The sequence below is a fragment of the Camelus dromedarius genome, chromosome 11 (assembly GCF_036321535.1).
Source record: "Camelus dromedarius isolate mCamDro1 chromosome 11, mCamDro1.pat, whole genome shotgun sequence".
Lineage (NCBI taxonomy): Eukaryota > Metazoa > Chordata > Mammalia > Artiodactyla > Camelidae > Camelus > Camelus dromedarius.
Genome location: NC_087446.1, coordinates 69,110,297 through 69,240,900, shown reverse-complemented (window position 1 = coordinate 69,240,900; position 130,604 = coordinate 69,110,297). Strand labels below are relative to the sequence as shown.

Here is a 130,604-nt window from a genome sequence, read left to right as displayed (position 1 = left end):
CCAGCTGAGTGCCTCCGGCTGTAAACCCCAGCTTCTCCTGGTGGAGTCGGTAAAAGGGAGCGTCAGTGCTGAGCGAGCTTCCGTCTCCTCCCTCAGTGTTTCTGCCCCAGGTAAGTACCTTGAACACTTTCACGTGTTATGATGGCGGTGCTTGATGATGTCACTGTTTTTATAGTGAGAGGGATTACAGTGTTGAAAGCAAGGCTTGGTTCAGTTAAAAATCAGCTGAAGGCATGAGGCTGTGACATCATCCTTCCCTCTCCCAGGGTGAAACGTGTGACCGTCGATGTTAAAAAAATAGTTACAGTCCCTAACTAGCCCAATCCAGCTAGGGTGTGTTAACAGGAACAGCACCACCAGAGGCTTTGTAGACTCAGGGACATTGCAGTCCTAAAGAGCTCCTGGCAAAATTTGGTTTGTTTTGGTTTTCTTGTTCTTCTTAAATTGTGGGGCAGACTAGTTGTATAGAGGGAAAAATAATTGTCAAGAAATATTTTTTCATTTAACATCTTTATTGTGATATTGTTCACACACCATGAAGTCCACCCACTTAAATGCTACAATTCAGCAGCTTTAGCATATTCACAGTGGTGCAACCATTAATATTCCAGAACGTTTTCATCACTTCAGAAATACCAGTGGAAATGAATGACCTATCCACACCTTCCCAGTGCTGGTTCTAAAGAAGTTTCTTGGCTGTTCCTGACCATAAATTCTCTTGTTACCCATAAAAAATCTGGTATGAAATCTAAAGAGAATTGTATTGAATCTGTCTATCAAAGTAAGAAGAATTAATGTCTTTATGGCATAAATTTCTTCTACCCATGAATATATCTCGGACCCTATATTTTCATATTTCCAGAGCCTGGCCCATGGGAAGTCCTCATTAATTGTTGGGTTTGTGAATGTTGAGATACATCGTTAGTTGCAACTGAAGCCTTTCACAGAAGAGAAAATAAACTCACTGAAGCCAAGTGACTCTCTGATGGTCAGAAAGACTGACAGCCAGTGCTGGAGTGATCCAGTGGACTTGGTGTTTGTAACCAGAATTCTCCAGCACCTACAGCTAAGGGGATCAGAGTATTCTTTTATTTTTTCTAAATGGCGTTGCTTTTATTTTTACTTATTTTTTAAAATTATTTTTTATTGAAGTGTAGACAATTTAGAATGTCAGTTTCAGATGTACAGCAGAGATTCAGTTATAAACATATGCATATGTATCTACATATGTTTTAGATTGTTTTTAGTACAACTCATTACAAGAAATTGAATATAGTTCCCTGTGCTATATAGTAGGTCCTTGTCATTTATTTTATATTTATTAATGTGTATCTGTTAACCCCCCTTTTCCTGCCTGCTAACCACAGTTTGCTTTCTATGTCCATGAGTTTATTTCTAGCAGCATCGATTTTCCTAGTAATATATGCTGGTTGGCTGCTTTCAGTTTCAGTAATTCCACCTTATCTGTGGGCATTTTCCTTCTGGTGCGCCTGTTTGTGTTTTGCACACGTGATATAAGAGTTGTGTATTTGGGAGAACTCCAGGCCTCGTGTAGTGCCTGGTACAGAGCACCCACTGAGCTGATGCTTGAACTGGGAAAAAAAACATAGTAAATGTTGGAATTTCCACTATGGTTGAGACTTCCAGGTTTCTATAACCGGTTTAGCCCACCTTAATGTTGGCTGCACCCATACTGGGTAATTTGGTGGAACTTCATGGTATGGTGGTGTAGAGACGGGGCCTTGTATGCTTCTTCTCTTTCCGTTTTCTAAGACTCATTCTCCTGGGCCTTCCAGATCCTCCCCCAGCAGTGCCCAAGGCTGGCTTGGTGCTGCGCTGAGGCAATATTTGTTAATAAGGCCCTTTCCTCATCTCTTCTGAGCCTCCGTTTCCTTCTCTGCACAATGAAGACTTAGACTAGAAAAGTGCTTTTCAGTTTCTTTTAAGCCATGTTTCCTTTGAGAAACAGAAAATACAAATCTCTCCTCCCATTCAACATATACATTTTGACACATCCTCCAAGGAGTGACATAGCTCTTTGTGGAAAATTGAAGTGATTGTGATTCCAGGTGGCACAGAAAAGACTCTTCAGACATTTACTGCAGGGAGAGGGCAGGAAAGGGGCAGTATATCCCACTTTCTAGTGTGAGCACTGGAACAGGGGCTTGGGCTTATATACAGTGTCCGAAGTGGCCTCTCTCTAATCTTTTTTTTTTTTTTTGCCTCTCTCTTATCTTGCACAATGTGATAAACTTCTCTCCCTCAGTTTCTTAATGCGTCAAGTTGGGGTGATAACAATTTAAGTCTTTTGTGAAACATTATACACATAAGATATTTGTTTCTCGGTAGAAACAAAACCTGCGAGAGAATCAGGGATTTCTTTAAAAAAAAATAAAATCTTGTCCACAGCTCTCTGTCTGTGTCTATTTTGAAGTTCCTTGAGGGTGAGTGTTGGGTCTAAAGTCCATCGTGGGACAGGTGGCCCATGGGTCTGTGTGCCGCAGATGGCCCCCTCCTCCCCAGGCCTCTTCCTCTCAGTCCAGGATGAGGTTCCCTAGTAGATTTACACAGAGATCTTGTGGAAATGGCTTTTCATTTTATTGTTTCATGAAGAAGGGCTGCCATCATGATCTCTGTGGTCAGGTTTTGGTGACCTGAAGGCTATGCTATTACGTTTTTCTATTTAATAAAAAGAAAAAAATTACAAGTACAAAATTAGGCCTACGGTGGTGGCAGGGGCTCTTGAAAGTGGGGACCATTAGCTTTGTTAGCTTCAGGTGCAGGGGTCTCTTGCCATGAGGACACATCATCGTGCTCTGAAGTTGGAGGGACCAGTGGGCTCAGTGGGAATGTTTACTGAGTGTATCTCATGGGCTGGGCATTGACCGATTTGTACTGTGTGTTCCTTATTTGAGACAATGAGCTCATTTAACCTCAATAGCCTCTTTAATAAATTAGACTTTTTAATTTTGAGATATAATGTAGATTCCCATGTAGTTGTAAGAGATAATATGGAGAGGGCCTACGGACTTTTTGCCCAAATTTCTTTAAAGGTTCCATCTTGCAAAGTTGGTATACAATTCAGTAATGACTCACTAACCCTTTGAGGTTTGTGTTATTGCCCTCATTCCTATTCATGATTAAACTGGGGTTAAGAGGAGCACACAGGCCTGCCCAGGTCACCCATGGTTAGTGTAGAGTCTGGTGAAACTTGGGCTTGTGATTTCCTGGCAGTATCATCATGATTCTCTGTGGCAGGGAGCAGCATTCACATTGCTTGATTATTCATTCATTCAACAAGCATTTATTGAGTAAACTCTGTGGGTCAGATGCTATCATAGATTTATCTGATTCTTCAGCAGTATGGAGAATCCGGTAATGTTTCCTTCTTTTTTTTAATCTGAGAAAATTAGCTCTGAGATGTTATAAACCGCCAAAAGGAAATATAGCTCATAAATGAGGGATAGTAAATTTGTACAGTTCCTTCTTCTTATGCATGTGGTACCCTAGGCATTTTACATTTGTAAAGTTCCATAATCCAGATATATTCTTGTAAGGCAAGGATTTGTTTTTAATTGAAATATACTCATGTTTACAATGTTGTGTCAACTGCAAGGTTTTTTTTTTTCCTTGAATTTGGAATTCAAAAAATATTTTTTGAGGGGGGTAAATAGGTTTATTTATTTGTTTCATTTTTTTAAAATGAGGTACTGAGGATTCAACCGAGGACCTCATACATGCTAAGCATGTGCTCTACCACTGAACTGAACCCTCCTCCCCAAAGCAAGTTTTCTTATCAAGTATTCTGCAGCTTAGGAGTTCAAATAAATTGGAGTTGAAATCCAGGTCTTTTGATCCTACTGTGTTTCTTTGCATTATATCGTGCTGAGGGGTGTGGAAGCAGTTCCTTTATTCATTCCTTTATTCAGCAGTTTTGAGCACTGACTTTGCATCAGGGCCTGGCTAGGTGCTTGGAAACAGAAAACAAGAAATGACCCTTTCTGCAGAGGTCGGAAGCCTAGACCAAAAGCTGCGTAATGTGATCCGACCTGCGGTAGCCATGTGCAGATGCTGAGGACAAACTGTACCCCCGGCTTTGCTTGGGCTCCCCCTGCCTTCTGACTGGTACACACCAGGTCACCGCAACCCAGTGAGGCCCGCAGCCCGCAGCACAGTATGTACCTCGGTCTCCTCTTCCCTCTCGTCAGGGCCTGCAACTTGAACATCCCTGACTACGTGCAGTGTGCTTAGGACCACCAGACTCTCCCCGTGGTGGTCCAACCCGTGGGGATCATCTCAGAGGAGAATTTCTTTTGCATCTATAAGCGAATCTCCTTGGTGAGGCAGATCATCCCTTGCGGCTCGCAGTGGGCACTCTGTATCCACTACAGTCACCACTATGCGCCCGAGAATGGGTGGAGCGACTTCGAGACCCACCGCAAGGTCGTGGGCCTTGTCACCATTACCGACTGCCTCTTGGCCAAGACCTTCGAGAAGCTCCACGTGCAGAGGAGCTGTATGGCACCACGCTCTATGACTCTCGGCTCTTTGTCTTTGTGCTGCATGGGGAGGTGGCCGAGCAGCCGCGCACCAACGTGGCCTTCAATTTACGAGGACTGCAGGGTGGTGGAGAAGAGGATCGAGGACTTCACTGAGTCTCTCTTCATCATGCTCAAGTCCAAGTGGCTGGACTGTGCATCCGACAAGACTGGGGACAAGATCCTCCTGCTCTACATCCTGTTTGAGAAGGAGGACTTTGTGGGATTGGACACAGAGAGCAGGAAAGTCTACCTGGATGCCCGGGCACCCTGGCTGTGTGAAGGGTTGCTTCCCTACATCCAGAAAGGGATCAGCAAGGAGGAGGGCTGTCTTGTAGCCAAGGCGTGAGGGAGGTGAAACCCGCCGGTTTTCAGACGTTTAAAAGTGAATCCGCCTTTGTTTCAGAGAGATACTTTTAGGGTTATTATGGACACTTACTCCCGCTTTTCAGCCAATTCCCCTGGTGTGACCCCTGGAGTTGCTGTCCAATAGAGTAGCCAAAGCCACTGATGCTAGGAGAGCTGGGGAGGAGGCTGCTCTGAGCTGAGATGTGCTCTAGGTCAAATGCACATCAGACGCTGAGACTTGTCTAGTAAAAAGAATGTAAACTATCTTGTTTCTTTCTTTATTGATAACATGTCAAAATGATAGTATTTTACATACTGTACAATAAGTAAGATATGTTCTTAAAATCAGTTTCTAGGGTTTTTTTTGGGGGGGTTACGTTTTTAAATGTGGCAACTGGGAAACTTTCTTTACATGGCTGTCATTTCATTCCTGTTGGACAGCATGTCCTGGGACAGTCTCATCCCTTTGCTTATAGATGTCATGCTGAATCCTGAGACGCAGAATGAGGTGCTGGTTGAGCTGGGGGTGGAGCCAGTGTCTCCTGCCTCCCAGGTCCAGCACCTGCACGGCTCAGGACCTCTCTCCCTGCCTGACAATCACCATGCCAATTTAGGACAACAGAAACACTGCCAGGGGCTTCCAAATGAGCTCCTTACGCAGGGAAAGGCGTGTCACGGAGCATGGGGCACAGCAGGGAAAGATTCGTCCTCACTTTGTCCCTGTGATTAGGTCAACGGACCCACTTTGCCTTGGAAGTGCAGACGAGCTCTTCTGGGCTGCCTACCCCCCCACATTCTGCTCTGTTTCCCTGTGTATCTATCGAGATATCCCTCGGGAAGAAGAAGGTGAGATGCCTTTGCCGAGAGGTGGTCCCCCTTTGGTGGGGAGAGTGTGGGAATCTGTGCCACCCCGACCTACGGCCTCGGGCCTTGAGTCTGGAGAGGGCTCATGGCGGTCCCACAGGTGACGGTCGGAGGGCCTGGCACGAGCTGCCGGGCCTGATGTGGAGGAGGGTTTCTGCGATTATCTGTGAGTCTAAAATCAGATTCTACTTTCTGGTTGTTGGTAAGTTGGAGGAGAAGATGCCAGAGAATTGATAAAAAGAAAGTCCAGACCAGTCCTGTGAGTGACAGGCACAGGGGACCCGAGTCCCACCTGCTTGTGGTGCCTGGCGGTCTCTGGATGAATTTTCACTTCCTCCCAGGACATACCTCTATATCTTAAGGAAGGGGCGAGTCTTGTCGTCTCCATGACCTGTACTTGTCCTCACAGGGCCCCGTGATCTACACGGCTTTCTCCCCTTCTGCTTCTTGTAGATAAGCTGGCAGATGTAGTGGCCTAGGCAAAGCTGAGGACACAGATGCCAGCACCGTGCCACTCCCAGGCTGGCTCCATTCCCGTCACCTGTCACCTCCTGCTGAGTCCCCAGGCGTCAGTCAATGTCGGTACATCGGTGCAACGTAAGTAGGGACCAACATCTCCCCCTGGACATAATGGTGGGTGAGCAGTGGAAGCCTGGAGCCCTGCCCCAGCCCCCGGACCAGTGCCTCCTCTTTTGTCACAGGAGGCACTGGTGACATGTTTGCTCAGCAACTGCTTGGCTCTGAGTCTGCAGACCCACCAGAGAATACCAGCTTGTTTTTGCCTTTTGAAGTCTGTCCTTGGGATTTGGCGGAGTAGCTGGTTGTGTGCTTAGCCCATAGTGGTTGACACTGTCACCATTGTTTACCCAGATTCTTGTGTACCAGGCATGGCTCCCGGCATCAAAATACAGCAGCGCATTAAACCTTCCTCCTGGTGGGTCTGTCTGTTTTGGTACCGTAAGGGCTCAGCCAGCATCTGAACGTCAGTGGGATAACGCGGCCAGTGAGCTCCGGTCAAGTAAGTTCTCCTCCAGTCACTTTTACTCCATTGTTTCTTTTACTATTACACAGTCATTAATTTTTTTATACAATGCTTTGGTGCAGGAACAGAGCCTAATTCTCTCCTGTTACTCTTGGTGGGAGTGAGTAAAATTGTCCAGCTTGAAATGCGACCACATTTTGTAGCTCAAAAGCTGTCTACACGCATCTAGGTGAAGTTTAGGTTTGGGGCGCTGACCACGTTGGGGTCCCCCGGCAGCGCCGCTCGCCTCAGGCCCCTGCCTTCCCTGGAACAATAGGTGAGGGTGGGTCTCACCGTCCCCTCGTCCCTGTCCTCACCAAACTCAAGTAAATTCTTGTAATTGCTCTCAGTTATTTTTGTTCTCATGTGTTTCTAATTTTCGCTGTTCCTCTTTTCCTTTTTCTATTTCCCTTTCTATCTTGTACCGCCCTGTGAGCATGTTGTTGCGTCTGAAAAGTGGACTGTGCACACCCTGCATTGGAAATAGCGAGATTGTCCTCCGTGCTGTCCCCATCGCTTTAAAAAGCAAAAACCTTAACAGTTGCCTTGATCCATATATTATCCTAGTCATCTTTTTATTTTCTAGATTTTTGGAATTTTTGCTTTGTTAGCACATCACCCACTGGTGTTTGATACCTGTTAAAATCCTTGCTTTGAGGAACCAGTTTGGTCCTCCTTATGTTTGGGGACAAATGCGCCCTTATTAAATTTGTTTGATTGTTTTGAAGAAGTGAGATGTGAATTGATTTAGGCGGCTGCTGAGGGATTTTTTTCAAGGAGTATTTAAACTTGGAATGTCAAAATATGCAGCATCTTCCTTGATTCTGGCTTTTCGACAAACGTGCTTGGCACGCGGTTCAGGGCTGTCGCTGTGTGACGTGCGTGACGGAGCTTCCTGGCCGGCGGTCACTGGTGAGAAAGTGGCAGTCTCGGGGGTGAGCAGCTGCAGGGGATGCTGTTGGAAGAAGCAGTCACCGGTTTTTTGTTTTTTGTTTTTTCATTCACCTTCCCGGTGCCATTTAATTTACTTTGCCTTCATAGAGAGGCAGGAGCGGGTCTAAACTCCATGCCATTCTTATTTTCCCTTTACGAGGCTGGTTTTTCTCAGTATCAGAACAACATGGCCTTCTCCTAAGTAGCTGGCTCACTTGGATCTGGTGGACACAGGGACCGCTAAAGGGGACTGTAGCTTCCTCTCTGCTCCAGCCGGTGGGCATTCAGAGCCGGGTCTGTGGTTTGCCTCAGCAGCCATGCAGTCCTCCCTGCACCAGCCTTTACTATTAACCCATGATGGCAGTAAATAGCTGACACCGTGTCTGTTGCAGCTGACGTCCACCACTGACGGCCGTGTCGTTAGTTTGCGGTAGTGAGTCTCCAACACCCTAGTCAGCTGTGAAGTGACCTTGCATTCTCACCCACACCCTGGTTCATCTCACCCGGGGGAAGGGTTTGGCCACCACCGTCATGCTGGCCATGAGACCTTGTTTCAACTTTCATGCCCTGGTCCAATTGTGGACACTTCATCCTTCACTGACTTGGTCTCGCTTGAGACAGGCCAGACATTCTGAAAGAGCCCATCACATTCTGGGGGGGAACAGAACACAAGAATCGCAAGTAGGAGTCTAGGCTCTCTGGGTTGGCAAATGCAGGCTGGGATCTGTGAAGGCTGGGCTGTGCCCTTCACAGGCCTTTCCCGTGGCTCCTGAGAGCCCAGGGGTCGGAGTGAGAACAGCCTTGCCTGGGTTCCCCCTTCCTCATCTGCTCACTGGCAGGTGTGTCTGCTAACTAAGAACTGCCCCAAACCTCGGGCCCTTCAAAGTTCAGACCACAGGAGAAACTTGAGTCCCTTCTCCTGGGCCTCCTTTGTGAGAATCCAGTGCCTTCTGAGGTGACCAGAGGCAGGAGATGCCTCCCCCTCCAGGGAGCTCTCTTCGGAGGACTGTGACGCACTGCACCTTGCTGTCAGCTTGTGGGGTTCCAATCGTGGTCCTTGCAGAACCAGACTTGAGATTGGCTTAGCAATAGAAATGACAAGACTGATTCCAGGGCAGGGCCGGGGGGAGGAACAGGGGAAATTGAATGTGACCTCAAACAACTAGGTGGGTTCTGGGTCTGTTACTAAAATCGGGAGCCTGGGAGGTACCTGCCAGGAATCGAACTCTAGAGTAAATGGTGGACATGAGGCATTTTTAAGATTCCATTTGTCATCCAAGTTAGGACTTCAAAGAGGCACTCGGGTCTATGGCCCCGGGGCTCAGGTGAAGGAGCAGGACCACAGATACACGTTGGGAGTCGTCATTCTTAGCTGGTGTTCACAGCCGTGCAGGTGGATGAGCTCATCTCGAGAGGTGCAGACTGAGGCTGAGGCGGGTCAGGGCTGTGCCTGGGTTGGAGGAAAGCCCAGACCATGCAGCTATTGCGTGTCACTCAGTGGCGTTTGGGATTTTCAGAGCAATGGCATTTATCCTTAAGGGTCTTGGGGGTGGGCAGGGCCACCCAGGAAGAAATCTGAATGGAGGGTTGTGGCCACGCGTGCGCGTCTGGGGATGAAGCAGAGGCTGCATGTTCCAGGAGGGGAACCTCCTCGGAAGATGGAGTCGGAGTGGGGAGTGTTGAGAATGTAGTCACACTCACCTGTGAGGGAGGGACAGAGGCCTAGGGAGTCTCCACCCTAGCGGACTCTCTTTCCCACGAACAAAAGGCCAGCAGACAGAAGATTTGAGGTGAGAAGGAGCCAAAGTGGAGAATGGTGGTTGGACAGTTCTGGAATTGTCTCCCTGCAAAATAGAGTTAAAAAAACCCAGACTCTTAAGAACATTGATAGTGACGTTGGAGGAGATAGTTCTTTTCTGGCCTCCTAAGGGTAAGACATGTATCCGGGGATACACAGAAGAATCGGGCAGTCTGGTCCAGGGCTTGACCCTTACCAGGGGGAACAGGGCAAGTTTAAAGGGGGAGAAGGGCAGCGGAGGGAAACTAGCCAGGTCTCGTGTCAGGTAGCAGTCGGCCTCACTACTTGCGTGTTGCATTCACATCCGTGCCTCCCAGGTGGGCGGTGGCAGCCCCCTTTTGCAGATTGGGAAGCCTTCTCAGAGGGGTTAAGGAATTGGTCCATTTCGCGGCTAGTAAATGCTGTAGCAGGATTCAAGCAGGGCCTTGTCAGACTTCAAGGGCATGTTCTCTCTATTAATTCCGGTACCTCCATGTTGTACCTGGATTGGTGAATTGGGTCAGTATTGGAGCCTTTCACAAAAAGTACGATTTAAGTGCCTCAGGACTCTTTCCCAAATCTCAGTGTTCTTTAATTGTTCAGAAGCACCGCAGTGCTTTTCGCCCCACAGAGGTAAGGTCTTACTCTTTTGACGATGACGTGGTTGCAAATGACGTACAGGTGCAAAACCAGACTTAGCAGCTTCTGAAGGGAAACTCTCCAGTTCTCCCTTGATAGGCTTTCTTCCACGGGATGTAACCTGCTGCACCGTAGGTCTGAGCTTTCTGTATGGAGTGAGGGTTTGATATCCAAAGTTAGCAAACAAGGGTCAGATGGAGGAAATCGACGTTAACAATTTATTTTGGGGTTTCATTAGACAAGATGCACTATCGCTTAATGGCCCATATAACGTAAGTAATTGAGTACAGAACATTGCATTCCTTACTTTCTAATGAGAGCTGTCTTGCATCGTAATGTTGTCTGCTTTGGAACTTCAGCTCAGCCAGTAGGGCACCTGTCAGTGTGTTGGTGTGATTGCATTTACACAGTGCATGTAATCTGGGCTTCCTCTGCCCCAAACACTCCAGTGCAGAATCATAGGCTGTAGCCATCACTTAGTTATACAAATACTTCTACAACTATATGATACAAAAAAAAAAAAAAAACAAAGAGAGAGAGAGCGAGAGAGATTGCCTTTATCAAATTTCCTTTGATTTTAACTGCAAACTGTTGTTGAGCAGCTCTGGTTTCCTTTGGATATGAATATGTACATTTCTTTGCATGTAACTTGGATTTTAGACTAGAACACCAACCTCTTGCTTTCCATGAGCCACAAAAATCATAGCCAAATGACATACGTATTAAACATTTTATTCTTTTCTTCTGAGACAGAATCCTTGAATCTGGGACTTGGGCTGTGATTTTGCTTTTTGCTCTTCCCACCCCTCTTATCGTCCCACTCCTTTTTCCCACGTGGCCTCCAAGAGTTCATGGTCTCAGAGGAGCAGGTGGACAAACAACAGTTGGTCGCCAAGCAGTCCTGCTGTAGAGGGAGCCCAGCCAAGAGCTAAAGGACTTCATCAGAGAGGGCTTCCTTGAAGAAATGGGCTCTACATTCAGTTATGAGGACAGAGTAAGAGTCAGCCAGGAGAAGGAATCAAGAGGGTGACTCAGGTTGCAGGAGCAGCCCGAGTAGAGGCCTGGAGGCTTGTGGGGTGGGGACTCGGGGAGAGTGCACTGTGTGGTCCAGGGTGGAGGGTGCCCCTGCTTGGGAGGACACTGGAGTGGGCCTAGGGATGGAGGGCTTAGGAGGAGCTTGGTTTTTTACTAGAATTGACACAGAAGAGGCAGTGAAGGGTGTCAGCAGAAAGTGACCCTCAGGAGAGGTACTCCTGGTTTTGCTTCTGATGTTCTACAGAAAGAAGGGGTCGGGGTGGGCGAGAGCAGCTCTGCCCGTCCCTTTGAGACCCACCCCTTCATTCATTTATTCATAACACATGCAATTCTGAGTGTCCAGGGGAGAGAGGGTGGACTCACAGTAGTAAGCAAAATGAATTGCTTCTTGAGAGTTTAGCATTGTCAGAAGTTGTCTTAGCGTAGAATGTTCTAGGAACACAGCAGGGGCACCTAACCCAAAGTGTAGAGGTTCGAGGGAAGGAAGGCTCCCTTGACAAACAGTCAAAATGTGCTTGGAGGCAAGTGGGAAGTAGCAGCAGTTCAGGGGGCACCTGAGGTCATTGGGGACCTGTGTACTGAGGTGAGGCTGGGCGAGCAGCGTCGGGGGTGGGGCTAGAACTCTACCAGGGAGCCTCTGAAGGGTTTGAAGTGGGGGTGATGTAATCAAATTTGTGCTTTGGGAAGGCTGTCCTGGCTCCGTGTGTGTGTGTGTGTGTGTGTGTGTGTGTGTGTGTGTGTGTGTGTGTGTGTGTGTGTGTGTTTGTGTGTGTGTGTGTGAAGCAGGGAAGAGGGGGAGATTGCCACCAACTGGGAGGGTCATTAGAAGACCATTGACAGGCTGGGCGGCCACCAGTGGGAGAGGGGCGTCGGGGCTGCTTGGGGACGGCAGGGGCAGTGTGAATGCCGGATTTCCTCATGGGGAGAGCTTATTAACGGGGACCCCCTAGCGGCACCTTGTGGCTGGAAGAAAACGGATGCAACCAGGTGGACTTTTCTCTTCTTCCATGCATTGTGTGATGATCTTAGCTCAGCCAACATTTGGAAGAGAATAGCTAAGTTTCAGGGTAGCACAGGACATTGTTGAGCTCGTTCGAGAGAGATCTGATAGGATTTAGTCTTGTGTTGAGATCTGCATGTTCACTTAGCTAGAAACGTCCCGTCTTTTGGATTTCCATAGGGGTATTTATTCTTGATAAAGATTGCTTTTTTGGTGAGAGGAAATTTAATACAGCTGCTGTCTTTCTCAAAAAAAATCTTATCTTTTAAGAAATTTAATATTCAAAAGAATAGCAAAATTTAAAAATGATAAAGTAAGGCTTTGGTGTAGTTTCTTTGGTTTCTGAGTTAATGTAGAGTTAGAGCCTTTGCATTACTTAAGTAGCACATCCTTGTCAGTATTTAAAGAGCTGTTAGTGAGCGCCCCAGGCCCCACTTCTCAAAGCATCATTAAATCTTGCTCTGAAATAGTGAAGTCATAAAGGTCTTGTTGGCAGAAGCCAAATAGTTGGTTTATAATTTGCAGCATAGCAACCTTTATAAAATAATAATAGGTTCAAAATTAAGAAAGTGGAAAATAATTGATTTTTTTAAAGCTGAAACATAATCTTTCTTGTGTTAATGTTGCAACTGGAAATTTCGAAAAGAAAAATCCTACTGTAATATCATCTACGTGGAATACATATATGTCTATCATGTTTGCAATGTAACTGCGCAGTGGTTTTTGAAGTCAGGACAATTCCAGCTGAGTTACTGGCAGTGATGGTTGCTGGTTTTCAATGGAAGACCCTAAATTTGCCTTCTTAGCTTTATTCGTTTCTTTTCTGTTCTCTCTCTCTCTCTTTTTTTTTTTTTTTTTTTTTTTTTTTGTAGTGAGAGGGCTCAGTAGTGCTTTGCCAGCATGATTTTGGGGCAATTTGGGGGCAGATATCGTGCACAAGCAGTGAGAAATTTCCATGCATTTTACTTTCCGGACATCACCATGGAACATGTGGGGGTTTGTGCCTGCAGGCCGGGATGCTGCAGGACTCCCTGGTCCATCACCTTTATGTCTTGGAGCTGCTCCAGTCAGTGAATGACTTTCTGTGTCTTGGAGGTAAGGTGATCTGATGCAGATGATCAGATGTGTAACTAAGTACTGTTACTTGAAATAGAAAACCTATCAAAAATGGCTCTAAAATACAGGATGAGGGTGGAGAATTGGCTGAGCTGCTTGCATGGGGAATATTCTCAGGTGACTCCCTCATTGTGTCTCCTGTCACTCCCCCCCCAGCCCTGCACGGCAGTCATCGTGAAGCAAGCATGCACTTTCTCAGAAACGCGCTGAATTTCCTTGTGCCTCTGTTTGTTGGCTTTTTTTTTTTTGAAAGCACATCTTGCCCTTTGCTTAAATGCCATCCCTGCCTAGTCACCTCTTACACTCATTCGTCTGGAGCTCGTCCATACATAGCTGCTGAATGGATGAACAGAATGTAGTATCTCCATGTAGTGGAACATTATTCAGACGTAAAAGTGAATAAAAAAGAAAAAACAAATAAAGGGGAATATGAAAAAGGCCACCTGCTCTGGGAAGTCCACACTGACTGCTCAACCCGCCCTTTTCCCTTTGAAACCCAATCACTTATGCTCCTCTCTACTCTTTTTGATAGTACTTACCACCTTCTAATAAATTTTAACACTTTCAAAAAAAAAAAGAGAGATGCTGATACCACTTCAACCTGGACGAGCCTTGATAACAGCACGTTAAGTGAAAGGAACCAGACACAAACGGCCACATATTGTTGAATTCAGTGATCTGAAATGCCCAGAATAGGCACATGCAGAGGCAGAGTGCAGGTGATGGTTGCAAGGGGTTGGGTGGAGGGGGGTAGGGGAGTGATTGCTAGTGGCAGGGGTGTTCTTATGGGATGATGAAGTGTTCTGGAAATAGATGGTGGTGAGGGCTGCACAACCGTGAGTGTGCAGAAGACTGCTGAGCGCTGTCTCTGGGAGTGCCTGTGGTTGGGGGCGGGTTTATTTTGTTCTCATCCGTGAAGAGTCATCTTGTGCTGAGGCCATTCTTCTCCTGTGAGTGGTGAGGGTCAGAGACTTTGCAGAGTCATGTGTTATTTTCCCACTTGCTGAGTGTAGGCAAAAAAGGTTTAAGCCTGAGAAAGTGCTCCATCTGCAGAAACGTCTTTTAGTTTTGCATGGTGTAAAATTCTTGAGAGCTTTTTAATAGTTGAGGACAGCCTGTGGGGGGGAACAGCCCGTGAATCCTGGGTGAGTCCCGGAAGAACTGCGCTTCCCTCCCTGACACGGGTGGGGATTTCACCCCCGTTCAGGCAGTGAAGGGCCCAGACCCGAGAGCGGAGTTGACAGTCGTGAATATTTACATGTATCCGCTGCTTCATCTTGGATATTAATTTCAAGCTGAGTCAGTATGTGGCGGCAGCCTCATCCTACGTCAGGAATCTATAGTATCTGCTCTTTGAGGTGAAGACCTGACAGACTTGATTATTTAACAGTCTCCCTTGAATTGATATGTCAGATTCCTTTCTCAATAATAGAACAGCAGAATTATAGACGTCCTTTATTGCCGATGTGACCTGGAGCAGGTTTAGTCTCTGTGCCTCAGTGGCCTTATCTTCGGTTGGGGAAGATGATAACAGTGCTTCCCTCAGAGGGTCTGGTGAGGGGGGAGTGAGAAGCAGAAAGGGAGGACTTACACGTGATGCTCATGAATGACCGAATTTAGTGCTCCCAGCCTGGTGAGGCCTCAGGGGCAGAGATGGCAAACAGACCATTCGTAGCAGGAGCTCGATCCGTGTTGGCAGCTGTTATGATCAGGATCACCCCTGTGGGTTATCAGGCATTTTTAAGACTTGGTAATATGAATTCATGAATAATGTTAAAAGATTAGACAACTCAGACCCGGTTTACATAGTTCTCAAGATTTCCTGTGAGAAATGGATATTTTTTTCCCCATCTTAAATCTGAGTTGATTCTCTAAAAAATTCTGCATTCCTCCACCTTTTTGAGTTAATTCTCCATTTCTTAAAAAAAAAGTTTTTAAATGGAGTTACCGGTGTCTGAACTGAGGGCCGGTTGCATGCTGAGCACATACTCTCTCCAGTGAGGTATAATCTCCCCCCTGATTTTTTTTAAACTTTACTTTCTTTGTATGCAGATGTTAGTGACCTCTAATTCTTTTTCTGAAGACTTGTCCATGAACCTGTAAATCTATAATTAGTGGACAAAATTTGATTTATTAAAAAAATCAATGGAACATTCTGCAATCCATTCAAAAGGAAATGCTCATTGACATAAAATGTTTCTCCTTTATGGTGATTTTTAATTTTTGGTCTGCCTTAACTTATTAAAAGTAATCCTCATCATCATAATGACCAAGCTTGCTCTGAGTGGACACTTAACTAAGGCTAAAATGCTTTCCTCATGTTTTAATTCATAGCAGGTGTTTAAGGGTAGGTATCAGTGTCCCCTTTTCTGCAGCTGAGGGGTTGAGAGATGGGGCAGCTTGTCCCAAATCTCACGCAGCTGGCGCTGGCAGGCTCAGGGCTGGAACCCAGGCTGCACAGGATGCATTCTCAATGGCTCCTCTGATCAGCCCCAAGTTGAGTGGTTTCCCGAACTCCTGTGAGTCCATAAATGAACGATTTTAGCGATCTCAGCTTCATGAAGCCTTCAAAGGAGAGACACCAGTGAGAATGTTAGACAGAGTGGCATAAATTAAAATTGTACTTTTTCACAAATGTTGCTTTCTCAGGCAATGAGTTAAAAACTTTATATTTTTTTATTTTAGTGCTCTGTAAACACTAAAATCAAAACATTAAAAATGATTATAGTGCAAAATTGGAGTGGGCTTTGAAAGTCCAACCATTGCTAATGATGTTGCTTGTTTTTCTCTAGTGGTGCTTATTGACAGAAAAATTTACAAAGACTGAATTGGTTCTATGTAGACTTAGTATGGAGGAAAGTTTTGTCAGTGAATATTGTAAGTAAAATCTTTACTCTTTTCTTTCCTGATGATGAATATGTAAGTTGTTTTCATGGCTTAAGTACATTTCCTCATTTGTGAAATTTGAGTGATGCCCTTTACCTTGTTTGACTGTGAGAGGTGGACGCCTTGTATATGAAGCACCCAAGTGCTGCTTATAAAAATATGCTGTCACAAGGACAGATAGTTTAGAAGGATCAACTCTGAATACTAAAGAGGGTGGCTTGTTTCTGATGCATATTCAATATGCATATTTATGAATATATGAATATGGCTTAAAGTAACAAGGATTCAGGGTTTTGTGTGTGTGTGTGCAGTATGAAGTTTTAATGAAATCTTTATCATTCTAGTGAGACAGGGACTAGTTAAATCACCTTAAGCAGACGGCCTTGAATATTATTTACACAGAATGTGTGTTGTTACAACTCAGAATTCATGTTGCCGTGTAACCATCCACTCAGACATTTAAATTCGTAGGAATCAGACCAGAACCATTAAGTTTAGAAAAATCTACATTGATCATTTTCAGGGAATAAGCTTCTCTCTTTTGTGATTAAAGAAAATTTTGATTTATTTTTCTGCTCTCTTAATAGGTTTTAAAATATCAAAACATTGATTTGACATGTCACTTTTATTAATAGAATAAATCTCATGCTGTTTTAATGTGCAAATAAATGTTTTTGAATTTCAATACACTTGTATGCTTTCCTGGCTCTTTGAGAAGTATTTTGCAAGATACCTAGATTAATTACTGTTGGAAAAATACAGACGTGACTTTTATGAATATAGGCCTAGTACAGATCTGTTGGTTTTTGCTACAGTGCAAGACATGAGGCCTAGGAGAGATTTGCTGCTGATTGCCAGGAGGACAGATCCCAGATCTCAGTCTCCCCTCCTGTAAAATGAAGTGGCTGGACTGGATTCTTTCCTCTACTAAGAAGTTTCCATGAGCCTGTGTCTTTTTTTTATATTCAGGAGTATTAGCAATGTCAGATTAAATACTGAATACACCGCCCTTCCCCGAAGCAAAGTGCACTATGTGCTACATAAGATTTAATTATCTGATTCTTCTTTCTGATCCAACAGGCAATTTTTGTGTTGCATCTTTCCCAGCAACCTGGAAGGTGTTTTTAGCCATAGGTGGTGCTGTTGCACCTTCTAACAGTCTTAATATTCCTTTTGCAAAAGAAGGTTTAACAAATGTTATTTTGTTTTGATTCCGTTGCTTAGTGCTTCAGAATAGCACAATGACATTATGTCTGTCTACCTGGAAAAATTATTCTGCTTATGTCTTAGACTTTTTCTGTCATCTCGCTGTGAACATTTCAGACTTGCTGTGCAAACAATGGCAAAATCGGTCTTTTCTTCCAGTGTTAGCAACCAGTGAGCCGGAATTTTATAAAGCAGATAAGAGCGGACTCTGGAGCACCTTAAAGCTGAAAAGTGTACTGAGTTCCCTGAGTATTGACCCAGCAGCTGTGTATCATTTGTTGGGAGGTGATTTTGTACATATAAGAAGGGGTGTAGTTTTTTGTCTTGGGTTTGCGTGCACGTGCTGCCACTGAGCCACGTGAGCCTGAGTCAGTTTGCTCTGAGTTATTCCCTCGTCTGTGAGATGGGGACGCTCGTATCTGCTTTGCAGAAATGTGAGAATTAGAAATTATGTAAAGTGTTTAGCACAGTGGGAATGTCAAAGGGCTCATAAAGTTTAGCTCCTGTTTTGTATGAAGCCATCATTTTACAGTCTTTGGCAGTTACTAAGAAACAGGAAAATAAGAAAAGCTGGTTTTATGCTGAAAGATATTTGAGGAGGTTCCATAGTTCCTATACCCATAATTTAGCATCAGCAGGGTCAGGACAGTTACACAGTCGCCTTGAACCAATGTTAAGCCACAGAATTTTTTGTTACTTCATATATATTGGGGCTTAAGGGGACCCAATACCTATACACATGTTTTCTCCAGCAGCCAACTGAGAGATGACACAGAAGAACAGGCAGGCGATAAATGTCTCCTGTATTACTGATGAAGCCACGTTCTCCATGAACTTCAGGGCTGTGGGAAAATGCGTGTCATGATACTGTGCCCCAGAACTAGAGACTCATGCAGTCCCAGTTAGCTCTGGGCCACAGTGAGCCTTCCCTTAAGAGGATCTGCCCCATCATGCACAGGGCTGCCCTGCCAAGGAGCTGAGCATCCCGGGTGCTTCCCAATGGTGGCCAACACTGGAGGGAAAGGAAAGGTTTCATATGCCCTGCTTGTCGACCCGGACTCACACCTCAATCTGTTTGTGTGAGGAGGGCTAGCCGTTGTCCAGGGGTCAGGGGTTTGAAGGGAAAAACACTCTCCGTGGACCAGATTGTGGAGGATGCATCCCTTCCCTCAGTTTAAACAGGTGGTGGGATGCAACAGAAGGGTGCTCCCCAAGAGTTTATAAGAGGGGAAATAAGGATTTCCTTTGGGACTCAGACTAGCCATGAAACACAGAAAATGATTAGAAGGGAGATTTGTAAATCACTTTCTTATTAAATTCACATTTGTTGAGCACCAAAAATGTGCTACATTCTTTTCTGAGCGTTTTACAGAAATGAATCCTTCAATCTTCACAACAAGTGAGTAAGGAAGGTTTGATAGTTATCCCAGGTTTACAATGTGGAAATTGAGGCACGGAGAGAGTAAGTAAGTTGGCCAAAGTCACAGAGCTAGTAAGTGACAGAGCTGGTATTTAAACCCTGGCTGTCTGGTTTCCAGGCTCCCAGGGATGGGCTTTGGGTGTTTAGAGGTATCTGCATCCCTGGATCTCTGTACCTCTGTGCATCACTTAGCCCAGAAAGGACAGGGAAAGGAGAGATACACAGGTGCTCACAGTCGTGTCTCAGCCACAGTCCACGGACAGTGCACTGTGATTGGCGTTAAATGTCTTCTGGGCAGCAGATCTTTTCGTATAACAGAAATTTAGTCCATTGAGTTAATCTAGAAACCCTTCCTGCTCTGCTTCTGTCCACTTTTGTCATGTGACTGCCTGCCTGTGATTGGGCTGTTGAGGAGAATCTGTACTCATGGTTGAACTCTGATATTTCAGTCTGGTTTGTAGTTTCACATCTCCTGTTACATTAATAAATTAAATTTCTGGTTTTCTTGCATCAGTCTCTCATGAGTTTGGTTAATTTGAAACCAGTCCATGGGAGCCCAGGGGTGATTACGGTATAATTTCTGAGCACGTTGTGGCACTTCTACCTGTGCGGATCTGCGTGGAAGATTTCTGCACAGCAATGACCCAGGCACTCAGCTATAAACGCTGGGCGTGCTTGCTGTTAGATAGTACATTATTCCCAAAACAGGGACCTGGCTGATCTGGTGGTCTGCTTTGTAATGAAGATATCTAAAAATTTATCTTGTTCCCCTCTCCCCATGTCTCCCCTAAAGGTAAACTAAGCCTTTTTACTCATTGCGGATTCTACAATCTCTGCCTCATCCCATCTTTCACGAAGTTCCTCCTTACTATCACACAACTGTTAAAGACTATTTCCTTTGATTATACACAATAAATATGGGAGCATTTGAGAGGTTCTTGGAGTTGGCTCCCTAATCCCTCTCGCTTTCTTTCCTTTTTCCACAGTCTTGAGTAATTCATTCCATGTTGGTAAGACTTTTGCCAGCCAGAACCCACAGTTCCAGGTGAGAAGGATGCAGACTTTATCTCTCCTACCCGAGGGAGAGAGAGAAAAGAATTGAGGTCTGCTCCCCCGTGGTCCCTTTCTGCCCCAGGGCCACTCATGTTCACCTGCAGCCTTCTGGCCTCTGCTCAGAAGGCCTCTGTCCCAGGACTGACTGCAGCCTTTTCTTCCCTTGTCTATATTTCCTGTGCCTTTCAGAAGTTGGTCTCTTCTCTGCAATTCAACCCTGGCAGATGTGATGGTGGTCAGCGAGCTGGTGGGCAGTCATTTGGTGACTCCCAGGAGCCATGATGATTCTCCTGAGTCTCTCATTCGGGGTTACAAATCTGTCGAGCACCGGAGGAAGCCCATTCACGTGAGGTCAACACAACATCACATCACTTTCATTTTGTTTTTGAATTTTCAGTGGAGAAAGTATTTGTAGGAAACTGTTCCAGATTTTCGGCCGCCTGCTTTCCTCACCATTATTTCCTTTTTGGCTCTGGCGCTTGTTTAAAGAACCAGGTTACTTCTCTGGTCATTTGTAGCAGCTGGGCTTGCCGAATCCTTGATCTGCTTTTGAAGCAGAATGCTTCTTCGTGATGTCAAACTGATTTTCCTTGTCATGTCTTAATAATTTGTGTACACTCATCAACTGTTTCAAGTGAAATGCTCTTTTCCAATTTCGGTTAACTCACATTTGCTGAACTCCTGCTTTCATGCGGAGGGCAGTTTCTTCTTCCTGTAATAAAATTTAGCAATTTGCATTTACTATGGGAAGGTAACTGGCTGGAGGTGCTTTTGTTCTTACCAGTTTTAATAACAATTCACCCATTAAAATGTACGGCGGTTTTTACTCTATGCCCAGAATTGTTCATCCCAGTCAATCTTAGAAAATTTTCATACCCCCAACAGGAAGCCCCTTACGCATATGCAGACATTCCCATCTTCCCCATCCTCCCACAGCCCCAGAAAGCCACTTTTCTCTCTCTGTGGATTTGCCTGTGCTGGAAATTTCATGTAAATCTAGTTACTTCATGTAAGTGGAACCATCTATTGTGACTGACTTCTTTCACACTGAGTAACGTTTTCAATATTTGTCCAAGTTGTGGCCTGGGTCAGTACTCTATGCCTTGCTATTGCTGAATAATATTCCACTGTATGGCTGGGCCCCTCTGTTTACCCATTCATCACGTGATAGACATTTGTGTTGTTTCTGCTTTTTGGCTGTGATGAGTAATGGCGCCGTGAATATTCCTGTAGGAGTTTTTATATGAACATTTGTTTTCAGTTCTCTTACGTGTGTGCTCAGGTAGCAAAATTGCCTGGTCATTCAGAAACCAAATGTTCAACTCTCTAAGGACCTGCCAGGCGTTTTTCCAAAGTGGCCAGGCTGTGTTACATCCTCACCAGCAACGGCTGCGACCTCTGCATCTTCTGTGTCCTCATTAGTGCTTGTTACTCTTTTTTTGATTATAACCTATTGTAGTGAGTGTGAAGCTGTTTCTCCTAGTGGTTTTGACTTGATTTCCCTTACAGCTAATGATATTGAACATCGTTTCTTCGTGCTTATTGGCCATTTGTATATTTTCCTTGAAAAATATTTTTCAGATCCTCTATTCATTTTTTAATTGAGTTGCCTTTTTATTGTTGAGTTGTAGGAGGTCCTTTTTTTTTTTTATAGATACAAATTCCTTATCAGATAAATGATTTGAAAAAATTTTCTCCTGTGTGTTGTTTTTTCACTTTCTGTATGGTGTCATTTGAAGCAAAGTTTTTAATTTTGATGAACTCCAATTTATCTCTGTTTTCTTTTTTCCTTGTGCTTTTGTGGTAATATTTAATATCTGAGGTATTTTATTTAACCTTTTATATATAAAATAACTTAATTATTAGGACCGTTCTAGGAGACGGGTGCTGTTGTTGTCCCCAGTCTATGGATAGGAGACTGAGATTCAGAAAATTTCACTGACTTATCACTGTCAAAGCTACACAGTGCTGTTGGAATTCAGACCCTCATGTTTGTCCCAAGTATCTGTGATCCTCACCACCATGCTCCACTCCTTCCTGGAACCGTTAATGAAAAAGCCTTTACTTTTTTGATTTCTTGTTAGTTTTTGTTTTTCTCATTGGGGCCTCATCTCCTCATTTCCTTAAAGAGATCAGTGTAGGTTTATTTTAGGTCTCTTGTAGGCAGAAGCATTGCTATCAGTTAACTTCTATATTACTCACTCCACAGTGATGGCTGTTGCTAGTTGACCTAATGAAGTCTTGCTTTAGTCTTTCCTTCTCATGACACTAACAACAGAGTCATGACTTACAGAATGCTTAAAGAAGAAAGTACTTGATTGATTTTATTTTGCTAACCAATCAAACCAATCAAATAAATACCTGGTGTTGAAACATACGGTAAGCCCTCCAGAATAGGGTCACTGTCTTCCTTGTGTTTCATTTGTTTGGTCACAGTGTCTGGATAGTGCCTTGCTGTCCAGCAGTTTTGTTAGGATACGGTGCTTGTGAATCATTCTAAGGACAGAATTTTGACAACACACTGTGTTGTTCATTTCACGGGGGAAAAGTTAATATAGAAATACTGCTCAGATCTATTTTAAAATTAAGTTTGGAAATTTGAGAAGAGTTCAAGAAACCATACAAAGATCTTTTTCACTAATTTTAGATCTATCTTAGACAAATTATGGTTACATAGCAGAGTAACTTATCAAGTAGATTTGACAAGAGGAGTGTATTATTGATTATTTGTTTTAGTTGAAATATTCTACCTGGGATAAAATATTCAGTGCCCATAAATGAACAAATATGTTTGTGTTTCTATGCAACATGGGAGTAGACTTCATATGTTTCTATATAATATATATGACTGTGTGTTTTAATCTGTCTGTCAGTGTTTTTATAGTTTTTCAGCAATGTTGTAACTTTGCAATTCTTCTAAGAAAATCACCTCAGATTCTAGTGCAGTTTGTACTGTGTATGCTGTCTTATGCATGGGATTCCACTGTCCCCTTAGTGAGGAATTTCCTCTTCTATTGTGTTAGTATCAGAGTTAAAGGAACTGTGATTTCTAGGCCTTTGCTTTCCATGTGTTTGCACTTGGGTGTCAATCACAATTTTCCCTTTCTTGAGTTTTCATTGTTCAATTAGAATTTTTGAAAATAACTTAATTTGTTGCATCGGTCTCCCTAGAAACTTGATGTGTTTGTGCTTTTCAGTTTTCAATTAATGAAAAATGTAAATACACTCTTGTTTTTAAGTAGTCCTTTTTCACTAGATATTTGTTTACCTCTTTATAGTTAAAATATTTTTTTCCCAATGAGTGAATCGGTGTGTATATTTTAAAAGAAACCTTACTTTTTATTCTTTTTATTGTAACAGTTATATTCATTGTAGAGAATTTAGAAAATAAGGATAAACACAGTAATAACTTCACAATGGCCTCTAATCTCACCTGGAGATACAGTTGTAAGGATTGAAATTGAGAATTACAAGTCCTCTTAAATTGTTCTTCTTTTTAAAGTACGATTTGGTTACTGAGACCCTTGAATTCCCATATGAATTGTAGCAGCAGCTCGTCAGTTTCTGCAGAGGCGCCCGCTGGGATTGTGATCGAGACCATGTTGAATATACGGATCGCTTTGAGGAGCACTGCCATTCCAAGAGCTCTGACTTCTGATCCAGGAATATGCGTGGTGTGTCTGTCCAGTTATTTAGGTCTTCTTTAATTTTTTTTTCAACAATGCTTTGAGTTTACAGAGTTTTATTTTACTTTTTGTTTTTTGCCTTTATACTGAGGACAAGTGTGCAAGGTACCAGAATCAGAAGTGTATTTGAGCCCCGCCACTTGCTGCCACAATGGTCACTGCGCTCTTGCTTCACCCGCTCTACAATCTTGCACAGATTAGGACCTCAGTAACTCTCTCTCTCTCTTGAATGATTGTATGATTGTTGGATGATGCTTGAGAGTCCTTGTGATGATTTTATTTCCCCAGCCTTTCCCCACTTCTTTACTATGCCCTTTCTCTTCCTTTCCTCCAGCCTGGGTTTCAGTCTACCTGTGGCATTGATTTTTCTTGTCTGTAGACACTACCTTTAACTGGTTCACGATCATTTTACATGTGGGCTGTGGAAAATTGCTAGATGTCAAGAAAGAGCCAATCGATTGCATGCTAGTATTTTTAGAGTGTGTTACTGTTTTATCGATTGAAATTAAATCAGGCTGACCCCCTGAGCCCTCCCGTGAGCTGTTTTCGCCTTCCTACAGGTGATACTGCTCTGGTTGCTGAATGTGCCCTTTCCCCAGACTTGGTTTTGGAGTAAAGTCACCATCAGTGGAGCCCTCTCTTTAAAAGATGAAGAGAACATTTGCTCCTTCTCCCTGGTTGGGGACTTGGATGAGATGAGGTACCAGATAAAGAATGGAGCCCCACCTCATTCTAACACCCGCTCGTTCCATTCCTTTCTCCAGGGAAAAAGAGTACAATTCAACACTATAAACATTGATTGTGAGCTAATGAGATAGACAGGACAACCGATCATTTATTAAATATCCTTTCATGCCAGAAACAAATGTATTATACACACAAAAAGCACGCAAATCACGGTAGTAACGTGATTACACACGTGGGTCCGAGTTCGAGTCCTGCTCTGGAGTGACCAGTCCTGAGAGATGGAGAAATGTTAGGTCAGCTTAGCTTCTCCCGGACTTGTTTGCTGTCCTGCAAAGACGGGCTTGCTAGGCGTCCCTCCCCCTTAGAGGTGCTGTGGGGTGTAAATGGCGCGTGGGCAGCCCGAGCACAGCTGCTCATTCCTCGTAAGGGCAGGATAGCATCGCTTTTGTGATTACGGCTTTAAGACCGTCCCGTGTAGACTCTTAGTGCTCCGAAGGGATGCCTTGTGGTTTGGAGATGGGATTCTCACTTCTGTAAATACCCAAGGATTGTGTTATTGGGCCGTGCTGATTTGAATCTATTCTTTAGAAAGTACATATTGTAGATATATTTTTCAAGCATGCATGCTTTTTTCTTTTATTATTTATAGTTCTACCCTCTCTCTTGGTGTGACTTTTCATGGAATCCAGGAAACAGTCCTAAGCCACCTGCCTCTTCACACTTCTCCGTGGTGGTTTTCTTCCCTGACTAGAAGAGGGTTCTGCATAGGAAATTTTCTTTGTTCCCCTTTTCTTGGAGTCTCTCTGTCTGTCTGCCCATCTCTCACCTGTCCATCTGTCCATTTATCTACCCACTGAATCTTCTGACATGTTCCAAAAAGCATTTCAGGCAGCTTACAGAAGAACAGATACCAAATAAACAGGTGAGAAAATGGGGCCAAGTTCAGACAGTGAGGCTAGGAGGCAAGCCTGTGTGAGGGTTGCAGGCATGAGAGACACGCGTCTGCCCTGTGACTTATAAGATTGACAGCAACAGTGTGCCTGAGGCTCCCAGCAGACACAGGGAAACAGGGTTTGTGGGAGATGCTCACTGGCTGAGAAATAAATAAGTGGCTTAGGAGATGCCCAGCCTTTCCAGCTACTAAGGCTTAGGAGAATATTTTGAGTTTCTTCCAAAATCAGAATATTGCATCTTTTCTTTTTTCAGAGATCTATGTATAGTTTGTTACATTCTATACCTGGAAATTTCTCCAAAACTGCTTCCCACGTGAGTCCCATGGCTCGGGAATGGGGTGGTTCTGCTCATTGACGGGGGTTGGCCAGAAACAGAAAATGACAGCCTCAAAGGAGCCTGGGATTTGTCAGTTATGTTTTGTCAGTATTGTAGAGTTCAAACTCTTTCACAGTATCTCTCCATCTGAGGCGGCAGCGTGCTCTCTTACCAGCATCAGGAGCTCAGGACCACAGGATGGTGCGGGCTGAATGCACTGCCGTCAAGACAGCTGTGCTAGTCACTGCAGGTGTGGTTCTTTTACATACGGCATTTCATGTTCTTTACTAGAATGTTTCAACAGGGAGTTAATTAACTGAGTCAATTCACATTTAATAAATATGATGCTTTTTTGAAAAGACAGTTATAGGCAGAATATAAGCTGTGAAGACTTTAAAAACGGTTTCATTACTGAAATTTCTGTAGGGAAGATACACAGTTTATCTTATTTATTCCTCTCTTTTAAAGTAACAAAGAAACAAGACAGAAAAGGCAGAGGATGGTTTCTGTTCTTCCTCTCTGCTTGCAGGTGCCCTCACCTCCAGTAGCATCCATCCAGACACCAGCACTGACACTGGCCGTGCTCAGAACTGCCTCAGACCTGAAGACACAACTGACAAATAGAAGGGGGCCACGCCCTGTTACAGCAGGTGCTCTCACTTTGTGGGTCCTTATGTAACTGCACCATGTTAATCAGGATCGCCCGTTCTACATTGTGTAGCGCTGCTGCGGTGTCTCCTAGTTACTTGTTTCTGTAAGTATTCATGTATTATTCCACAATGCGTGGTACTACACGCCTAAAAATGCTTTTTTCAGATGAAAAATAATTTGCATTTAATATAATAAGTCTGAAAAAAGGGGCAAAATATTCTATCCTGGTCCCGCTACTCAGAGATAATAATTAACAATTTAACATTTATTTTCTGTTCTTTTCATCAGTGTGTATCAGCTCTGTCATAAAAACCAGTGAGCACTCTGTCCCTGTTTACTATGCGGAGATCTCCATTTTCCATTCGGCTTATTACATGTTTTTCTACAATATTCTATCTCCCCTGGCATGATTTTTAATGACCAGTGTAGCATTCTGTCTTAAGGAATGCATCGTCCATTTTACTTCGGACTTAAATAAACTTTTAAATTCCAAGTATACTTAACTGAAATACTGAAAAGAGAACTGTGGTGGTACAGGAAGGCCCCTAACTCCCTTCCCATTATTTCCTGAGAGTAAAAGCTGTGGAAAATTTGGTATATATATTTCATGACCTTTATGCATATGAGATACATATATATACACATATGAGAAATCAATGTATAGGTGTGTGTATATATGATTTATTTAAAAATGAGACCATACTATATGTATTTCTGCAGCTCGCTTTATTCACTCAGGGGTATATCATAGACGTCCTCCCACTCCAGACTCACCCGGTCCTTTCAGATAGATTGGAGGGGTCTCCTGATGTGCGGGTGTCGTCTCTTGTCCACGGACACATTTGGTGGGAGAGTGCTGTGGACAAGGCCCTGGACCACGGCGAAACGCCGGCTCCCTCAGCGCCCGCAGCTCGCCTTGATTTACCGTAACATTGTCTTAATGGTGGACAGTTAAGTTTTCTCCACTTTCCACTGTCAGAAAGAATGTTTGACTTGCATCCTTCTTGTACAGACATTCCTGTGATCTTGTATGTATATTCCTTTAGTTAAGGCTTCTGGAAATTTAGTCCCTGGATGTGACACTTACATTCATCACAGACTCCTTTCAAGTGACTCTAGAAATTCCTTCTCCATTGGGGAATGAAAAAATGCACAATTACTTATGTAACCAATTCTCTATCGCTGGATATGATTTCACTTCAGTTTTTCTTCCCACCTTTGTAAACAGTGCTGTGTAAATGCCCTGATGGATACATCTGTTTGGACTGATTGTTTTTTTTCTAAAGGAAACGATTCCTGGAAGTGGAGTTGAGTCAGTGTGTATGTACGTTTTTCAGAGTTTACATATCCATTGATATGTCATCCTCTGAAAAAGTCGCTTATGATTTGTTCTCCCACAGATGGACACTAACTAGAATATCTTAAAAATATTCGCCAATATGATAAGCAAAAGTGCTTTTTCATTGTTTTTGTTTGCATTTGATGACCAGTGAAGTTTTGAGCTTTTTCACTCATTAGCCTTTTGAATTTTTTAAAATGAATGATTCATTTTGTCCTTTGCAAACATTTAAGTGAGGGAGCTTCTTGTTGCTTTGTGACAGCTCTTTGTATGTTATGAAAATTTACTTCGTGACTTCATCAACATGTATCACAGAGCTTTTTCTTGTCATTTCTTTCCTTTCATTTTGTTCAGAAAGTTTTTTATTCTTGTTGTGGCTCAAACTACTCTTAAGATAGTAAATGTCTTCCTTATGGGTTTTGTCTTTGACATTCTTAGAAATACTTCCTTATAATGGAATAAATCTCTTCTGTAGGTTTTTTTAATCTCTAAGGTGGTGATTGTAATAGTACTTGTTATAGTGAGGAGAAGTTGAGTTAATAAGAGCAAAGGGTTGTATTTGCTGTTATTAGTACTTTTTAATATTTACATCACTATGTGCAATTTATCTTGTGGTCATTATGACAGGAATAGAATTTATTCTTTCTAGGTGATTCTGATTGTCCCAGGACAATTATTGAATTCATACTTTTCTCTTTGATTTGAAATCCCACCTGTACAAAATAATTACATACACTAGAGTCTATTTTTGAACTCATGGTTCCTTTCTGTCAATCTCCCTTCCTTACTCCAGCACCATATTTTACATATTGTAAAAATTTATTTAATCACTGGCAGTCTGATTTTTTTTTGATTCTTTTCTTCCATCCCAAATTTTCTTGTCTAGTATTATGACTTTATTATTCCTGAAGAGTTCCAAAATATTTTGTTCAAGTTAAAAAAAATCAGATTGGAATTTTCATGGGAGTTTTTAGTAAGTTTTGAACTATTCTTAGGAGAACTTACATCTTTACAAAACTGCTTTCCTCCATGCAATATGTTTATGTCTCTACATTCATACCTCTTACTTTAACACTCAGTATAGTCCTGAAGTTTCTCCATTTAGAACATGGGCATTATTTTTGAATTTATTCCAGTTTATTGTTTATGTTTTTGTTAATTTTGTGAGAATTTTTTGCTATTATATATTTAAATGCTTAAAACTGACATTTAGAAAGGAAGATTCGGTTTGTCAATACTCAATTTGTAACTTGTCATTTAAAATTGTAAGTATTAAGCACTTGTTCCAGAATCCTTTCTTTTCTGTTTTTAAAAATTTGTTTCCAAGATTCTCAAAATGGTCATAGCTAAGTAGTAGTATAGGTGGGGAGACAGATGGAGAGAGGTAGTGTGGCTCATGTACAGACTGTGAGCAGTTTCATGGCTGCCTTTAGGCTGGAGAAGCCGCAGAAGAGCCCAGGTTAGACCGGGGGTGGCTTTGTATGCACTTGAAAGCCAGCTTTCCTGCCTGTATGGTGAAGCCTGGTGGGCGTGGCAGGTAGATGATCAAGGTCCGATGGAGGTCATTGGCTGCACAGAGCGCTGTGTCTGTGAGAACTGGCTAACATTACCATGGGAAATGCTTGGCGCCAGGAACACTGCAGGGGAGCTGGGGAGCCTGTGTGTTAAGGATTTTCCAGTCCTGGGAGTGGGAAGAGCAGACTCTGCATTCAGATCTGAGTTTGAATTCATCCTCTTTAGTTTACTGGTCCTCTGACTTTTGTCAAGTTATACATCCTCTTTGAACTCCTGTTTTCTTGTCTCTCAAAACAGGAGAATTACGGCCTGCTGCTAGAGTGTTTGATCAGTGTAAATGATTTGTGTCTATAAGATGCCACGTACAGTCACAATCTCAGTGAGAAATGGGTTGTCGCCTCTTCTTCTGCAACTCAGTGCTCGATAAGACATCGGGGGAAAGCCAGTCCCTAATTTGTTGTGATGCAATGAGGAACAAAATTAACGTCTTGCCTTTCCCTAGCAGTATTCTTACTTCTTTGTTTCATTTACCTCTTTCCTCCTTTACTCTCCCCTTTCACCTCCTCCACCAAAAGAGACTGAGACTGTCTGAGAACACTAGATTCAAATTACTTTAAATGTTGGCTCATCCCCATGAAATTACAGTGACATTAAAAAAAATCTGTACACATCCCAGACGATTATATTTGATTTATACACACACACACACACACACACACACACACACACACACAATCAGGATGCCTCCCGTTTGATGAAGGAGAAGGACCACTTTTTCTGAGTTTTCATTCACTGAGCGTGAGAGGAAAGTCTCTTAAGCAGAAATTCACCTGGCTTCGTGCATGGTTTTTTAAATTGGATTTCTGCTTTGTGTCCATAGAAATATTCTCCTATTAGAAGAGGGGAAGTGGAGACATAGATATTCTGCTGAGATATTGGTGTCATCATATTTGAGTTGGAAAGGACTTATGACAGCATAGAGTTGTAACTTTTTATGGGTGAGAATCCATGATAGTGTAACTTGGACAAGAACCCGGGTCTTCTGTCTTCGTGTCCACGTGGATGAAGAGGCAACTGGGTGGGGGATGGCAGGGATCCTTCTTGCTTGAGTTCCAGGGTCTTGCTAGTTTTCATTGTTCAGCTGCCTTTAGTTTATGTCCATGTGGCCTCTCATGGGAAGGTCACTATGTCCTGATAGATTGAGTTTCTAATCAGCAAAAAGGTCTGGACCCACTAATGGTTCCCAGAGATTTTCTGCTGACCTGCTGACACTTTATATATATGAGACCTAAGAAATTGCTGGATATAAAATCCTTAATGTTATCGTTTGCCCTCGAGTTCCATAGGAATGGAGTGCTGTCTCAGGCTGTCTAAGGCTAGATCTGAACAAATATAGGGTGATAGGCTGTGCAGCTGGACCCTCCCCAGTCTAGTGGGATTTCCACCTTAGTTTTTAGAATCAGGCAGATTAGTTCAAATCTTGCCTTTAACATTTATTAGCTTTGTGACCTTGAGGAAGTAACTTTACTTTTTGAGGGACCAATTTTCTTTATCTGTAAATAAGTTCAGTATTTATTTTAGGGTTTTTGTTTTAGAATTGAATGAATCAATTCCTTCATTTATTCCTAAAATACAGATCACATGGTTCTATGCTGGTGCCTTATTAGTTCATTACTAAGGGACTCAGCAGTGAGAATGTGGGTGAGGACCCCTGGATAATAGAGCTTATATTCCAGGATATGCTTGTAAAAGACTGGATTGCAGTGGAATTTTAGTAAATGTCCACTCCATTCCTAATCCCCATTGATTGTGTATATATCTTTATACTAATATATGAACAATTTTTTATTGCAATTTAAGTCTCTGTAGTATTTAAAGTATGTAGCTATAACAAAAATACGTGAAATAAAATTATCTGACTTTTATTTTCTTTTCAATAAGCAAAACAAAATAAAATAGAAAAGAAAAGAAAAAGTTTTGAAGGAGTAGAAATAATTTTATTTCCGTGGAATCAACTCCCTATGTTAGGTTTTTCGGTTGTGTTCTTAAACAGCATATAAAATTGACAGGTTTTGTGTTCAGTGTTGATAGCTGGGTGAGTATAGTTTCTTTTTGTGGTTGTCTTTGATGAATTATTTGCACTAGATCATAAGTAATGTGCATGTTACATATTGGAAACGAGGAAACAATGGAGACATACTACCTCCAATGCAGTCATTTTGTTACCGAGTCCAAACTCATTCTGCTCACCAAATGACAGGCCAATAAACCGGGAGATGAGGTGTTGGAGCAAGGAATAGTGACTTTATTTGCAAAGCTGGCAGATCCAGAAGATGGCAGACTGATGTCCTGGAGAATCATCTTCCACAAGTCAGAATTGAGTCTTCTTTTATACTAAAAAGGGGCGGGGTTTTGATTGGTTGTTGGAAACTTCTTGCTGTATGAATTGCTTGTCCTTTGAATCCGCTGTTCTTGCAGCTGTCCATGCGGATCAAATCATGTTGCCCCTGTGAAAAATCAAAAAAAAAAAAAAAACAAAGGTTATTCTCTATTTTGCAACTTGCCATCTCTACATAAGTGCAAATGAATTAGCATCCTTCAAGATCACGGCCAGGAGAAGAGGCTGTCCTGGATATTTCAGTCTAAAGGCAACTTTCTTTTACAAATGGTGCAGAGCTAGGAAGTCTGAGCCTAGAAAACAGGGCACAGGGTTAAAGCCAAAGGAACAGACCTAACATGGGGTCAAAATTGTTCTTTTCTATTACAATTCCCTTTTCTGCTTCATAGATAATTTTAGTAAGAAACATGAGCAATTTTGTATTTTTGCTTCTTAATAACCGATAAGTGGGCCAACTATATTTTTGTGAGCAGAGATGCTGTGCGGGCATAGGGGTCACAGCACACTCTTGTTGGGGGTGGCCGACCCTGAAACATGTCTGATGCCACGTGAGTGTTGGTGAGGGTCCCCCTAGCCAGCGGCACTCTTCAGGAAGTAGCATATGTGCTTTGACTTCTTGAGACCTCATTTTCGGCTGCAGGAAATTTTTTCAGATACTGCGATTGAAAAATCACTCCAGCTGGGGATAATTAGGGAAAAAAGGAAAAGGAAAAGTGTTTGGAGTAGAGTAGAAGAGAAGGACATCAGATCACGGAGCCTGAGTGCTTGGCAGCGGGGTCTCGGGAGAGAGGGGAGCAGAGGTGGGGAGGGGCCTGACCCCGGAACCAGCTCCTGCACCTGTCCCCATGCCCAAGCCACGTAGCTTCCAATGGGCCTGGGACACCTCTCTGGGCTGGATGTCACCCTGTGCAGAACCTTGAAAATCGAATGTAAGGGGTGGGCAGCACTCACCTAGGGGGTCACTGTGGATTTCAGTCAAGTCCACAGTGCCTTTTCTGGTCATGTGCCTTCACTTGTCCTTTATCTCAGGATCTGAGGAGGAGGAGAAAGGAACTCAGGTAGAGATCCAGGAAGATATCCGACTGTGTTAAGAGAGGACAGACACAGTTACAAGGGGACCGAGGACACTTGCAGCAAAGTAAAATGACTTCACAACTATTGCTTCAGAGCTGCAGGTGTGAGAGAGCCTAAGCCTGTTTCAGAGTGCAGGGGACAAGCGGAAAGGAATGGCAAAATTTACACTGAAATTTGAAATTTTGTTAAATAGCCTGCTACTGTTGCTTGTATCACTTGAATGAATGCAGGCATATTTCTGTGGGCATTTTTATGTTCACTCAACCCCACCAGCCACTCTTGCCCCCATCGGGGATGGGCTTTCTCAAGCACAGTTCACCTCCTGCTTCGGTGGGCCACGCTTCGGGTCCTCGCCTGGGGCCGGGCTGCTGCAGGGCACTGAGTCCCTGAGGCACGGCCTGTGATACACGACAGGAACATCTCTGCTATCGACTGAGGGCCTCCTTTTCCCCCTGCAGTGTAAGAATTCCGGTGACTGAGTTAGAAGCATGTTTCCAAGCTGTCCGTGTCCTCGGCATCCAGAAGCGGAGCCTGGAAGCTTCCGAATTTCTCCAGAATGCAGTCTACATTCACCTTCGGCAGGTGAGTGTATGTCCTTACACAAGTGGAGGAATTACTGCAGTTTTCCTGGAACTTACTCACCACTAGTCCATCTGATTTTTCTGTGCTAGGATTCAGTATGGCCTGCTAAAAAATCTGGAGTCAGATCTTGAAACCCTGATGAAGAGGATTATTTATTTTATTTCACTATATGATAATCTTTTACTTTCAAAATTCAGAATTTTTGGTTCTTTCAGGCATTTTTGCGGGGTTGGCAAAACAAATTTGCTCTTACCGTCTTTGCGACCTGTTGCTTTGTGCCTCTCACCTGTCTTCTGTCACTTGTGAGGCAGTTCCATTTGTGACCCTGTCCGGGTTGTTCATGTTATACAACATAAAGTCTGTAAAAGTACAGTCCCTTTTACTCCGAAGACATTCCACAAATAACTCCTTAAATCTGGGTGTGGTTTTAAGAAGACAGAATCATTAGAACATGTAATTGCAGGTTGCTAGTGCAAAATCCCCAAATCAATAGTCTAGCTCAACATCTAAAATCTTTCTAATCTACCTTGGATTTGTATGGATAAGTGAAGCAATTTGCTAAGAATTGAACACCAGGGTTAGAATACAGGCTGGTGTAGCTCAGCAGGTCCTCCTGAGCCAGCGCTGTGCCAGAGGGCGGGGCCGAGGGAGAGGGCGGGGCTTAGGGAAAGAGGAGGGCCAAGGAGGAGGGGGGTCCTGCCCTCCCTGAGCTGACAGTTTCATGGCAAACACCTTCACCATGTGAAGAACTTGGAGTTTCTTCTAAGAACACTAGGTTTGAAAAGAGTCATAAAAGAACGGGAGTGACAAAATCCAATTTGTCTCAAGTAGGGGAGAGCAGCTGGAAGGCCACTTGGGAGACTCGTGAGTCCAGGTGGGCAGTGTTGGTGGCTTCTACCTGAGCGGTGGGACAGTCAGTGGGACAGTCACCGGGAAAAAACGAACAGATTTTAGGCATGTTTAGATGGTAAAAAGGAAAGGATGAATGATGTCTGTGAAGGTAGGATGGAGTAAGGCCCAGGTTTCTGGGTGGATTAATGAGGTAAATGATGGTCCTGCTGTGCTCTGAGGAGGGAAAGCTGCAGAGGGAGCTTTGGGGGAACCCTGATGAGTTCAGCTGTGGATAAAGTGAAAGGCTGATAAATGTGTGGTCTGGGAGCTCAGGTGAGAGCCAGTAGCGAGTAGGGGGAGGGGAGAGAGACGTTCAAGTCATTTTGTCTTGTGAGCATACAAATACTTATGAGTAATGATACACTTACGCCTCTATATTCTGGATTTAACACCCATTAACATTTTGTTATATTGACTGCAGAGGTTCCTAATATTTTTTAATAGAAATAAAATAAATAGAAACAAAATAGTGGAGTTAATAAACATCTTAGAGTTGATGTGTGTCCTTCTATGTATTTTGATACCTCATCTGTTTATAACCATAATCTATAAAAAGTTAACTAGTTTAGCATAAGTGTTAAACAGAGGGACGTGACACACAGTTTTGGGGCTTGAAGCTGATCTTCTCGGGCAAATTATGTAGCCTCTCTGTACCTTTGTTCCATCTTCTGTGACTGACCCCGGGCCCCTCATCACAGATGATTTCCTAGACTAGATGATGGGAGGGAGGCTGCTGAAGGGAGTAAGAAGTGGCAACTGCTAGGGACACAAGAGAGAGACAAAAAGAGATTAAAGTCAATAAACTCAGTACAAACAAATACTCTCAAAAGAGAAAGAATCCTGCAGTGTTTTGAGCCACTTAGCATAAGGGAAACAAAATCACGTGGACCCAAAGCTCTTGAGCATGTGAGTATTGTGGGTGGGAATGTGTCATCAGAAAAGGGTTGAGAAAAGGTCTTTTGGTTTCCCTTGACGTTTCCATTAAGGATGGGGAGCAGAAGTGAAAACCCTCAGCTTCAGTGGAAGCTGCTGTTTTGTGTGAAACTGACCAAACTTTGGAGACCTGTCATCAGCGGTGCTGGCAAATGAAGGGATTTCGGGATTGGGTGGGGCACTTGCTGTGACTTCCAGGTGACCTACTGGCTGGGGGCTGTGAGGCGGGCAGTAGGTTTGCAGGGAGACCCGGGCATAATACCTGGCTCTGAGGCTGCTGGTCTGACTAGCAGACCTGGGCACAGGCAGTCCTAATGGGGCAGCTCAGGATGTGGCCTGGGACACCTGCCGTGCTGAGGGGGAGAAGAGCGCTTCCCTGAGGGGGTGTCCCTGCGGAGAGTGGAAACATCCTCCTGCAGGGGAGAAAGAGCCTCTGAGCAGGGTGCTGGTTGCACAGGCAAGACCACCCTGAGCACTGAGGGTTTGGGGAGCCGGAAGTCACACAGTGGCCCGAGCAGCCTTGTTCCTGAGAAACTAGAGGGAGAAGAGGCTGAAAAGTCAGGCTAGGGTCAGACACTGTGGTGGGTTATGAGTGACAGTAAAGGACTGGTCAGGCAGGCACGAGAGAACCCTGTGGGTGTCCCAGCTGGAGCGTCACGCCAGAGGGTGGAGCTGAGATATAGACTTTGCCACTTATTAGCTGTGTGACTTTGAGCAAGATCACCCCAACTCTTTATATATACCTTCATCTGTAAAATGACACAGTGACAAGCTCGTGTCATCAGAAGGCTTAGTTTAGCTCTGATCCTCTGTGTCCAGTCCTGTCAGTGCTGCCCTGCAAGTTTCTGCAGCGGCTGCTCTTACCCTGAGATGGGAGGGCATAGAGGGACTTTGTAGCGCCCGAGGGCAGGAAGGGGTTGCTTTAAAAACAGACATGTAGCCGCCTGCAGCTGCAGGCCTGCAGGCAGTTTGGTTGATGGTCCTGGAGAGGACTTTGGAGGCCTTAGCATCGTCATAAGACTTGTTTTCCCTTGGGGGCCAGAATTGCCTATGCAGATTAATGTGGAAAATTTGGGCTTCTGGCAAAGCTGTTTTCAGAGATGGTAATATACATAACATATCGTAGAAAATATAATGCTTTTATTTAATCTGTGGGACTTTGCAGCTGTTGGGAACACCTCTGTTGGCCTGGTCTCCACGGAGGACACTAGGGGTCGGCAGAGCGTGCGGGAGGGCAGGTAGCCTGCAGTGCTGCTGCGGGGTGTTCTCCCGAGTAGAGCACTCTGCTGAGTTGACTCTTCTCTGAGTTTGGTTGCCAGATGAGCAGACAGCAAATTAATGAGTTCTGGTGGGATTGTATAATGACAGAAAGAAAGAGGGACCCGTAGTTTTTCTGGACTAGAACACGCTTTTGGTTTCAGATCCAGTGTGTTCCATTACAGAATTGATGAGTTGTGTCTATTCTGGGACTTGTCGACTGAAAGAAATGTGTAGCCTGAAAGTTTAGAGTTACACTTTATTAGGCGGGAGGACTCGAGGCGGGATTACAGCCATCAAATCTGTCCGAGGGACTGCTCCCAAGAAGTAGGGGAGGATCTAGGATTATATAGGAGCTTTACAACAAAGACCAGGGAGTTGGAACAATAAAAGATTGCTTGTTATCTAAAGAAATCCAGGCATCTCAAGTTAAAGAATTTAGTGCCTTTGTATGTATCATTTGACCTCACTGGATTCATTCTTTAGACAAGCACCTAGCTATCTAGGGCAATTATCCTGTCTTCTTATTCTCAGTCTGTTCAGAGGGCAGCATTGTGAGTGGCTGTAGAGGCTGGGCTTCAGGTCTGTCCGCACTGGGGGGTGGCGGCAGCCTTGATGACTTGGTTTCAGCATTCTTTGTTTACTGACATGGTTGTAGTATTTTAATTCACATTGTAGTATTTTCATTCACAGACTGATTGTGGATAATCTGGAAACTTGCAAAGGAAACGAGATGGAATTACTGCAGGTACTTTCTACTTTAATAAGCCGTGTGCAAACATAAACATGGAGGAAGCATACATTTGAATTTGGTGGTGTAGGGAAGGGTTTCTGCACATTACAGGAGAACGCAAGGCAGAATATCTCTTCTTTGTTGGCAGGGATGTGGGTCAACCTGTCTTTTCTGTAGCGGTTTCTGAGAGCACTTTATGGTAATTAACAAACATTGACAAACGGTGGCACACTTTGCATTTAAGAGCTGACCTGTGCAAACGTGTATTGGACAGGTGGATTTCATAGGCAAGTGGTGAGGTGGATTGGAGAGAGGTGTAGCCCAGGCCTGGGCTCAGATTCAGGTTTAAATCGCCATTTCCTCACCAAAGGACCTTGGACTAGAGTGTAACCTCCATTAAACTGTTGGTGAATCTGTGAAATATGCATTATAATATTCGTTTCTTCCTGGGTTTGTTGTAAGTTTAAACAGTATTATAACACACATGAAACACTTAACAGGCACTTAGCAGTGTTCACTTTGTCCTTCCGCCCCGCTTAGCGTGTGTTACAGCCGTAAAGGTAGCATGTGCCTGTTGAGGACGTACTGGTAGCCCCTTGAATAGGTTGTGAATTTGGTGATTTCCTTTAATCCTTGAAACTCTACGTGCCATGGGCATTTATTTTCATGAATAGATGAAGAATCTTAGGGTAAAGAAGACGGTGTAATTTGCCCAAAGTCAGACCATAATTTTGGGTGCAGGGGCCTCTGTTCAGCATGGGCCCCTGGGCTTTCTGTCCTCTCCGTTCAGCACCAGAGCCAGACGTGGAGTCGCCTGTCTCCCAGCCCAGAATATCCGGCAGGCAGCAACACAAACCTGGACCTGTTCTGCTTAAGCAAAAACTCCGGAGGGGAGGCAGGTACTAAAGGGATAAATGTAAAAACAGACGACTGTAAACTGTTATCAGCTCAGAGAAGGAAAGGAACACGCCTCGCCGTGCAGAGCTGGGAGCTTTCCCTTCGGGGCTGCTCTGGGGGCGTTCATTTCAGCTAAACAAACTCCGCTCCTGCACCAAGGCATGAAGGCAGGGTGCATGTAACCAGGCTGACTGTGCCTCGTTGATCATATTCATTCCTAATCCAGTGTCAGCTGTCACGGGCACTTACCTAGTAAACAGATGTCGGCCATAATCATCACGCACTTTGCTTGGTAGTTTTATTGGCCCCACTTTTGAGATGAGGTAATTGAAGCTGGGGAGTTTGCTGCATGCCCGTGATTACCTTGGAAATACCCCCACTGGTCTTTCAACCTAGACTGGTGTGGCTGTTACATCCCAGCCCTGTGAATGGCATCGTGTAGCTTCTACCAAGTGGCCCAAATGACTGACATTGATTTTCTTAATCCGTAGGAAATGGTATGTAACAATAAGAGAAAAGGTGGTAAGAAATTCTTTGGAAAACTAGAACAAAATCCAATACTTCCCCAGCTGGGGTAGCGTACCCAGTGTCACTCATCCCACTCACCGCCTAGCACCTCCTCCCTCCCGACTCCGTGTTCAGAAGCCACGCTGAGCCTTCGAAGAACATTTTGCCTCTTGACACTGTTGACTAAGACCTATGACCTCTCTGTCCCTGGTTAACTCTCTCTTCAAGGCCATTTAAATTTTATGCAGGCTCCTCCACTCCGATGTAAGAAAAGACTCTTTAAACTTCTTGATGAAGCTCCTAAATGAAGATCTTGTGAAGGAAACCTAGTCAAAACCTGGGAGGTTTGCACACAGTGACTGCATGCAACCTCAGCACTTTGTGAAGTTCAGAATCAGAGGGGTGGGAGACTCAGGAAAGGCTTTTTAAGGTAGAAAGGGGAAAGTGAAAGGATGCAGGCTGTGTGAGACTGAAACATCTCGGTCCCAGCCAGCAAGGCACCTGCGTTCAGGATGGTGTATGGGGAGTACAGAGTTCTCACAAAGAAAAAGTGGTGGGATGGGAGGGAGGACAGATAGATTCTTTAATAGGGAAGGAAAAAGTGGGCTGAAAATTTCCTGGTTGAATAAGAGGACTGTGAAATGATGTGCTTGCATTTTGGAGAGAAGGGTTTTGTGGGGACAGGCCTAGGAGAACGCTCTCTGGCTGGGGAGTCAGCACAACAGAGAACCACAGAGAACCGGGCTGACCTCAGGGCCCCTGCTGGGGGAGGGGCTGCCCGCCATTTTGGTCCTGGGGGCTACTTCTGTCCCTTAGCTGGGGCCTCAGAACTCCCTTCACATCCCAGTCCTGTTGATACAAGAAAACATAAGTGGGGCATGGGAAGGGCTGTGTCCCAGGCTTTGGTTGAGCCCCTGGAATGTGCCCCACCAAACGTGGGTCCTTGGCTTCATGCAGGAAAGGTTTCAAGAGCAAGCCACTGTTGAGTAATGGTAGATTTATTCACAGAGACACATTGAAAGGCAGGAGAAATGCCACGAGGTGTGGGGGTTGGGTGCTCAGATTAAAAGTAGGTACACACTCCACAGACAAAGTGTGGGCCTTCTCCGAAGAGGGAGAGAGAGTGATGACCGCAAGGTGGCGCTGTGTTGCTGGTTTTCATGGGCTTGGTTGTTTTATATGCTAATAATTAGAAGGAGCAGCCTAAGGGCAAGGGGCTGGGATTCCCAGGGAGTTGGCCATTTCCCACCGTTTGACCTTTTGTGGCTAGCCTTGGGATGGCCATGGTGCCTTGGGGCGTGTTATTCACCATGTTACTATTACAACGGGTGTATAATGAAGCTCAAGATCTGCTAGAAGTAAAATCTCTTCATCCTGGACCTCAAGGCCTACTGGGGGTTGTATCCTTCACCATTTTGATGTTAATTGCTGTGGCCTTCATTGAATGGCTGTGCTCTGGCCCCTTCCATCCTGTCTCACTGTGTTGACACAGAGAGAGCAAAGGCCGGGCCCTGCCTGTGCTCCTGCATTTAACAGGGAGAGGGGTGGGGTGGGCTGAGGATGACTCTGAGTGTTGAGAAGGATGTTTCAGATTTTCCCACGTGGGACATGGGGACGTGCCAGCAGCCACCGCAGATTTATCTCACGGGCATTATCGCTTGTGTCACTCATCTTTTTCTATTTTTCTTTCTTTTTTTTTCGAGTATTTAATCTAAATTTAACATCAGGTTTTCTTAGGAAAGAAATTTCTCTTTTTCTTTTCATTGGGGCTCTTTTGGGGGGGTAGGTAATTAGGTGTATTTATCTGTTAGAGGAGGCCCTGGCGGTTTAACCCGGGACCCCGTGCACGCTAAGAACACGCTCTACCACTGAGCTCTACCACCCGCCCCATCATCTTTTACTTTTTGCTTTAGCTGCCAAGAATCTTACGGCTGAATTTCTAGTCGGCCTTTAACACTTACCCTGACTTCATGGCATTCGTTTTTATGAGTTTACTTCCCCCTGGTTTCATTTAAGTATTGAATCTCCATTTTCTTTTCACTCTAACTTTTGTCTTTTTGTTGTTATGGTTGTTAAGCTGTGTTAAAAATTGTTTAATTTCTCTTTTAGCAGGAGGCTGAAAGTAAATAAATATGTAAACAAACTTATCACACTTAAATGTTTTATACATTCTAAGCTGTTTATTAGTTACTTAAAAACCGAATTGAATACTGAAGTGATAACATTTTAAAATTATTTTTTAACATTTTATAAAAGTATAGCTGATTTACAATATGATATAAGTTTCAGGTGTACAATAGTTGCACAATTTTTATTGTTATGCTCCATTTATAGTTATTGTAAAACATTGGCTATATTCCCTGTGTCATAAGATACATCCCTGTAGCGTGTTTATGTTACATGGAGCAGTTTGTATAAGAAAGTTGGGTAATACAAAGTCTGGGGCGTGGTTCTGTCTAACCCATGTTCCCGGTCACCCTTCCTGTCAGAGCCCAGGCCCTCACTCCTGTCTGCAGGGGAGCAACTGGAGGCAGCCCTCATCAGCGCTGGCACCACCCTCTGAGTGGCAGTGACAGCAGTGACTGTGTGTGGACGTGCAAAGTGTTGTTCCAGGAGCTTTACATGCATTTCTGCATTTAATAATTAAAGCCCTCCTGTGAAGAATCATTTTAGGTTTTTAATGAATAATACATTTTATTTTGATTTTGAGAGTTCAAATTTCCAGAAAATTTACTGGAATAGTACAATAAAGGCTTAGATACAGTTCACCTAAAAGGGCACTGTTTGCCCTTTTGTGTCTGGCTTATTTTAGTATAAACTTTCAAGGTTCATCCATGTTGTAGCCTCAGTCAGTACTTTATTCTTTTGGTTTTATAATATCCTTTTTCTTTTTTTTTTTCGTTTTTTCTCTATTTAAAAATATTTTCATTGAATTCTAGTCAGTTTATAATGTTGCGTCAGTTTATAATTTTGCATCAGTTTCTTGTGTACAGCACAACACTTCATTTATATAGGAACATACATGTATTCATTTTCATATTCTTTTTCAACATAAGTTACTATAAGTTATTAAATATATTCTCCTGTGCTATACAGTATAAACTTGCTGTTTACTCTATACATACTCAGTATCTGCAAATCTTGAACTCCCAATTTATTTCTTCCCACACCCTCTCCCCTCTGGTAACCATAGTTTGGTTTCTATGTCTGTGTGTCTGTTTCTGTTCTGTAGATAAGTTTATCTTTTTGTTTGTTTGTTTTTTTAGATTCCACATGTGAGCGATCTCATATGGTATTTTTCTTTCTCTTTCTGGCTTACTTCACTTAGAATGACATTCTCCACGTCCATTCATGTTTCTACAAATGGCATTATTTTATTATTTTTTTATGGCTGAATTGTAGTCTATTGTACAAATATACTACAACCTCTTTATCCAGTCATCTGTCAGTGGACATTTAGGTTGTTTCCATGTCTTGCTATTGTAAATAGTGCTGCTCTGAATATTGGGGTGTAGGTATCATTTTGAATTATGGTTCCTTCTGGATATATGCCCAGGGGTGGGATTGCTGGGTCTTATGGGAGGTCAATGTTTTGTCTTTTGAGGAACCTCTGTACTGGTTTCCACAATGGCTCCACCAAACTGCAACCACAGTGTAGGAGGGTTCCCTATTCTCCACAGCCTCTCCAGCATTTATTGTTTGTGAACTTCTGAATGATGGCTATTCTGACTGGTGAGATGTGATATTTGATTGCAGTTTTGATTTGCATTTCTCTGATAATGATATTGAGCATTTTTTCATGTGCCTATTGGCCATTTGTATGTCTTCATTGGAGAAAAGCTTCTTTAGGCCTTCTGCCCATTTTTGAATTGAATTGTTTGTTTTTCTTTCTTATCAAGTGTAAAAGGTGTTATATATTCTGGGAATTAAGCCCTTGTCAGTCTCATTTATTGCAACTATTTTCTCCCATTCCATAGTTTGTCTTTTAGTTTTGCTTACTGTTTCCTTTGCTGTGCAAAACCTTGTAAGTTTAATTACATCCCACTTGTATATTTTTGCTTGTATTTCTATTGCTTCAGTAGACTGCTCTAGGAGAACATTGCTGAGATGTATGTCAGATATTTTGCCTATGTTTTCTTCTAAGAGGTTTATAGTGTCTTGTCTACATGTTTAAGTCTTTAAGCCATTTTGAATTTATTTTTGTGTATGCTGTGAGGGAGTAGTCTAACTTCATTCATTTACATGCAGCTGTCCAGTTATCCCTACACCATTTGCTGAAGAGGCTGTCTTTACTCCATTGTATGTTCTCACCTCCTTTGTCAAAGATTCAATGACCAAAAGTTTGTGGGCCTATTCTTGGTAATTTTGTTTATCCATTCATTGATGGATGGATATTGTTTGTAACCTTTGTCTACTCTGAATGATACTGCCATGAATATTGATGTGCAAGTTTTTGTGAGAATATGTTTTCATTCTGTTGGCTGTACAGTTGGCCCGCCATATCTGTAGTTTCCACTTCATGGATCCAGATGGCTGATTGTAAAGGGACTCAAACATCCTTGGATTATGGTATCCAGGGTGGGGGTTTCCTGAAACCAACCCCCCGAGGATACTGAGGGATGACTCTACATGTAGGAGTGGAATTGCTGAGCCATATAACTCTAACCTTTTGAGGAAACACCAGACTTCTCCAAAGAAGCTGCACCATTGTCCCTTTCCACTGGCCGCAAATGAGGTATCTCTGCCTCCTCAATGACACTTGTTATTGTCCATGTTTTGATTAAAACCGTCCTAGTGGGTGTAAAATGAGAACTCATTTTGATTTTGATTTGGCTAGTGATGCTGAGCTTCTTTTCATGTGCTTATCGGCCATTTGTGTATTTATTTAAATCCTTGGCAAATTTAAACATTGGGTCGATTTACTTTGTATTGTTCAGTTGTAAGCATTTTTTATATATCCTGAATACTAGTCTCTTCTTAGATACATGCTTGGCAAAATTTTTCTCCTATTCTGCAGATTGTCCTTTCACTTTAGTTTTTTTAAGCATTAAAACAATTTCTTTACAGGGGAGGTAATTAGATGTATTGATTTATTTTATTTTTCTTGCTAAGCATGCACTCTGTCACTTGATATACCCCCTTCCCCTGTCATTTCACTTTCTTGATGATGTAATTTGTAACAAAAAGGTTTTAACTTTGATGAAGTCCAGTTTATCTGCTTTTTTCTTCTATCACTTGTGCTCTTCGTATTGTATCTAGGAAACCAAAGCCTATCCTAGGACCACAAAGATTTATACTGTGTCTTCTTTTAGAAAGTTTATAGGTTTAGTTTTTACGTTTCTGTCTGTGATCAATTTTGAATTAATTTTTATTTATTTAAAATATGGGGATCCAGATTCCAGATTCATTCTTTTGCCTGCAGATACTCAGCACTCCCTGCACCATTTGTTGAATAGACTATTCTTTCAATGGAGTGTTGTTGACACCCTTGTGGAAAACTGACTGTAAATGTAAGTTTTTCCCCCTGGGTTTTTATTATGTCTCATAGATTTATTTATCCAAACTTATGCCAGTACCATTCTGACTTAGTACTATAGCTTTTTAGTACCCTTTAAAGTGAGTCCTCCAACTTTGCTCTGCTTTTTCAAGATTGTTTTGGCTGATCTGGGCCCCTTGCACTTCCATATGAATTTTGGGATCACTTTTTCAATTTTTGCAAAGAAGTCAGCTGGAATATTGATAAGGATTCCACTGAATTTGTAACTCACTTTGGGGAGTCTTAACATTTTTAACAATATTGTCTACCATTCCATGAACATGGGATGTGTTCCATATATGTAGATCTTTTAAGTATTATTTCGGTGATATATCAAAATATTCAATGTACAAATCTTGTAAATTTTTGTTAAATGTATCTCTCATTTTATTTTTAATGCTGTTGTAAATGGAAAGGCTGAGCATCTTGAGGGTAGGACTATATATTAATTTGTTTATTTCTAGGATTTCTACACAGCAAATACTCTAGGTTTATATTTGCTACATAAATCTATCCACAACTCTTCCCACCCCCGTGTTATAAGAAACCAAGACCCAGGTTAAGCTACCTGAACACCTATGTGGAAGTGAGAAATGAGACCCTTGGGTGGGGCTTTGTGAAGATGATACTGAGAGCTTATTTAGGATGACTTCATCTTAAATTCCTTTAAACAACACTTTTGGTGTAGTCAGATACATTAAGATCATGCCCTTTTGATGTGCAGAGGAGCTAAGACTATCATTTTCAAATAATTTCTAGTGAGAGTGTTGTACTTGAAATCAAATTTGCATCAATCTCTGAAGATATATGTTTCAGGAATTTTGACTAAAGAACACCTGTCTTTATTCATTAATGGCAACTAAATTCTCAAGCAACACGTAAGAGTTTGAGCAAACTGCCCCAGCCCCGTAGTGCTGGTTGGCTGCAGCTGTAACTGGAGTCAGTGCTTACCTCTCCCATCACGCTTGGGCTGATCTGCTCAAAGGTGTTCGTCCAAATGTTTGTCTGTAGTCTGTTGGACAAAGCCATAAAACATTGAGTTAATGTTGCTGGAATGCAATATATTCCTATTAATATTAAGTAAGCACATATTGAGTGCTTACTGTATGTTGGGAATTGTCCCTCAGCCTCACATGTATATTATTTCACATAAAACTTCATATATTTCCTTGTTATTCTCACTTTACAGATAAGGAGACTGAGAATTAGGTCTTCCGTATTTTGGATGGAGCTCATTATCAATGACAGGAAGTTGTAAGGAAAAAGATATTGATTCATCCTGAGAAAATATTTTTCTGACCGTCAGCAGTGAAGAGGGTGAACACTGAAGAAGGTGATCATTGTTTGAGTGAGACGAGCCCCGGGTTGTACGGAGTCAGCATCCCTGTCCTGGACACGGCACGTGTAGATCTGTGTGGTGGGTGAGGCGGCGAGACCGCGCAGGGAACGCGGATGCCGGGCCATTGGGCTGTGCTCAGGCCCGGTGGGGCTTTCTCCTAAGGGCAGTGGACCGTCATTGACAGATTTTTAGTAGGGGAGTGGGGTGCTCTCGTAGATCACTTTTGTCTTGTAGAATGCTTAGAAACATTTAGAAGGCTCTGCATGAGGTGATGTGATGAGTCAGATTAGGGTGGCTGCCAGGTGTAGGAGTGTAGAATTTTCAAGTGGTTTTCAGTCCCAGTTTTGTGGCTGAGTAGCTGTGTCACTTTGGATGATGCACTCAAGGAGGTAAACAATTTATCTAATCAATTGAAGAAGTGATGTACCGACCTCCCAGGACTGCTGTGGCGATCCAGTGAGATAACGTGTGCACAGTGTGCAGCGTGGTTCCCAGCACACAGTCAGTGCTGAGTGAGTGCCAGTGAGTACCTGGTAGGTCAGGTGTGGGTGGTGGGACTCGGTGACTGAGGAAATCTGGGCCCTGAAGGTGGGGTCCAGTCACATCTGTGAGTGATGGGCCTGAGCTGGGAGAGGAAGGGAGACCTTGCCCCCCGACCAGGGGCCCTGGGTAGGACGGCTATGGGAGGAGCACCGTGAAGTCAGCTCTTTGCAGGTGGAGCTCGAGTTGCCTTTGAGATATCTAAGTGCACTGTCATGAGCTCAAAGAGGAGGTTTGGGCACGGGCTGTGAATTTTCCTATAATCTTAATCCCTGAGGACGCTGAGGTATTGATCACTGAACGTGAAGACATACTTTACAGGACAAGTGAATAGTACTATCATCTCTGTCATCAAAGCTCACATCTCTTTATTCATCACAAGTTTGCTATTGGGTACTTACAGAGCTCACTTCACCGCCATCCCCTGGGCTCATGCTCCACAGTAAAGAGCTGGTGAGCCTCCCTCTTTTCCAGAAGAAGACACATTTAGCTGGTAGAATTCTGTACCTCACCAGACTTAGAATTTTAGTTTGTTGTTTTAATTCTATTTTCTGTTAGCCATCTCCTGACAGGAGAGACGTTTTACCTCATGGACATATTTCAATTAGCTGTTACTGAGAATTGCTGATCTGATCCATAGTGTAAGTATTATATTAACCTTGTAGAGTATTTATCATTTTTCTGTCTTTGCCCTTTAATTTTGTATGCCCCTTCAAGTCTCTATCCTATTTGGGGCCTTATTTTTTTTAATTAAAAAATGTCTATTTGCAGTTAAGAAAACAAAAGAAAAGAAAAAATACACATGATAGCTAAACTTAGAAAATATCTAGTGTGTTTTCTGTCTCGGCAACGGAGGGTTCTAGAAACTCGTGAAAACCTTCATTACACAAGTTTCTTAAAATGCTGATTAAGAAATAAAACCTTCCTTCTTCATCTTTCAAGCTGCACAGCTAATTGTGAAGAAAGTGAGGGGAAATCCTCAGAAGCCAAGACAAACCAGAAAGCAGGGATTCTGGGGGATACGCGAGCCTTAGAAGCCCTGGGGTGCCTGTTGGCTCCTGTACTGAGTTTCAGTTGCCTTGACTGGAGGGTAGGAGGTGAGCCCGAGTCCTCTCACACTGGGAGTTGGATGACTGATCATATGTAAGGCCAAGCCCATCCCGAGAAGCATGGTTTAATAAAGGGTAAACTATGAAAAAAAATTCCTCAAGGTAAGACATTAAGGAAAGTCAATTTTTTTGGAAGAGGGGAAAAATAACAAATCCAAAGTAAGGATATAGTTTAAAGCTCTTCTGGCATGAGAGTAACCACATACTCCTGGCAGAGAATCACAGCTACTCCTGGAATGAGAAGCTGTGGTTTGAATGAATCAGTGAGCAGCCATTCCGAAAAAGGCCTCCAGAGTCTTGAGGATCAAGATACTTGACTGCAAACACCTGTCTTCCAAGGTCTCAATCAAATAACCAGAAAGGTTTTAAAGGAAAGAAGCCATAATCATAGTTCTATTTCTTAACATTACTTTATGCTAGGAATTCAGAGGTGACTATGGAGTTGTCTCCTCTTTTATGGACCTTACCTTCTCTTTGGGGAGACAAACTGACATATTTGGGGAGCTTGGTGGAGGGAGGTGATAGTCTGTTGCAATTAGCCAGGAGAGGAGATTAAGAAAGCAGTGAAGGGTGGGTGAACTTTTTAGCTAAGGACATTCTTGTTCTGCTGGCTCTTAATTGCAGGCTCAATGAGCAGTCACTGGAGGGAATAGATCTTACGGAGGATGGACTTAGCTCAGGCCTCTTTAGAATGGACACGTGAACCTGGAGAAAGACAGTCAAATCTGTGCAGACATTAAAGTTCACTTGAACGTGCTCCATCCCTGAGCCAAAGATAGGACAAATATGCAGCACTTCTTAAGGACAGAGGAGTGGTTTTTAAGGTTCTCCAAGAATGAAGCCCAGGGAACCGAGATGGCCAGTTGTCAAACTGTGACTTTGCTCTTTGGACGGTGTACCCACCAAGGGTATTGGCCTTTTATACATTTCCATTTCTCTTTAATACATGTCAGGTGATGAGGACGTGGGCACAAGTGTTTGACATCTTGTCGAGGCGACTTTGGGTACCTGCATAGAAACGCGGGCACGGCTACAACTGCGTCACACATGTTGCCGCCCATCCCGCTCCCCGGCTCCGTGATCACGGCAGAGTGGTTCCTTGTTGACCTGTCCATCTCCTCTGTGACATCATAATCCATGAAAAGACCGGAGAGTATTAACTTGGCTTTTTTAAAGTCAAAGGAACAGATCTAATATGGAGTCAGATTTGTTCTTTCCTATTTCAGTATTGCCATGGAGAAGACAGTTTGGGCAGCTTTTTGTAGGGTCCTCGAGGCTTTCTCTCTCAGCCTCTGGGGGTCTCTATTGAAAACCCTTCATAGCTGTCTGGCCTGCTGGAAAACCACTCCGACTGTTTTGCCCTGAAGATGTGTTCAGTTTATAACTCATCTCTACTCCTTGGAAAACAACTCAATAAAAACTCAGTTGGTTTTCCACCAGCCATGGGCAGGGGTGAGGGATACCTTGTTATTAATTCATAAAATAATAATAATAATAAAAATAGTAATAATAATAATAATATTAATAATAATAATAATAATAATAATAATAATAATAATAATAATAATAATAATAAAAAAAAGAAGTCTTAAAACAGCACTGGGCACATAGGTGAGTCAATAAATGCTTCCTGGCTTAAATCAAAAGTGATGACTCAGTGATTCCATGGCTGCTGTATTTGCTGAGCTAGTTAATCCTTTGCTCCATTACACATTTTTTTAACTGAAAAAGAAATACATGCAAATGGTTAAAAAAAATTCAAACAGAGCACAAAAATACACAAGTGAAAGAAGTTTTCCCTCATCCTCTCTTCTTTCAGCCCTCCCTGGAGATGCCACTGTTTACTATCCTTTGGGTGCTTTTCCAGATATGCTATGCACATTCCCACCTATGTATGTAAATTCCTTTAAAGTTTTAGTTATTTTTAACTTAAAGGGATTTAAATCCTCAAGTGGCTTCTGCCTGGGTAATAGAACAGAACAAATCTGACTCCATATTAGATCTTTTCCTTTGACTTTAACCCTATGCTCTGTCTCCTAGGCTTCATCTTGCTTGTAAAACAATGTTGCTTAGAGCCTGAAATATACAGGAGAACCTATTCTGAAGGCTCTGATCTTTAAGTATATTTAACACATTTTCATTCATAAAAAGATAAGAAATTGCAGAATAGAAAATAACTTTTGTTTTGTTAGAGGTTTACAGAGATTTGACCCAGGCAGATAGCTGCAAGAACAAAGGATTCTAACAAGAAGGAATTCCTACACCAAGAAGATTGCAACAACCAAGCACGTAGGAAAGGAGCCTGAATTCTGACTTGGGGAGATGGTTTTCCAGGACATTTGTTTGCCATCTAGGTCTACAGAAACTTGCTATTCCATGCCCCAACACCTGGTCTCCCAACTTATTGGCCTGTCCTGCACTGAAGAGAATGAATTTGGATTTGGTAGCACTCCTATATACCTAGCAAGCTGGGCACTGGAACTGAGTGTTATGGAAACAACAGGCCAGCCAAGGAACAATCACCACTCGGAGTGTTGGCGTACTCAGATTTATTATGCCGGCGGGCTCAGAGGGGCTTCTGCTCCGAAGTTCTGAGCACCCACCTCCAAGACATACACATGAAGTTTTAAAGGGTTAATTACAAGTAAGGGTGTATTAGCCAATAAGGCTCAAGCAACAAAAAGGAAGGAATCAGCACACTGGTGCTTGTCAACTTGTAATAGACACTTGTTGAGCTTCGATTTACGACTTAGCTTGTTAGCCCAGTAAACTGACACTAAACTTCAGATTTACGAGTTAGCCCAGCAGAATTTAGATCAGTAAACCGACACTTATCACACTTAGATTTGTGACTTAGCTTGTTAGCCCAGCTGGGCTTTTCCTTCACATGAGGACAGCTCTCCCAAACCCAGGGAACTACTGTGAGCCCTTGATGGTTCCACTAGGGTGGAGTGTGGTTTACCCAGGACGGATGGGGACTATGCACCAAAACTCAGGCAGTCTGCTCTGTCTGGGGCTCTGATCTTGAACCACCCCTCTCCCTGCCAGCCCAACACCTGGGACAGTGGAGCTAAGGCAAAGATCGTGCCTGCCTGTTTCCCAGCGTGTAAAAGGGGAATATGTACTCTTCCCAAGGTAGTTCTGAGCGACAACACCTGCGGGTGCTTGGTTCCCAGACCAACAGAAAACCCTGCTCCGCTTGGGGGCAACAGGTGTGATACCCGTAGGGGTTCTGCAGCAGCTTCGGATGGAGGGCTGGATCAGGGAGGTAAAACTTGAGCTGCGGGCCTTGAAGTGTTACAGAAGGGTACAGAGGCAGGACTGCCGCCTTCTTCAGGGTGCCACCAGAGGTAAAGCTTTTTCTCTCCATCCCCGCTAGGACCTTACCCTTTCCAGATCCCTCCCTTCTCTCTGCTCTTCCTGTCCATCTGTCTCCCTCCATTTTTTCCCTCCTCCCCTCCCCCTCCCATCTTTTCCCTCCCTCACTGCCCCAACTTCTCTCGCAGAACCCAGAGCAGATTGCTGGCCCTCCTGCGCATGGGCGGTCGGTGTCAGCTGGACCGCGGGTTGGAAGCTCCATCTCCGAGCCGGGAATTAGCCCCAAAGGCTTCTCAGCTCTGTCGCCCGGCAGGCCTTTAGCTCCTGCCCGGGGCCGGTGCCTCTGGCTGTGGAAGTGCAATGTGGGGTCTCCCGGGAAAGGGGTCAGGTGGCTGCGGGAGGGCGGTCCGCGTGTCACAGACCACGAGGGCGTGAGTCAGCCTGTGTTCAGCTGAATTGCTCGGGCCAGACCCCTCTGCCCGCGCCACCTGCCCCAGTGCCCCAGTGCCACAGCTTCCCGGGGCCAGGTGTGCACCTGCCGCCTCTCACCCAGCCGGGCTCCCCTCAGTCCGCTGCTGGCGTCCCCTTCCCCTCTCTCGCCCGCGAGTCCTCTCCTCCCGGGCTTCCTCTCCTCGGCCACCGGCCCGTTCCCACAACTGGGCGGGCTGCGTGCCAGGCGGGCGGGGTCTGCGGACCCGGACGGGGCAGCTGGGGCTGGGGCTGGGGATGGCCTCCGAGCGGGGCTGCAGCCCGCGTTTCCACCCATTTCCCTGCCCCGCGACTCCGGGGCTGCCCTGGTCTTCCTTTCCCGCTCCCTGAGGAACAGCTCAGTGGCGTCTGCACTGCTCCCTGGGCTGAGAGCCTCCGGCTGTAAAGCCCAGCTACTGGTGGAGTCGGGAAAAGGGATCCTCAGTGCCAAGCGAGCTTCTGTCTCCTCCCTCAGTGTTTCTGCCCCAGGTAAGTACCTTGAACACTTTCAGGTGTTATGATGGCGGTGCTTGTTGGTGTCATGTGTTTTTATAGTGAGAGGGATTACAGTGTTGAAAGCAGGGCTTGGTTCAGTTAAAAATGAGCTGAAGGCATAAGGCTGTGTCATCCTCCTTCCTTCCCTCTCCCAGGGTGAAAAGTGTGACCATCGATTTTAAAAAGACAGTTACATTCCCTAACTAGCCCAGCCCAGCTTGGTGTGTTAACAGGAAGAGCACCACCAGAGGCGTTGGAGACCCAGGGACATTGCAGTCCTAAAGAGCTCCTGGCACAGTTTGGTTTGTTTTGGTTTTTTGTTTTTCTTAAATTGTGGGGCAGACTAAGTAGTATAGAGGGAAAAATAATTGTCAAGAAATATTTTTTCATATAACAGCTTTATTGTGATATTGTTCACACACCATGAAGTCCACCCATTTAAATGGTACAATTCAGCAGCTTTTAGCATATTTACAGTTGTGCAACAATTATTATTCCAGAACGTTTTCATCACATCAGAAAGACCAGTGGAAATGAATGACCAATCCACCCCTCCCCAGTGGTGGTTCTAAAGAAGTTTCTTGGCTATTCTTGACCATAAATTAACTTGTTACATTCCATGAAAAATCTGGTAGGAATTCTAATCAGAATTGCAATGAATCTGTCTATCAAAATAGGAAGAATTAATGTCTTTATGGCATAAACTTCTTCTACTCATGAATATAACTGGGACCCTATATTTTCATCTCTCCAGAGCCTGGCCCATGGGAAGTCCTCACTAATTGTTGGGCTTGTGAATGATGAGATTCTATACATCATTAGTTGCAACTTTAGCCTTTCACAGAAGAGAAAATTAACCTCAGTGAAGCCAAGTGACTCTCTGATGGTCAGAAAGAGTGACAGCCAGTGCTGGAGTGATCCAGTGGACTTGGTGCTTGCAACTAAAAATATTCAGCAGCTACAGCAAAGGGGATTAGAGTGTTCTTTTATTTTTCCTTAATGGCGTTGCTTTTATTTTTACTTATTTTTTTAAATTAATTTTTTTGAAGTGTAGTCAATTTACAATGTTAGTTTCAGGTGTACAGCAGAGATTCAGTTATGAACATATGCATATGTGTATAAATATGTTTTAGATTGTTTTTAGTACAACTCATTACAAGAAATTGAATATAGTTCCCTGTGCTATATAGTAGGTCCTTGTCATTTATTTTATATTTATTAACGTGTATCTGTTAATCCCCCCTTTCCTGCCTGCTAACCACAGTTGGCTTTCTATGTCCATGAGTCCATTTCTAGGAGCACCATTTTTCTTAGTAATATATGCTGGTTGGCTGCTTTCAGTTTCAGTAATTCCATCTGTGGGTGCTTTTCTTCTGGTGGCCTTTATGTGGTTTGTACACGTGGTAATAGAGGTCTGTATTTGGGAGAACTCCAGGCCTCGTGTAGTCCCTGGTACAGAGTTCCCACTGAGTTGATGCTTGAACTGGGAAAAAAACATAGTAAATGTTGGAATTTCCAATATGGTTGAGACTTCCAGGTTTCTATAACCTGCTTAGCCCACCTTAATATTGGCTGCACCCTTACTTGGTAATTTGGTGGAATTCCATGGTATGGTGGTGTAGAGACAGGGCCTTTTATGCTTATTCTCTTTCCTTTTTCTAACACTCATTCTCCTGGGTCTCCCAGATCCTCCCCCAGCAGTGCCCAGGGCTGGCTTGGTGCTGCACTGAGGATATATTTATTAATAAGGACCTTTCCTCATCTCTTCTGAGCCTCCATTTTTTTCTCTGCACAATGAGGGCTTAGACTAGATATGTGCTTTTCAGTTTCTTTTAAAGCCATGTTTCCTTTGAGAAACAGAAAATGCAAATCACTCCTCCCATCCCAACCCTTTAGATTTTGATACAGCATCCAAGGAGTGACATAGCACTTTGTGGAAAATTGATGTGATTGTGATTCCAGGTGGCACAGAAAAGACTCTTCAGAGATTTATTGCAGGGAGAGGGCAGGAAAGGTGCAGTATGTCACACTTTCTAGTGTGAGCACTGGAGCAGTGGCTTGGATTTAAATACGGTGTCTGACGTGGCCTCTCTCTAATCATGTACAATGTGATAAACTTCTCTACCTCAGTTTTTCTTGATGTGTCAAGTTGGCGTGATAATATTTTAGGGCTTTTGTGAAACATTATACACATAATCCATTTGTGTTTCGGTAGAAATAAGACCTGCTAGGGATTCAGGTATTTGTTTAAAAAAAAAAAATCTTGTCCATAGCAATCTGTCGGTGTGTATTTTGAATTTCCTGGAGGGTGAGGGTTGAGTCAAAAGTCCATCGTGGGACAGGTGGCCCATAGTTTTCTGTGCGCCTGATTGCCCCCTCCTCCCCAGTCCTCTTCCTCAGTCCAGGATTAAGTTCCCTAGTAGATTTACACAGAGGTCTTGTGGAAATGGATTTTCATTTTATTGTTTCACCAAGAAGGGCTGCCATCATGATCTCTGTGGTCAGGTTTTGAAGGGCTGCCATCATGATGTCTAGTCAGGTGAAGGCTATGCAATTGGGAGTTTCTATTTAATAAAAAGAAAAAAATTACAAATAGAAAATTAGAACAAGGGTGATGACAGGAGCTCTTGGAAGTGGGCACCATTAGTTTTGTTAGCTTCAGGTGCAGTGGCCTCTTGCCACGAGGACCCATCCTCTTGCTCTGAAGTTGGAGGGACCAATGGGTTGAGTGGGAATGTTAACTGAGTGTATCTCATGTGCTGGGCATTGTCCTATTTGTGCTTTGTGTTCCTTATTTGAGACAGTGAGCTCATTTAACCTCAATAGCCTCTTTAAAAAATTAGACTTTTTATTTTGAGATATAATGTAGATTCCCATGTAGTTGTAAGAGATAATATGGAGAGGGCCTATGGACCCTTTGTATAGTTTTCCTTAATGGTTCCAACTTGAAAGTTTGGGGTACAATTCATTACTGACTCACTAACAATTTGAGGTTTGTTTTATTGCCCTAATTTTATTCACGATTAAACTGGGGCTTAGAGAATCACACAGGCCTGACCAGGTCACCCACATGGTTAGTGTCGAGACGGGTGGAACGTGGGCTTGGGATTTCCAGGCAGTACCATTATGATGGTCTGTGGCAGGGAGCAGCATTCACTTTGCTGGTTTATTCATTCATTCAACAAATATTATTGAGTAACCTCTGTGGGTCAGATGCTTTCATAGGGTTATCTGATTCTTCAGCAGTCCTGAGAATCAGGTAATGTTTATATTTTTTAATCTGAGAAAATTAGCTCTAAGAAGTTATAACCCCCCCAAAGGAAATATAGCTCATAAAGGAGCGATACTAAATTTTACAGTCACCCCTTTTTATGCAGGTGGTACCCTAGGCATTTTACATTTGCAAACTTCTGTAATCCAGATATTTTCATGTAAGACAAAGATTTTTTTTTTAATTGAAGTATAGTCAAGTTTACAATGTTGTGTCAATTGCAAGGATTTTTTTTTGAATTTTGAATTAAAAAATATTTTTTCAGGAGGGTAATTAGGTTTATTTATTTGTTTCATTTTTTAAAATGAGGTACTGGTGTTTGAACCCAGGACCTCGTACATGCTAAGCACGTGCTCTACCACTGAACTGTACCCTTCTCCCCAAGGCAAGTTTTCTTATCCATTATTCTGAAGCTTAGGAGTTCAAATAAATTGGATAGAAAACCAGATCTTTTGATCCCACTGTAGTCCTTTTCTTTATATTCTGCTGAAGGAGGTTGGGGAAAGCACTTCCTTTGTTCACTTCCTTATTCAGCATTTTTCAGCAGTGACTTTGCATCAGGGCCTTGGTAGGTGCTTGGAAACAGAAAACAAGAAATGACCCTTCTCTGCAGGGCAGGAAGCCTAGACCAAAAGCTGGGTAATGTGATCCGAACTACGGTAGCCATTTGAAGACTCTGAGGACAAACTGTACCCCCGGATTTACTTGAGCTTCCCTTGCCTTCTGGTTGGTACACACCAGGTCATCGCAACCCAGATGGACCTGCAGCCCACAGTACAGTATGTACCTCGATCTCCTCTCCCCTCTCGTCAGGGCCTGCAGCATGAGCATCCCTGACTACGTGCAGTGTGCTGAGGACCACCAGACTTTCCCCGTGGTGGTCGAACACGTGGGGATCATCTCAGAGGAGAATTTCTTTTGCATCTATAAGTGAATCACCTTGGTGAGTCAGATCAGTCCGTGCAGCTCCCAGTGGGCAAACTGTATCCACTACAGGCACCACTATGCGCCCAAGAATGTGTGGAGCGACTTCCAGACCCACCGCAAGGTCTTGGGCCTTGTCATCATTACTGAATGCCTCTCGGCCAAGGCTTCGAAAAGCTCCACGTGCAGAGGAGCTGTATGGCACCACGCTCTATGACTCTCAGCTCTTTGACTTTCTGCTGCATGGGGAGGTGGCCGAGCAGCCGCGCACCGAAGTGGCCTTCAATTTACGAGGACTGCAGGGTGGTGGAGAAGAGGATCGACGACTTCACTGAGTCACTCTTCATCTTGCCCAAGTCCAAGTGGCTGGACGGTGCATCCGACAATTCTGGGGACAAGATCCTCCTTCTCTGCATCCCATTTGAGAAGGAGGACATCATGGGACTGGACACAGAAAGCAGGTAAGTTTACCTGGAGGCCAGTCCACCCTGGCTGTGTGCTGGGTTTCTTCCCTACATCCAGAAAGGGATCAGCAAGGAAGAGGACTCTCTTGTAGCCAAGGGTGGAGGGAGGTGCAGCCCGCCGCTTTACAGACATTTAAAAGTGAATCCGCCTTTGTTTCAGAGAGATCCTTTTAGGGTTATTGTGGACACTTTCTGCAGCTTTTCAGCCAGGACCCTGGTGGGACCCCTGGAGTTGCTGACCAATAGAGTAGCCACAGCCACTGATGCTAGGAGAGCTGGGGAGGAGGCTGCTCTGAGCTGAGATTTGCTGTAGGTCAAATGAACATCAGACGCTGAGACTTGTCTAGTAAAAAGAATGTAAACTATCTTATCACTTCCTATATTGATTACATGTCAAAATGATAGTATTTTACATACAGTAGATTAAGATTTGTTCTTAAAATCATTTTCTAGTATTTGTTTTTTGTTTGTTGGTTTGTTTCTTTGTTTACCGTTTTAAATGTGGCAACTGGGAAACTTTCTTTACATGGCTCTCATTTCATTTATGTTGGGCAGCCTGTCTTTAGATAGTCTCATCCCTTTGCTTGTAGATGAGATGCTGAATCCCGAGAGGCAGAACGAGGCGCTGGTTGAGCTGGGGCTGGAGCCGGTGTCTCCTGCCTCCCAGGCCCAGCACCTGTTCGGCTCAGGCCCTCTCTTCCTGCCCGACAGCCAGCATGCCATGTTAGGACATCAGAATCACCGCCAGGGACCTCCGAATGAACTCCTTATGCAGGGAAAGGCGTATCACGGAGTATGGGAAAGAGCAGGGAAATGTTCATCCTCACTTTGTCCCTGTGATTAAGTCAACGGCCCCACTTTGTCTCGGAATTACAGACGAGCTCTTCTGGGCTGCCTAACCCCCCACCATCTGCTCTGTTTCCCCGTGTATCTATAGTGCTGTCCTTCGTGCAGAAGAGGGTGACATGCCTTTGCCGAGAGGTGGTCCCCCTTTGCTGGGGAGAGTGAGGGAAGCTGTGTGCCCATGGCCTACGGCCTCAGGCCTTGAGTCTGGAGAGTACTCATGGCGGTCTGACAGGTGACGGTCGGAGGACCTGGCACGGCTGCCGGGCCCACTGTGGAGGCGGTGCTCTGTGATTCTTGAAATTAACTAAGATCAGATTCTACTTTCTGGTTGTTGGTAAGTTGGAGGAGAAGATGCCAGAGAATTGATAAAAAGAATGTCCAGACCAGCCCTGTGAGTGATAGGCACAGGGGACCCGAGTCCCCCACGTGTGTGAGGTGCCTAGCGGGCTCTGGATGAATTTTCTGTTCCTCCCGGACATATCTCTATGGCTTAAGGAAGGGGCAAGTCATGTCATGGCCTGTACTTGTCCTCACAGGGCCCTGTGATCTTCATGCCCGCACTCCCCTTCTGCTCCTTGGAGATGAGGTGTCAGGTTTAGGAGCCTGGGCACTGCTGAGGGCATAGCTGCCAGCACTGTGCTACACCGAGGCTGGCTCCGTTCACCTCACATGTCACCACCTGCTGAGCCCCCAGGCGTCAGTCAAGGTAGGTGCATAGGTGCAACATACGCAGAGACCACGTTCTCCCCCTGGACAGATTGATTGGTGAGCACTGGAAGTCTAGAGCCCTGCCCCAGCCCCAGGCCAGTGTCTCCTCTTTTGTCATAGGAGGCACTGGTGACATTTTTGCTCAGCAACTGCTTGGCTCTGACTCTGCAGACCCACCAGAGAATGCCAACTTGTTTTTGCCATTTGAAGTCTGCCCTTGGGATTTGGCGGAGTAGCTGGATGTGTGCTTAGCCCATAGTGGTTGACACTGTCACCATTGTTTACCCAGAACCTCGTGTACCAGGCATGGCTCTCGGCATCAAAATACAGCAGCGCATTAAACCTCCCTCCTGGTGGGTCTGTCTGTTTTGCTACCATAAGGGCTCAGCCAGCATCTTAACGTCAGTGAGATAACGTGGCCAGTGAGCTCGGGTCAAGCACATTCTCCTCCAGTCACTTTTACTCAATTTTTTCTTTTACTATTCCACAGTCATTAATTTTTTAAACAATGCTTTGGTACAGGAACAGCCTAATTCTCTCCTGCTACTCTTGGTGGAAGTGAGTAAAACTGTCCAGCCTGAAATGCGACCACAATTTGTAGCTCAAAAGCTGCCTAGACGCATATAGGTGGAGTTTTGGTTAGGGGCGCTGATCACGTTGGGGTCCTCCGGCAGCACCGCTCCCCTCAGGCCCCTGCCTTCCCTGGAGCAGGAGGTGAGTGTGGGTCTCACCGTCCCAGCATCCCTGGCCTCACACACTCACATAAATTCTTGTACATGCTGTCAAAATCATTTTTGTTCTTGTGTGTTTCTAATTTTCTCTTGTTCCTCTTTTCCTTTTTCTTTATTCTTTTTCTCTTGTACTGCCCAGTGAGCATGTTGTTGCGTCTGAAAATGTGGGCTGTGCACACCCTGCATTGGAAATATCCAGATTGCCCTCCGTACAGTCTCCATCGCTTTAAAGAGCAAAAACTTAACAGTTGCCTTGATCCATGTATTATCCTAGTCATTTTTTATTTTCTAACTTTTTGGAATATTTGCTTTGTTAGCACATCACCCACTGGTGTTTGATACCTGTTAAAATCCTTGCTTTGAGGAACCTGTTTGGTCCTCCTTATATTTGGTGACAAATGCGCCCTTATTAAATTTGTTTGATTGTTTTGAAGAAGTGAGATGCGAATTGATTTAGGCGGCTGCTGAGGGATTCTTTTCATGGAGTATTTAAACTTGTAAAGTGAAATTCTGCAGCATCTTGCTCGATTCCTGCTTTTACACAAACGTGCTCTTCACGCGGTTCCTGGCTGTCACAGTGTGACGTGCGTGATGGCACTTCCTGGCCAGCGGTCACTGGTGAGAAAGTGGCAGGCTCATGGGTGTGCAGCTGCAGGGGACGCTGTTGGAGGAAGCAGTCACCGTTTACTTATTTAATTTTTTTTTTTTTTGCATTCAACATCCCTGTGCCATTTACTTTACTTTGCCTTCATAAAGGGGCAGAAGTGGGTCTAAAATCCATGCCACTCTTGTGTTCCCTTTACGAGGCTGGTTTTTCTGAGTATCAGGAAAACATGGCCTTCTCCTAAGTAGCTGGCTCACCTGGATCTTGTTGACACAGCGACCGCTAAAGGGGACCGTAGCTTCCTCTCTTCTCCAGCCAGTGGGCATTCAGAGCCGGGTCTGTGCTTTGCCTCAGCAGCCGTGCAGGCCTCCCTGCCCCGGCCTTTACTTTTAACCCATGTTGGCATAAATATCTGACTCCGTGTCTGTTGCAGCTGATGTCCACCACTGACGGCCGTGTAGTTAGTTTGCGGTAGGGAGTCTGCAACACCCCAGCCAACCTTGAAGGAAGATGTTTTGGCCGACCTAGGACCTTGGATTCTCACCCCCATCATGGTTCATCTCACTCGGTGGAAGGGTTTGGCCACCACCATCATGCTGAACATGAGGCCTTGTTTCTCCTTTCATGCTCTGGTCCAAATGTGGACACTTCATTTATCACTGAATTTGTATCGCTTGAGACAGGCCATAATATCTGAATGAGTCCATCACATTCTGGGTGGGGAACAGAACAGAAGTAAGTGTCACAATTAGATGGAGACTAGGCTGTCCGTGTTGGCTAATGCTGGCTGGGATCTGTGATGGCCGGGCTGTGCCCTGGACACAGGCCTTTCCCGTGGCTCCCGAGAGCCCAGGGGTTGGAGTGAGAACAGCCTTGCCTGGGTTCCTCCATCCTCATCTGCTCACTGGCAAGTGTGTCTGCTAATTAGGAGCTCCCCCAGACCTCGGGCCCTTCAAAGCTCAGACCACGGGAGAACCTTGAGTCCCTTCTCCTGGGCCTCCTTTGTGAGAATCCAGTGCCTTCTGAGGTGACCAGTGGCAGGAGATGCCTTCCCCTCCAGGGAGCACCCTACGGAGGACTGTTAGTCAGTGTACCATGCTGTGAACTTGGGGGGTTACGGCCATGGTCCCTGTAGAACCACATTTGAGATGGGCTTAGCGACGGAAATAATAGGACTGATTCCAGGACAGGGATTAGGGGAGGGAACATTGGAAATTGAATGTGACCTCAAACACATAGTTGGGTGCTGGGGCTGTTACTAAAATGGGGAGTCTGGGAGGTACCTGCCAGGAATCGAATTCCAGAGTAAATGGTTAACATGAGGCATTTTTAAGATGCCATTTGTCATCCAAGTTAGGACTTCAAAGAGGCACTCGTGTCTATGAGATTGTGGCTCAGGTGAAGGAGCCGGACTATAGATACACGTTGGGAATCGTCATTCTTAGCTGGTGTTCATAGCCTTGCATGTGAATTAGATCATCTCGAGAGCTGCAGACTGAGGCTGAGGGGGGGCAGGGCCCTGCCTGGGTTGGAGGAAAGCCCAGACCATGCAGCTTTGGTGTGTCAGTCAGCGGCATTTGCGATTTTCAGCCTAATGCCATTTATCTTTAAGGGGCCGGGGGGTGTGCAGGGCCAGCCAGGAAGAAATCTGAAGGGAGGGTCGTGGCCACGTGTGTGTCTTGGGAAGATGCAGAGTCTGCAGGGTCCTGGAGGGTAGACTTCTTAGAAGCTGGAGTTGGAGTGAGGAGTGGGCAGAAGGTAGTCACACTCACCTGTGAGGGAGGGGGGAGTCCTTGGGAGTCCCCACCCTACCGGACTCGCTTTCCCATGAACAGACGGCAATCATACAGAGTATCTGAAGTGAGAAAGGATGGGTGCTGGGAGGGGAGCCAACCTGGAGAATGGTGCTTGGAAAGTTCTGGAATAGTCTCCCTGGAAAATAGAGTTAAAAATACCCAGAATCTTAAGAACGTTGATAGTGACTGGGGAGGAAGCAGTTTTTCTGGCCTCCTAAGGGTAAGTCATGTATCCGGGGATACACAGAAAAATCGGGCATTCTGTTCCGTGGTCTTGATCCTTACCGGGGGAACAGTGCAAGTTTAAGGGGGAGAAGGGCAGCGGAGGGAAGCTAGTCAGGCCCCGTTTCAGGTACCAGTCGGCAGCCCTACTTGCGTGTTGCGTTCTCATCCATGCCTCCCAGGTGGGCGGTGGCAGCCCCCTTTTGCAGATCGGGAAGCCTTCTCAGAGGGTTAAGGAATTGGTCCATTTAGTGGCTAGTAAATGCTGCAGCAGAATTCAAGCAAGGCCTTGTCAGACTTCAAGGGCATGTTTTCTCTACTAAATCCGGTACCTCCCTTTTGAACCTGGAATGGTGAATTGGGTCAGTTTTGGAGCCTTTCAGAAAAAGTACGATTTAAGTGCCTCAGGACTGTTTCACAAAGCTCAGCGTTCTTTGATTTTTCTGAAGCACCGCAGTGCTTTTCGCCCCACAGTTGTTAGGTTTTCTCCATTCTCGATGACGTGGTTGCAAATCACGTACAGGTGCAAAACCAGACTTAGCAGCTTCTGAAGGGAAACTCTCCAGTTCTCCCTTGATCGGCTTTCTTCCACGGGATGTAACTGCTGCAGCGTAGGCCTGAGTTTTACTTATGGAGTGAGGGTTTAATATCCAAAGTTAGCATAAAATGGTCAGATGAAGAAAATCTACGTTGACAATTTATTTTTGGGTTTCATTAGACAAGATATACTATCAATTAATGACCCATATAGCAAATGAAATTGACTACAGAACATTGCATTTCTTACTTTCTATTTAGAGTTCTCTTACAGAATAAGGTTGCCTGCTTTGGAACATCATCTCCACCACCACGGCACCTATCAGTGTGTTGGTGTGATTGCATTTACGCAGTGAATGTAATCTGGTCTTCCTCAGCCCCAAACACTCCAGTGAAGAATCACGGGCTGTAGCCATCTCTTGGTCACGCAAATACTTCTAAAATTATATGATGCCAGAAAAGAAGGAAGAGAGAGAGAGAGATTGCCTTTATCAAAGTTCCTTTCAATTCTAACTGCAAACTGTTTTTGAGCAGCTCTGGTTTCCTTTGGATATGAATATATACATTTCTTTGCATGTAATCTGGGTTTTGGACTAGAACACCAAGTTCTTGCTGTCCACAAGCCACAAAAACAGTAGCCAAATTGCACACGTGTGAAATTGTTTATAATTTTTCCTGAGAAAGTATCTTTGAATTTGGGACTTGGGCTGTGATTTTTGCTTTTTGCTTCCCGCACCCCTCTTGTAATCTCTCACTCCTTCCCACGTGGCCCCCAAGAGTTCGTGGTCTCAAAGGAGCGGGCAAACACCCAGTTGGTCACCATGTACTGCTGCTATAGATGAAGCCCAACCAAGACCTAAAGGACATTATCAGAGAGGACTTCCTGGAAGAAATGGACTCTACATTCATTTGTGAGGACAGAGTGTCAGCCAGGAGAAGTAGTCAAGAATGTGGCTCAGGTGGCAGGTGCAGGCCGGGCAGATGCCTGGAGGCTTTTGGCGTGGGGAAACGGGGAGAGTGCCCTGTGTGGTCCAGGGTGGAAGGTGCCCCTGCTGGTGAGGACACTGGAGAGAGTCCGGGATGGAGGGCTTTGGAAGAGCTTGGGTTTTACTAGAACTGACACAGTAGTCAGTGAAGGGTGTCATCAGAAAGTGACCATCAGTAAAGGTAATTCTGGTTTTTCTTCTGATATTCTACAGACACAAGGGTAGGGACGGGTGAGAGTAGGTATGTCTGTCCCTTTGAGACCCACCCCGTCATTCATTTATTCATAACACGTGCACTTCTGTGTGTCTAGGGGAGAGAGGGTGGACCCACATTAGTAAGCAAAATGTATTTGCTTCTTGTGAGCTTAGCATTGTCAGAAGTTGACTTAGCCTAGAATGTTCTAGGAATAGAGGAACAAATTGTGGTAGTTGGAAGGAGGGAAGGCTTCCTTGGGAAACAGTCAAAATGAGCCTGGAGACAAGTGGGAAGTAGGAGCAAGTCAGGGGGCCCCTGAGGTCACTGGGGACCTGTGTACTGAGGTGAGGCTGGGCAAGCAGTGTCTGGGGTGGGGCTAGAATTCCACCAGGGAGCCTCTGAAGGGTTTGAAGTGGGGGTGATGTAATCAAATTTGTGATTTGGGAAGACTGCTGTGGCTCTGTGTGTGTGTGTGTGTGTAGCAGGGAAGAGGGGAAGGGTGCCACCAACAGGGGGGGTCATTAGAAGAACATTCACAGGCTGGGAGAGAGGCGTCGGGACTGCTTGGGGACGGCAGGGGCAGTGTGGTTGCCGGATTTCCTTATGGGGAGGGCTTGTTAGCAGGGCGACCCTAGAGGCGACTTTTGGCTGGAAGTAAACAGATGGAGGCTGCCAGGTGGACTTTCCTCTTCTTTCCTTCCCTGCCTTGTGTGATGATCTTAGCTCAGCCAACTTTTGGAAAAGAAGAGCTAAGTTCCAGGGTAGCCCAGGACTTTGTTGAGCTCGTTCGAGTGAGATCTGATAGGATTTAGGTTTGTGTTCTGATCTGCATGTTCACTTAGCTAGAAACATCCCGTCATTTCGATTTCTATAGGGGTTTTTATTCTTGATAAAGATTGCTTTCTTGGTGAGAGGAAATTTAATACAGCTGTTGGCTTTCTCAAAAAAATCATATCTTTTAAGAACTTTAATATTCAAAACAATAGGAATATATTAAAATGTTAAAGTAAGTCTTTGGTGCAGTTTCTTTGCTTTCTGAGCTAGTGTGGAGTTAGAGCCTTTGCATTACTTAAGAGCACATACTTGTCAGTATTTAAAAAGCTGTTAGTGAGTGCCCCAGGCCCCACCTCTCAAAACATCATTAAAGTTTGCTCTGAAATAGTGAGGTCATAAAGGTCTTATTTGCAGAAACCAAACAGTTGGTTTATAATATGCAGCATAGCTCCCTTTATAAAATAATAATAGGTTCAAAATTAAGAAAGTGGAGGATAATTGATTTTTTTAAAGCTGAAACATAAACTTTCTTGTGCTAATGTTGCAACTGGAAATTTTGAAAAGAAAAATCCTACTGTAATATCATCTACGTGGAATACATATATGACTTTCACGTTTGAAAAGTAACTGCGCGGTGGTTTTTGAAGTCAGGAGAATTCCAGCTCAGATACTGGCAGTGATGGTTGCTGGTTTTTAATGGAAGGGCCTAAATTTGCCTTCTTAGCATTTTTTTTTTTTTTTGGAGTGAAAAGTTTGAGTAGTGCTTTGCCAGCATGATTTTGGGGCAATTTGAGGGCAGATGTCGTGTACCAGCAATGAGATATTTCCATGCATTTTATTTTCCGGACATCACCAGGGCAAATGTGGGGTTTGTGCCTGCAGGCTGGAATGCTGCTGGACTCCCTGATCCATCACCGTTATGTCCTGGAGCTGCTCCGGTCAGTGAATGATTTTCTGTGGCTTCTAGGTAATGTGGTCTGAGGCAGATGATCAGATGTGCAGTTAAAGTACTATTACTTGAAATAAGAGTAACCTAGAAACATGGCTCTAACAATACAGGGTGAGGGAGAATTGGCTGAGCTGCTTGCAGTGGGGAGTTTTCTCAGGTGACTCCCTCACCGTGATTCTTGCCAGTATCCGCCCCAGCCCTGCACGGTAGTCCTGCCGAAGCAAGCATGCTCTTTGCTCAGAAACGCACTGAATTTCCTTGTGCCTCTGTTTGTTGGCTTGTTTTTTGAAAGCACGTCTTGCCCTTTGCTTAAATGCCATCCATGATAGTCACTTCTTACACTCATTCTACTGGACTTCGTCCAAAAATAGCTGCTGAATGGAAGAACAGAATGTAGTAACTCCATGTTGTGGAACATTATTCACATGTAAGAGTGAATAAAAAAGAAAAAACAAATAAAGAGGAAAATGAAAAAGGCCACCTGTTCTGGGAACTCCTCCCTGACTGTTCAACCCGCACTTTTCCCTTTGAAACCCAATCACTTATGCTCCACCGTACTCTTTTTGATAGTACTTACTACCTTCTAATAAACTTTAACGGTTTCAAAAAAAAAAAAAAAGAGAGAGAGAGATGCTGATACCTCTTCAAAATGGACAAGCCTTGAAAACAGCATTTTAAGTGAAAGGAAGCAGACACAAACGGCCACATATTGTTGATTTCAGTGATCTGAAATGCCCAGAAAAGGCACATGCAGAGGCAGAGAACAGGTGATGGTTGAAAGGGGCTGGGTGGAGGGGGATTAGGGAGTGACTGTTAGTGACAGGAGGTTTCTTCTGGGGTGATGAAGTGTTCAGGAAATAGATGGTGGTGAGGGCTGCACAACTGTGAGTGTGCAGAAGACTGCTGAGCTCTGTCTCTGGGAGTGCCTGTTGTTGGGGCGGCTTTATTTTGTTCTCATCGTGCAATGAGAAGTCTCATCTGCTGCTGTGGCCGTTCTACTCCCGTGAGTGGTGAGGGTCAGAGACTTTGTAGAGTCATGTTTCTTTTTTTTTTTTGCCCCTTGCTGAGTGTAGGCAAAAAAGGTTTAAGCCTGAGAAAGTGCTCCATCTGCAGAAATGTCTTTCAGTTTTGCATGGTGTAAAAATCTTGAGAGCTTTTTAATCGTTGAGGACAGCCTGTGGGGGGAAACAGCCCGTGAATCCTGGGTGAGTCCCGGAAGAGCTGCGAGTCCCTCCCTGACACGGGTGGGGATTTCACCCCCGTTCAGGCAGTGAAGGGCCCAGACCCGTGAGCGGAGTTGACAGTCGTGAATATTTACGTGAATCCGCTGCTTCAGCTTGGATATTAATTTCAAGCTGAGTCAGTTTGTGGCGGCAGCCTCATCCTACATCAGGAATTTATAGTATCTGCTCTTTGAGGTGAAGACCTGACAGACTTGACTATTTAACAGTCTCCCTTGAATTGATATCTCAGATTACTTTGTCAAAAGCAAAACAGCAGAAATACAGACGTCCTTTAATGCCAATGTGACCTGGAAAGGGTTTAGTCTCTGTACCTCAGTGGCCTTATCTGCAGGTGGGGATGATGATAACAGTGCTTCCCTCAGAGGGGCTGGTGAGGGGAGAGTTAGAAGCACACATGGAGGACTTACACGAGATGCTCATGAATGACCGAATTTAGTGCTCTCAGCCTGGTCAGGCCTCAGGAGCAGAGATGTCAGAACAGAGCAGTCCTAGCGGGAGCTCGATCCGTGTTGGCAGGTGTTACGATCAGTATCACCTCTGTGGGTTATCAGGTAGTTTTAAGACTTGGTAATATGAATTCATGAATAATGTTAGAAGACTAGACATCTCAGATACTGTTTACATAGTTCTCAAGATTTCCTCTGAGAAATGGATGTTTTCTCCCCATCTTAAATCTGAGATGAGTCTCTAAAATATTCTGTATTCCTCCATCTTTTTGCTTTAATTCTCCATTTCTTAAAAAAGAAAGTTTTTAAATGGAGTTTATGGGGACTGAACTGAGGGCCTCATGCATGCTAAGCACATACTCTCCCAAATGAGGTATAATCTCCCAAATGATTTTTTTTTAATTTACTTTCTTAGTATTCAGAGGTTAGAGGCCTCTAATTCTTTTTCTGGAGACTTGTCCATGAACCTGTAAATCTATAATTAATGGACAAAACTTGGTTTATTAAAAACATCAATAGAACATTCTGCAATCCATCCAAAAGGAAATGCTGATTGAATTAAAATGTTTCTCCTTTAAGGTGATTTCTCCTTTTTGGTCTAGCTTAATTTATTAACAGCCATCCTCATCATCATAATGACCAAACTCGCTCTGAGTGGACACCTACCTAACACTAAAATGCTTTCCTCATGTTTTACTTCATAGCAGGTGTTTGAGGGTAGGTATCAGTGTCTCCTTTTTTGCAGCTGAGAGATTGAGAGATGGAGCAGCTTGTCCTAAATCACACCCAGCTGGCCGTGGCTATCTCGGTGCTGGAACCCAGGCTGCACAGGATGCATTCTTAATTGCTCCTCTAATCAGCCTCCCGTTGAGTGGTTACCCGAACTGCTGTGACTCCATAAATGGCCGATTTTAGTGATCTCAGCCTTATGAGGACTTCAAAGGAGAGACACCAGTGAGAATGTGAGACAGAGTGTCATAAATTAAAATTGTACATTTTCACAAATGTTTAATTCTCAGGTAATTACTTAAAAAGTTAATTTTTTTAATTTAGTGGTCTGTTAGCACAAAAAACAAAACATTAAAAACAATTATAGTGCCAAAGAGAAGTGGGCTTTGAAAGTCCAACCACTGTTAATGATGTTACTTGTTTTTCTCTAGTGGCCCTTATTGACAGAAATACTTACAAAGACTGAATTGGTTTTATGTAGTCTTAATATGGAAGACAAGATTGTCAGTGAATATTATAAGTAAAATCTTTACTCTTTTCTTTCCTGATGGTGAATATGTAAGTTGTTTTCATGGCTTAAGTACATTTCCTTATTTGTGAAATTTGAGTAATATCGTTTAACTTGTCTGACTGTGAGAGTTAGACGCCTTGTATACAAAGAACCCAAGAGGTGCTTAATAAAAATGTGCTGTCAGAATGACAGATATTTTAGAAGGATCAACTCTGAATACTAAAGAGTGTCGCTTATTTCTGATGCATATTCAATATTTATAATATTTATATATATGATATATTTGAATATGGTTTAAAGTAACAAGGATTCTTTTTTTTTTTTAGTGTAGTATGAAGTTTTAATGAAATCTGTATCATACTAGTGAGACAGGGACTAGTTAAATTGCCTTAATCAGACGACCTTGAATATTATTTACACAGAATATGTATTGTTACAACTCAGAATTCATGTTGCCGTGTAACCATCCACACAGACATTTAAATTCGTGGAATTCTGACCAGATTCATTAAGTTTAGTAAAATCCACATTGATCATTTTCAGGGAATAAGCTTCTCTCTTTTGTGATTAAGCAAAATTTTGATTTTTTTTCCTGCACTCTTAACAGGTTTAAAATATCAAAACATTGATTTAACAAGTCACTTTTTTAATAGAATAAAGCTCATGCTGTTTTATTATATAAATAAATGTTTTTGTATTTCATCAATCTTGTATGATATCCTGGCTCTTTGAGAATTATTTTGCAAGATACTTAGATAACCTACTGTTGGAAAAATACAAACGTGACTTTTATGAATATAGGCCTAGTACAGATCTGTTGGTTTATGCTACAGTGCAAGACATGAGGCCTGGGAGAGCTTTGCTGCCGATTGCAGGACAGAACCCATGTCTCAGTTTCCCCTCCTGTAAAATGAAGTGGCTGGACTGGATTCTTTCCTCTTCTAAGATGAGTTTCCATGAACCTATGTCTTTTGTTTATATTCAGGAGTATTAGCAATATCAGATTAAATACTGAATACCCTTCCCTTCCCCCGAAGCAAAGTGCAGTATGTGCTACATAAGCTTTTAGTTATCTGATTCTCTTTTCTGATCCTACAGGCAATTTTTGTTTTGCATCTTTCCCGGCAACCTGGAAGGTCATTTTAGCCATAGGTGGCGCTGTTGCAACTTCTAACAGTCTTAATATTCCTTTTGCAAAAGAAGGCTTAACAAATGTTATTTTGTTTTGATTCCGTTGCTTAGTGCTTCAGAATAGCACAATGTCCATTATGTCTGTCTACCTGGAAAAATTATTCTGCTTATGTCTTAGACTTATTCTGTCATCTCGCTGTGAACATTTCAGACTTGCTGTGCAAACAATGGCAAAATCGGTCTTTTCTTCCAGTGTTAGAAGTCAGTGAGCCGGGATTTTATAAAACAGCTAGAAGCGGCCTCTGGAGCACCTTAAAGCTGAAAAGTGTATTGAGTTCCCTGAGTATTGACTCCGCCGCTGTGTGTTAATTGGTGGTAGGAGGTTTGGTACATATACGAAGGGGTGTAGATTTTTGAGTTGGGTTTGCGTGCACGTGCTGCCACTGAGCCACGTGAGCCTGAGTCAGTTTGCTCTGAGTTTTTCCCTTGTCTGTGAGATGGGGACATTCATATCTGCTTTGTAGAATTGTGAGAATTAGAAATTATGTAAAGTGTTTACCACAGTGGGTATGTCAAGAGGGCTCATAAACTTTAGCTGCTTTTTTGTGTGAAGCCATCATTTGAGAGTCTTTGGCAATTACTAAGAAACAGGAAAATAAGAAAAGCTGGTTTTATGCTGAAAGATATTTGAGGAGGTTCCTTAGTTCCTATACCCATAATTAAGCATCAGCAGAGTCAGAACTGTTACACAGTCGCCCTGAACCAACGTTAAGCCACAGAATTCTTTGTTACTTCATATATTTTGGGGCTTAAAGGGATCCAATACTTATACACATGTTGTCTCCAGCAGCCAACTGAGAGATGACACAGAAGAGTAGGCAGGCGATAAATGTCTTATTTGTTACTGATGAAGCCACGTTCTCCATGAACTTCAGGGCTGTGGGAAAATGCGTGTCATGATACTGTGTCCCAGAATTAGAGACTCACCCTGTCCCATGTAGCTCTGTGACATAGCGAGCCTTCCCTTGAGAGGACCTGCCCGTTCATGCACAAAGCTGTCCTGTCATGAAGCCGAGCATCCCAAGTGCTTCCCAATGGTGATCAACACTGGAGGGAAAGGAAGGGTTTCAAATGCCCTGCTTGTCTCCCCGGACTCACACCTCACTCTGTTAGTGTGACGAGGGCTAGCTGTTGGCCAGGGGCCAGGGGTGTGAATGGAGAAGCACTCTCCATGGCCCAGAGGAGTGGTTAGGAGGCATTCCCTCCCTCGGTTTAAACAGGTGGTGGGATGGAAGAGAAGGGTCCTCCCCAAGAGTTTATAAAAGGAGTAATAAGGATTTTCTTTGGGACTTATACTAGCCAGGAAACACATAAGATGATTAGAAGGGAGACTTGTAAATCACTTTGATATTAAGTTGACATTTGTTGAACACCCAAAATGTGCTACATTCTTTTCTGAGAGTTTTACAGAAATGAATCCTTCAATCTTCTCAACAAGCGAGTAAGGAAGGTTTGATTGTTATCCCAGTTTTACAGTGTGGAAATTGAGGCACACAGAGGGTAAGTTGGCCAAAATCACAGAAATAGTAAGTGGCAGAGCTGGTATCTAAACCCTGGCTTACTGGTTTGAGGCTCCCAGAGATGGGCTTTGGGTGTTTAGTGTTATCTGCATCCCTGAATCTTTGTACCTCTGTGCATATTTTAGCCCAGAAAGGACAGGGAAAAGAGAGTTACACAGATGCTCATAGTCATGTATTGGCCACTGTCCACAGAGAGTGAATCGTGATTGGCGTTATTTGTTTTCCAGGCAGTAGATCAGTTCTTATAACAGAAATTTAGTCCATTGAGTTAATCTAGAAACCTTTCCTGCTCTGTTTCTGTCCATGCTTGCCATGTGACTGCCTCCCCGTGATTAGGCCATTGAGAAAATGTACTCATGGTTGAACTCTGATATTTCAGTCTGGTTCATAGTTTCACGTCTTCTGTTACATTAATAAGTTAAGTTTCTGGTTTTCTTTCATCAGTGTGTCATGAGTTTGGTTAATGTGAAACAAGTCCATGGGAGCCCAGGGGTGATGACGGTATAATTTCTGAGCACGTTGTGGCAATTCTACCCTTGCAGACCTGGCGGGAGTATGTCCGCCTTCCTCACTGATTTCCCCCAACAGCAGGGTCCTATCCCACCCCCGCATGTGAGGCTGGGAGCTCTCTGAGTAGGCCAGTCAGAGGCCAAGTCCACCAATCAGAAAATGATGAAGTACCTGGAAGTGGTTTTAATAGAAGAAAAGGGTTTCCAGATAGTACAATGGGCTGTTCGAGTCCGTTTGGTGAAAAGCTGTCCAGTGTCTGTGGTTGAGGTGCTTCTTTGCTATTGAAAAGCCTGGATTAGATGAAGGGATTTTAAAAAGCAGAAAGGAGTGATTTCAGGTGGTACGTCCACACCGGTGAGAAGTGATGGATGACCACCTGTGTGAGGCATAGACAGGGTCTTACAAACTTCTTAAAATAACTTTAAAAGCTCTTCCATCTGAGTGCATTTCATATGGGGTCCAGTTCTTCACTGGTCACCCTGAGAGGGCAAATAATTGATGATGGCAGAAAGGACACGGAGGCATCAAATAGGTCTCAGTCATTTTCCCTTTTTAAAGGATGTGGCAAAGTGTAATATATTTGAGCTGGTTTTTCACTGAACAATTTTTAGTGTTTTCTGGGACTCCCCAATGCCCCAAGGTTCCATGCAGCTGGGTGTCCCCTCAGAGCAGGTCTGTCAGAGCTTGCCCTGGGTAGACGCGGTGTCACGGGGAGCAGGACGGTCAGAGTCCCCGGATCTTCCGAGCTCCGTCTCCTCATCCTCAGTGCCGGGTTTCTCATCCGTGTCTACTTAGGGTTGTTGAGAATCACACGTGATGGTTCAGGTGTGATTTGTGATAGTCTCTGTGATTGGCATATAGTCAATATTTGAAAGAAACACTTTTTTTTTAGTATAATTGTAGCATATAGATTGCAGTGCTTTTTAGTCTGCTTTTTTTTATATAACTTTATTCTTATTTTTAAATATGCACTTATTTTTATTTATTTTTTGGAGGTACTGGGGACTGAATCCAGGACATTGTTCATGCTAAGCAGGTGCTCTACAACTGAGTAATACACACCCTCCTTGTCTGCACTTGAAAATAAATATTTCAATGCGCAAAATAGCTCTTAAACACCATCATGGGACCTAGTCACTGTATAGAGAGTTGAACACGTATGCTTTTTCAATAAGAATAAATGTTGTTGAGACATACATTTCTGAATCTGTTAATGTGCTTAAAAACGATCATAGGTAGTGATAAACACGAATCTTTGATCCAGTACTTCTTAGGGTCTGTTTTGCCATCAAGTGAAATTACATTCTACAGAGAAAGCTATTTGGATCTCTTTGATATTTGGATGGTTTAGCAGATGATCAAGGCTTTCAAAAGCTGACAGATTTGTATTTTAAACTAACTACAAAGTTATCTTCTAGAAGTTGGAATTCCTAAACTTGTGAAGTGCCCAGTAATCCAGGGGGTATGTGTCTGTGTCTGTGTGAACGTTTGTGTGTGTGATTTCAGGAATCTAGAAATAAGTTTCATATGGACTTCTGATACCTTTCTCCTACAGTTCAAGGTATAGGCATATATTTACACAAATAAATTGATATTCTTTTGTCATTTTGCATATTGGTGGGAATAAGAGTTTCTCATACTTGTTTTAGAAGGGTTGGGGAGCATGAGCTCAGAAAACGGGAGGAGAAAGAGGGAGGGAGGCACTTCACACTTTGTGCAGGATATGAGAAACAGTAGCTTTTTTTTCTCTTTTCTTCTAAAGCAAACTGGCACTGAATTGTAACCGACTATTACCCAGAATTGCTTTTCTGATCAGATACAAGTGCCTCAGATTTTTCAAGGCAACATGAATGATGAAATGTGTTTTAGCAGTTATCATTAAAAGTAGTTTTATTTTTCAAGTAAAAGGCTATAGCCTGTTCTTCCAGCGGTACATGAAGTCCTCATTGTTCTATGTACATGATCTATGTGCTTAGTTTCTTTGTTTTTTTTTTTTTTTTAAGTGCTTGTTTCATTGTGGTGTGAATGAATGTTTAAAATTTCTGGATTTTGATCTTTAGAACATGCTGATTTATCAGAGCTGTTAAAAACCTGATTGTTCTTTGGTCCTTGTTTGTTGGGGCACCCTATTGATTTCTGTTGTCTGTTAAAGCAGGAAATGCTTCCTCTAGCCTGCAGATCATAAAGTGAATGGTTTGCAGTGTGCCTTTAAAATTATTTGAATACATTGATCATGTTTGTCCAGTGAATTCTGAATTAACTCATTCTGTTGACTTTGCTTTAGTTCTGTGGCTTTTGCACCTCTCCACAAGAATTTGAATTCTCTGTTGCATTTTGTATACGTGTTCTTAACAGGGGAAGAAATTTTGCATTTTTTACAGAGGTGGCTTTTCCTATCCCCTCTGAATGCCTTCTATAATTGATACAATAGTAACCTGTTATTGCAGTGCATAATTCTTTCATAAACTATTTTTTGGCATATTCAGAAACAATGACAAAGAATGATAATAAAAAATATGAAAACCTTCCTTCCTTTGAAGAATAGAAATCAGGTGGTCAGGCTCACGCATGCTTTGTGCCTGACACACTTACTCTCATGTCATTGTGTATCATGATTCGGAGATGGAGTTGCTCCAGGTTTATAGATTTTTGTTTTAACATTTGTGTTGAATTCTTTCTCCAGGCTGATGTTTCCTGTTGGTTTTGTGGAAAGAGTAGAAGGGAAACAAATCCTTTGTTTTGTTTTCAGGAGGCCTGAGTTGATGAGAAAAGTGTTGAGGGTGGGCTGAGGAAAAGAGTGACACTCCCTCTCCTCCCGGCTGAAATTGATAAACAAAGAAATCAATTAAGTGTATCGGTATTTGACCAATAGAAGTTAGAGAGCCCAAAATGGCTAGATACGCCCAATGGAAATTACTGAATTCACCTGCAGAATTATCTGCTTTACCAAGTAGAAGCAACTTAGAGCAATCAGAAAAATCAGTAATATGATGAGATATAAAAGGAATATTATACCTTTTATTTCTGAAACTTTTCTACGGTAAGTTGTGTAGAGCTAAAATTAAGTTTCAAGCACCAGGAGTTAAGAGTGTGGGTAGTTCTGTAGGATCGTTATTCACGGATGTACCTAGACCCTGCTAGAGTGGCTGAAGATGGCAGGAAAAGACCCAGAGGCAGGATTTGTCATCTTAGGGTGTCCTCCATAATGGTTCCATGTGGGAGCCCATGATTGGTTTAACAAATTGTAACACACTCCAGCCGCCTGTGAACTTTAAGAAGAAAAATATATGCTTAAAAACTGCTTTACAAGCAAGTGCCTGTACATCCTCACTCCAGTCTCCTTGCATTAAAAAGCAGAGACAATGCTTTGCTTGCATAGTTGAGGTTTTAGATAGCACTCTGCTGGTTGCAAAGCAAGGACCGAGGCCCTCAGGTATAAACGCTGAGCTTGTGTGCTGTTAGATAGTCTATGATCCACAGAACAAGGACCTGGCTGGTCTGGTGGTCTGCTTTGTAATTCACATGTCTAAAAATGTATCTTGTTCCCCTCACCCCATTACTTCCCTAAAGATACACTAATCCTTTGTACTCATTGTGTATTCTACAATCTCTGCTTCATACTGTCTTTCCCGAAGTTCCTATTACTATCACACAATTGTTAATGAATTTTTCCTTTGATTATACACAATAAATAAGGGTGCAATTGAGAGGCTTGTGGAGTTGGCTCCCTACTCCCTCTCGATTTATTGACTTTTTCCACAGAGACTTGAATAATCATTCCATGTCGGTAAGAATTCTGCCAGCCAACCCACAGTTCCAGGTGAGAAGGATGCAGGTTTACCACTCCTACCCGATGGAGAGAGAGGAGAGAATTGAGATATGCTCCCCCATGGTCGCTTCCTGTCCCACGGCCACTGCAGTTCACCTGCAGCCTTCTGGCCTCTGCTCAGAGGGCCTCTGTCCCAGGACTGACTGCAGCCTTTTCTTCCCTTGTCAACATTTCCTGTGCCATTCAGAAGTTGGTCTCTTCTCTGCAATTCAACCCTGGCAGATGTGATGGTGGTCAGCGTGCTGGTGGGCAGTCCTTTGGGGACTCCCAGGAGACATGCTGATTCTCCTGAGTCTCTCAATCGGGGTTACAGAACAGTCGAGCACCGAAGGAAGCCCATTCACGTGAGGTCAACAGAGCATTTTATCACTTTCATTTTATTTTTAAATTTTCAGTGGAGAAATTATTTGTAGCAAACTGTTCCAGATATTCGGCCGCCTGCTTTCCTCACCACCATTTCCTTGTTGGCTCTGGTGCTTGTTTTAAGAACCAGGTTTCTTCTCTGGTCATTTGTAGCAGCTGGGCTTGCTGAATCCTTGATCTGCATTTGAAGCAGAATGCTTCTTCCTGATGTGAAACTGATTTTCCTATTTCTGAATATTTCGTGTACACTCAGCAACTGTTTCAAGTGAAATGCTCTTGTCCAATTTTGGTTAACTCACATTTGCTGATCTCCTACTTTCATGCTGAGGGCAGTTTCTTCTTCCTCTAATAAAAGTTAGCAATTTGCATTTACTAGGGAAGGTACTGGCCCGAGTTGCTTTTTTTCTTACCAGTTTTAATACAATTCACCCATTTAAATATACAGTCGTTTTTACTCTATGCCCAGAATTGTGCATCCCATTTAAACTTAGAATATTTTCATTCCCCCAACAGGAAGCCCCGTATGCATAAGCAGTCATTCCCATCTTCCCCATCCTCCCCCAGCCCCAAGGAGCCACTCTTCTCTCTCTGTGGATTTGCCTGTGCTGGACATTTCATTTAAATCGAGTCACTTCATGTAGGTGGAACCGTCTATTGTGACTGACTTATTTCACACTGAGTAACGTTATCAAAGTTTGTCCACGTTGTGGCCTGGGTCAGTACTCTATGCTTTGCTATTGCTGACTAATATTCCACTGTATGGCTGGGCCCCACTGTTTACCCATTCATCAGGTGATAGGCAATTGGGTTGTTTCTGCTTTTTGGCTGTGATGAGTAGTGTCGCCATGAATATTCCTGTAGGAGTTTTTATGTGGACATTTGTTTTCAGTTCTCTTACGTTTGTGCCCAGACAGCAGAGTTGCTGGGTCATTCAGAAACCAAATGTTCAACTCTCTGAGGACCTGCCAGGCTGTTTTCCAAAGTGGCCACGCTGTGTTACGTCCTCACCAGCAAGGGCTGCGCGCTCCGCTTCCTCTGTGTCCTTATTAGTGCTTGTTACTCTTTTTTTTATTATAACCTATTGTTGTGAGTGTGAAGCGGTTTCTCCTAGTGGGTTTGACTTGATTTCCCTTACAGCTAATGATATTGAACATCGTTTCATTGTGCTTATTGGCCATTTGTATATTTTCCTTGAAAAATACCATTTCAGATCCTTTATTCACCTTTTAATTGAGTTGCCTTTTTATTGTTGAGTTGTAGGAGGTACTTTTTTTTTTTATAGATACAAATTCCTTATCAGATAAATGATTTGAAAAAAATTTCTTCTGTGTGTTGTTTTTTCACTTTCTGGATGGTGCCCTTTGAAGCAAAGTTTTAAATTTTGATGAACTCCAATTTATCTCTGTTTTCTTTGTTCCTTGTGCTTTTGGGGTATTATTTAAAATCTGAGGTATTTTATTTAAAATTTTATATATAAAATAACTTAATTCGTAGGACCGTTCTAGGAGATGGGTGCGGTTGTTGTCCCCAGTGTATGGATAGAAGACTGAGATGCAGAAAATTTCTCTGAAATATCAGTTTCACAGCTACCCAGTGCTGTGGGAGTTCAGGCACTCATGTTCGTCCCAAACATCTGTGATCCTCACCACCATGCTCCACTACTGCCTGGAATCGTTAATGAAAACGTCTTTCCTTTTTTGATTCCTTGTTTGTTTTCTCATTGGGGACCTCATCTCCTCATTTTCCTTTCGGATATCAGTATAGATTTATTTTAGGTCTCATGTAGGCAGAAGCATTTCTATCAGATAACTTCTTTATTACTCACTCTCCAGTGATGATTGTTGCTAGTTGACCTAATCAAGTCATGCTTAAGTCTTTCCTTCTCATGACACTAAAAACAGTCATGACTTACAGAATGCTAAAAGCAGAAAGTACTTGATTGATTTTATTTTGCTACCCAATCAAACCAATCAAATAAAAACCCGCTGTTGACACAGATTATAAGCCCTCCAGGTTAGGGTCACTGTCTTCCTTGTGTTTCATTTATTTGGTCACAGTGTCTGGATTGTGCCTTGCTGTTCAGCAGTTTTGTTAGGAAACGGTGCTCGTGAATCATTGTAAGGACAGAATTTTGACAACAGACTGTGTTGTTCATTTCACAAGGGAAAAGATAATTTAGAAATACTGCTCAGATCTATTTGAAAATTAAGCTTGGAATTTTGAGAACAATTCAAGAAACCATACAAAGATTTTTCACTAATTTTAGATCTATCTTAAACACATTATGGTTACATAGCAGAGTAACTTATCAAGTAGATTTGTCAAGAGGAGTGTATTATTGATTTTTTGTTTTAGTTGAAATATTCTATGTGGGATAAAGTAATCAGTGCCTATAAATGAACAAATATGTTTGTATTTCTATGCAACATGGGAGCAGACTACATATGTTTCAATATAATATATATGACTGTGTGTTTTAATCTGTCTGTCAGTGTTTTTATAGTTTTTCAGCAATGTTGTAACATTAGAATTCTAAGAAATTCACTCCCGATACTACTGCAGTTTGTACTGTGTATCCTGTCTTATGTATGGGATTCCACTGTCCCCTAAGTGAGGAATTTCCTCTCCTATTGAGTTAGAAGCAGATTTAAAGGAACTGTGATTTCTAGGCCTTTGCTCTCCATGTGTTTGCACTTGGGTGTCAATCACAATTTTCCCTTTCTTGAGTTTTCATTGTTCAATTAGAATTTTTGAAAATAACTATTAATATGTTTCACTAGTCTCCCTAGAAACTTGATGTTTTTGTGCTTTTCAGTTTTCAATTTATGAAAATTATAAATGCACACTTGTTTTTAAGTAGTCCTTTTTCACTAGATATTTGTTTACCTCTTTATAGTTAAAATAATTTTTTTCCTAATGAATGAATCACTGTGCATGTTTTACAAGATATCTTACTTTTTATTTTTCTTATTCTAACAGGTATATTCATTGTACAGAATTTTGAAAATAAGGATAAACCCAGTAATAACTTAAAAATGGCCTCTAATCTCACTTGGAGATACAGTTGTAAGGTTTGAAATTGAGAATTACAAGTCCTCTCATGTTTTTCTTCTTTTTCAAGTACGTTTTGGTTACTGAGTCCCTCAAATTCCCATATGAATAGTAGCAGCAGCTAGTCAGTTACTGCAGAGGAGCCCGCTGGGATTGTGATCGAGACCACGTTGAGTATACAGATCGCTCTGGGGAGCACTGCCATCCCAAGAGCGCTGTCATCTGATCCAGGAATGTGCGTGGTGTGTCTGTCCAGGTATTTAGGTCTTCTTTAATTTTTTTCAACCATGCGTAGAGTTTACATAGTATTATTTTACCTTATTTTTTTGCCTTTATACTGAGTACAATTGTGCAAGGTACTAGGATCAGAATTGTATTATAGCCCCGCCACTTGCTGCCACCATGGAGGCTGCACTCTTGCTTTGCCCTGTGTAAAATCTTGCACAAAATAGGACCTAAGTAACTCTCTCTTGAATGAATGATTATATGATTGCTGGATGATGCTGGAGAGTCCTTGTGATGATGTCTTTTTCCCAGACTTTCCCCTCTTCTTAACTATGCCTTTTCTCTTCCTTTCCTCCAACCTGGGTTTCAGCCTGCCTGTGGCATTGATTTTCCCTGAGTGTGGACTCTTCCTTTCACTAGTTCACGATAATGTTTCATGCGGGCTATGAAAACTTGCTAGATGTCAAGAAATAGCAAATTCACTGCATGCTAGTATTTTTAGTCTGTGGTATTATATTATCCATTGAAATTAAATCAGGCTGACCCCCTGAGCCCTCCCCTGATCTCTTTTCTCCTTCCTACGGGTGATACTTCTCTGGTTGCTGTCTGTGCCCTTCCCCCAGACTTGGTTTTGGAGTTGAGTAAGTCACCATCAGTGGAGCTCTCTCTTTAAAGATGAAGAGAACATTTGCTCCTTCTTCCTGGTTGGGGACTGGATGAGATGTGGTAACAGATAAAGAATGGAGCCCCATCTCATTCTGACCCTCGCTCTTTCCGTTCCTTTCTCCAGGGGAAAAGAGTACAATTCAAAAATATAAAGATTGTGAGCTAATGAGATAGACAAGACAACCGAACATTTGTTAAATATCCTTTCATGCCGGACACAAATGTATTATACACACAAAAAGCACACAAATCACGGTAGTACTGCGGTTACAAACGTGGGTACGAGTTCGAGTCCTGCTCTGGAGTGACCAGTCCTGTGAGATGGAGAACTGGTAGGTCGGCTTAGCCTCTCCTGGACTTGTTTTCTGTCCTGCAGAGATGGGGCTCGCTAGGCGTCCCTCTCCCGTAGAGGTGCTGTGGGGTGTAAATGGCACGCGTGGGCAGCCCGAGCACAGCTGCTCATTCCTCGTAAGGGCAGGATAGCATCGCTTTTGCGGTGACAACTTTATGACCGTCCCGTGTAGACTCTTAGTGCTCCGAAGGGATGCCTTGTGGTTTGGAGATGGGATTCTCACTTCTGTAAATACCCAAGGATTGTGTTATTGGGCCGTGCTGATTTGAATCTATTCTTTAGAAAGTACATATTGTAGATATATTTTTCAAGCATGCATGCTTTTTTCTTTTATTATTTATAGTTCTACCCTCTCATCTCTTGGTGTGACTTTTCATGGAATCCAGGAAACAGTCCTAAGCCACCTGCCTCTTCACACTTCTCCGTGGTGGTTTTCTTCCCTGACTAGAAGAGGGTTCTGCATAGGAAATTTTCTTTGTTCCCCTTTTCTTGGAGTCACTCTGTCTCCCCAACTCTCACCTGTCCATCTGTCCATTTCTCTACCCACTGATTCTTCTGACATGTTCCAAAAAGCATTTCAGGCAGCTTACAGAAGAACAGATACCAAATAAACAGGTGAGGAAATGGGGCCAAGTTCAGACAGTGAGGCTAGGAGGCGAGCCTGTGTGGGAGATGCAGGCGTGAGACACACGCCTCAGCCCTGTGACTTATAAGATCGACAGCAACAGTGTGCCTGAGGCTCCCAGCAGACACAGGGAAACAGGGTTTGTGGGAGATGCTCACTGGCTGTGAAATAAATAAGTGGCTTAGGAGATGCCCAGCCTTTCCAGCTACTAAGGCTTAGGAGAATATTTTGAGTTTCTTCCAAAATCAGAGTATTGCATCTTTTCTTTTTTCAGAGATCTATGTATAGTTTTTTACATTCTATACCTGGAAATTTCTCCAAAACTGCTTCCCACGTGAGTCCCATGGCTCAGGAATGGGGTGGTTCTGCTCATTGACGGGGGTTGGCCAGAAAGAGAAAATGACACCCTCAAAGGTGCCTGGGATTTGTCAGTTATGTTTTGTCAGTGCTGTAGATTTCAGAAAACGCTTTCACCGTTTCTCTCCATCTGAGGTGGCAGCGTGCTCTCTTAGCAGCATCAGGAGCTCAGGGCCGCGGGATGGTGGGGGCTGACTGCACTGCTATCAAGACAGCTGTGCCAGTCACTGCAGGCGTGGTGATTTTACATAGTGCATTTCATGTTCTTTAATAGGTTTCAACAGGTAGTTAATTAACTGAGTTAATTAACATTTAAAAAATATGATGCTTTGTTGAAAAGACAGTTATAGGCAGAATATAAGTTGTGAACACTTTAAAAACGGTTTCATTACTGAAATTTTAGTAGGGAAGATTTAGTTTATCTTATTTACACCTCTCTTCAAAAGTAACAAAGAAACAAGACAGAAAAAGCAGAGGATGATTTCTGTTCTTCCTCTCGGCTTGCAGGTGCCCTCACCTCCAGTGGCATCCATCCAGACACCAGCACTGACACTGGCCGTGCTCAGAACTGCCTCAGCCCTGAAGACACAACTGACAAATAGAAGGGGGACACGCCCTGTGACAGCAGGTGCTCTCACTTTGTGGGTCCTTATGTAACTGCGCAGTGTTATTCAGGATCGCCCGTTCTACACTGTGTGACGCTGCTGCCGTGTCTCCTAGTTATTTCTGTAAGTACTCGTGTATTTTTTTCAATGTGTGGTACTAGACATCTAAAAATGCTTTTTTCAGATGAAAAATAATGTGTATTTAATATAATAAGTCTTAAAAAAAGGGACAAAAGGGTCTATCCTGGTCCCACTACTCAGAGATAATAATTAACACTTTAACATCTATTTTCTGTTCTTTTCATCAGTGTGTATTACGTCTGTCATAAAAACGAGCGAGCACTCTGTGCCTGTTTACTTTGTGGAGACCTCCATTTTTCATTCGGCTTATTACACTTTTTTCTACAGTATTCTCTCTCCCCTGGCATGATTTTTAATGACCAGTATAGCATTCTGTCTTGTGGAGGCAACGTCCATTTTACTTCGGACTTAAATAACCTTTTAAATTCCAAGTATATTTAACTGAAATACTGAAAAGAGAACTGTGGTGGTACCGAAAGGCCCCTACATCCCTTCCCCTTTTTTTCCTGAGAGTAAAAACTGCTGACAATGTGGTGTATATATTTCATGACCTTTATGCCTGTCATATATATATACACATACATACATACATGTATATGAGAAATCTATGTATATGTGTGTGTATATATGCTTTATTGAAAAATAAGGCCATACTATATGTTTTGTGCAGCTCGGTTTATTCACTGAGGTGTATATCATAGACGTCCTCCCACTCCAGACTCACCCGGTCCTTTCAGATAGAGTAGAGGGGTCTCCTGATGTGCAGTAGATTTGGTCTCTTGTGTAAGGACACCTTTGGTGGGAGAGTACTGTGGACAAGGCCTTGGACCACGCCAAAACGCCTGCCCCTTAGTGCCCACAGCTCGCCTTCATTTACCGCATCATTCTCTTGATGGTGGATACTTAAGTTTTCTCCATTTTCCACTGTCAGAAAGGGTGTTTGACTGGCGTCCTTCTTGTACAAACATTCCTGTGATCTTGTATGAGTATTCCTTTAGTTAAGGTTTCTGGAAATTTAGTCCCTGGATGTGACAATTACATACATCACAGGCTCCTTTCAAGTGACTCTAGAAATTCCTTCTCCTGCGGGGAATGAAAAGATGTAGAATAACTTATGTAACCAATTCTCTATCGCTGGATATGATTTCACTTCAGCTTTTCTTCCCACCATTGTAAACAGTGCTGTGTAAATGCTCTGATGAGTACATCTTTTTGAACTGATTTTATTTCTAAGCGAAACTATTCCTAAAATGGAGTTCAGTCTGTGTGTACACACATTTTTCAGAGTTTACATATCCATTGACACGTCATCCTCCAAAAAGATCGCTCAGTTTGTTCTCTCAAAGATGGACACTACCTAGAATATTTTTTAAAAACATTTGCCAATATGATGAGCAAAATTGCTTTTTCATTGTTTTAGTTTGCACTTGATGACCAGTGAGGTATTGAGCATTTTTCACTCATTAGCCATCTGACTTTTAAAAGGTGAATGATCCCTTTTGTCTTTTGCACACATTTAAGTGAGGGAGCTTCTTGTTGCTTTGTGACAGCTCTTTGTATGTTATGAACATTAACCCCTTGTCTTCATTAACATGTATCACAGAGCTTTTTCTTGTCATTTCTTGCCTTTCATTTTGTTCAGTAGGTTTATTTTTGTTGTGGCCGAAAATAATCTTAAGACAGTAAATGTCTTCTTTTTGGGTTTTATCCTTGATAATATTCTTAGAAATATTTTCTTATAATGGTATATATCTCCTCTGTAGGATTTTTTAATCTCTATGATGGAGATGATAATACTACTTTTTATAGTGAGGAGAAGTTGAATTACTATAAGCAAAGATTTGTATTTGCTGTTATTAGTACTTTCTAATATTTACATCACTATCTGTAATTTTTCTTGTGGTCATTATGACTGGAATAGAATTTGTTTTTTCCAGGTGATTCTCTGATTGTCCCAAGACAATTATTGAATTCATACTTTGCTCTTTGATTTGAAATCCCAACTGTACAAAATATTTATGTACACTAGAGTCTCTTTTTGAGCTCATGGTTTATTTCTGTCAGTCTTACTTTCTTACTCCAGTGCTATATCTTACATATTGTAAAAATTTATTTAATATCTGACAGTGCGATTTTTTTTATTCTTTTTTCCATCCCCAATTTTCTTGTCTAGTATTATGAGTTTATTATTCCTGAAGAGTTCCAAAATATTTTGTTCAAGTTAAAAAAAAACAGACAAGAGCTGTCATGGGAATTTTTAGTAAGTTTTGAATTATTCTTAGGAGAACGTTCATCTTTACAAAACTGCTTTCCTCCATACAATATGTTGATGTCTCTGCATTCACACTTCTTACTTTATCCCTCAGTACAGTCCTGTGTTTCTCCATGTACAACATGGGCATTGTTTTTGAGTTTATTCCAGATTATTGTTGAAGTTTTTGTTAATTTTGTAAGTGAGAATTTTTTGCTATTATATTTTTTAACTGTTAAAACTGACACCTAGGAAGGCAGATTCAATTTGTAAATACTCACTTTGTAACTTGTCATTTAAAATTGTAAGTATTAAGTACTTGTTACAGAATAGTTTCTTTTCTGTTTTTAAAAATTTGTTTCCAAGATTCTCAAAATGGTCATAGCTAAGTAGTATAGGTGGGGAGACAGATGGAGAGAGGTAGTGTGGCTCATGTACAAACTGTGAGCACTTTCATGGCTGCCTTTATGCTGGAAAAGCCGCTGAAGAGCCCAGGTAAGAACAGGGGTGGCTTTGTACGCACTTGAAAGCCAGCTTTCCTGCCTGTATGGAGAAGCCTATTGAGTGAGGCAGATATATGATCAAGGTCGAGTGGAGGTTATTGGTTGCACAGAGCACTGTGTCTGTGAGAACAGGATACCATCGCCATGGGAAATGCTTGGTGCCAGGAACAATGCAGGGAGCTGGGAAGCCTGTCTGTTAAGGATTTTCCAGCCCTGGGAGTGGGAAGATCAGACTCTCCATTCAGATCTGAGTTTGAATTCATCCTCTTTAGTTTACTGGTCCTCTGACTTTTCTCAAGTTATACATCCTCTTTGAACTCCTGTTTTCTTGTCTCTCAAAACAGGAGAATTACGGCCTGCTGCTAGAGTGTTTGATCAGGGTAAATAATTTGTGTCTATAAGATGCCATGTACAGTCACAATCTCAGTGAGAAATGGGCTGTCACCTCTTCTTCTGCAACTCAGTGCTTGATGAGACATGGGGGAAAGCCAGTCCCTAATTTGTGTGTGATGCAAGTAGGAACAAAATTAAAGTCTTGCCTTTCCCTAGTAGTATTCTTACTCCTTTGCTTCATTTACTTCTTTCCTCCTTTCCTTTCCCCTTTCCCCTCCTCCATCAAAAGATCCTGGGACTCTCTCAGAACACTAGATTCAAGTTACTTTAAAGGTTGGCTCATCCTCATGAAATGACAGTAACATAAAAAAAATCTGTACACATCCCAGAATGCATTGTATTTGATTTACACACACACACGCGTGCACAAAAACACACACACAATCAGGCTACCTCCCACTTGCAGAGGGTGATGGAACACTTTTTCTGAGTTTTCATTCACTGAGCGTGAGAACAAAGTCTCTTACGCAGACTTTCACCAGCCTTCGTGCATGGTGTTTTTAATTGGATTTCTGCTTTTTGGCCATAGATATAGTATCTTAATAGAAGAGAGAAAGTGAAGACATAGACATTCTGCTGAGATATTGGTGTCATCATATTTGAGTTGGAAAGGGCTTAAGACAGCATAGAGTCATAACTTTTTATGGGTGAGAATCCATGATGGTGTAACTTGGACAAGAACCTGGGTCTTCTGCCATCTTGTCCATGTGGGTGAAAAGGCAACTGGGTGGGGGATGGCAGGGATCTTTCTTGCTTGAGTTCCATGGTCTTGCTAGTTTTCATTGCTCAGCTGCCTTTAGTTTATGTCCATGAGGCCTCTCATGGGAAGGTCACTCTGTCCTGATAGATTGTTTCTTATCAGCAAAAAGCTCTGGACCCACTCATATTTCCCAGAGTTTTCTGCTGACCTGCTGACACTTTATATAAATGAGACCAAGAAACTACTGAATATAAAATCCTTATTGTTATCGTTTGCCCTCGAGTTCCATAGGAATGGGGTGCTGTCTCAGGCTGTCTAATGCTAGATCTGAACAAAGATAGGGTGATAGGCTGTGCTGCTGGACCTCCACAGTCAAAGGGGATTTCCACCTTAGTTTTTAGAATCAGGCAGATGAGTTCAAATATTGCCTTTACCAGTAATTATCTTTGTGACTTGGGGGAGAAACTGTACTTTTTTGTGTCCAATTTTCTTTGTTTGTAAATAAGTTCAGTATTTATTTTAAGGTTTCAGTTTTAGAATTGAAAGAGCTAATTCCCTCATTTATACCTAAAATAGTGATCGCGTGGTTCTATGCTGGTGCTTTGGAGGTTGATTACTATGGGACTCGGCAGTGAGAATGGGGGTGGTGGACCCCTGGATAATAGAGCTTATATTCCAGGATATGCTTGTAAAAGACTGGATGTGCAGTGGATTTTTAGTAAATATCCACTCCTTTCCTACTCTGCTTTGATTGTGTATATATCTTTATACTAATATATGAACAATTTTTATTGCAATTTAAATATCTTTGTAGTATTTACAATATGTAGCTATAAAAAATACGTGAAATAAAATGATTTGACTTTTATTTTCTTTTCAATAAGCAAAACAAAATAAAATAGAAAAGAACAAAGTTTTGAAGGAGTAGAAATAATTTTATTTCCATGGAATCAATTCCGAATAATAGGTTTTTTGGTCGTGTTCTTAAACAGCATATAAAATTGATTGTTTGTGACATACTGGAAATGAGGAAACAGTGGAGACATACTACCTCTAATGCAGTCATTTATTTACCAAGTCCAAACTCGTTCTGCTTGCTGCATGACAGGCCAATAAATCAGGAGATGAGCTTTTGGAGTAAGGAGTAGTGACTTTATTTGAAAAGCTGGCAGACTCAGAAGATGGCATACTGATATCCAGGAGAACTCTCTTCCCCAAGTCAGAATTCAGTCTCCTTTTATACTAAAAAGTGGTGGGGGTGTGGTTGGTTGTTGCAAACTTCTTGCTGTACGAATTGATTTCCTTGGAATCCTTTGTTCTTGCAGGTGTCCATGTGGGTCAAATCATGGCGCCCCTGTAAAACCTCAAAAAAAACAAAGTTTATTTTTATTTTGCAACTTGCCATCTCTACATAAGTGTAGAAGAGCTAACATCCTTAAAGATCAGAGCCCGCAGAATAGGCCCTCCTGGATATTTCAGGCTAAAGGCAACTTTCTTTTACAAAAGGTGCAGAGATAACAAGTCTTAGCCTAGAAAACAGGGTACAGGTTTAAAGCCAAATGAACACATCTAACATGGAGTCAAATTTGTTCTTTTCTATTACAATTTCTTTTTCCACCTCATAGATAATTTTAGTAAGAAACATGAGCAATTTTTTTATTTTTGCTTCTTAATAACGGATAAGTGGCCCAACTACAGTTTTGTGAACAGGGATGCTGTGCGGGCATAGGGGTCACAGCAAACTCTTGTTGGGGGTGGACGACCCTGCAACATGTCTGATGCCCTGTGAGTGTTGGTGAGGGTCCCCCTAACCAGGGGCTCTCTTCAGGAACCACCATGTGGGTATTGACCTCTGGAGACTTCTTTTTCAGCTGTAGGAAATTTTTTTAGATGCTGTGATGAAAAAATCACTACAGCTGGGGATAATCAGGGAATAAAGGAAGGGGAAAAGGGCTTGGAGTAGTGTAGAAGAGGACAGAAGATCAGGGAGCCTGGGGGCTTGGGGGCAGGGCCACGGGAGAGAGAGTAGCAGAGGTGAGGAGGGGCCCGGCTCCAGAACCAGCTCCTGCACCTTTCCCTGCACCCAAGCCTCACAGCTTTTAATTGGGCCCAAGACTCTTTCCTGTCTGGATGTCACCCTGGGCAGAACGTTGAGAATCGAAGGTAAGGGGTGGGCAGCACTCACCTAGGGGGTCACTGAGGACTTTGGTCAAGTCCACAGTGCCTTTTCTAGTCATGTGTCTTCACTTGTTCTTTATCTCAGGATCTGAGAAGCAGGAGCAGGGAAATCAGGGAGAGATCCAGGAAGACATTTGACTCTGTTAAGAGACGACAGTCACAGCGACACGGGGAGCGAGGACACTTGCAGCAAAGTAAAATGACTTCACAAATATTGCATCAGAGCTGCAGGTGTGAGAGAGCCTAAGCCTGTCTCAGAGTGCAGGGGACAAGAGGAAAGGAATGGTAAAATTAACACTGACAATTGAAATTTTGTTAAATAGCCTGCTAATATTAATTGTATCAAATGAATGTATGCAGGTGTATTTCTATGATCATTTATAGGTACACACAACCCCACCAGCCCCTCTTTCTCCCATCGGGGATGGGCTTTCTCAAGCACAGTGCCCCTCCTGGTTGAGTGGGCCACGCTGCGGGTCCTCGCCTGGGGCCAGGCTGCTGCAGGGCACTGAGTCCCCGAGGCACGGCCTGGGAGACATGACAGGAACATCTCTGCTCATAACTGAGAGCCTCCGTTTCCCCCTGCAGTGTAAGAATGCCGGTGACTCAGTTAGAAGCATGCATCCAACCCGTCCTTCCGTGTCATCACCATCTAGAATCGGTGCCTGAATCTTCTGAATTTCTCCAGAATGTGGTTTAAAATCACCTTCGACAATTGAGTGTGTGTCCTCTTACAAGTGGAGGAATTGCTGCCGTTTCCCTGGAAATTACTCACCACTAGTCCATCTGATTTTTCTGTGCTAGGATTCAGTATGGCCTGCTAAAAATTCTGCAGTCAGATCTTGAAACACTGATGAAGAGGATTATTTATTTTATTTCTTTATATGATAGTGTTTTACTTTCAAAATTCAGAGTTTTCGGTTCTTTCAAAATTTTTTTGGGGGTTTGGAGAATCAACGTTTCTCTTACCATCTTTGTGACTTGTTGCTATATGCCTCTCACCTGTCTTCTGTCACTTGTGAGGCAGTTCCATTTGTGACCCTGTCCGGTTTGTTCATGTTATAAAATATAAAGTCTGTAAAAGTACAGTCCCTTTTACTCCGAAGACATTCCACAAGTACTACTTAAATCTGGGTGTGGTTTTTAGAAGACAGAATCATTAGAACATGTACTTGCAGGTTGCTAGTGCAAAATCCCCAAATCAATATTCTAGCTCAACATCTAAAATCTTTCTAATCTACCTTGGATTTGTATGGATAAGTGAAGCAGTTTGCTAAGAAATCAAGACCAGGTTTAGAATACAGGCTGGTGTAGCTCAGCAGGTCCTCCCATGCTGATGCTCTGCCAGAGGGTGGGGCCAAGGGGAGAGGGCGTGTCCTGCCCTTCCTGAGCTGACAGTTTGACGGCAAAGACCTTCACCAGGTGAAGAACTGGGAGTTTCTTCTAAGAAGAGTGGGTTTGAAAAGAGTCCTAAAAGCGCGGGAGTGACACAATCCCATTTGTCTCAAGTAGGGGAGAGCGGCTTTAGGGCCACTTGGGAGACTCGTGAGTCCAGGAGTGCAGTGTTGGTGGCTTCCACTTGAGCGGTGAGACGGTTAGTGTGTTAAAGCGAACAGATTGAAGACATGTTTCGATGGTAAATAAGAAAGGATGAATGCTGTCTGTGAAGTTAGAATGGAGTAAGGCCCAGGTTTCTGGGTGGATTAATGAGGTAAATGATAGTCCTGCTGTGCTGTGATGAGGGAAACCTGCAGAGGGAATTCTGGGGAAAATCTGATGAGTTCAGCTGTGGGTAAATGAAAGGCTGTTAGATGTGTGGACTGGGAGCTCTGGTGAGATCCAGTAGTGAGTAGGGGGAGGGGAGAGAGTCTTTCAAATCATTTTGTCTTGTGAACATACAAATAAGGATGAGCAATGACACACTTAACACCTCCATATTCTGGATTTAAAACCCAGTAACATTTTGCATTATTGACTGCAGAGGTTCTTAATTTTTTTAAGAGAAATAAAATAAATAGAAACAAAATAGTGGAGTTAATCAACATCTTAGATTTGATGTGTGTCCTTGTGTATATTTTGATACCTCATCTGTTTATAACTATAATCTACAAAAAGTTAACTTGCTTAGCATAAGAGTTAAACAGAGGGACGTGACACACACTGTTAGGGGTTGAAGCTGATCACCTTGGGCAAATTATGTCGCCTCTCTGTGCCTTAGTTGCATCTTCTGTGACTGCCCCTGGGCCCCTCATCACAGCTGATTTCCTAGACTTGATGTTGGGAGGGAGGCTGCTGAAGGGAGTAAGAAGTGGCAACTGCTAGGGATACTGAAGAGTGAGACAAAAGCAGATTAAAGCCTATAAACTTAGTACAAATACCCTCAAAAGAGAAAGAAAACTGCAGTGTTTTGAGCCACAGCGTAAGGAAAACAAAATCACGTGGACCCAATTCTCTTGAACATTTGAGTATTGTGGGTGGGAGGTTGTCATCAAAAAATTGTCGAGAAAAGGCCTTTTGGTTTCCCTTGACGTTTCCAGTAAGGGTGAGTTGCATAAGCAAAACCCCCCCCCGGTTCACAGTGGAAGGTGCCTTTTTGTGCAAAACTGACCAAAGGTTGGAAACCAGTCTTCAGCAGTGCTGGTAAATGAAGAGACTTCTGGATTGGGTGGGGCACTTGCTGTGACTTCCAGGTGACCTGTTGGCTGGGGACTGTTAGGCGGGCAGTAGGTTTGCAGGGAGACCCGGGCATAATCCCTTGCTCTGAGGCTTCTGGTCTGACTGGCAAACCTGGGCACCCACAGTCCTAATGGGGCAGCTCGTGATGTGGCCTGGGACACCTGCTGTGCTGAGGGCGAGAAGAGGGTTTCCCTGAGGGGGTGTCCCTACAGAGAGTGGAAACGTCCTCCTGCAGGGGAGGAAAAGCCTCTGAGCAGGGTGCTGGATGCACAGGCAAGACCACCCTGAGCACGGAGGGTTTGGGAAGCCGGAAGTCATACAGTGGCACGAGCAGCCTTGTTCCTGAGAGACTGGAGGTAAAAGATGCTGAAAAGGCAGGCTAGGTTCAGACCCTGTGGTGGGTTATGAGTGACAGGAAAGGACTGGTCAGGCAGGCACGAGAGAACCCTGTGGGCATCCCAGCTGGGGCGTCACGCCGGAGGGAGGAGCAGAGTTATAGACTTTGCCACTTATTAGCTGTGTGACTTTGAGCAAGATCACCCCAGTTCTCTCTATATATATCTTCATCTGTAAAGTGACACAGTGACAAGCTAGTGTCATCAGAAGGCTTAGTTTAGCTCTGATCCTCTGTGTCCAGTCCTGTCAGTGCTGCCCTGTGAGGTTCTGCAGCGGCTGCTCTTACCCTGAGATGGGAGGGCGTAGAGGGACATTGTAGCACCCGAGGGCAGGATGGGTTTGCTTTAAAAGCAGACATGTTGCCGCCTGCAGCTGCAGACCTGCAGGCAGTTTGATTGATGGTCGTGGAGAGAACTTTGGAGGCCTTAGCATCGTCTTAAAACTTGTATTCACTTAGGGACCGGATTTGCCTTTGCTGATTAATGTTGAAGATTTGGGCTTCTGGCAAAGCTGTTTTCAGAGATGGGTATATACGTAACATATCGTATAAAATAAAATGATTTTCTTAACGTGTGGGACTTTGCTGTTGTTGGGAACAGCTCTGTTGCTCTGGTCTCCACGGAGGACACTAGGGGTCAGCAGAGCGTGCGGGAGGGCAGGCAACCCACAGTGCTTTTGCCGGCTGTTCTCCCCAGTAGGGCAGTCTGCTGAGTTGACTCTTCTCTGAGTTTGGTTACCAGATGAGCAGACAGCAAAGTAATGAGTTCTGGTGGGACTGTATAATGACAGGAAGAAAGAGGAACCAGTAGTTTTTCAGGACTAGAACACGCTTTTGGTTACTGATCCAGTGTATTCCATTACAGAAGTGATGAGTTGTGTCTATTCTGGGAGTTGATTGAAATAAACGTTCAGCCTAAAATTAAGAGTTGTGTTTCATTTGGCGGGAGGACTCGAGCCGGGATGACAGCCTCTCAGATCACTCTGAGGAACTGCTCCCAAGAGGTATGGGAAGAGCTAGGATATACAGGAGCTTTACAACAAAGACCAGGTAGTTGGAACAATAAAAGATTGCTTGTTATCTAAAGAAAGCCAGGTATCTCAAGTTCAAGTATTTAGTGGTTTTCTATGTATGGGAGGAAGCAAACATTTGGACTCACTGAATTCATACTTTAACAAGCACCTAGCTATATAGGGCAAGTATCCTGTCCTTTCTTATTCTGAGTCTGCTCAGGGGGCACCAATATGAGTGGCTGAGAGGCTGGGCTGCAGGCCTGTACTCGCTGGGGTGTGGCAGTGTCTGCTGATGGCTTGGCTTCAGGATTCTTTGTTTACTGACATGGTTGCAGTATTTTCTTTCACATTGTAGTACTTTGATTCACAGTGCTCCCCCTTGGTCCTAAATTCGACCAATGTTTTGAGAGACGTTTCATGACCAATTTTGTCCCAGGGTGCTAGGATGGCTCATTCCTAGTTCAGGTGAAGTATCTTCTGAGCTGCCATTCAAGGTGTTAGTTTTTTATCAGACCCTGTTGATACTAAAAGTTCTCTGGATCGCCTGTCTTACTAGTCTATTATGATCCAGGAATTGTTTACCCTTCGTTGCTCATTACCATAACTAGAATCACACTATTACAATTATTTTACACAGAGTTATAAATTTTATCTATTCCTTCAAGATGTTTAGCCATCATCAATTTTGTAGGCCTAGTTACACTTGGGAAATGTAACAGACAACAATTTTATTATATAGATAGAATATAAGTAATTCAGCTAGTAACGTTTATAAAGTCATGTGTAAGAATTTAATAGTCGAGAAGTTATATTTTTGGGTTAAAATTTTCCTTGTGTTCCTGATTGAGTTTGAGTGATCTTATGCGAAATTTCATATTTATGGTCAGGGTCAGAGCAGGTATTAATTGGCCAGGTGAGGTCTCCCACCTTGTAAGATCAATAGTGGCCTAAACAGAACTATAATTTCTTTTTAGAATAACGTTTCTGAGGGCTATCTAGTTAGAGCCTTGGAGTAGGGAAACCCACCAAGGTAACACAGAAGTACTAGACATAGGTAATTTACCATAAACTTAGCAGCTGGAGTAGTTCATAATCAAAGGTAGGAGAAATTATCAAAGTAATTGGCATACAGGCCTGGTTCTGTGTCTTGGGTCTGCAGTCTTCTTCAGATGTTGACTTCTTCTCATCCTGACCTGGTAGATTCTTCTCCATTTGGGCATTGTTTTAAGGTGAGCAGTGCTCTATAGGCCAGTGCACCGCAGGGGCTGTTTCTGATAGGAAATGAATCTGAAAGTCCATTTCCTTCAGCTTTGGTGTGTATGGTCTTGTTAAGAGTACCTGATAAAGGGTCCTTCCATTCAGGTTGGAGACAGTTCTTTAAGTCATGCCTGTACCAGTATGTATATTCCCCTGGCTTCTGGTCATGGGGCATTGGATCTTTACCAAGGATAGATTACTGAGCCTCAGAAACAAACCTAGAGTGTTCTTTTCATAATTCAATTAAACTTTACAGCAATGTGACATAACAGCAAGGAATGATCTGGGAAATGTCTAAGTAAATATAGACCTCAATCAACAAAACTAGAAATTAATATCCACTAAAATATAATCTTTTTTCTCTCTAAAGTTACCCTCAGTTTTCTCAAATATAGTCAAATCAAGATTAATTTATTTACAAGCTAAGTCTGATTATTTGATTATATAGGCTTTTTTTAAATTGGCTGTGTTGGAACTTTTAATAAGGACTCTCAGGGTAGAATGTTAATAAGGTTTTCTTAGGCCCAGAATGCCTCGTCAAGGGCTTGTCATGGATTTCTGCCTTACAGATTTAGGTAAATTCTTTTCTCTTTAAAATCCTTAAAATACTTTGAGATTGCTATATCTGTTAGGAGATGATCTTCCTCATTTGTCTGATAGAGCCACTGGGGACCTTAGAGTTTTTAGTCTCTTAAGGGATCAGATAGAGAGAAAAGATACCTGTTCCAAGTCTGCGTACATAAGTATAATTTATCAAATTTCTGTGAAACATAACTAGCTTGAGGAGAAGAGTTTCTTTATGTCTGGGAAACAGGTTAAAAGCCAGTAGTATTTCAGACAAAATCAAAAATTATAACCATATTCACCAGTTTACTCAGTCCCATGTAACTAATTCTTTTACTCAGAGTATCCATTAGACCTTTAAAATTACTTACCCAGTTTAGTTCAGTGCTATAATTTGAAATTCATTTGAAATCAATAAATCTCCTTGAAGAGAAAGCAATTTGCAAAATCATCAGAAGGAAACAATTAACTGTATATAAATGACAAGTGATTTAAAAGCATGGTTAAACAACGTTACACTATAATCGATAAAGAAAGCTGGTCACTATAACTAGAATTATGACTGGTAACATTTCAGATATACCAGAATTTTAGGGAATCCGTATAATTTCTAGAATATCTATATTAATAATATTTTCTCATACAATATAACCTAGGAAGATCTATTATTCATTTGACAATACCATGTTATTTAACATGCCAAATGAAACTTACTACTTTAAAATCTCTCTTTGGGATGTTTCAGGGGCCCTCTGTAGCATCCCAAACTTAACTGGAGATTAAAAGAACTTTAATTAGAAATTGATATTTGGGGAGCTTTTTAAAAGTTTTCAGAACACTTGGTCAGATAAACATATAGATCACTGTAAAGTAGTTCTTTTTCATTAACAAGAAAATACGTTAAAGGTAAAAGCAGAACAGGTCAGTTATGTGGTATAAGAAGCTTTACAATTTGTTATTGAAAGTGGATTAACATTTTTAGAAAATTTTGTCATCTTAACAGAGAGAAAACCAAATCTAGTCTTCTACCAGATTACTTCTAAGATTCATTTACTTTGCCCAAGTTGATTCTAAACTTAGACAATTCCGACAACGTACAAAACCCTTTCCTCAGGGTTCCTCTTCCACAAGCGTTCCACAGCTTACTATACTCACATTAGTGTGTCCTTTATTTTCTCTTCCATTCAGAAGTAACCAGCTTCAGAAGAAAGTCACTATTTTTTATTAACAAAATATAATTACATTCATATATCTTCCTTTACACATTTATCTTACTTTCCTAGGATACTGAGATTATACCCTTAATAATAGAGATTATTTCAGGGTAGCACCAACCATTTATTAATATTTCTAAACACCTTTACTTTCTCTGTAAGGGTAAGTTAAATGTTAAATAATTCATATTACAATCTTATTTTATCTGAAAGTGTCATAGCTATTTAATAAACTCCTATCATTTAACTCAATTTAGCACAACTCTAGAATTTAAAGATACCAAACATTTAGAGAGTATCTTAACCATACATTTTAAAAATATATTTTAAAAATTTACCCAAAGCTCTCATCTCATTTGCATTTAATTTACTTAAAATTTTACTACACCACATTACTATTTTTTTCTTGACAATTCTGCAACAGATATAACAGGATCTTATTTGACTTTCATTAAAACTAGGTACAGTAAAGGTATTGTACTTAATATTGATGACTTTAAAGATGTCTATATTAATTAGAACATACTTAAACTAAACAATACCAAGTGTAATCTTAATATTGAATATTTTCCAGTTCACGTAACGCTGAAAGTCAATTTGGTCAGTTTTTATTTTAAAAATACTTAATTTGTAAGCTCTTATTTTTTTTACGTCAAATAAGCAGAGATCTTTGACTTTGATTTTTTTTTTCAGCTGTAGAAATATCTCACATCTATAATGTGTACGCAGGCTTATAAACAGACAAAAGCTAGAGATCTCATAGGTTCACTTTAAAACTTACTTATAAGATAGGTATAATAATAGTTGGAGTAAGCTGAATTTGCTTGCTCAAATCACTAAGGCTTACTATTTATGAAACCGACATTTAAGAATTCTTGACAAATGCTGAAGGACACGTCAGAGTTATGAGTTCTAAAATGCCAAAAATTTCTTGGCCTTAAGTATTATCTCGTTGAGCTAATTAGGCTCATTCTAGGTCACTGTTTGCTGTATTTATATTTCTGATCTGCAAGACAAAGACAGACGCTTCCAGTTCCCCAGAGAACTGCTCTGTCACGCAGATCCAATTGTATCTCCTTAATTGGCTTTTTTTTGTATCAGTGAGAAGAGCTGTAAACAAAGAATTCCATGTTTTAAAACTTTAAGATTTACTTTAGCATGTCTTCCAAAGCTTGCATAAGGTATTTAGTGAGGTCTCTTTTCCTTGGGTTATAAGTTAAACCCAGGGTAAACCTCTTACTTTATTGTCTATTAGCCACTGAATATTAGTTTTTAATTTTACGTTATATTGGAAGGCTCACGAAACTCTATTGGTTTCCTTCACTTTGTTCAATTAATATTTTCTAAGGGACAGATATGTGCCCAGCCTTATAATACCAAGAAGGGGAAGCGTTTTTCCATTGAAATATATCTATCCCACAATATAATTAAGCAAATGTTTTATATAAAGCCCATTTAATATACCAATTTTACAAACTTTATCTCAATTTTATTAAATCTCGTACCTTTAATTTTTATATTTATTAGGTTTAATCAGTAATTCCTATTTCTAGAAGGAGTGTCAGAAGCTTTTTTTGTGTGTGTGTGCATTGTATCTAATTATATAGAATAGTCTCTGGGATTCCCAAGTTTCAGCCAAAGAGCTTAGGCCCTTCTCAATTTTCAATTTGATTAATAGGTCTGTTGTCCCAATCATTGATCAAGTATTTCAGTCTATAAATATGTATTTTTTTAGCTCTATAAATACATATATTTTAAACTGTGCTAAAGCGGACTTGTTTGAACTTTAATGTTGGGGGGGAGTAGGTGATCTCTTTGGCCCTTTTTTTTTTACTTTACATAGTGTAGTATCAAAACCTTGTATCTAAATCCAAAAATGTCCATTTTATTTATCTCATTCAAAATAACCATATAAAAATATTTATCCATTTGGGATAAGCCCCTTATCTTTATCTTTTTTGACATTTTTACAATCCTTTTTCCAGTTATTCAGCCTAATTAACATTAATTATTCTAAGTATTTATTAGCATCCCTAAAAACATTGATCGGAAAGGAAAAACACAAATGTAGGTTTTCAAACCAGTTTTTTTTTTTTAACTAATTTCTTAGGTTAACCATTAGATATATTTTTCTACCTTTAAACTTGATTTTAATAGGTACCAATAAAACGGCTGTTTATAATGAGAGCTCTTTCAACTTTCACCAATTTAAAAGTTTTCCCAAATTAAAGGATCCATCATATGGCCATCAATTTATATATATATATATAAAGTGATTTTAAACCAATAAGATGAAGAGGCTTTTCCACATGACAGTGGGGGTGTTGCTTAAATAAAATTCAAAAGTTTACTTTCCAAAAGCTAAAAGCCTTTGTGGTCCAGGCTGATGGAACAACGGTTAAGATGGCAAAATATCTGAAAATTGGTACAATCAAAGGATTTTTGAGAATCCCAATTTATTTGCGTGGCCACAATATGTACACAATACTTGTACCTTTTGTATGACAGAGTCCAAGGTGTCGTTTAAAAAAAAAGAAACACATATATACATACATACACACACATAAAACACCCAGAGAAAGATAAAACATTTACATTTCAAGGACACAGGAAGAGAAATCCAAGTTCCCCCTAAATGGGATTTTGTTCTTATAAGTTCAGAATTCCAAAAAATATTTTATCAGGCCTGGTTAGTTACTTTCAGGGTGAGTTATTTTTTCTAATTCCTAATGAATGTTGTGAGTTTTGTACGTATATAAACCTGGCTAGTGTATTAGTTGGAGGCTGGCAATCTGTCATTTCTTTTTCTTTTCTGTTCTGTGTTTTTTTTTTTTTAATTTTTTTTGAAAGTTCTATTTCCCATTGTAAGGTCGGGTTCTCAGAATAAAATTGCTGGTAAGATTTCCCACAGGGACAACACTATGGCATGAAGTCTTTGCCTCTACCATTCCTGTAATTTTCTCCATCACCCAAGAAAGCTGTTACCAGCCAGGAGGAGGGTCCCATTTTTGGAGTTGAAAGGTTCCTCATAAGAGTTTTACTTCTATTCCGAAAAATTCAATGGAGGTAACCAAATCGAGGACAACATTAGACCAGCCTCTTACCTAACCACTTAGTCCTGAACCCAGTGTCTTACAACTGGGACCCACTCAGGACGTTTTCACTGGGTGAGTATTTTCCTGGTATGTTTCCACCAGCCCCACTTCAGACGTCTCCTCAAGGTGGGTGTTTCCTGTTATCTTTCAACCAGGCCCCACCCAGTATGTCTCCACTGGGTGGGTTATTCCCCCCCAGTATCTTTCAACTGGAGGGCCAGGTACCTGGATACACCACAAAATAAAACTCAGGATCATCAACCAATTTGGGAGATCCGAGAACCAGGAGAGACTCACCCAAATTCATCTGGATTCCCCAAGGAGGCAGATGGGCACAAAGTGCCAATGCTGGTACCAAGGCTCCGGTAACTCTGAGAGTTCAGCTGGAGAGAAGTCTGCTCTGGGTCCCTTCCTGGTGTCCAAAACTTTTGACTGAAATACATGTGCAGCCTAAAAGTTAAGAGTTATGTTTTATTTGGCGGGAGGACTCGAGCCGGGATGACAGACTCTCAGATCGCTCGGAGGGACTGTTCCCAAGTGGTTGAGGAGGAGCTAGCATATATAGGAGCTTTACAACAAAGACAAGGTTGTTGGAACAATAAAAGATTGCTTGTTATCTAAAGAAAGCCAGGTATCTCAAGTTCAAGAATTTAGTGCTTTTCCATGTATGGGAGGAAGCAAACATTTTGACTCACTGAATTCATTCTTTAGACAAGCACCTAGCTATCTAGGGCAAGTATCCTGTCCTTTCTTATTCTGAGTCTGCTCAGAGGGCACCGTTGTGAGTGGCTGTAGTGGCTGGGCTGCAGGCCTGTCTTCACTGGGGTGTGTTGGCAGCCACTGATGATTTGGTTTCAGCATTCTTTGTTTACTTACATGGTTGCAGTATTTTCATTCACACTGTAGTATTTTCGGTCACAGAATGATTATGGATAATCTGCAAACTTGGAAAGCAACCGAGATGGAATTACTTCAGGTACCTTCTAATTTAATAAGCCGTGTGCAAACATAAACATGGAGGAAGCATACAAAAGGATTTGGTGGTGTAGGGAAGGTGTTCTGCACATTACAGGAGAAGGCAGAATTCCTTTTCTTTGTGGGCAGGGACGTAAGCCCACCTTTCTTTTCTGTAGTGGTTCCTGAGAACAGTATATGGTAATTAATGAACATTGAGAAACTGTGGCAAACATTGCATTCAAGAGCTGGCCGGCTGCAAACTTGTGTATTGGACAGGTGGATTTCATAGGCAAGTGGTCAGGTGGATGGGAGAGAGATGGATCCCAGGCCTGGGCCCAGATTCAGGTTTAAATCGCCATTTCCTCACCATGGGGCCTTGGACTAGAATGTAACCTCTCCTAACCTGTTGGTGAATCTGTGAAATGGGCATGATAATATTGGTTTCTACCTGGGATTGTTGTAAGTTGTAAAGAGTATTATAGCACACATGAAGCACTTAACACACTGGCACTTAGCAGTGTTCACTGTGTGTGGACGTCCCGCTTCGCGTGTGTCAGAGTCGTAAAGGCAGCATTTGTCTGTTGAGGATGCACTGGTAGCCCCTTGAATAGGTTGTGAATTTGGTTATTTCCTTTTGGTAAATCTGTGTGCCATGGGCAGTTATTTTCATGGACAGATGAGGAATCTCAGGGTAAAGAAGACTGTGTAATTTGCCCAAAGTCAGACCATAATTTTGGGTGCAGGGGCCTCAGTTCAGCATAGGCCCCTGGGCCTTCTGCCCTCTCCTTTCAGCACCTGAGCCAGATGTGTGCTCGGCTGTCTCCCAGCCCAGAATATCCACCAGGGAGGAAGACATACCTGGCCCTGTGCTGCTTGAGCAAAACTCCGGGGTGGAGGCAGTTACAAAATGGATAAACATAAAAACAGATGACTGCAAACTGTGATCAGCTCTGAGAAGGAAAGGAACAGACCTCGCCGTGCAGCGCTGGGAGCTTACCCGTCGGGGCTGTTCTGGGGGCGTTCATCTCAGCTAAACAAGCTCTGCTGCTGCACAAAGGCAGGAAGGCAGGGCATGTGTGACCAGGTAGACTGGGCCTCGTTAGTCATACTCATTCCCCATTAAGCGGCAGCTGTCATGGGCACTTACCTAGTAAACAGATGTTGGCCATAATCATCACGCACTTTGCTTGGTAGTTTTATTGGCCCCAACTTTGAGATGAGGTCATTGAAGCTGGGGAGTTTGCTGCATGCCCGTGATTACCGTGAAAATACCCCCACTGGTCTTTCAACCTAGACTGGCGTGGCTGTCATGCCCCAGCCCTGTGAATGGCATCGTGTAGCTTCTCCCAAGTGGCCCAAATGACTGATATTGATTTTCTTAATTCGTAGGAAATGGTATGTGACAGTAGGAGAAAAAGGTAGTAAGAAATTGTTTGGAAAACTAGAAAAAAATTCAATTCTTCCCCAGCTGGGGGAGCGTAAGCTCTGTCACACACTCCACTCACTGCCTGTCACCTCCTCCCTGCCGACTCCGTGTTCAGAAGCCACTCTGAGCCTTTGAAGAACATTTTGCCTCATGACACTTTTGACTAGGACCTGCGACCTCTCTGTCCCTGGTTAACAGTCTATTCAAAGCCATTTAAATTTTATGCAGGCTCCTCCGCTCAGATGTAAGAATAGCCTCTTTAAACTTCTTGATGCAGCGCCTTAATGTTGATCTTGTGAAGGAAACCTAGTCAAAACCTGGGATGTATGCACATAGTGACCGTAAACTCAGCACTTTGTGAAGTTCAGAATCAGATGGGTGGGAGACTCAGGAAAGGCTTTTTAAGGTAGAAAGGGGAAAGTGAAAGGATGCAGGCTGTGTAAGACTGAAACATCTCGGTCCCAGCCAGCAAGGCACCTGCGTTCAGGATGGTGGGTGGAGAGTGCAGAGTTGTCACAAAGAAAGAAGTGGTGGGATGGGAGGGAGGACAGTTAGGTACTTTACTGGGGAGGGAAATAGTGGGCTGAACATTTCCTGGTTGAACAAGAGGACTGTGACATGATGTGCTTGTATTTTGGAGAGAAGGGTTTTGTGGGGACAGGCCTAGGGAGAACGCTCTGTGGCTGGGGAGTCAGCACAACAAAGAAACATAGAGAACCGGGCAGACCCCAGGGCCCCTGCTGGGGGAGAGGCTGCCCACCAATTCGAGCCCTTGGGGCTGCTTCTGTCCCTTAGCCGGGGCCTTAGAGCTCCCTTCACAACCCAGTCCTGTTGATACTAGAAAAAATAAGTGGGGCATGAGAAGGGCTGTGTCCCAGGCTTTGGTTGAGCCCCTTGGGTGTGCCCTGCCAGATGTGGGTACTTGGCTTCATGCAGGAAAGTATTCAAGGGCAAGCCACTGTTGAGTAAAGGTAGATTTATTCAGAGAGATTTGTTGAAAGGCAAGAGATATTCCACGATGTGTGGGGGTTTGATGCTCAGATTAAAAGTAGGTACACACTCCACAGAGTGTGGGCCTTCTCTGAAACGGGAGAGAGAGGTGTGACCCCTAGGCAGTGCTGTGTTGCTTGTATTCATGGGCTTGGTGGTTTCATATGCTAATAAGTAGAAGGACCAGCCTAAGGGCAAGGGGCTGGAATTCACAGGGAGTTGGCCATTTCCCACACTTTGACCATTTTTGTCTAGCCTTGGGACTGCCATGGTGCCTGGGGGCTTGTTATTCACCATGTTACTATTACAATGGGTGTGTAATGAAGCTCAAGATCTGCTAGAACTTAAATCTCTTCATCCTGAGCCTCAAGGCCTATTGGGGGTTGAATCCTTCACCATTTTGATGTTAATTGCTTTGGCCTTCCTTGAATGGCTGTGCTCTGCCCCCTTCCATCCTGTCTCACTGTGATGACACAGAGAGAACAAAGGCCCGGCCCTGGCTGTGCTCCTGCATTTAACAGGGGGAGGGGTGGGGTAGGCTGAGGATGACTCTGGGTGGTGTGAAAGATGTTTCAGATTTTCCCACGTGGGACATGGGGACCTGCCAGCTGCACCGCAGATTTATCTCACGGGCATTATCGCTTGTGTCACTCATTTGTTTCTATTTTTCTTTTTTTTTTAAGTATTTACTCTAAATTTAATATCAGGGTTTTTTAGGAAACAAATTTCTCTTTTTATTTTCTTTGGGGCTCTTTTTGGGGGGGTAGGTAATTAGGTGTATTTATCTGTTAGTGGAGGCCCTGGGGCTTGAACCCAGACCCTGTGTATGCTATACACACGCTCTAACACTGAGCTCTACCACCCGCCCCTTCATCTTTTTCTTTTTGCTTTAGCTGCCAAAAATCTTACAGCTGAATTTCTAGTCGGCCTTTAACACTTACCCTGACTTCATGGCATCCATTTTTATGACTTTACCTCCCCCTGGTTTCATTTAAGTATTGAATCTCCATTTTCTTTTCACTCTCACTTTTGTCTTTTTGTTGTTATTGTTGTTAAGCTGTGTTTAAAAAATTGTTTAAATTCTCTTTTAGCAGGAGGCTGAAAGTAAATAAATATGTAAATAAACATCACACTTAAATGCTTTTATACATTCTAAGCTGTTTAGTAGTTACTTAAAAACTGGACTGATATTAAAGTTATAATATTTTTACATTATTTTTTAATTTTTTCAAAAGGTATAGCTGATTTACAATATATGTTTCAGGTGTACAATAGTTGCTCCATTTATAGTTATTGTAAAACATTGACTGTATTGCCTATGTTGTAAGATACATCCCTCTAGCGTGTTTATGTTACATGTAGCAGCTTGTATAAGAAAGTTGGGTAACACAGAGTCTGGGGCATTGCTGTGTCTGACTCAGGTTCCAGGTCACCCTGCCTGTCAGACCCCAGGCCCTCACAACTGTCTGCAGGGCAGCGAGTGGAGGCAGCTCTCATCAGCGCTGGTACCAACCTCTGAGTGGCAGTGACAGCAGTGACTGTCTGTGGACGTGCAAAGTGTTGTTCCAGGAGATTTACATGCATTTCTTCATTTATTATTTAAAGCCCTCCTGTGAGGGATCGTTTTAGGTTTTTAATGAATAATACACTTTATTTTTAATTTAATAGACTTCAAACTTCCGGAAAATTTACAGGAGTAGTACAATGAACACTTAGATACACTTCACCTAAAAGGGCAGTATTTGTCCTTTGTGTCTGGCTTACTTCAGCATACTTTTTTAAGGTTCATCCATGTTGTAGCCTGAAACAGTAATTTATTCTTTTGGTTTAATAATATCTTTTTTCTTTTTCTTTTTTTTGTTTTTGGTCTATTTAAAAATAGTTTCATTGAAGTCTAGTCAGTTTATAATGTTGCATCAGTTTCTTGTTTACAGCACAACACTTCAGTTATATAGGAATATACATGTATTCATTTTCATATTCTTTTTCAACATAAGTTACTATAAGATATTAAACATATTTCCCTGTACTATACAGTATAAACTTGCTGTTTATTCTATACATAATCAGTATCTGCAAACCTTGAACTCACAAGTTATCCCTTCCCACACCGTCTCCCCTCTGGTAACCATAGTTTGGTTTCTATGTCTCTGTGTCTGTTTCTGCTCTGTAGATAAGTTTCTCTTTCTTTTTTTTTTTAAGTTTCCACATATGAGCGATCTCATATGGTATTTTTCTTTCTCTTTCTGGCTTACTTCTCTTAGAATGACATTCTCCAGGTCCATTCATGTTACTGCAAATGGCATTATTTTATTATTTTTTTATGCCTACGTAGTAGTCTATGGTATAAATATACTGCAAACTCTTTATCCAGTCATCTGTCAGTGGACATTTAGGTTGTTTCCATGTCTTGGCTATTGTAAATAGTGCTGCTGTGAATATTTGGGGGAAGGTGTCTTTTTGAATTAGGGTTACTTCTGGATATATGCCCAGGAGTGGGATTGCTGGGTCATAGGGGAAGTAAATTTTTTGTCTTTTGGTGAATCTCCATACAGTTTTCCACAATGGCTCCACCAAACTTCATTCCTAGCACAGTGTAGGAGGGTTCCATTTTCTCCACAGCCTCTCCAGCATTTATTGTTTGTGAACTTCTGAATGATGGCTATTCTGACTGGTGTGAGGTGATACTTGATTGTAGTTTTGATTTGCATTTCTCTGATAATGATATTGAACATTTTTTCATGTGCCTATTGGCCATTTGTATGTTTTCATTGGAGAAAAGTTTCTTTAGCACTTCTGCCCATTTTTGGATTGAATTGTTTATTTTTCTTTCTTATGAAGTGTAAAAGCTGTTTATATATTCTGGGAATTAACCCCTTGACAGTCTCATTGAATGTAAATATTTTCTCCCATTCCATAGGCTGTCTTTTTGTTTTGCTTACTGTTTCCTTTGCTGTGAAAAAGCTTGAAAGTTTAATTAGACCCCACTTGTATATTTTTGCTTGTATTTCTATTGCTTCAGTAGACTGCTCTAGGAGAACATTGCTGAGATGCATGTCAGATGTTTTGCCTACGTTTTCTTCTAAGAGGTTTGTAGTGTCTTGTCTACATGTTTAAGTCTTTAAGCCATTTTGAATTTATTTTTGTGTGTGCTGTGAGGGAGTAGTCTAACTTCATTGATTTACATGCAGCTGTCCAGTTTTCCCTACACCATTTTCTGAAGAGGCTGTCTTTACTCCATTGTATGTTCTCACCTCCTTTGTCAAAGATTCAATGACCAAAAGTTTTTGGGACTATTCTTGATAAATTTTTTACCCATTCATTGATGGATGGACATTGTTTGTAACTTTTGGCTACTCTGAATGATACTGCTATGAATATTGATGTGCAAATTTTTGTGAGAATATGTTTTCATTCTGTTGGCTGTACAGTTGGCCCTCCATATCTGTAGTTTCCACTTCATGGATCCAGATGGCTGGTTGTAAAGGGACTCGAACATCCTTGGATTATGGAATCCAGGGTGGTGGGTTCCTGAAACCAATCCCCCGAGGATACTGAGGGATGACCCTATATGTAGGAGTAGAATTGCTGAGCCATATGATAACACTAAACTTTTGAGGAAACACCAGACTTTTCCAAAGAAGCTGCACCATTGCCCATTTCCAATGGCTGCATATTGAGGGTTCCCATTCCTCTGCCTCCTGACCGACAATTGTTATTGTCCGTGTTTTGATTATAACCATCCTAGTGGGTGTAAAATGAGATCTCATTTTGATTTTGATTTGACTAGTGATGCTGAGCATCTTTTCATATGCTTATTGGCCATTTGTGTATCTATTTAATTCCTTGGTAAATTTAAAAATTGGGTCGATTTTCTTTGTATTGGTCAGTTGTAAACATTTTTTTTATATCCTGGATACTAGTCTCTTATTAGATATATGCTTTGCAAATTTTTTCTACTATTCTGCAGATTGTCATTCCACTTGACTTTTTTTAAATATTAAGACAATTCCTTTATAGGGGAGGTAATTAGATTTATTCATTTATTTTATTTATTTATTTATTTTTTGCCAAGCATGCACTCTATCACTTGAGCTACCCACTTCCCCTTTCATTTCATTTTCTTGATGATGTCTTTTGTAACAAGTGGTTTTAATTTTGATGAAGTCCAGTTTATCTGGTTTTTTTTTTTTTATCACTTCTGCTCTTGGTATTGTATCTAGGAAACCATAACCTATCCTAGGACCACAAAGATTTATACTATGTCTTCTTTTAGAAAGTTTATAGGTTTAGATTTTACGTTTCTGTCTGTGATCCATTTTCAATTAATTTTTATTTGTTATATACAATAGGGGGTTTCAGATTCTAAATTCATTCTTTTGCCTGCAGATACCCAGCCTTCCCTGCACCATTCGTTGAATAGACTATTCTTTCAATGCAGTGTTGTTGGCACACTTGTTGAAAACTGATTGTAAATATAAGTTTCCCCCCTGGAATTTTTACTGTGTCTCATAGATTTATGTACCCAAACTTATGACAGTACCATAATGACTTCAGTACTATAGATTTGTAGTAACATTTAAAGTGAGTCCTCCCACTTTGCTCTGCTTCTTCAAGATAGCTTTGGCTGTCCTGGGCCCCTTGCACTTCCATATGAATTTTGGGATCAGTTTTTCAATTTTTGCAAAGAAGTCAGCTGGAATTTTGATAGCGATTCCACTGAATTTGTAGATCACTTTGGGGAGTCTTAACATTTTTAACAATATTGTCTACTATTCCATGAACATGGGATGTCTTCCGTATATGTAGATCTTCTAAAATTTTTTCAGTGATACTTCAAATTGTTCAATGTACAAATCTTGTAAATTTTTGTTAAATGTATCTCCCATTTTATTTTTAATGCTGTTGTAAATGGAAAGGCTGAGCTTCTTAAGGGTGGGACTATATATCAATTTGTTTATTTCTAGGATTCCTATACATCAAATACACTAGGTTTATATTTGCTTCATAAATCTATCCACAACTCTTCCCTCCCCTGTGTTTTAAAAAACCAAGACCCAGGTTAAACTACCTGAACACCTATGTGGAAGTGAGAAATGAGACCCTTGGGTGGGGCTTTGTGCAGATGATACTGAGAACTTATTTAGGATAGCTTCATCTTAATTTCTTTTAAACAATCCTTTCAGTGTATATAGTCAGATACATTAAGAACATGCCCTTTTGATGTACAGAGGAGCTAAGACTATCATTTTCAAATAATTTCTAGTGAGAATGTTGTACTTGAAACCTAATTTGTATCTATCTTTGAAGATTTATGTTTCAGGAGCTTTGACTAAAGAACACCTGTCTTTATTCAATAACGACAACTAAATGCTCAAACAACATGTAAGAGTTTGAGCTGTAACTGGAGGCAGCGCTTACCTCTCCCAATACACTTGTGCTGATCTGCTCAAAAGGGTTCGTCCAACTGTTTGTCAGTAGTCTGTTGGACAAAGCCATAAATCATTGATTTAAGGTTGCTGGAATGCAACATATTCTTATTAATACTAAGTAAGCCCATATTGAGTGCTTACTGTATGTTGGGAATTGTCCCTCAGACTCACATGAGTTTTATTTCTCTGAAAACCTTACATATTTCCTTGTTATTCCCACTTTACAGATAAGGAGACTGAGGATTATGTCTTCTCTCTTTTTGGGGGAGCTCATTATCAATGACTGGAAGTTGTAAGGATAAAGGTATTGATTCATCCTGAGAAAATATTTTTCTGAGAGTCAGCATTTTAGAGGGTGACCACTGAAGAGGGTGATCATTGTTAGAGTGAGACGAGCCCCGTGTTGTACGGAGTCAGCATCCCAGTCCTGGACACGGCACTGTGCTGCTTGGTGGGTGAGGCGGCGTGGCCGCGCAGGGAATGAGGATGCCGGGCCGTTGGGCTGTGCTCAGGCCTGGTGAGGCTTTCTCTGAAGAGCAGTGGACCATCATTGACAGATTTTAATTAGGGGAGTGGGGTGCTCTCGTAGATCACTTTTGTGTTTGTAGAATGCTTGCAAACATTCAGTAGGCTCGGCAGAAAGTGATGTGACGAATCAGAGTAGGGTGGCTGCGAGGTGTAGCAGTGTTCAATTTTCAAGTGGTTTTCAGTCCCATGTTTGTGGCTCAGTAGACGTGTCACTTTGGATGACGCACTCAAGGAAGTGAAACAATTTATTTAATCAATTGAAGCAGTGATGTACCCAATTCCCAGGACTGTTGTGGAGATCCAGTGAGATAACATTCGCACAGTGTGCAGCGTGGTCCCCAGCCCAAAGTCAGTGCTGAGGGAGTGCCTGTGAATACCTGGTAGGTCAGGTGTCGGTGGTGGGTCTCGGTGACTGAGGAAATCTGAGCCCTGAAGGAGGGGTCCAGTCACATCTGTGAGTGATGGGCCTGAGCTGGGAGGGGCAGAGAGACCTTCCCTCCCAACCAGGGGCCCTGGGCAGGACGGCTATGGGAGGAGCACCGTGAAGTCAGCTCTTTTCAGGTGGAGTTGGAGTTGCTCTTGAGACTTCTAAGTGCAGTGTCACGAGCTCACAGAGGAGGTCTGGGCCCGGGCTGTGCATTTTCCTATAATCTCAATCCCTGAGGACGCCGAGGTATTGATCGCTGAACGTGAAGTATTCTTTACAGGACAAGTGAATAGTAGTATCATCTCTGTCATCAAAGCTCACGTCTCTTTATTCATAACCCACTTTGTTAATTGGATACTTACAGGGCGGTTCTTCACCGCCCTCCCCTAGGCTCAGGCTCCACAGTAAAGAGCTGGTGAGCCTCCCTCTTTTCCAGAAGTAGACACATTTAGCTGGTAGCCTTCTATACCTCGCCAGACTTAGAATTTTAATTTGTTGTTTTAATTCTATTATCTGTTGGTCATCTCCTGACAGGAGAGACGTTTTACCTCATGGTCATGTTTCAATTAGCTGTTACTGAGAATTGCTGATCTGATCCATAGTGTATGTATTATATTAACTTTGTAGAGTACTTATCATTTTTCTTTCTTTGCCCTTAAATTTTGTTTGCCCCTTCAAGTTTCTATCCTATTTCGGGCCTTATTTTTTTTAATTAAAAACTGTGTGTTAGTAGTTAAGAAAACAAAAGCAAAGAAACAATGCACATGATACCTAAGTTTAGAAAATATCTATTGTGTTTTCTGTCTCGGCAATGGAGTGTTCTAGAAACTCGTGAAAACGTTCATTACACAAGTTCCTTAAAATGCTGATTAAGAAATAAATCCTTCCTTCCTCATCTTTCAAGCTGCACAGCTAATTTTCAAGAAAGTGAGGGGAAATCCTCAGAATCCAAGTCATATCAGAAAGCAGGGATTCTGGGAGATACGTGAGACTTAGAATCCCTGGGGTGCCGGTTGGCTCCTGAACTGAGTGTTAGTTGCCCTGGCAGGAGGGCGGGAGGTGAGCCCCGGGCCTCTCACACTGGGAGTTGGATGGCTCATCCTATGTAAGGCCAAGCACATCCTGAGAATCCTGTTTAATAAAGGGTGAATTAGAAAGAAAGAAAAATATCATTCCTCAAGGCAAGAAATTAAGGAAAGTCAATTTTTGGGGATGCAGGGAAAAATAACAAATCCAAAGTAAGGATTTAGTTTAAAGCTGTTCTGGCATGAGAGTGACCACAATCTCCTGGCAGAAAATCACAGCTCCTCCCGGAATGAGAAGTTGTGTTTTGAATGAAACAGTGAACAGCCATTCCTAAAAAGGCCTCCTGAGTCTTCTGGATCAAGATACTAGACCCAAACAGCTCTCTTCCAAGGTCTCATTTAAATAACCAGAAAGGTTTTAAAGGAAAGAAGCCATAATCATTGTTCTATTTATTGACATTAGTATATGCTAGGAATTCAGAGGTGACTATGGAGTTGTCTCCTCTTTTATGGACCTTACTTTCTGTTTGACATAGTTGGGGAGCTGGGTGGAGGGAGGTTTTAGTCTGTTGCAATTAGCTAGGAAAGGAAATTAAGAAAGCAGTGAAGGGTGGGTGAACTTTTTAGCTGAGGACAGTCCTGTTCATTTGGCTTTTAATTGCAGGCTCGATGAGTTTTCACTGGAGGGAATTGATCTTACAGAAAATGGACTTAACTCAGGCCTCTTCAGAATGGACAAATGAACCTGGAGAAAGACAGTCAAATCTGTGCAGACATTGAAGTTCACGTGAACGTGCTGTATCCCTGAGCCAAAGATAGGACAAGTAGGCAGCACTTCTTGAGGACAGAGGGGTGGTTTTTAAGGTTCTCCAAGAATGAATCCCAGGGAACCGGGATGGCCAGTTGTCAAACTGTGACTTTGCTTTTTGGACGGTGTGCCCACCAAAGGTATTTTCCGTTTATTAGTTTTCATTTCTCTTAAATACATCTCAGGTGATGAGGACGTGGGCACAAGCATTGGACGCCATGTCGAGGAGACTTTGGATACCTGCCTAGAAGCGCGGGCACAGCTACGGCTGCGTCATACATCTTGCCGCCCACCCCGTTGCCCGGCTCCGTGATCACGGCAGGGTGGTTCCTTGATGACCTGTCCATCTCCTTTGTGACATTGTAACCCACCAAAAACCGGAGCGTATTAGCTTGGCTTTGTTCTTTTCCATCCTTCTCTTTGAATGGACTGATAGTGGACCCAGTTATGTTAGCAGATGTTTTACAAGTAGGGCTCTCAGTACAAACCTTGTAATCCCCGCTGTGTGATCTAGAGAAGAAAGTTACATTCTTTCCAAATTGTTTTGATGCACTTATATGGGAAAATGGTGTACGTTTGAATATGTATTTCCTCTCTGAATCATCATGACTAGAGATGAATGTGGGCAGACATGGAATGTGTTTTCTGTATTTGAACTGTATGGTCCCCTAAATTCTCCCCAGCTTTTTAAAGTCATCACTGGAGTGTTACCTCCAGAGTGTCCCAAAGCATCCACCACTGCCTGTTCTTCAGACACTGTGAGTTTCCAAGTTGGAGAAGGCTGCTAGCTGGTGAGGCATTCTCTGGCACATCTCTGGCTGGCTGATGTGGGCTTAGCACCCAAGACTTGGCAGACAGTAACTAACCACGATCACTTCCATTTCTGGGACACTCATGAAGGATTTTATACGTATGCTAGTGGCATACGTTATTTCAATTAGTTTTCCCAACAATCATAATTAGATTTTTTCACCTCTATTAATAAGTAAACTGTCAAAGCTAGTGACGTGCAGACTTTGGACTGGAACACGGGTCTTTCTGATCCCAGTCTCTGTTCCCTCCCCGACCTATCCTTCCAGATGGCCAGGAGACTCTTCCTCAGTCTTGAGTTTCCTGCTGATATTACCACTCTCTTTGTTTCTAGGAGAGGAAAAGAAGTCTAAACTTACTTTCCAGTTGAAAATGGAATGGAGAGTTAACGTTGGAAGCCGGGAGAGTCTGTCCTGTGATGAAGCGGCGTCCTAGCCACTTCCACTGGGACGTCACGTCACTGTCTGGGCCCCTTGCTCAGCCTGTGCACAGGTGACAGCGCAGATGTGCCGAGCAGTCCTCCCGGACAGGGCAGTGGGTTGGAAAGGAGTTTGGGGATTTGGTTTCATTTCATAGGTTTCTGAGGGCCTTGGCCTGGCACTTCGAGTGGGACCATTCCCTGTCCCACATACTCATGCTCTGGGCCAGTGCAGGCCTGATGTGGCCTCAGCCTGAGGCTCAGGGCCCGTGGTGAAGTGGAGAATTTTAGTCCAGGGTCTGTGGAGGCTCTGACAATTCTGGGTCGTGGGACATTGTCCAGGATGATAATAATTCTTCCCCGAGTTTCAGATTTCCTTGCCTGTGAGACGGGGTAGTAATAGTTTCTGAGATGATTGTAATGATTCAGTAAGGGGCGCAGCGTGTGCTGGCAGGTAGCTGGTGCTTAAGGAGCAGAAGTCGCAGTCACTCTGTCAGCCTCTCACTGTGTGCTCTGTGCTTTGAGAAGATGTGTATTTGGTGAAAGTCCTGCCCAAATACTAGGGTCTAGATGAAACGTTGTTCCTTTACTTTCCCTTTCTTTTGCTCCTTCCTTTCTCTGCGTCTCATGTGTAGGGAGCAGATTCCTCTGTTTCAGGGAATACAGGCCTTTCTAGGAAAAGGACAGGATGAACGTGGATAGGTGGGGCCGGAGGGGGTCTGGAGCATCTGCACAGCGCTGCTTCCCTGCATTTCTGCATCCGGTCCCATCAGTGCACGAAGTCAGCCTTCCTCTTCCTTCCTGTGTCATCAGGTCTCTGTTTTATGGGAAAACATTTTTTACGTGTCTTTTTTCACTTACATGTTTCGTTCAGATGCTTGTTGCTTTTTTCCCTGTGCTTCAGCGTTCCTAGGAGAGAATTCAGCAGTGCAGCATCCTCTCCGAGCTCTATGAGTTGATCGGCTTCCACTGCAAGTCCGTCTTCTTCAAGTGGGTGGCCCCCGTGCAGAGCGTGGCCCCCGGCATCCCGGAGCCTGGCGGGAAGGCCTGCTACCGACTCCTTCTGCAGACGCTTCCTGGCTACAGTCTGTCACTGATTCTGCAGGACTTCAACAAAGGTTTTGGGACTAAAACATTGCTTCAGTCCGATTAACCATGCCTTGTTTGGGCCCTGCTCTCCTGTCTCAACAGGGTGAATTGTGATTCGTGTAGAGCAGGACACAGCAGACTTTTTTCTGTCAAGGGCTTGGGAGTCAATATTTCAGGATCTGCAAACCTCCTGATCTCTGGTGCAGCTGCTCAGCTCTGCTGTTCAGACGCCAGAGCAGCCGGAGAGTCCACACACCCACAGAGCTTTATTCACAGCAGTGGCTGGGGCTGGATTGGGTGTATGAACTGCAGTTTGTCCCCACAGCCTCCTCACTATTGACGCCTGTACCTGAGCGTGCATTTGCGACAATGGGTGAACCTACACTGACACGTCATCATCACCAAGAGCCCATACTTGACACTAGGATTTACACTTGGTGGTGTGCACTCTGTGGGTTTGGACAGATGTACAATGACACGTTTCTACCATCACAGCATCATACAGAGTAGTCTGTCTTAGTGACCCTAAAAATGCTCCTTGCTGCACCTCATTCATTACTCCTTCCCCTCTAGCCTCTGACAGTAACTGATCTTTTAGTCTCTGTGGTTTTGCCTTTCCCAGAACACCATACAGTTGGAATCAGACAGTTGCAGAATCTTCCCAGATTGGCTTCTTTCACTTAGTAATATGCATTTAAGGTTCCTCCATGTCTTTCCATGCCTTGATAACTCATTTTATTTTAACACCATAAATAGTCCATTTTCTGCCTGGACCACAGTTTATTTATCCATTCACCTACTGAAGAACAGCTTAGTGGTTTCTGAGTTCTGGTGATTATGAATAAAGCTGCTATTAACATCTGTATGCAGATTTGTGTGTGGACGTAATTTTCCATTTTGTTCAGTAAACACCAAGGAGCACAGTTGCCAGATGATATGGTAGGAGTACGTTTAGTTTTGTAAAAAATTGCCAGACCGTCTTCCAAAGTATCTGGGCCATTTTTCATTCCCACCAGCAATGCAAGAAAATTCCTGACGCTCCACATCCTCACCAGCATTTGGTGCTGTCAGTGTTCTGAGTTTTGGCAGTTCTGACTGGTGTGCAGTGATAACTCACTGTTTCAGTCTGCAGCCCCTTGATGACAGATGCTGTGGAGCATGTTTCCATAGATTTCTTTGGCATCTAGTTTCCATGTTGAGGTGTGTGTTGAGGCATTTTGCTCATTTTTTAAGCAGGTTATTCATTCTTCTTGTTGAGTTTAAAGAGATTTTGGTGTATTCTGGATATCAGCCCTTTATCAATGTGTCCCTGCCCTTCACCTGCAGCACCGGAGTTGTCCTTTGGGTCTCAGTGGAGTGTCAGCTCTTCAAAGAGGTTCCCTGTCTTCCCTCACCTAAATACTGTCCTTGAACTTTTCACTTTCATTGACTCACTTTGTTCTTTTTAAATAGCATTTCCCATAATTTGTAAGTACATTAAAAAAAAAGGCAATGATTGAACACTGCCTCCCCCACCAGGCTGTGTGCCCTGTGAGAGCAGAGACCCTGTCCCCACTCACCATGTCCCATGACAGCACATGTCACATGTCCATGTAAATGTGTGTAACGTGGGGCCAAACCTGATGAGCAGCTATGACGACATGTGTTGGCTACCATTCATTGAATAGAGTTTGTTTCTTGATCTTAATTTTAAATCACATGAATGAAACATGTTTCTTTTGAAAAATAAAACAACAAAGCACACCTCCATGTGATTGGTACTTTCTACTTAGCCTTCTGACCCAGGAGGGGACGTTCACCATCATTTTGTGGAGGAGGTTGGGGAGGTAAATTAGGAGAGTGAGATCAAATAAAGTAAAAATGATAACAATCAGCTGGCTTTATTTTCACTAAGACAAATTTTACTTTAAACCATACCTCAGCTGTTGTTCTGTTGTTTTAAACACTTCTCATAGAATTAAATGGAAGCCCACTAAACCCTGAAAGGGAAATTATGTGCTCAGGTCCTGAAAAGTGTTTATGTCTATTTCTTGAAATGCACATTTTCCCTGCTGGTTACAGAATGTCATGGCGGGAACACAGCCGTGAGCTGTGTGTGTCTGCCAGCTTCACGGGCTGCTCACTGTCATTTTCATTTTCTTGTGTTGCAGTGTATGAAGGTTTTCCATCAGACTGTTTGCTCAGCCCCTTCCTGAATGAGGGATTGAATTTTCCACAGGAAATCTTATGGAAGAGAGTGACAAGGCACATGGGTTTCCCAAAAAGCAATAGTTGTTGTAATAAACTCTCACATTGGTGAACTTTTTGAATACAAGCGAGTTGAAAATTTTATCACTAGGTCATATGCCACAAATCTGTCTTAAGAATAAAAAGATTCAGATTTTATAGAAGAAGCAGTTTGAATCAAGTATAAATTACAATTTGTACACTAGTTGGTGTTAGAACATGTACTCACTCTTACCATAATTGCCTGTGGTAGGAACTGGATCATTATTTATTTATTTAAAAAAAATCCTCAAGGTTCTACTTGCCTCATTCTTGATGCGGCAGTGCTGAGGTTAGTTAAGTTGGGACATTTAGAATTCTTGGCTAGGTTTTCAGGACATTGATTTCAGCCTCTTTATCTTTTTTAGAATCTCTTCTTTGTGTCGGTCTTTGGTCTTTTGACAATGTGGAAATACTGCACAGATCAGTCTTTCCCTTTTTCCTGTCTTTATGGGAAAAGATTTCTGTAAGACACACTACTAGGACATTAAGCATTTTGTGTGGGGTAAGTTTGGTCGGCTCAAAGGATTTCAATTAATACATATTAATACTTGCTATTCAGCTAATGATAAGAAAATTATAAAATAACTTAATTATACATCAATAAATATAGTACAATAAGCCCATCACCCAGATTAAGGAATTCACAAACATTTCCATATTTCCTTTATTCAGACCTTTGTTCTTTTACTTGTCCTTTGTTGAAGTATTTGACAGCAAATTCAAGAAAACATGTCATTTTACCCTATGTACTCAAGTAGGCATGTCTGAAAAATGAGGGCCATTTCTTTGATCAGGTTTTTCCATTTGACTTATGTGCTCGTTAAGTACCAGCTGTATCAGGCATCTCACTAGGCATTAGGAATCCTTGGGGCAATGAGACAGTCCTGGCTCCCAAGGAAGTTAAGGGCTGATGGAAGAAACCAACACAGGAGCTTAGGTGCCCCACCTAAGGTCCCTGCGGGATGACACCAATTGGAAAAAATTTGTGCACAATACAGTGGGATTCACAGAAGGGACTGGTCAGACTAGTAGGGCAGGCCGTGAGAGAGGCGGTCAGCAGGGCTACAAGAGGAGGAATCATTTGATCAGAATCTGAAATCTTTTCTGCCAACCTTCCTACCAAGCCCTAGGGCCCATCACACACAACCCTGTGCTGTAACTGTTTTTGATTCCTGTTACCACGTCTCCTTCAGGAAGGATTTTAAGGTGGAAAATATTTAAAATCAGTAATTGTTGCCAGAAGGGACATAGAACAAAGAACATGGAAACAACACAAATGTCCATCAGCACATGACTGGATAAAGACAAGGTGATACATATCTACAATGGAATACTACTCAGCCATAACAGATGCAATTTGCAGCAACATGGATGGACCTGAAGACTGTCATTCTAAGTGAAGTGGGGTGAAAAGAGAAAGAAAAATGCCATAAGACTTCATTTATGAGGAATCTAAAATTAATAGCAATAATAATAAGACCACAAATGAACTAATTGTTATTTTGATTTCTTGAATATGCTTAAGCACATATGACTGTCCTTTGTGATTGGATTACCATATTCTGTTTATTATTCTTTTGTAGTTGGCTTTATTCCTCTGGTAACTATGTAAGTTTAAAAATCTGAAACTCTAATCTGTTCTTAGAAACAATAATTAGTACATATATGTAACTAAAAAAATGCAGTATACTCTATACATGTATTTACATGCAATGTGTATGTGGAGTTGAACTGTAATAATTATACCTAATAATACTGAAAAAGGAAAAAAATAAAATAATATATAAAAAAACTAATCACCCCTCTTTAAATATTAAAACATTCAGTTCTGAGATTCTGTGAAAGACAGCATTGAAGTAGGTTTTTAAGATTTTCTCCTTGCTCCTCGGTAAGCAGCCTGGGCTGCACAGCTTGGCCGCCACAGGCCCCCAGGACTTGCCGGCTTGCTCCTCACTTGTTGGGAGGAAGATTAGCTGCTTCAGGAATATTTATGCTCTTAGAAGTTGCTGAAAACCCCACAGAGCTTCTGTTTACATGGAGTGTATCTGTCAATATACCCCATTTTAGAAATTTGAACAGAAAATTTAAACCCAAGAACTGACAAGCACACGCTGCCCCAGCACGTGGTCAAAGCAGTGCTGTCACGGTGGCGTGTGTTGGTTCTAGAAAAAATGCACCATACACTCAAGAATGAGGGTGAACCCACAGATCTCATCTCAGCAATGCTATGAAGAGGTGGGACCCAAAGCCCCTAAAACAGTGCTGAAGTCCCCAGATGTCCCAGAACACACAGAGCCATGGGACCAAGAATCCAGTGTCTCATGGATCATCAGCCGTGGAGACCGCGTCCTGGGTCAGGAGAAGCAAAAGTAGGGATACCAGGCACACAGTCCTATTACAGCAAAGCTTTAAAGGTGTTGAATTGACTAAAAGAGTGGCAAAGATTTGCATTTAGAATACTACATTTCCTCTCCTGGAGACGTTAGAATGATAACACTGATTAACAGAGGATGATTGTAATGGATTAACTATGATACTGATGACATGAGCTGCTCACACTAACCCTGCACTCAATGTAGACTAAGCCTTTTATGCACACACTTCATTAGGTCTCCACATCCCTGCAAGGTGGCATTAAGCACTCATACAACCATGAAATCAGTGACTATAAAACAGTCACAAGGCTTTCTCTGCAGCATGAGGTAGCAAAACCAGCAAGGATTTTCAATGACAAAATCCAAAATCATATATATTTGGGAAAGAAAGCAAACAAAACACAGAAGGACAATAAAACAAAAGAGCAGATGGAATGAAAACTTTTATTGAAGAAAGCAATGATTGATTCAATTACAACAGGTAATGTCCCTGGTATAATTGAACCATCAATCCAAATTTTTGGAATAGTGAGTTGTGAAATTACTGTCTCATTTAATATTGGAATTCCTAGTTGGACCAATTTGATATACATCACTGGTGTGATGTTATCTATTTAGGTAAATAACAATATTCATATTTTTTAAGGTAACAGGAATCATAACACAGGACTCCAGATTTAGAGAGAGAATTCAAACAACTACTATCATACTCCATCCAGTAAGGACAAGTGTCCCTGCGTCACCAAAACAATGAAAATTTGCACACAGAAAACACATTTCTCCAGTTGTGACAAATACAAGACAGTGAACCATGAATTACGAGAAGAAGCAACTGTTTAAATGCCATGGGCAAAATTTTTTATCATCTTGAAAACATCACTGATGCACTAAGTAAGAAAAAAAATTGTTTTACTAGCAAATCTAACTGACACAGGGGATTTTCCAAGTGAGAAGGTAATTCCAAAAATTGCAGTAAAATGAGTTAAGATGATCTGTGCAGTGACGGAGCTGATATTAGACTGACCAGCATCACGATTTCCGGTTTTACACTTGCTCTCTTCTTGTCACCTCTGACACAAGAATGCATCATATGATTTTTTTCTTTAGGGAAAAAAAGATAAATAAAAACTAACTAGAAGATGTGGTATGGAAAGCAGTAATGAAGTTGTCTAACCTAATAATGCAGCCAGTGTAATGTAGCACTTATTCGGGCACTAGAATTTTTTAAATCATGATTTATTTTATATCCTATTTCTATCCTAAAGGAGGCACTTAAAGTTTTCTACTTTATTCAACATATCTTGTGGGGGTTGTGATATACACTGGTATGGCAGTTTTCAGAGATTCAAAATCGCCTCTGTGGTTGTGGTCAGGAAAGGCAAGGCTCCCTCAGAGCTGAGACGGAGAAGGAATCCCCGGAGTCAGCCCCCGGGCAGCTTCCGAACCGCATCTGCTTGCACTTGGCACAGGACACCATCAGCAAGTGTAACTCTGACAAGGAGATTTCCCCGGGGACCTGGGAGGTGCTCTAACATTCTGAAGCCACTTGTTTCCCATTTAGGTAAGGCTTGGAAAAACAGTTTATTAGAAGTGACTCCCTTTGTATGTGCCTTTTGTCCTGAGAGGTCACTAATTAGCAAAAATATAAAATACCCCATAATATAAGAATTTAGGTACCCCATTTTTCCATCTACCTGTCTATTTGTTTATCATATTTATACTTAGGTTACACTTTCCATGATGTTCAATTCCGGGCACCAAAAAAGAAAGGTTGCAAAATATTTCTTATAAAAAGCGGGAATGGGTCTAAGGTTTAAAAACCACTACTGCTAACAATAAAAGCCAGATAATATTTTTAACCTCAATTGCATCAGACCTTCCCGAATTCCTCCCTTAAGTTCACTGTTAAAACAATAATGGAATCTCTGTCCTTCCAAGACTCGGGCCTGATCGCCACCCATCCAGATATCTTTCTGTGGGTCCCTACTTGTCCTCGAGGCCCCCAAACACAACTTACGGGTTGAAATTTCTTCAGTGTTCCTACTGTAGGGGAAACCTGGAAGTCCCAGGCACTGTCCAGGAGTCACACCTACCTGCAAAAATCAAAGTCATGTGACTGAAATGGGACAACCCAGGTTGTGTGGTAGGGCTGAAAGCTTACCAAAAACAGGTTTGGGGGCTTTACCCAAGCCCTCCAGCTCCTAACATGAAGAAGTACAGGGAGGCCAAATTAACCACGAGACTGTGTGGCTTAATTACCCCATGAATAAAGGATTTGTGCCAGTGCCACCTTTAGACAGGGAACCCCAGAACCCAGACTTGGAAGCACCCTGTCCCCTACCCTCTGAACAAATATTCTCTCAAGACACATAGTGAGAGATGGGAGCCCCGGTGAGCTCTGGAATAAGATGCGACCTGAAAGACTGCTGGTAACAAATGGTGTGCAGCTCGGGCAACCCCCAGGACCACCAGCCATTCTGGTACCACTGATGCCCACACTTCCATCCACAACAGTTTCTTCAGGACACTTATGCACATATAACCATCACACAAAAATGATTGCTTAGACATATTTTAAGAGAAATAACATTATGAGAATGCCAAATTCATGACATGTCAGAGTCAAGACCCCAGAGTATTTACTGGATGAGATCTCACGTGTGCCCCGCAGTGAGCTTTAAACCCTTAGGACACAGTCATGGAACAGTAGGCATTTTCTTTCTTTCCTCCAAGTTGGCTTTACTGGAGAACTCCGTAGACACAGGAAGACTCTGTTTCCCACCTCTACTACTTACACAAAGGGCTCATCACGTGGTGAGGGATCAGCGCTTGTGCGACCGGCTCCAATGTGAGCACTCCAGTGCCCAGCTCCTCCAGGAGCAGAGCTCCCCCCACATGAGCAGAGACCCCCCCATGAGCAGAGCACCCCCCACGGGCACTGCAGTGCCTGCAAGAATCAGGAGTCTGATGAGTGAGCCTGGGGCGGGCAAGTCAGGAAGCAAGCACCGCTCCCTCAAGCTCTGCAGGTGATCTCTGTGTCATCTTGAATAAATACAGTCAGCATTAAGATGTTTGACAAGAGGGTAAAAGGTAAGGCCTCTCCAAATCTCCTCGCATTCCTTTAGTTGGAGACCTGGTAGAACACATGGCGACAAGAGAAGCTGGCTTTTCATGCCCACGTTGGCCTCAGGGCTACAGGGGAGGCCACGGTGCTGCCTCCGCCCCACTTCCTGCCTTCGTCCTGCAGACCTCACAGGGGCCGCTGACTCGTTTCTCTGACTTTCTCTCCTTGGTTGTGCTACACTTCCAGCTTTTAAAAGCTCACAAAATCCTCACTGGAAAATCTTTAACAATGAACCCAAGTCAAATGAAATCAACCAAAAAGACACACTGCCTTCTTCATTACTTTATATTTTAGGATGAAATTCTTGAAGACGACTCCCTGAACTGAAGGGGTAGATGGAGGAGAAAAGAAAACAAGACAAGCATTTTTGGGCCCATAAAAAATGAGAGGTAACCAGATGGTGTCTAGTCTTCATTGCAACTCTCTGCCTGCCCCAATTTCACATGCCCCTCCCAACTGAACCCATCAGAACTCGACTGAAGGAGACGGCTGTGCAAATTTATTGGAAACCAAATAAATCACTATGGAAACAGTCTCCCAAACCCAGTGAGAACACTGTAAGCTGACCAGTGCCAGGATCTGAATACGTGCAGATCAAAATTCCGACCCCCTCCCTGGTAGGTGTACTTACAGTGGGGGTTGTCGCCGTGCAGTTTGTCTGCATCCAACATATAAAAATGAAAGGGACTCCAGTTTTCAACATCACAGTCCCTCTGAAACAACTGGTGGTCAATTAGCGTTTGTCTCCAGCAAAACTCGATTTTCTCCCCTGCACGTGGAGGTGAACACACAGAAGAGACTGATGATCCCCGCTGCGAGTGTAGCTAAGTGTGTCTAAGCAAGCTGGCTCCATCAGCATCCTGATGAGCAGGGGAGTGTGTGAGCCGCGGGGCTCTGCAGACTAATGGCCAGGCAAGGAGGGCGCTTTCTTACATTGGGGAGAAAAAGGCTGGAGCAGCACTCGCTGGAAATAAATTCTAATTAAACCTTCAGGTGCGGTTCCTGCAGCAGAACCCACGCCAATAGATGAGGCTACCTCCGTGCTGTCCAGTCATGTGAACCAGGCTCATTAATATACATGTGTGTTTGGTTTAGCAAGTGAATCATGTCTGTTTTCTGGAAATTACATGAGGGTGGAAAACCTTCCAAACATGTTCATTTATTTGCTGTGGACTTTGTTTAATCCTCTTAAGAGCATTTAGAATGACAAACTTCTTAAATTAGCATGTTTGCCTGAGTGACCTTTCCAGGCACATGGGCCGAAACCTAGGACAGCCCAGAAGCAAATTCAAAACCGTTCCAGCTGCACAGCACTGCAGAATGTGTCCAGTTTGAGAATAAGGATTTTTTCTCCACACACTTTTCCTCCTCTGCCCAAATTAATCAGCCTCTGCTGCTCTTGTGTAATGAGTATTGTATGACTCATCTTCTCTGCCTGTAAAATGGAAATGGGAAATACTTCTGCCCAATAAAATGACATAGAACTAAGCCCCAAAATTATATATATTTAAAAAAAACAGGGCTTTACGCTGTCCAGGGATATGAATCATTTATTTAATATATCAATTGTTACTAGAATAATCTTTTTAAAATGTAACCCCTCCTCAGAAAACTTCAACTACTATTCGATAAAAATATCACAGAAAATTTCTGAAAAGAATTTAAAGGAAAATCATTTTTAACTGAATCATGTTCTAGGCACACTGAATAAATTCTTTTTAGAGAACTACTTGTTTTTAATAAATGACCTATAAAAATACACCCAGCATTAACCAGTAAATCTTCATTCCTTATTTTAAAATTCTTAAGGCATGCTATATTTCTTAAATCAAATGAGGAGATATTTGCAAGCCAATGGACAACGGAATTACCTAAGAAGACATTATAAAGCAGCAAGAGCAACTAGCACTTTGCCAAGCATTCTGCCTAAGAGTCACTCGTACCATCTTATTTTGACCTGACTGCTTAGAGGTGAGCTCCATCAGCCCATTTAACACATGAAGAAACTGAGGCTATGTGTGGTCATGTTTCCAGTACTTGGTGGAGCCAGGATCCAAACCCGGATCTTTGTCTATAGAGCCTGTGCCTTTACCAGATCACACTAAATTTCTCACTCTTCAAATGCACTCAGTCCCCGAGGTAACACACTTTCCTTGCATTTCTAGGAGTTTTAGGAATTACTGAATTACAAGGACTAATCAGACATTTGTGTGAGCTAATTTTATATTTTCTGATTTTCCTGAATCAGTTCAGGCTGAATTCATTCTACTTACGAGAAGTCCTGAGGCAGAGGAGAGAGGGGAATATAAGCCAGACATAAACAATTTCAAGAGATCCACTTCATCAAGGAAGCAAAGTATTAAGTAAGCCATTCTGCAACATGCTTGTCAATAAACCTTGGTGTCTCTCTCTCAGCCTGAAGGAGGGTAAGCCCTCCAGCCCATCTGCCTTCCAGCCACATACCCTGGATGACCTTGGTTCCCTCACTGGTGACACATGTGTTCTCCTGGGACTCTTTGTAGAGATTAAATGATAAAACTGTATGCAAAGGGGCTACTTCATTGCCAGACAGTAGGCACTAAACAAATAATAAAATTATTTTGTTTCATGAAAATGGGAGGCAAGTCTCCCAATTAAACATTCCTGATAGAATCCCAACAAGCACTTTAATTTGTCTACAAGAAATTGTAAAATAGCATTTCTTTTTTGAAGGCCGTATCCATTCTCCCTACTTTTTACAAATCCTGGCTGTTATCCTGAAAATCTATTCCCAGAACGTGGCATCCATCTCCCATATTTAAATCCTTTAAGTTTGAAATTATGATGAAGCTTGGGCACATAAAGATTCACACCATAATTCACAGAATAAACAAAGACCACAGGAACAGGGCCACTTCCAGACCCCATGTGCTCAGGACAGGCTCCAAACTTCACAAGATCAGAAGCATACTGTTTGAAGAGAAAGAAAATTGAATGTGATCAAGGAGGCTGACATAGAGCACTGGCCGGCTCACGAGACGACCCCGTTGCCCCCTCGTCTGACCTAAGTCATCGAACACAGTTATCCGTTGATCTCTAACTAAAACTAGAACACGGGTAGGGTTGGAAAGTAACATTTTTTCCTACAATATATACATATTGTCAACTAAAAATTGGCACTTGTCATCTGCCTCTGATTTGGTTAAGTCATGAGCCACTGCAGCTGCTGACTTTCAACACCCTCTGAAAGTAGTTAAGTGTGGAGATCAGGAATGGGGCGCTCTGTGCTCTGGGAAAATGGGCAGAAGAGTCTTCAGATAGTTAGACATTTTCAGGAAATTTTATGCGCCCAAATTCTTACATCCCCTCCTATCTAGAAAAGCGCTAAAATCATTAACAGAGACACCTGCTTCTTGACTAGCAGCAGCCTCTGCCTAAACTTGTATTGGACCGCACGTCCCCCTTCACTGAAATCTTATATAATTCTGAGCTCCCCCTCCTCTTCAGAGCAGTTCCTCCGAGCTCTCTGAGATGCTGTCACCTGGGCTCTGGTCCTTATTTTGCCCCAGATAAACTTTAACCAACAACTCTCACGTTTTGTGGTTTATCGACAGTACCACAAAAATTAAGCTTACATACTTGAACTCAGAGTAAACATTCAGTATCAAATATTTCTTGACTTAAATTCCTATTTAAATGTAAATAATTATTCCATTTCTTAAATATAACATCTTTAAATATAAATTAACAGATATTTGTGAATCTTTGAAAAATATAGTCTAGAAAAAAATTTTAACAATTAAAAAAGCTATTGTGTGGAGCTTTAGAATTTCAAAAGTGGAAGAGAATAGTATTGTAACTCAAGTTCTTGTTTTAAATGCAGAGATCCTGAGGCCTCAAAAGACATATCAATTTGCCTGATTTTATACACTGTCCTTTAACAGAAAACCTTGAACTAAGTTCATGGTCTTTGAGAAACCAAGACTTGCTCTGCTGGTGCAGGGCTGAAATTTATGAAAATGGGTCGTGAGAAAGAACCAGAATGCGGGGGCCTGGGCGAGGCAGCGGAGGAAAGGAGGGTCTCACCTTGTCGTGGGTGAGAAATAGTCTCCCGCAGTGCTGGTGTGATGGGCATCCCTCAAGTGCCTGAAAACTACTATTTAGCACACCTGCCACCGAAACGCACACAAGCTGTTTAACTAGAAGGCTGACCAGGAGGCTTTCTCAGTGACACAACAAGCTATTTTCAAGTTAACTCTACAACTACAGGAAGAGAAAGAATAGAAAGCTGGTATTAATTATTAAAAATTTACACCAAGAACCATGGAAATTCCAGGAGAAATATAAAGACGTTGGAAGTTTCATTATGCTAACTTACTGCCAATTCATTTGTCTTAAAAGCTGTGCTATAAAATATATTGTCCTTTGTTGTTCCAAATCACATTTGAAAGAAATAATGTTTCTTAAGGGTGTTTCTGGAAATTTCTTCTATTTCCTAACACCAAATCTCAGACCCTTAAAGAAATGGGGGGTTGGCATTTCGTCCACTGTTCTCTAGGCAATTTGTTTTTCCTTCAAAGAACAAGGGGGGAATCACACAGAAAAGCATTTGAGCATCAGGCTGCTTACATTTCCTCCGGGAGTCTTGGAAAATAAGGTGGAAATGAACAGTAGGACAGAAACATGGCGGGAGAGTCACTGGCTAGAAGGTGAGAACAAATGTGTTCTCCAACGTGCTCTGGTAGCCACTAGTTTAAATGAACTGAGCAATTGTTCGAGCATACACGCACTTCTACGGGAAAATCTCAACCGTTACCAAACGATCAGTGCAGCCCGAAGCAATGGACGGACTGCGGAGGCCCCCGGCGTCTCATCGTGTTGTCTTACACCATGTGCAGGTTGAGCAGTGCCTCCCCGCCCCCTCCCTCCCCTCCCCTCGATGGAGATGGCTGGTCCTGAGCTGAGCTTACCTCATAGCAAGCTGTCTCTCAGCCCTCTGTCTAAAGCAAGATAAAAGCAGGAAAGCTACCTGGGACTTTACAGAACCAACCCAAAAGGGAACTGAAGCACCTTTCTTCCCTCCTTTCTGCTGCCTGGAATGTGGGCCTGATTTTTGACCCTCAGGCAGACACTTTGGGCCATCAAGTTGACGGGCTGAAAATAAGAGGCATCAGGTTCTCTGACCCTGGGACCTTCATGCAAACCAGCCCTGTGGTACTGATTGCTTGACTTCTTTATGTAAGAGGGAAATACAAGTTTAGCATGTGTAAGCTACCGCTGTTATCTGGGGAAGTAGGTGTTGTACATTGCCACGGTAAGTCCTAATAATAAAGTTAAAGATTCACCAAAAACTATTTACCAAATAGTTAATAAATGATAAAGAGTTCCTGATTTTTGTTTTAATGCTATGAAATGTAAATCAAGTTTCAGCATATGCTAGTAAAACAAGACACTGTGGAGAAAAAGCAAAACAGAGATTATAGAACAGAGACACAAATCCTCCTCTTCTCCAAGGCACAGGAGGACAGCCGTGACTCTACGTGCCAAGGTTGGAGTCTCATGGGCTCCCTGTTTTCCTTGCCTTGGGTTGTCTTTTCTTTCCAGCCTTGGGAAAAATGGATGACTGCTGGTCAAATCATTTCAGGAGCAGCTTCCATCGTGTAGAACCCCTGTCTCTTCCTTTCCTCTGCCTCCTGGAATGTTCTGACACAATTAATCAGTCCAGCCTTCTAAATTGAGCAAATGGAGCTCAATCAATCTGCTTTTAGACAGAGTTAGGAAACAGACATTAAAAAGCATAACTAGGAAATCTTATCTTCCAGAGGTCATTGCACAGATGAAATAGGAGAATATCTGTGAATCACTCTGTAAACACTAAGTACAATACAAACAATATTAGTACTGATTCTATGTCACATTCTTCAAAAAACGAAAACAGAATAGTTTTCTACCAGAAGGAGAAGGTGCTTTACAATTTTCTGTCACTTTAATTCTTCAAAAGTTTCTATAAAATTGATGTCTTTAAAAAAATCAATGCACATTAGGGACTAAATTTAATTCCTTCATCTTCCCCTGTTTAACAGATATCAAGAATGATACCATTTCTAGACATTTTATCTAGGAAAGCCTTTGGTATACATGAGGCACAGAGCATGACAAATTGTCAGTATCACTCAGGATAGGAAACCCATGTTTGATACCCGAACTTGAAGACATGAAGAAGATGCCTGGCATGTCCCACTGACCTTTCAAGCTGTTATTTTTGAAACACTTGTTTCTTCTTGGTCCAGAACAGACCCGCATTTGTTGATGTGAGACTCTTTAAGTGAAAAGGTAAACCCATCATTACACTTTAGAGACTGAAGCCTTACCCTCCTCATCCATGTGGACATAGCATCCTTACTGATTCCTAACATGAAAAATGACCACCAATGACATCTCAGGATGCTCCAATGCAGAGGTTCTCTGCTGCAGTGAAGAAGAAAGAGCCGTGTGCTTCAAGATGTACTTACTGTCTGTAGCTCACTTGGCAAGACACGGCAACTTGTCTAAGCTAAAGCTTAAAAGTGGAAAATAGAGACAACATCCATGGCAAAGGGCATTCGGAGGCTAATTCCTTGGCCCCACTTCATCGCTTCTCAAGAGCCGTGGGCAATACCTTGAGAAAGGCAGCAATACGTTACCCAACTCATCAAACAGCTGTGCCTCCTACTAATTGACAGTAAAGCAAGTGTCATCTGGCTCAACAGATCTCCCTGTGTCTCTAAAGTGGTCGTCTACTTTTTCTTTATTTTGTCGGTTGGGGGACACTCCTTTTTTGAAAATCCTCCTCCCTGCAGTAGAAGTTCTTATTTTCCCAACCAGAATGCAGGCTTGAAGGGGGGCAACAGAGCTGAGAACACATAAATCAGTATTTATTCCTTGATATATTTTTTACACATGGACTAAAAATCATTGGGTCAGTTGGACATCAATATCATATCTAATTTACACTATTGTCAACTTTCATTTTACTACCAGCTCCTGAAACAGTCACGTGGTCACTAGGTTTTTTTTCCTTCCCTTGACCCATGGGTTCGATGATTTCTAACCAGACACAATAGCTTTTTGAAAAGAAGTCTGTTTCACCTTTTGCTTTTAAACTAAACTTGTGTGCTTGACCCTGATTTCATTCTAACATTCACAAAAATCTATCCAAGGACAACCACATTTAACATCATCTCTAGATGTCTTGAATACAATGATGAGTGATTCTTCCAGATCATTAAACTATATATGCACATTATGCTGTGGTCCTATTCAATTTGTGGTGTTTACAGGAATCGTTACCTCTTTGGATACTTTATTACACATTTAGCATTTCTTTATCCAATTCAGTTACATTAATATATAAGATTTCAAAAGATCTGCTTTCTCAAAATGATGATGTTTAACATCTATAGTCTATTTTAAATCAAGTAATTCAATAAGGTTGTCAAGGACAGCAGTGAAGGTTGTGTGTGGTGATTGCTGCTTCAGAGTCTCCGGTCCTGTCCCTTGATCTTACAGGTGTTTACGCATCCTTGTCAATGTCATCACATCAGTCTATTAGGAGCTGAAATTAAACTACCTGGATGCTAATTTTTTTTTAAAAAACAATATACTCAATTTCCCCTTCTAATACTTTATTGTTTCTCATACTGAGGCTCACCAGTTTTCCTAATATATATATTTGGTGGGGAGGGGGGCACAGCTCTGAATGCCTGCAGACAGCACCAACTCTATAAGATTAACCAGAGGTGGCCGTGGATGTTCTGTGACTTCAGCCACTGAGCACGAGCACCTGCTGTCCTTCCAACTGTTCTGCCTCCATTATTGACAGCTCTGAAGGTCACTGCCTCTTGTAAAATTCTACAACATTACAGTTCATATATTTTTAAAAGTTATAAATTTGTGAAAGTCGTCTGCTGTTTGTGTAAAAAGAGGGGTACTTCCTTTTGCTCATTTCAGGCTAAACTAAGTCCAGAAGGACACACACACACACACACACACACACACACACACACACACACACACACACAGAGAGAGACACACGCAGTTCTGAGTGCCCCCAAGGAAAAGTTTGAAAGGCTTCGGGACAGTGGTGGCACTCAAACCTTTGGAATTTTGAGCTCTATGAAAGCATCACTTATTCAGAAATTAAGCATTATAATTCTAGACGAAGAGAATCAGAATCACCCACAAGATACTTACCAGAATTTTTTTAAAGAATGTATCTTCCCTAAAATCCAATGATAATTCAAATATCCATGGAAAGAAAGTAGATCAGTAATATCAAGCAATAATTTCTACACTATTGCTGATTAGACTTCAGCCTCAACCAAAGAACATAGAAATAAGATACCTGGAGATAAAGAGATGGAAATGAGGTATTAAAAAGCAAGAATATAAAAGAAGTAGCGGCCTTACGGAAACCTGCTCATTTTCTTTGAAATAATTTCTTGGTTACAGGAACTCACTCGTGAGGATCTGGAAATGCATCAAGAGGAAATCTAGCAGGGAAAAGAAGCAGAAGCAGAAGCAGGTCTCAGTTTTCTCCGAGGCTGATCCTAAATGAAAAAACTTTCCTTGGCTTCCAGAATAGACAACCTGCATGGTTCCCTTAGCAGAAGAGTGAGGAGGAGAGAAAACCGAATGTGTTTGCAAATCATCCTTCACCAACCCTGTTGGAACACAGAATTTTGGTGTTAGGGGCACTGCCCGACCTATAAATATAAGAGAAGGAAAAAGCTCTAATAAGGTTTTTGAGCGAAAAATGCTTTTAGCTTTAAACCTACTCTAGAAATCATGCTGAGAAATCATGGTAAGTGCTTGAGGTGTAGCCTTGCTGTTTACGTTACATAAAGGAATGCGTCCCCACATGTACCATTTTGGGAACGGAATATGTGTTGCAGCCTCCTTCACTTAGGTTTTTGGAAACCCAGAGTTTCTGGCCACGGGGAAATAGGCTAGTTACATATCAAAGGGGAGGCAAAAACTCCAGCGCGCTTTTCCATTGCAAACCGATTTTACTACAGACCAGCTTTAAGAATCATGATGAGAAAAGAGAGTAAGTGTTTCTACATGTCACTCTACCTTTTATGACGGATGTAAAAAGCCTCTACACATGATCACTTCTGACATCTCAATCTGTGTGGAAGCTGTTGTAAAACTAGATTTTTGGGTACACAGAGCTTCTGTCTTAGAGCATCTACACTAATTATATATGTAAAGGGAGGCACAATCTCCAAAACGGTTATCCAGAGGAAACGGCTTTAACTTAGAAACCGGCATCAGGAAACATTCTGAGAAATCAGAGAATGTGTCTCTAGAAGTCACCTTGTACATTATGCTGGATGACATAATGCCTATATACATGCAAAATTTTTAGGTCTGTATGCGTATGGAAGCCGCGTTTCCACTGGCTTGTTGGGAAACAAGAGTATTTGGGAGGGGAAACTACACTGTTTTCATATATATGGCAATGTATTAGGACCAAATCGGTTTTCCAGTGCAAAAAACTTTTATTGGAAACCGGCTTTGAGAAACAAACAGAGAAAACAGAGTAAGTGTTTCTGTATTACTTAACTTAAATACTGGATGATAGAATGGCTCAACACATGGAGAATTCCCACAAAAGTATGTGTGTTGGAAAAGTCCTTCACATAAATACTTGGAAAACCAGAGTTACTGGTCTAGAGAAAATACATTAATTACATATCCCAGGGCAAGCACTACTGCAAAAACATTTTAAAGAGCAAACAAGATTTACATGAAAACCGACCGTTGAATCCTTACAAAGAAATGAGAAGGTGTTATTAAAATACACTCCACCAATTAACTGGATAAAAGAACGTACCACCACATGATGAAATATGACAGAAAGTCTCTCCACATGCTCAAATCTTAGAGATAAGTGTGTGTGAAAGCTGCCCTTCAAATAGCTTGTTGGGAACACAAAGTTTCTCTTCAGTTGCAAACTACACTCCATAAATATATAAGGGGAGGTACTAGCCCCAACTCGGTTTTACAGTGAAAACTGCAGGAACTTCAAACCGGCACTAGGAAAAAGACAAAGAAATCAGAGTAAAACTTGCTCCTGCAAACCGTTCCATTACTGCTAGATGAACGAACGTCTCTCCACATGCTCATTTCTGAGAGAATAGTGTGTGTGAAAGCCGTCCTTCAATTAGCTTCTTGGGAACACAAAGTTTCTTTTCAGTTGCAAACTCCACTCCATAAATATATATGGGGAGGTACTTCTTCCAACTCGGTTTTACAGTGAAAACTGCAGGAACTTCAAACCGGCACTAGGAAACAGACTGAGAAAAAAGACTAAAGTTTCTCCTGCAACCCGTTCCATTGGTGCTAGATGAATGAACGTCTCTCCACTTGCTCAGTTCTGAGAGATAAGTGTGTGTGAAAGCCGTCCTTCACCTAGCTTGTTGGGAACACAAAGTTTCTTTTCAGTTGCAAACTCCACTCCATACATATATATGGGGAGGTACTAGTTCCAACTCGATTTTACACTGAAAACTGCAGGAACTTCAAACCGGCATTAGGAAACAGACTGAGAATGCAGAGAAAATTTTCTCCTGCAACCCGTTCCCTTGGAGCTAGATGAACGAAAGTCTCTCCATTTGCTCACTTCTGAGAGATAAGTGTGTGTGAAAGCCGTCCTTCACCTAGCTTGTTGGGAACACAAAGTTTATTTCAGTTGCAAACTCCTTTCCATACATATATATTTGGAGTTACAAGCTCCAACTCGGTTTTACAGTGAAAACTGCAGGAACTTCAAACCGGCACTAGGAAAAAGACTGAGAAAGCAGAGAAAAAGTGTCTCCTGCAACCCGTTCCCTTGGTGCTAGATGAACGAACGTCTCTCCACTTGCTCAGTTCTGAGAGATAAGTGTGTGTGAAAGCCGTCCTTCACTTAGCTTGTTGGGAACACAAAGTTTCTTTTCAGTTGCAAACTCCATTCCATACATATATATGGGGAGGTACAAGCTCCAACTCGGTTTTACAGTGAAAACTGCAGGAAATTCAAACCGGCACTTTGAAACAGACTGAGAAAGCAGCGAAAATGTGTTTCCTGCAACAGGTTCCCTTGGTGCTAAATGAACGAACTTCTCTCCACTTGCTCAGTTCTGAGAGATAAGTGTGAGTGAAAGCCGTCCTTCACTTAGCTTGTTGGGAACACAAAGTTTCTTTTCAGTTGCAAACTCCATACCATACATATATATGGGGAGGTACTAGTTCCAACTCGATTTTACACTGAAAACTGCAGGAACTTCAAACAGGCACTAGGAAACAGACTGAGAAAGCAGAGAAAAAGTGTCTCCTGCAACCCGTTCCCTTGGTGCTAGATGAACGAACGTCTCTCCACTTGCTCAGTTCTGAGAGATAAGTGTGTGTGAAAGCCGTCCTTCACCTAGCTTGTTGGGAACACAAAGTTTCTTTTCAGTGGCAAACCCCACTCCATACATATATATGGGGAGGTACTATTTCCAACTCGATTTTACACTGAAAACTGCAGGAACTTCAAACCGGCACTAGGAAACAGACTGAGAATGCAGAGAAAAATTGTCTCCTGCAATCCGTTCCCTTGTTGCTAGATGAACGAAAGTCTCTCCACTTGCTCACTTCTGAGAGATAAGTGTGTGTGAAAGCCGTCCTTCACCTAGCTTGTTGGGAACACAAAGTTTATTTCAGTTGCAAACTCCTTTCCATACATATATATTTGGAGTTACAAGCTCCAACTCGGTTTTACAGTGAAAACTGCAGGAACTTCAAACCGGCATTAGGAAAAAGACTGAGAAAGCAGAGAAAAAGTGTCTCCTGCAACCGGTTCCCTTGGTGCTAGATGAACGTAAGTCTCCCTACTTGCTCAGTTCTGAGAGATAAGTGTGTGTGAAAGCCGTCCTTCACCTAGCTTGTTGGGAACACAAAGATTCTTTTCAGTTGCAAACTCCATTCCATACATATATATGGGGAGGTACAATCTCCAACTCGGTTTTACAGTGAAAACTGCAGGAAATTCAAACCGGCACTTGGAAACAGACTGAGAAAGCAGCGAAAATATTTCTCCTGCATCCCGTTCCCTTGGTGCTAGATGAATGAACGTCTCTCCACTTGCTCAGTTCTGAGAGATAAGTGTGTGTGAAAGCCGTCCTTCACCTAGCTTGTTGGGAACACAAAGTTTATTTCAGTTGCATACTCCTTTCCATACATATATATTTGGAGTTACAAGCTCCAACTCGGTTTTACAGTGAAAAATGCAGGAACTTCAAACCGGCACTAGGAAACAGACTGAGGAAGC

At 42.5% G+C, this 130,604-nt stretch overlaps 1 long non-coding RNA gene across 1 annotated transcript; it reads left to right on the top strand.

Annotated features, from left to right (window-relative positions):
• The first annotated feature begins 25,488 nt into the window (after positions 1-25,488).
• LOC135322428 (uncharacterized) lies at positions 25,489-114,584 on the top strand. The gene is made up of 8 exons (XR_010383005.1): positions 25,489-25,728; positions 26,008-26,232; positions 32,914-33,037; positions 55,145-55,716; positions 77,533-77,718; positions 80,195-80,415; positions 109,349-110,213; positions 110,337-114,584. It is a non-coding gene; the product is annotated as an uncharacterized LOC135322428 (long non-coding RNA).
• The last annotated feature ends 16,020 nt before the right edge of the window (positions 114,585-130,604 follow it).